This window comes from Symphalangus syndactylus, chromosome 4, assembly GCF_028878055.3.
Source record: "Symphalangus syndactylus isolate Jambi chromosome 4, NHGRI_mSymSyn1-v2.1_pri, whole genome shotgun sequence".
NCBI lineage: Eukaryota > Metazoa > Chordata > Mammalia > Primates > Hylobatidae > Symphalangus > Symphalangus syndactylus.
In genome coordinates this window covers 84012239-84156417 of record NC_072426.2, presented here as the reverse complement: position 1 = coordinate 84156417, position 144179 = coordinate 84012239, and the positions used below count along the sequence as shown (strand labels likewise).

The window sequence follows — 144179 nt, the reverse complement described above, 5'->3', positions numbered from 1 at the left end:
GGTTCACCTTGAAGTGAGAGAGGAAGGACATGAAGGAGGTGTGATGGGAGGCATTGGTCTTGTGGCCCACTGGGAAGACATACCAACCCTTGCAGTAATTGACTTGGTAGTTTGGTGGGTGGCGGGAAGACTCAGCCAATGTCCTGGAAGTCCACTTTGTGTCTCACACTCCTCAGCCACCTGGGCTGGCTGGCAGTGATGTCTGGAAGTGGCTCCCACTGGGGTAGACGCTACAGCCCCAAGGGCAGCTGCAGAGCAGTGGAGAACATCAGAGGGGGCTCAGTATGACCATCCCCACTTGACCCTGCCCTGCACCCCAGCTCCCTCTGTCTGTGCTTCAGCCCTTGCACACCACTCCTGGCCTCACAGGCAAAGCTTTACTGGCCAACCAAGAACCACTCCTGCCTTCCAGGTGGTCCTACCTTTTCCTTGCCTCGTGGCCATGAGTAACACAACCAGGAGCCAGGCACTGAGCTGTGTGCTTCCCCGTGTTAACTCTGCACAGGTGCCAAATGGGTGGGAGCTAAACAGGATGCCTGCAGCTACACTGCCTGGATTCAAACTCTGGCTCAGGCTCTTACCAGCTGAGTGGCCTTTTTGTGCCTTTGTTTTCCTAGCTGTATAATAGTAATAATAATGGTATAAATCTCCTAGGCCTGCTGAGAACATTAAATTCATATGACTTGGTATAAATGACAATTGATTCAGCTCCACATGAGAGGGATCAAATTGACCCCAGCTTAGGGCTCAAGTGATTCTCCCACCCAGCCTCCCAAGTAGCTAGGACTACAGGTGTGCAACACTACATCTAGCTCATTTTTTTTTTTTTTTATAGAGACAGGGTCTTGCTATGTTGCCAAGCTAGTCTCAAACTCCTGGGTTCAAGCCATCCACCTGCCTCAGCCTCCCACAATGCTGGGTTTACAGGGCATAAGACACTGAGCCCAGCCTAATATCATATTTTTACTGCACCTCTTCTATGTTTAGATATGGTTAGAGACACAGATATTTACCATTGTGTTACAACTATCTGCTGTACTCAGGACAGTAAAAAGCTGTACAAGTGTGTAGCCTGGGTGTGTAGTAGGCTATATCATCTAGGTCTGTGTAAGTACACTCTATGATATTCACACAACAACAAAATCACCTAATGATGCATTTCTCAGAATGTATCCCCATCATTAATCAACACATGACTATACCTACCAATTCCCCTTCAGTCAAACTGGATGAGCAAGTCATTGCTTCAAAGCCAGTGCACATTTGCAATGGAAAGACAACCCCAGTAAACATTTTATCTTTGAATATTAGCAATAGAAAAAATCTTCAATTTTGTGCAGTCTAACATCCCATATCCCAAAGCAGGAACCCAGAGAACAGTGTCCCTGATTGCCATTATAGACTTGAGTTCCTACAGCACCAAGGTGCCCGGCCTCATTGATTGGCCTTTTGTACCTCGGTTTCCCCATCTGTACAATAGCAGTAATACTGGTAAACCTCACAGGCTTGCTGAGAGTATTAAACTCATATGCCTTGGCATGGATGAGCTACTTCTTATAGCCCAAGCCAACACTCCCAAGGTTGGGCATTCAGTGGTTTGCGAGGATGCCAAAGCGCCCATTGGTGTTCAGACCCAAGTCCAGCACGATGTGGCCCAGGTTTTCTTGATTTTACTCATTCACATTCTCTAATTTCAGCCACACTCCATCTTTGTATCTAAGGTCTACTATTGACTTCACATTTTTCTATCAATTGCCTCACTTTGGTAACCAAAAGTGTAATTTAAATGGACACTTGGTAGCACTATGATAAACCCAGTATTCTTATGCACACAAGGATCAATATAAAATAAATACATCATACAAATGATACTCCAATAGCAATGTGCACAAAAAGGGCTCACTGGCTTCTAAATAATATTCCCCACTGCAACAGGGGCCAGGCTTGCAAATGTTACATAAGTTTGAAATTATTTCAGAATGAAGAGTTTAAAATTGGGAGGAGGGAGGAAGGGAGAGAAGGACAGGACTCCTCAGAGGGAGGTCTGATTCCAGCCAGGATACGGAACGTACACAAGGAGCCGTGCCAGGAGGTGAGGACATGGCCAAAGGCAATGGGAGCCTGTCAAAAGGTCACCAGCACTATCTCACAGTAGCTCCTGGCCAAGACCAGGAATATTTGAGCATCAAAATAAATTATGAGGCTAATGGATTATAATCTAGTGAATAAAACAAAATTCCATGAGTCCATTCTGATGTAAATAAATAAGCAGGAGCAGCTCTTCCTTCCAGTAAATGCCGATAATAAATGTAGGAGTGACGGAGTCAGAAAATCCTTTGGCAGCCCTCATAGTAATAATGCATTCAGGCAAAGCTCATCAATGAGGTTAAAACACTGGGCAAAAGTTGGATGAGGAATAAGATACTTGCATAATCTCAGAAGGATTTCCCCACAAATTACTTACTGAGCTCAAAGGCGTTAAAATTAGCTTACATTGGCGGGGCCTGGAGTCGACCACCCTACCCAGGGATTTCGGGACAGATGTGCGCTTCCTGATGTGATCAGCTACAGATGCCTCACCCAGAGCGTGAGGAAACATCAGGCAGACCCAAACCAAGAGACGTTCTGTCATGAAGCCTCTGTCATGAAGAGACGTTCTGTCAAGAGCCTCTGTCATGAAGGCTGAGGAAAGCCGGGGGGACTATCCCAGCTGCAGGAGACTGAAGGGATAGATGACTGAATGCAGCGTGGGAGCCTGGACAGGCAGGCAAGAGAGCTGCTAAGGACAGTGTGGAGAGAGCTGGCAAAGTGTGAATGTGGATCAGTATTGTGTCAATGTGAAGTTTCCTAGTTTTGATAACTGTACTGCGATTCTCTAAGAGATCGCCCTCGTGCCCGGGAAAAACACTGAAATATTTAGGCGCAAAGGGGCATGATGCCTGCAACTTACTCTCAAACGTTTGGGGAAAAAAATGTGTACTTGTGTATGCATGCGTGCATGCATGTGTGTCTGGAGAGAGAGAGGAGAGGAGAGACAGAAGAGGAGGAGGGGAGGAGAGGGAGAAAGAGAGGAGAGGAGAGATGAGGAAAGAAGGGGAAGGGAGAGGGGAGAGAATACAAATGGTAAAATAAATGGAACAAAAACGTAAACAGTTGGTGAATCCGGATCAAAAGCATAGGGGAGTTATCTGCCACTCTCATAGCTTTTCTGTTAGTTTGAAGTTATTTCTAAATAGAAACATCTTTAAGTGAAACGTATTTGACTGTGTGCTGATCCAGATGCTCTGCTTTGGGCACCACCGAAAGAGTGACAAAGGGGTGTGGCTGACAGCTCCCAGCCCCCCAGCACCTGTGTGTGAGGTATCTGGGGAGTCCCCCCAACCGTGACCTCCCCACACCTGTAAATGAGCCAGATAGGCTGGAGGAGACTCCTCTGAAATGAGGCATACGGAAGCATCAGGAGTGGTGTCTGGTAGGTCCTGGGTGCTCCATGAAACTGCTCCCCTCACCCCCAGACCCCTCCAGTCCAGAAGGTCCAGGCCCTCCCTGTCTTATATCTGGGTGACATCAAAAGTTAGCCAGCTTTGGAAGGCCAGAGGCATGTTTCTGGCCAAGAGGAGGCTCCCTCCTTCTGACTCTGGGGTAGATCCAAGGAACTTGTGGATTTTACCTGGAGACACAGCACTCCTGCCATGAGCTTAGCCCTCACTCCCAAAAGAGGAGAAGAAAAGCTACACACCATGCCCTTGAGAAATAAGACGCAGGTGCAAGAAAAGCTTGCTGACATGCAAGCAGGGAGGTGGAAGGTGAACAGCCTCTGACCTGGGAAGTCTTGCAAGAAACTGATGTAAAATGAGAGGGGGGAAAGATTTCATGCATGGAAATGTCCAGCGGGGTTATTTATAACAGAAGAAAATGGGAAATTGATGTTAAGTAAATTAGGATACACCCACTTGATACAATATTATGTGATCCAAAGAACTCTTCATAGGGGAAAATGATTGGATTAAGAAATCAAATGAAAATATATAGATAGATAAACTATAATCTACCATGAAAAACTATAAGAAAAAAGACTGGAAGGAAATACATCTAGATGTTAATTACAGTTGCTCCTGAGTGGTGCGATCATGGGTTTGTTTCCAGCCTCTCCTTTGGACTTTTTGTAGTTCCCATGGGTTATGTTACCTTGTTGCCTGTGGAATAAAATCCAACTTCTTTGTTCCCATTCCTGGCCTTCTGTGATGACCCCTGGCTCACCACTCATTCCAGCAGTGCCGTCCTTGCCCATGCTCTCCTCCTCCTAGAGTCCCTCCTGGGCCTAGCAAAGTCTGTGCACCTCTCAAGGCCAGCTCAGACGACAGGAGCAGTTCTGGGGACAACGCTGGCCTCCAGTGTTGCCCCACTGATAAGCGTGGAAGAGTGAGTGTAGTGCCGCTTTGGACACCTGCCTCCTAGGCATCCAGCTCTGTCCCTTAAGATCCTCCCCAAAACGGGCATTCACCCTGTCTCTCCACGGCTCCTGGAGAGCCTGTCTCTCCACCTTGTCTCCCGGAATCAGGGCCTTTGAGAACAGAGCCCTTACCTGACTTACACTTAGAAATAAACAAGAAACGAGCAGTAAAGGAGTGAGGGGAACAGGGAGAGGAAAGGAGTTGGGGCTTGCTAGATGACCCAGAAACACAGAGCACCCACCCTGTGCCACCTGCATGCTGGCTGCTGGGACGCCCACCCCGGCTCCTTCAGAAACAGCCCTGGAGCCAGAGCTGCTGCCCTCGTGGCTTCTGCCCCACAGGCCTCCCCCAGGCCAGGCTTGAGGCCAGGAAACTGGCTTGCGGGGAGCCCAGGGGAAATGCATCTGGACGGGTCAAAGCCGGCTGTCCTCCCCAGGAGCGCTCCCTCCAGCGTGGACGGGCAGACTGCCTCCCGGCACCGCACCGCACCACAGGCCTCTCACCTGGGCTATTGCTGGGCCTTGTCTCAGGAAGGGGTCTCCTACGGATGCCGGAGCTTGAACATGTGGAACTGAGCTTGGCTGTCAGAACCTTTCTCCAGCTTGGCCCAGAGGAGACCCTGGAGGAAAAGGGCGGCAGTCGGTGCTGTTAGGAGCCCGCGGCCCTTAGCACTGGCCCTTGGGAGGGGTTGGGAATAAGGGTAAGGCCGGGGAGGCTGGGTCCGAGGAAGAAAAGCATTAGGTCCAGGTCCGGGGTGGCGCTCCTGCCCTCCAGTAAGGGGGCCTCCCTCCTGCTCCCCTTCTCCCAGTCTGTTTCCCTCTCCCCTCCCCGACACGCCCCCAACTCCAGACCCACCCTCCATCTCCCCCACAACCCACCAGGCAGCCCAGCACCCCCTCCCCCCTGGAGGCACCACACGTGTTGCCTGTGGCAGCGTTGGTCCTTGGTGACCCCGCTGGAGTCGGCACCCCTCTGGAAGGGGTCCCGCATGCAGCCAAGTGTGGGTGGGGGAGCACATGGTCGTGCCCCTCCAGGGCAACAGGTGTTCCATCCCCAACACCAGCTGCTTCTCCTTCTCGGACTCGTACCTGGCCGCCGGTGCCCCCAGGCCCAGGAGCAGAGGACCAGGCTGGCCCAGCACCCTACAGGCAGCAGCTGCAGGGCAACGGCTCCCACTCTGAGGGTGGGGTTGGTGACCAAGGGCTGGGTGGGTCTGGCCCCGCCCTCCCTGGAAAGGAGGCCTCCTGAGGGGACAGAGTGGGCACCCTCTGTGCCCGGGACCATACTCGTGTTTGGGCCTCGATTTCCCCATCTGCAAAGAGCTCCTGAAACCCCCATAGAGGGTACCCGGTGGACACTCTGAGGTTGTAAGTGGAGCACCAGCAAAGCACAGGCACCAAATATTAACTAATTAAACGATTTCACACTAGATACCTAAAGAAACAAATCCCAACTCCAGAAGTGCACGGGAGGAAAATCAATGCTTCGAGGGGCCTCCTGTGCTTGCATTTGGTATTGTTTCTATTTGGAAGTGAACTGTAGGGAAGGGCATTTTACCATCTTCAGGGTTTGGGGGCTCCAAAGGCCCTTACAGAATTCTCATCTGCTTCTCATGCCCTCATGGGGGCGAGAGTGGAGCCCCAATACAGATCCCTCCCAGGGCAGAATGTGGGCCCCAGGGGCATTCCTCAGCCCAGACTGCAGGCCACAAGCCCGGGCTTCTGCCCTGCCTCAGCACCCATAGCTGAGGGCAAATTACATCACTTTGCCCTGCCTCAATTTCTCCATTTGCAGTCAGGGATGAACACTTCATGCACAGGACTGCAATGAGTAATAAATCAAATGAGGGTGTGAGCCTACCCAGCTCACAACAACCACTGCTGGACAAAACCCAGCTCTGCCCACCTCAAAGTTTTTTCAAATTCCCAAATAGGCTTTAAAAAGGTTGGTCAATCTGGTTGGACCCCAACATTTTTAAAACCAGAAGTCTGAGAATCTCTTTCAGGGGAAATATGGGAGCAATGCTGTGGGTGTTGCACTAACTCTGTTCAGTAAAAAGAACTGGGCTTGGAGTGACAGAGACCTAACTTCCCGTTCTGCCCCTGCCAGGGATGCGTGCAAACCCAGGCACGCTGTTTGAACTCAGCTTTGTCATCTACAAACAGGAATAACAACGTCCCTGCCAAGGGCTGTGGGGAAGATCAGGGATCAAGATCACTCCACTTACTGGCTCTGTGGGAAGCTTGGTGCTGGCTGAGGTGTGTCAGTGACTGCCATGGGCTGCACCCCTCACTGTTGCCCGAAGTCACCCAAGGTCACCCAAGGTCAATGAGAAATATCCAGGGATGATGGTGGATCCTGGGAGCGCCTCACAACAGCTACCTTCAGCCCTGGACAACTTTGGAAGGCCTAAAGTTTGAACCAAAAATGGAGCCCCTGCCCCTCTCCCCATATGGGATTCAAATTGAAAAGCTACGTGGTAAAATAAGAGAAGCCACAGATGCAGAGTTTTCTTCCTGGGGGCAAGCCTGTTACTTTTCTTTTCTTTTTTCTTTTTTTTTTAATTTTAAATATACTTGTTTTTATTTTTTATTTATTTTTTTTATTTTTTTTATTGTACTTTAAGCTCTAGGGTACATGTGCACAAAGTGCAGGTTTGTTAACATATGTATACATGTGCCATGTTGGTGTGCTGCACCCATTAACTCATCATTTACATTACGTATATCTCCTGATGCTATCCCTCACCCCTCCCTCCACCCCACAACAGGCCCTGGTGTGTGCTCTCCCCCTTCCTGTGTCCAAGTGTTCTCATTGTTCAATTCCCACCTATGAGTGAGAACATGCAGTGTTTGGTTTTTTGTCCTCGTGATAGTTTGCTGAGAATGATGGTTTCCAGCTTCATCCATGTCCCTACAAAGGACATGAATTCATCATTTTTTATGGCTGCATAGTATTCCATGGTGTATATGTGCCATATTTTCTTAATCCAGTCTATCATTGTTGGACATTTGGGTTGGTTCCAAATCTTTGCTATTGTGAATAAACGTATGTATGCATGTGTCTTTATAGCAGCATGTTTTACAATCCTTTGGGTATATACCCAGTAATAGGATGGCTGGGTCAAATGGTATTTCTAGTTCTAGATCCTTGAGGAATCACCACACTGTCTTCCACAATGGTTGAACCAGTTTACAGTCCCACCAACAGTGTAAAAGTGTTCCTGTTTCTCCACATCCTCTCCAGCACCTGTTGTTTCCTGACTTTTTAATGATCGCCATTCTAACTAGTGTGAGATGGTATCTCATTGGGGTTTTGATTTGCATTTCTCTGATGGCCAATTGTGATGAGCATTTTTTCATGTGTCTGCTGCATAAATGTCTTCTTTTGAGAAGTGTCTGTTCATATCCTTTGCCCACTTGTTGATGGGGTTGTGTGTTTTTTTCTTGTAAATTTGTTTGAGTTCTTTGTAGATTCTGGATATTAGCCCCTTGTCAGATGAGTAGATTGCAAAAATTTTCTCCCATTCTGTAGGTTGCCTGTTGACTCTGATGATAGTTTCTTTTGCTGTGCAGAAGCTCTTTAGCTTAATTAGATCCCATTTGTCAATTTTGGCTTTTGTTGCCATTGCTTTTGGTGTTTTAGACATGAAGTCTTTGCCCATGCCTATGTCCTGAATGGTATTGCCTAGGTTTTCTTCTAGGGTTTTTATGGGTTTAAGTCTAACATTTAAGTCTTTAATCCATCTTGAATTAGTTTTTGTATCAGGTGTAAAGAAGGGATCCAGTATCAGCTTTCTACATATGGCTAGCCAGTTTTCCTAGCACCATTTGTTAAATAGGGAATCCTTTCCCCATTTCTTGTTTTTGTCAGGTTTGTCAAAGATCAGATGGTTGTAGATGTGTGGTATTATTTCTGAGGGCTCTGTTCTGTTCCATTGGTCTATATCTCTGTTTTGGTACCAGTACCATGCTGTTTTGGTTACTGTAGCCTTGTGGTATAGTTTGAAGTCAGGTAGCATGATGCCTCCAGCTTTGTTCTTTTGGCTTAGGAATGACTTGGTAATGCCGGCTCTTTTTTGGTTCCATATGAACTTTAAAGTAGTTTTTTCCAATTCTGTGAAGAAAGTCATTGGTAGCTTGGTGGGGATGGCATTGAATCTATAAATTACCTTGGGCAGTATGGCCATTTTCACGATATTGATTCTTCCTAACCATGAGCATGGAATGTTCTTCCATTTGTTTGTATCCTCTTTTATTTCGTTGAGCAGTGGTTTGTAGTTCTCCTTGAAGAGGTCCTTCACATACCTTGTAAGTTGGATTCCTAGGTATTTTATTCTCTTTGTAGCAATTGTGAATGGGAGTTCACTCGTGACTTGGCTCTCTGTCTGTTATTGATGTATAAGAATGCTTGTGATTTTTGCACATTGATTTTGTATCCTGAGACTTTGCTGAAGTTGTTTATCAGCTTAAGGAGATTTTGGGCTGAGACGATGGGGTTTACTAGATATAAAATCATGTCATCTGCAAACAGGGACAATCTGACTTCCTCTTTTCCTAATTGAATACCCTTTATTTCTTTCTTCTGCCTGATTGCCCTGGCCAGAACTTCCAACACTATGTTGAATAGGAGTGGTGAGGGAGGGCATTCCTGTCTTGTGCCAGTTTTCAAAGGGAATGCTTCCAGTTTTTGCCCATTCAGTATGATATTGGCTGTGGGTTTGTCATAGATAGCTCTTATTATTTTGAGATACAGCCCATCAATACCTAATTTATTGAGAGTTTTTAGCATGAAGGTTGTTGAATTTTGTCAAAGGCCTTTTCTGCATCCATTGAGATAATCATGTGGTTTTTGTCTTTGGTTCTGTTTATATGCTGGATTACATTTATTGATTTGCATATGTTGAACCAGCCTTGCATCCCAGGGATGAAGCCCACTTGATCATGGTGGATAAGCTTTTTGATGTGTTGCTGGATTCAGTTTGCCAGTATTTTATTGAGGATTTTTGCATCGATGTTCATCCGGGATATCGGTCTAAAATTCTCTTTTTTTGTTGTGTCTCTGCCAGGCTTTGGTATCAGGATGGTGCTGGCCTCATCAAATGAGTTAGGGAGGATTCCCTCTTTTTCTATTGATTGGAATAGTTTCAGAAGGAATGGTACCAGCTTCTCCTTGTACCTGTGGTGGAATTTGGCTATGAATCTGTCTGTCCTGGACTTTTTTTGTTGGTAAGCTATTAATTATTGCCTCAATTTCAGAGCCTGTTATTGGTCTATTCAGAGATTCAACTTCTTCCTGGTTTAGTCTTGGGAGGGTGCATGTGTCGAGGAATTTATCCATTTCTTCTAGATTTTCTAGTTTATTTGCATAGAGGTGTGTTTAGTATTCTCTGATGGTCGTTTGTATTTCTGTGGGATTGGTGGTGATATCCCCTTTACCATTTTTTATTGCGTCTATTTGATTCTTCTCTCTTTTCTTCTTTATTAGTCTTGCTGGCGGTCTATCAATTCTGTTGATCTTTTCGAAAAACCAGCTTCTGGATTCATTGATTTTTTGAAGGGTTTTTGTGTCTCTGTCTCCTTCAGTTCTGCTCTGATCTTAGTTATTTCTTGCCTTCTGCTAGCTTTTGAATGTGTTTGCTCTTGCTTCTCTAGTTGTTTTAATTGTGATGTTAGGGTGTCAATTTTAGATCTTTCCTGCTTTCTCTTGTGGGCATTTAGTGCTATAAATTTCCCTCTACACACTGCTTTAAATGTGTCCCAGAGATTCTGGTATGTTGTGTCTTTGTTCTCGTCGGTTTCAAAGAACATCTTTATTTCTGCCTTCATTTCATTATGTACCCAGTAGTCATTCAGGAGCAGGTTGTTCAGTTTCCATGTAGTTGAGCAGTTTTGAGTGAGTTTCTTAATCCTGAGTTCTAGTTTGATTGCACTGTGGTCTGAGAGACAGTTTGTTATAAATTCTGTTCTTTTACATTTGCTAAGGAATGCTTTACTTCCAACTATGTGGTCAATTTTGGAATAAGTGCGGTGTGGTGCTGAGAAGAATGTATATTCTGTTGATTTGGGGTGGAGAGTTCTGTAGATGTCTATTAGGTCTGCTTGGTGCAGAGCTGAGTTCAATTCCTGGATATCCTTGTTAACTGTCTGTCTTGTTGGTCTGTCTAATGTTGACAGTGGGGTGTTAAAGTCTCCCATTATTATTGTGTGGGAGTCTAAGTCTCTTTATAGGTCTCTAAGGACTTGCTTTATTAATCTGGGTCCTCCTGTATTGGGTGCATGTATATTTAGGATAGTTAGCTCTTCTTGATGAATTGATCCCTTTACCATTATGTAGTGGCCTTCTTTGTCTCTTTTGATCTTTGTTGATTTAAAGTCTGTTTTATCAGAGACTAGGATTGCAACCCCTGCCTTATTTTGTTTTCCATTTGCTTGGTAGATCTTCCTCCATCCCTTTATTTTGAGCCTATGTGTGTCCCTGCATGTGAGATGGGTTTCCTGAATACAGCACACTGATGGGTCTTGACTCTTTATCCAATTTGCCAGTCTGTGTCTTTTAATTGGAGAATTTAACCCATTTACATTTAAGGTTAATATTTTTATGTGTGAATTTGATCCTGTCATTATGATGTTAGCTGGTTATTTTGCTCGTTAGTTGATGCAGTTTCTTCCTAGCCTCGATGGTCTTTACGATTTGGCATGTTTTTGCAGTGGCTGGTACAGGTTGTTCCTTTCCATGTTTAGTGCTTCCTTCAGGAGCTCTTGTAGGGCAAGCCTGGTGGTGACAAAATCTCTCAGCATTTGCTTGTCTGTAAAGGATTTTATTTCTCCTTCACTTATGAAGCTTAGTTTGGCTGGATATGAAATTCTGGGTTGAAAATTCTTCTTTAAGAATGTTGAATATTGGCCCCCACTCTCTTCTGGCTTGTAGGGTTTGCCGAGAGATCAGCTGTTAGTCTGATGGGCTTCCCTTTGTGGGTAACCTGAGCTTTCTCTCTGGCTGCCCTTAACATTTTTTCCTTCATTTCAACTTTGGTGAATCTGACAATTATGTGTTTTGGAGTTGTTCTTCTCGAGGAGTACCTCTGTGGTATTCTCTGTATTTCCTGAATTTGAATGTTGGCCTGCCTTGTTAGGTTGGGAAAGTTCTGGATAATATCCTGCAGAGTGTTTTCCGACTTGGTTCCATTCTCCCCGTCACTTTCAGGTACACCAATCAGACGTAGATTTGGTCTTTTCACATAGTCCCATATTTCTTGGAGGCTTCGTTCATTTCTTTTTATTCTTTTTTCTCTAAGCTTCTCTTCTCGCTTCATTTCATTCATTTGATCTTCCATCACTGATACCCTTTCTTCCAGTTGATCAAATCAGCTACTGAAGCTTGTGCATTCGTCACGTAGTTTTCGTGCCATGGTTTTCAGCTCCATCAGGTCCTTTAAGGATTTCTCTGCATTGGTTATTCTAGTTAGCCATTCATCTAATCTTTCTTCAAGGTTTTTAACTTCTTTACCATGGGTTCGAACTTCCTTCTTTAGCTCAGAGAAGTTTGATCATCTGGAGGCTTCTTCTCTCAACTTGTCAAAGTCCTTCTCTGTCCAGCTTTGTTCCATTGCTGGTGAGGAGCTGCATTCCTTTGGAGGAGGAGAGGCACTCTGATTTTTAGAATTTTCAGTTTTTCTCCTCTGTTTTTCCCCCATCTTTGTTGTTTTATCTACCTTTGGTCTTTGATGATGGTGACGTACAGATGGGGTTTTGGTGTGGATGTCCTTTCTGTTTGTTAGTTTTCCTTCTAACAGTCAGGACCCTCAGCTGCAGGTCTGTTGGAGTTTGCTGGAGGTCCACTCCAGACCCTGTTTGCCTGGCTATCAGCAGCAGAGGCTGCAGAACAGCGAATATTGGTGAACAGAAAATGGTGCTGCCTGATCGTTCCTCTGGAAGTTTCATCTCAGAGGGGTACCCGGCTATGTGGGGTGTCAGTCTGCCCTACTTGGGGGTGCCTTCCAGTTAGGCTACTTGGGGGTCACGGACCCACTTGAGGAGGCACTCTGTCCGTTCTCAGATCTCAAGCTCTGTGCTGGGAGAACCACTACTGTCTTCCAAGCTGTCAGACAGGGATATTTAAGTCTGCAGAGGTTTCTGCTGCCTTTTATTCAGCTATGCCCTGCCCCCAGAAGTGGAGTCTACAGAGGCAGGCAGGCCTCCTTGAACTGTGGTGGGCTCCACCGAGTTTGAGCTTCCTGGAAGCTTTGTTTCCTACTCAAGCCTCAGCAATGGCCGGCGCCCCTCCCCCAGCCTCGCTGCCGCCTTGCAGTTCGGTCTCAGACTGCTGTGCCAGCAATGAGGGAGGCTCCGTGGGCATAGGAGCCTCCAAGCCAGGTGCGGGATATAATCTGCTGGTGTGTCATTTGCTAAGACCGTTGGAAACCCGCAGTATTAGGGCACCGATTTTCCAGGTGCCGTTTGTCACCCCTCCCCTTGGCTAGGAAAGGGAATTCCCTGTCCCCTTGTGCTTCTGGGGTGAGGCAATGCCTCGCCCTGCTTCGGCTTGCACTCAGTGTGCTTCACCCACTGTCCTGCACCCACCGTCCAACAATCCCCAGTGAGATGAACCCAGTACCTCAGTTGGAAATGCAGAAATCACCCGTCTTCTGCATCGCTCACACTGGGAGCTGTAGACTGGAGCTGTTCCTATTCAGCCATCATGGAACCACTCAAGCCTGTTACTTTTCTAGAGTATTAAAATTATTCCAACCCTGTTTCTCATGTGGAAGCTTGGGTGACTGACCTGGGAGAAAGCTCTGGGGTCCTACTACCTTCCAGGCAGCTCTGGCTTCAGCCTAAATGGCCTGGGGCTGTCAGTGACTCTCTCCAGGAAGAGCTTCCTGGCTGCCCAGAGCCCTCTCTCCCACTCCCGCATGTGACTCTGAGGGGTGTCACTCACCCCATGCCCAGCAGCCCAGGCTCACCAAGACAGCCTCTTCCCAGGACTCAGAGGGGTGAACAAGCATCACTGTGTGGAGGAGGGGGCGTCTGGAGAGGGCGGTCTTGAGATTGCACCTGCCTTGGGATAGGTTCCTCCTTGGTCCAAGGATGAGTTGGGGATGGGAAGTGTGTTAGTCCTTTTGCATTATTATAAGGAGATGCCTGAGGCTGGGTAATTTATAAAGAAAAGAGGTTTATTTGGCTCAAAGTTCTGCAGGCTGTACAAGAAGCATGGCACCAGCATCTGCTTCTGGGGAGGGCTCAAGCAGCTTCCACTCATGGTAGAAGAGAGAGCAAGAGAGAGAGGGGAGGAAACAGGCTCTTAACCAGATCTCCTGTGAACTTATAGAGCGAGAGCTCACTCATTATGGTGAGGACAACACCAAGCCATTCATGAGGGATCCACCCCCATCACCCAAACACCTCCCACTAGGCCCACATCCAATATCGAAGGCCACATTTCAACATGAGATTTGGAGGGGACAGACATCCAAATCATATCAGGGAGAGGGGCCTGAACTGACTCCTAGCTCATGGAGAGCTCATGTGTTAAATCCCCGGCAGCTTCATGCCACCTGCACTACCCTGGGCTGGCAGCTGCTCTGAGGCCTCTTCTGATGACACCATTGGCTGATGACCACAGGCAAGAGCCAAAGTTGGGCAGAACGAAGCCTCTCAGCAGACAGATGATCAACCGCCACGGGGTAGCACCCCTCAATCACTTGAGAGGTAGCAGCTGGCTGATGGATGGCCTTTAACCCCCAGATACTTTAGCGTATATTTCCTAAGAACAAGGACATTCTCTGACGTAACCACAGTCCAGTTGCCAAATCCAGAGAGTTCACAGTGACACTATGCTACTATGGAATAAACTACCCCGATTAGAGAATCAGGGGCTTCCTGGACTGCATTTAGACCTCGAGTCTTTTGTGTCTCCCCTCTTGTAGAACAGCCTTTTGGGGTGTTTTATAATTTGACATTTTTTAAGAATTCAGGCCAGATTCTTTTGTACAGCACTGTTTTTAAACAGAAATGGTATCACATTGCAAATCCTGCTCCACAAGTTTTTTCTCACTTAGCTGTATATGTGTGAGGTATTTCTGCATCAGTAAATAAATAGCCACTGTGTCCCCTTGAAACTGCACCTCAGTATATAAATAAATACAGCACTCAACACTGTGACTAAACCACCGTCAGATTGTTCCTGCCCAGATAGACTATAGGTTGCCACAATTTTAAATGAAATACCTGTGTATGTGCCTCTTTGTCACAATTTAAATAGATACAGCAAAATGATCAGTTTACATTTCCATCAACAGAAAGCACCCCTTTCCAAAATGGGGAACAGCATCCATTTTTGGCTATTTTTCCCCATAATGGTTCATAGGCACCTCCGCTGTGGCTGAGTTGGGTCATTTGACACTGCAGCCAAGATTCTGTGTCTGCACCTGATACTGATCATGTGAACTTCTCCACACATTATTGTTTTCTTATCACTTTCTATATGGTTTCTACGTTTTAGGTACAAATCCTGTGCTGGATATGTTGCAGGTATGTTGTCCCAGACTGTTTTTATCATTACTTATAATGCCTGGTACAGCTCAGAAGCTTTAAATTTATGACAGATTAAAATATATCCATCTTTTTGTCTATATTTTAGTTCCTTATGTGGGTGTGTGGATGTGTTACTTTTGTAGGCCTTTCCTAGTCTTTTTATACACAAGTTATTCAATAATTTCTCCCAATGCTTTTATGTATTTTTACTTTTAGTTCTTTAATTTTTTTTATTTTTTGATTTTTGAGACAGGGTCTCACTCTGTCATCCAGGTTGGACTGCAGTGGTGCGATCATGGCTCACCACAGCCTCGAACGCCCAGCTTAAGGGATCCTCCCACCTCAGCCTCCAGAGTAGCTAGGACCACAGGTGCACACCACCACACCCTGCTAACTTTTCTATTTTTTTGTAGAGACAGGGTTTCACCATGTTGCCTAGGCTGGTCGTGAACTCCTGGGATCAAGCAATCTGTCTGCCTTGGCCTCCCAAAGTGCTGGGATTACAGAAGTGAGCCACCTCACCTGGCCTTGAAATTAATTTGTACATAATTATCTACAACTATCTGCAATATGTTACAAGTAGATCTAGCTTTTCAGTACTGTTTGTTAAGTAAGTCGCCTTGTCCTTCTGGCCCCAGACCATATAGAAATTTCCTGTGTGTATACAAGCTGTTACTGGATCCACTCTGGTTCACTGATAGGTTTGTCTTTTTCATAAACCAACGATGCTTTATCATTATCATTATTGTGTAACTCTGTGATCCATCTATGTGTCTGGTGAGGGCAAACTTTCCAGAAGCCCCGCAGGGCAGTGAGTAAAACAGAAAGAAAGTGCTGAAACCCAGGACATGGAAGCTTTGTTTTCACAGAGTCAGAGGGCAGGGGCCCCAGAGGAAAAGGGACTTGTCCCAGGTCACCCAGCAAGGGGTTCCTGACCCCCACTGGAGTCCCTCTCTGCTCCCTCCTGTTGAAAGAGACCCTGACCCAACCAGAGGGCCCTCCCCTCAGCACTCCACTGGGGTGGGCCTCCTTGGTTCCTCACACTGCCTGGCCAGACCACCATCTTTCATAAGGAAATCTATACTGGTCTCCTTTACCCAGCCCTGATTGTGCGGCATGAGGAGGGGACCAAGAGAAGAAAGGCCCCGTTCCTGGCAGCTGCTGCCTGGGAATCTGCATTTCCCTCCCTTGGGGAACCTGCTGAGGAGGGGAAGGTTTAAGGGTGACCCTGGGACAGGAGAGCCTCCTGGGCAGAGGAGAGTAGGGCCCAGGCCTTCCCTCCTAGCCCCGCTCCCTGGACCTCTGGCCAGGGGCCAGAGGAGGACATATCAGAGTCCCCTCAGTGGATGGAGTTCCTTCGTGAAGCTGGGGCTGATGGGTGCCTGCAGCCCAGGCCCTTTCTGAGAGATGCCATGGTCCCCTCTCCCCCATCTCTGCTGCCAGCCTTGGCCTCTGAATTTTTCCTGGGCACCTTGGAATCACCTGCAGTGGAAGTAACATCCTCTTTTCCTGAGCCGCCTATGGCTCCAGCTCAGGGACGCTTTCTTCACCCAAAGCTAGCAATATGGGTGCCCCAGGGGTCCTGCTTCTCTCTTCTGCACAGCACAGCCTCACCCTCTCCCCCACAGGCTCCTGCCTGTCAGTCTATCACATGGCAAGAGAGGAAAAAGATGCTAGGCTCATTTTAACAATCAGATCTCACATGAGCTAGAATGAGAACTCACTTATTACCTTGAGGATGATACCAAGACATTCATGAGGGATCCACCCCCATGACCCAAACACTTCCCACTAGCTCCACCGCCAGCACTGTGGATTACATTTCAATGTGAGATTTGGAGGGGTCAACTATCACCCTCTTTCATTTGCATCCTGACTTGAGGAAAATTTTTGGTATGTCTCAACCATGGTTTCCTCCTGGTCCTCTTGCCCTTGTAGGTTTACACTATAGGGTTTCAGGAAGGATCAGGGAAAACTGCGAGCTCAAACTCCCTTTCCAACTGAAGGCCTCTGCTTCATTTTCTAAGTGGCTGTAATGTTGTTAAGGGTGTTTCCTAACTTCACTGGGCATGAGTAACCAACCACCTTTGTAAGCCAAGAATGCTGAGTTTCAAGCATACTTAAGATCTCCCAAGTGCCCAGGATTAAGCACTGTCTTTGGGACAATAACTTTTCACTGACAGCAGACCATGGCACTGGAGGTCACAGCATGGGGCAGTCTCTGCAGTAAAATTTGACATTGAAGAGACAGGGAGTCTCTGAAAAAAAAGAAAGAAAGAATGCCTATTCTGCTTCTGTATCAGGTGGGCCACTCACCTCTGGTACATAGCCTTGGCTTCCCCATCCTTATTTTGATGAAAGCACCATTGTGCAGGTTGCAGGGACCAAGGGAGGGAAATTATATCAATGATAAATGGAAAATGGTGAATGGAAGTGAATGTGATTGGTGAATAGCAGGTGGTGGATGGTAAACAGTGAATAGTGAATGATGGATGGTGGATGGAGAATAGAAAAAGGTAGATGGTGAATGGAGATGGAGGGTGAATAGACAGAAGGTGAAATAAATGGTGGGTGGTTAATGGAGTTGAATGGTGGATGGTGAATTGTGGATAATGAGTGGAGGTGACTGGTAGATGGTAAATGGTAGATGATGAGTAGAGGTGACTGTAGATGGTGAATGGTGGTTGGCAAATGGTGAAAAATACAAAAACTAGTCAGGCATAAGGCACGGGCCTGTAATCCCAGCTACTCAGGAGGCTGAGGTGGGAGGTCAAGGCTACAAAGAGCTATGATTGCGCCACTGCATCCTAGCCCAGGTGACAGAGTGAGACTCCGTCTCAAAAAAAGGAAAAATACAACAGGAGCCACAGATTGAATTATAAATGTTCTAGAAGCAACATTTTTAAAAAGAGACAGGTTATGTTAAATTATGTTTTATTTAAGCCAATACATCAAAACATTATTATTTCAATATGTATCCATATACAAATGTATTGAAATATTTTACTTTTTTCACCCAAGTCTTTGAAATCCCGTGTGTATTTTAAGCACATCTCAATCTGTGAGAGCCACACTGCAGGCACTCAGCAGCCACCTGAGCCTGGTGCTTATCATACTGGAAGGGGCCGCAGTGCTGGATGCTATCCCCATGCTCCCACTCACACACTCCTCTCTTTCCTCCAAGAACCTGACCTGGGGTGAAGGCATGCGCCCACGACTCTGGTGGTGCCCTTCCTCTACAACTGTCTCCTTATTACTGCGAGTAGAAATTTCACCACTGATTTAATATTCAGAAGATTCACACCTGTGTTTGAACATTTCTGTTGCTCACCTGTGATAATTAGCCCTATGCTTTACTGGGAGCCAATCACAATCCCAAACACCATAATCCCAAACACTATAATCCTGAATGTTGAAATACTGAGAGATTAAAATCCTGAAAATATAACTCTGGAAAAAATAATTTTAAAAAGTTATTGAAAAGATATTTACATTTTCAAAATGGGATTTGAGGAACATATAAAAACATAACAGAACACAGGCTGAGATATGTGGATCACTTGAGGCCAGGAGTTAGAGACCAGCCTGGCCAACATGGTAAAACCCCATCTGTACTAAAAATACAAAAAATTATCTGGTATGGTGGTGCATGCCTGTAGTTCCAGCTACTTGGGAGGCTTAGGAAGGAGAATTGTTTGAGCCTGGGAAGCAGAGGTTGCAGTGAGCAGAGATCAGGCCACTGCACTCCAGTCTGGGTGACAGAGAGCAAGACTGTGTCTCAAAAAAAATTAAAATAAATAACAGAACACTTCACAGACCACTTTGCACAATAGGCAATAATAACATACATAATTTGCAAGCATAAACACTCAGGTCTACTAAGGGCAGTCACATGGGCATAACAGTAATGAGCAGATATTCATGAAGAAATAGGTCAAAAAGGGATATATAAACACATATCATTATGGTCAGTCACTACATACACCCAGCTTTATAACTGTGGTCATCTGAAATACCATGATGAACAGCCTATCTTTTGAGAAAATCGATCAAAAAACTACAATGGGTCACCACCACATAAGCAGTTACCCAAACAGCCAAGATCTTAAGAAATCTCTTTTACAAATGCAGATGTACAAAAAGGACATCTCTTCATTTATTGAAGAAGTTTCAACATTCCTATGTATACGCACAATGCTTACACACAGTCAACGCTGTGATAATGCACTCTGGAGTCAAATCTGCAAAAAATGCATGAAACAACTTAGAACTCTCTAGAAGTCTCTATACAATTTATACCTCCAGTATTGGAAATGATGCAAAGATGAAATACATAGCCATATGCATCTCCTTACACCATACTTAATTTTCACATAAAGACAATATGAAGGTAATAGTTCCACCTAACATGATGCAACTATCCTATGTAGAACAAAAGAGGCACTAATCCCTTCCTCAGAATTTGACTTTCAGGATTTCAACATTCAGGATTCTAATCTGTTGGGATTGTGATTTTGGGATTTTAGACTGTAGGAATTTAGACATTAGGGATGCCGATCTTTCTAATTCAGCATTCAAGATCATGGCATTCAGGATGTGTCCTCCAGGATTATAATCCAAACCCACTTTACCACCCCACAAAGAGAGAGGAGAAGAAGCATTGTGTGCATTCAAGCTAGAGAACTGGAACTACATAAAGCTGAGATCCTTGAGAGTGGGAGGCTGCCATGAAAGGAGAATGAGGAAAATTCTGCCCACTAGCATATAAGAGGTCAAGAAAGCTGGTATCTGCCTAGAGCACTGAAGGAAAGGAGGAGAGGAGGAGGACTCTCCTAAGGGAAACTGAGACCCTGAGCTTACATTATGCATAGGTTTGAAGTCCATGTGTCACTGAAATTCCTAAACTGCAAAAGTAACATGAGAATTGTTTATAATTGGTTGAGACTTCAGTTGTCTCAGAGACAGCAAAAGCAAAACCCTTCCTTACAAACAATTTCCCAGCCCAGAGGTTCCTGCATTAAAAACCAACAAATACAAATCCTGCCATATAGGAGGTCCCAGTTTAAAAATTTCAAAACACACAAGGAAATATGACACAATGAGTAAAAATCAACTGAACTATTCCACTCAGTTTTTCTGTGAATCTCAAACTGCTGTAAAAATAAAGCCTATTTTTTTTTAAAAAAAAAAAAGCAGAAATGGCAAACTAGATTAGCCTCTCCCAACCCTCACCAAACTTGAGTCAGAAAAATATTATGAAAATGTTTACAAAATAAGACTATTTCAAAAGATTAAAGAAACTAGAAACCATATAAGAAAAGATAACTTCTAAAAGATTAGGTAAGGGAAAAATAAAACACTTAAAAATATAAAAAATCACTAAGAGAATAGATGTTAAATGTTCTCACTACAAAAAAAAAATGGTAAGAATGTTAGGTGATAGGTTAGCCAGCTGGATTGTGGCAATCCTTTCAGAATGTATAGACATATCAAGTTATCAGGTACACTGTAAATATATACAATTTTTATTTGTCAATTATACCTCAATAAAACTGAAAAATAAAATTAAAAGGTATTGAAATTAAAAACTCAATGGGCAGGTTAAATGCAAGTTAAACACCTGTGAGGAGAGAATTAGTGAAGTGGAAGATAATTCTGAGGAAATCACCTAGAATGCATCACAGAGATATAAATAAATTTTTTTAAAACCCTGAAGGGCTCAAAAACTGGAGAAAAGAATAAGAGCTGACACACAGCTGATGGGCCTACAGAAAGGAGAACTTTCTGAATGAAGAGGGAGGAGAGGCAATATCTGAGACATTTGTCATTTTAAAGAAATTATTAAAAATATAAATCCTTGGGTTGAGTAAACACAAGTAGTTCTGAGCACAAAAAGTAAAAATGAATACATGGGCCAGGTGCAGTGGCTCATGCCTGTAATCCCAACACTTTGGGAGGCCAAGGCAGGCAAATAACTTGAGGCCAGGAGCTCAAGACCAGCCTGGCCAACATGGTGAAACCCCATCTCTACTAAAAATACAAAAAATAGCCAGGCATGGTAGCACGCACCTATAGTCCCAGCTACTCAGGAGGCTGAGGCAGGAGAATCACTTGAACCCAGGAGGCAGAGGTTGCAGTGAGCCAAGATCGTGCCACTGCACTCCAGACTGGGCGACAGAGCAAGAATGACTCAAAAAAAAAAAAAATGAATACATGGATATACCTCAATAAAAATCATAAAATGTCAAAGAGAAAGAGAAAATCTAGTTAGCAACCAGGGAGAAAAGACTAATAACCTAGCAACCAGTTTCCACTTGACTGACCGCAGACACCTAAAGTGCAACAGAAGAGGCCTGAAGAAAAGAGAATCACATCTTCAATGTGCTGGAAACAAATAACTTTTAACTGAACATTCCATGCCCTGTTCAACAAGCATTCCAGAGTGAGAGCGAAATGAAGTGATTTTCATTCAAATAGAGCACCCCCCACACACACACATACACACACTGAGAGAACTAGGGAAGAACATACTTCAGAAACAAAGACAGAGTGAGATGCAACGAGCAGGAAAAGTAATAAACATGCAGGGAAATCTAAACCTAGTGACCACAAACTGTTTGAAACAATACTAATGATGAATGGGGATCATTAGAAACAGGGTGGACCTAAAATTAAGACAATAGAACATGCAAGTTGAGGGAAAGATACAATAATAATAGTTAAGGAGCTCTGTGGTTCTTTTATTCTGGGGAAAGAAGATGAAAATACTGGCTTTAAAAGTGCAAATTAAATTTGTAAAGACTAGGAATAAACTGCATAACTTCAGTGAAAAAGGGAAAATGAATAACAAAAGTCCAATTAATTCATAGGAGACAGGGCCGGGTGCGGTGGCTCACGCTTGTAATCCCAACGCTTTGGTAAGCTGAGTCAGGTAGATCACCTGAGGTCAGGAGTTCAAGACCAGCCTGGTCAAAACATCTCTACTAGAAAAATACAAAAAATTAGCCAGGCATGGTGGCAGACGCCTATAATCCCAGCTACTCACGAGGCTGAGGCAGGAGAATTGCTTGAACCCGGGAGGCAGAGGTTGCAGTGAGCTGAGATCACATCACTGCACTCCTGGGCAACAAGAGCAACCAGCCTGGGCCACAAGAGCAAAACTCCATCTTAAAAAAAAAAAAATTCATAGAAGACAGGGGAGGAAAATAAAGTTAAAGATGAAAATAAAGCATGATAATAAATACAACACACACAGAATGACAGAAATAAATCAAACTTTATTAGTAATCTCAGTTATACATTGACTATGTTTATATACTGATGAAAATTATTTGTATACTGATGAAAATTATTTGTAAAATGATAAATGGAAAAAACATACTAGGCAAATATTAATCAAAAGAGAACAGTTATAGCTATACTTACATTAGACAAAATAAACAAGACAAAAAGCATTATTAGGGTGAAAGAGGTTATCATGTGATCATGGGAACAATTTCTATCACATATGACCATGAAAATTCACCATAAAGATATTTTTAAAATCCAGAATCTGTATGTTTCTAACAATATAGTCTTAAAACAGAAAAAGCAAAAACTGATTTATAAAGAGAAATTTTAAAATCCATATAATAATGGAAAAGTTCACACACCTTCGTTCAGTAATTGATAGATTAAGCAGGGAAAATAAAGATTAGCAAGGACGCAGAAAATTTAAGCAACCCAGTTTACACACTTGACTAATAAACAGTCACAGAACACCCAACAATCAGCACATTCTGATCAGTTGCTAAACAACAAAACTGGCCTCAACAAACACCAAAACAGCCTATCCCATGCAGAGCACAGTCTCTGACCACAGTGAAACAGCATTCAAAATCAATTACAGAAAGACAGTCAACCCTGCAAATGTATTTGAAAATTCAACACTTTAAATAGCTTATGAATTGGAAGAAACCATATTGAAAATTAGAAATTAGAACCAAATAATGATGAATGCATAGCATATAAAAACTATAGGATGAACCTAAAGCAGTACTTAGAGGGAAAGTTATAGCTTTAAATGCAAGTATTAAAAAGCCAGGAAGAGGGCAGGGCGCAGTGGCTCACACCTGTAATCTCAGCACTTTGGGAGGCTGAGGTGGGTGGATCACTTGAGGTCAAGAGTTCAAGACCAGCCTGGCCAACATGGTGAAACCTCGTCTCTACTAAAAATACAAAAATTAGCTGGGCATGGTGGCAGGTGCCTGTCATCCCAGCCACTCAGGAGGCTGAGGCAGGAGAATCACTTGAACCTGGGAGTCAGAGAAGGTTGCAGTGAGCCGAGATCATGCCACTATACTCCAGCTTGGGCAACAGAATCAGACTGTCGAAAGAAAAAAAAAAAAAAGCAAGGAAGACTAAAAAACTATGAAACAAGGATCCAACTCAAATTATTATTTGAAGAATTAACAGACTAAATTCCAAAGTCACCAAAGGAAGAAAATGATGATGAGCATATTCATTTGGGGAAACAAATGAAATTGAACCTCTACCTCTCTCCATGCTTAAAAATTAATTCTAGCTGGATTAAGTACTTAAATGACAAAAGTAAAAATTTCAGTAGGAAATATAAGTAAAAGTCTTTCCAAATGTAGAGTAGGAAAAGGTTTTTCAAAAAAGACACAGCAAACACTAGCAATAAAATAAAAGATTGATAAATTTGACTATATATAAAAAAGTAAGCTCATCAACAAATACCTTAGTGAAACAGAAAGACACATTAGAAACTTGGAGATGGTATTTACATAATATACACTGAATCTGAATCAAGAATACAAAGAACCCCTACAAATCAATAAGAGAAGGACAAACAAGCCAATAAAAATGAACAGGAAAAAGAACTGAAAAGGAAACACACATGAAGAAATGTCTGAAACCATTAGACATAAAGAAAATCAAATAAAGGTCAGAATGAGATTTTAAACTAATTTGGTCTACAAAAATTAAAGTCTGATAGCATTACATATTGGAAAGGATACAAATCAGCAGGATTTCTTAAAGTGTGATTGTTGGCACAATGGGTACAATTCCATTCCTGGCTCTATGTCCAAGAGACAACCTCACTCATGTGTACCGGAAGGCATATATCAAAGTGTTAATAGCTGCAGTATTTATAATGGAAAAACCTGAGATAACTGAATGCCTTTCAATAAGAAATCACACAGGAAATCAGAAATTAGAACCAGGTAAGAGAGAATAGATAAATTGTGGAATATTTACAAAATGGCATATCATACCATGGTGAAACTTAAAAGTACAGTGATATGGTTTGGCTGTGTTCCCACCAAATTTCATCTTGAATTGTAGCTCCCATAATTCCAACCTGTTGTGAGAGGCACCCGGTGAGAGATGATTGAATCATGGGGGATGGTTTCCCCCATGCTCTTCTTGTGGTAGTGAATAAGTCTCAGGAGATCCGATGGTTTTATAAGGGGAAATTCCTTTTGCTTGGTTCTCATTCTCTCTCGCCTGCTGCCATATAAGATATATCTTTGTTCTTCCCTTGCCTTCCACCATGATTGTGAAGCCTCCCCAGCCACGTGGAACTGTGAGTCCATTAAACTTCTTTTTCTTTATAAATTACCCAGTCTCAGGTATGTCTTTATTAGCAGCATGAAAACGGACTAATATATACAGCTACATGCAATAATGTGGATAAAACACACCAGTATAACATTGACTTTAAAAACGAAGTCTCAGAATATTAAGTACAGCAAGATCCCTTTTTATTACATTAAGAACAACTAAAAATAATGTTCTTCTAGGTATACACAAACATGGAAGCAAGGAAATAGTACAAAACTGAGAATAGTGTTTACTAGCTGGGGAAGAAAAGTGGAGGAGAGGAGAGGAATAAACAGGTAGCTGTGAGTTATTGGGGTGTCCTTTCTCTCATTCTGGGGAGTGGGTTCATGGGTGCTTACTAGTACAGGCATACCCAAAATAAAACAGGCATGACAGGATGACAGGGAGCCTCTTCTGCCAAGAATCCTGGCTTATCTGGTTCTGAGCACCTGAGGTCTGTTAGAAAGTTAACAACAGAGTAATCAAATAAATAATAAAAAGCTGATTTTTTGAAGAGACTAATAAGAGAGACAAACCTCCAGCATGAGATCAAGGTGAATAAAGGGAAGAAAAACATGGAAACAGTCTTAAAAATACTTAAAAAATGTAATTACAGTTAAAGTCAAAATTTAAATAACTATTTGAGAATAGGACACATGTGCATATAACATAGGCACATCCTCCTGTGTACTTTACACCATTTATGGACTACTTGCAATACCTAATACAATGTAAATGTTATGCAAATAGTTGTCATACTGTATTGTTTTTTGTTTGTATTATATTTTATTGTATTGTTATTTTCTATAAAAGTATTCTTGATCTGCAGTTGGTTGCAGATCCAACCACACTGCAGATCCAGTGTGGACCTCAGGGACAGTGATGGCCGGGAAGCCATGGTCAGTGAATGAAGCACACCTGGAGACCAATACACGTCAACTTTAGAAGAGGAGTATATTAGTCCATTTTCAACCTGCTGATAAAGACAACCCGAGACTGGAAAGAAAAAGAGATTTAATTGGACTTACAGTTCCACATGGCTGGGGAGGCCTCGGAATCGTGGCGGGAGGCAAAAGGCACTTCTTACATGGCAGTGGCAAGAGAAAATGAGAAAGTAGCAAAAGTGGAAACCCCTGATAAACCCATCAGATCTCGTGAAATTTATTCACTATCACAAGAATAGCATGGGAAAGACCAGCCCCCATGATTCAATTACTTCCCACTGGGTCCCTCCCACAACACGTGGGAATTCTGGGAGCTACAATGCAAGATTTGGGAGGGGACACAGCCAAACCATATCATTCTGCCCCAACACCTCCAAATCTCATGTCCTCACATTTGAAAACCAATCATGCCTTCCCAACAGTCCCCCAAAGTGTTAACTCATTTCAGCATGAACCCAAAAGTCAACAGTCCAAAGTCTCATCCAAGACAAGGCAAGTCCCTTCTGCCTATGAGCCTGTAAAATCAAAAGCAAGCTAGTTACTTCCTACATAGAATGGAGGTACGGGTATTGGGTAAATACAGCCATTCCAAATGGGAGAAATTGGCCAAAACAAAAGAGTTTCTGGACCCATGCATCCAAAATCCAGCAGGGCAGTCAAATTTTAAAGATCCAAAATGATCTCCTTTGAATCCAGGTCTCACATCTAGGTCAAGCTGATGTAAAAAGTAGGTTCCCATGGTCTTGGGAAGCTCCGCCCCTGTGGCTTTGTAGGGTACAGACTCCTGCCCAGCTGCTTTCACAGGCTGCCATCGTCTGCAGCTTTTCCAGGTGCACAGTGCAAACTGTTGGTGCATTTACCATTCTGGGGTCTGGAGGATGGTGGCCCTCTTCTTATAGCTCCACTAAGTGATGCCCCAGTAGGAACTCTGTATGGGGGCCCCGACCCCACACTTCCCTTCCACACTGCCCTAGCAAAGGTTCTCCATGAGTGCCCCGCCCCTGCAGCAAACTTCTGCCTGGGCATCTAGGTATTTCCATACATCTTCTGAAATCCAGGTGGAGGTTCCCAAACCTCAATTCTTGTCTTCTGTGCACCCTCAGGCTCAACACCATGTGGAAGCTGCCAAGGCTTGGGGCGTGCACCATCTGAAGCCACGGCCTGAGCTCTATGTTGGCCCCTTTCAGCCACAGCTGGAGCAGCTGGGATGCAGGACACCAAGTCCCTAGGCTGCACACAGCTGGGGGACCCTAGGCCCAGCCCATGAAACCACTTTTTCCTCCTGGGCCTTTGGGCCTGTGATGGGAGGAGCTGCTGTGAAGACCTCTGATATGTCCTGGAGACATTTTCCCCCATCCTCTTGGGGATTGACATTTGGCTCCTTGTTACTTATGCAAATTTCTACAGCTGACTTGAATTTCTCCTCAGAAAATGGGTTTTTCTTTTCTATCACATTGTCAGGCTGCAAATTTTCCAAACTTTTATGCACTGCTTCCCTTATAAAACTAAATGCCTTTAACAGCCCCCAAATCATCTCTTGAATACTTTGCTGCTTGGAAATTTCTTCTGCTAGATACCCTAAATCATTGCTCTCAAGTTCAAAGTCCCACAAATCTCTGGGGCAGGGGCAAAATGCTGCCAGTATCTTTGCTAAAACATAACAAGAGTCACCTTCGCTCCAGTTCCCAAAACAAGTTTCTCATCTCCATCTGAAACCACCTCAGTCTGGACCTTATTGTCCATATTGCTATCAGGCTTCTGGTCAAACCCATTCAACAAGTCTCTGGGGAGTTCCAAACTTTCCCACATTTTCCTGTCTTCTTCTGTGCCTTCCAAACTGTTCTAACCTCTGCCTGTTACCCAGTTCCAAAGTCGCTTTCACATTTTTGGGTATCTTTTCAGCACCATTCCATTCTACTGGTACCAACTGACTGTATTAGTCCATTTTCATGCTGCTAATAAAGATATACCCAAGACTGGGAAGAAAAAGAGGTTTAATTGGACTTACAGTTCCACATGACTGGGGAGGCCTCAGAATCATAGCGGGAGGTGAAAGGCACTTCTTACATGGTGATGGCAAAAGAAAATGAGAAAGAAGCAAAAGCAGAAACCCCTGATAAACCCATCAGATCTCGTGAGACTTATTCACTACCATGAGAATAGCATGGGAAAGACCAGCCCTCATGATTCAATTACCTCTCCCTGGTCCCTCCCACAACACATGGGAATTCTGGGAGCTACAATTCAAGTTGAGATTTGGGTAGGGGCACAGCCATACCATATCAAGGAGTTACCTCTGCAGAGAGAGGACATGAAAAGGAACTGGGGTGGCTAATTCCTTTTGTCACATGTATTTCTTTAAGGGAAAAAGAAAAGATCTGAGACAAATTTCGCTTAGTATCTTGGTAACTGTTAAACCAAAGATGCAAGGTCATCATTGCAAAAGGCGGAATGGCACCATTTAATTCTGCCTTCAAAAATGCACAAGTCTAAAAGGTAGGTTTCAAAAAGAAGTCAATAATTAACTCAAAAATAGGGAGAGGAAATCTCTGAGAGGAAACTGTGAGCAGCCAGGTGGGGGTTACAGGCATGGGGCAGGCGTGGTGGGCTCTACTTTATTGGATGCTGATGGCATGGCCTCTCTGTTAACTACAGCAGAAGCTGTAGTCACAGAAATTCCTAAAGAAGAGAAGAACCCTGGAATGGGTGGAATGGGAGATGGTATGAGAGGTGGCATGTTCTAATTCCTACAATAGTGCTTTACCTTTATTAATCAGCTGTGACAGGAAGCCCAAGGCAGTGTTCCTCACTAATAACTTCAGCGAAGTCAGTTGGAGAAAATGAAGAAAAGGCTGGCTGATGTTTAAGAAATCACTATAACCATCAGTTACTGGTTTCAGTTGACAAAATATATAATGGTTTATTGCTGTCATTGTCCGTGCCTATAGATAATTTATTTTGTACTTTTGAATAAAAAGACATTTGTACATTCCTGATACTGGGTACAAGAGCCATGTACCAAAGTACTGCTTTCAGATTAAGTCACTGAGGCATTTTTACTACTATTCTGTTAAAATCAGGATTTTAGTGCTTGCCACAACCACATGAGAAGTTAAGCGTCTTTCTATGGAGGCCGAGGAAAACCCTGGCTGCCCGCAGTGCAGCTTCCACACTGTGGTCACCAAGTGGAGGACGGGCCTCCCTCTCAATACAAGCTAAAATTATTCTAAAATGCGATTGTTATGAAAGCAGGACTAATGAAAAAAATTAACTCACTTTGTCCTCTTAGTAAATTCGGAACAGCTGTTTACATTTCCCCCTCTTCCCTTGCCTGTGTAGACCCAGTTGTGCACGGTGTGCCATTTTGCATTCTGATTTCTTAACAAAGCGTGCTGTCCCTTAGCCGCCGGCGTCTCCGCAGGTGGGGTGCTGTATTTCCTGTCTGTAGGTGGCAGCGAGTGCGGATGGGAGCAGAGAGTTCGCAGCCCGGGTGCTCGGGTGCGCCCAACGCTGTCTGCCCGCAGCGCCAGCCCCGCTGTGCACAGGGTTTTCCTGGTGTCACAGATAGTTACACCGCGCTTTGTTTTGGTTTGTTTATTTATATTACTGTTTACGACCAATAAAAACTAAAAGGAGAAAAGGCAGCATATGCAAGAACCAGACAGGAACAAAAGCAGGCGGGAGAAAGCGTGCTTTACCACCGAAAGCAAAACTTCGTCCTGTGAGTTGAACCCAAAAACTCCCTGGAGCGGCAGAAAACGAAGGGCCTCCTCCTCCAGGCCCATCTTTGTTGCCCTAGCACATCCCCCGCCCCAGGCTGCAGGTATCCAAACAAGACCCGCGCCCCCGAGGGAAGGGGTGGGGGTCTGTCTTTTAGGAAAAGAAAGCTCAATCGCCAGAACTGCAAATGTCCAACATTGTTTTTCCTCAGGCAGAAGAGTTAAACAAATGCCTGGTTTTCCTAACTTTTATCACTGTCCTCCAAACAATCAGTTACGCACGGGTGAGCTGCCACTGAGGAAGAACGTGGACCCCCGCCCTCTCGCGCTCTCTTCCTCCGCGCCCGGTGCGGTGTCGGGACGGGACGCTGAGTGGGGACCCATGACCAGGTCGGCCTTGACTGTCTTGCAAAGTGAAAGCAAAGGCACAGGGCACCGAATTCACTGTGAAGAAGAAAAGGATCAATGGTGGTGGCCAATACTGAGAAACACAGTTCCTCAAACCAAGGCACAAAGCTAAGGTGCTGCCCTTCCTCTCTCCCAAAGAAGCCTAAAGTTGAAACAACATAGAAATTCTTGACAGCCACGTTGCTAGTGATATGCATTAGTCAGATTTTTTCTGTCTTAAATTCAGAAACTGCGCAAAACAATACAGTAACCTCTGTGGAAGCTGATGCCAGTCTTTTTCCAAATCTGAAACCCACAATGCACACAAGGTGAGATACTCAGCACATCACACTGTGCTTGGTTGACCATGCTGGGGGCAGGTGGCCATGGAACCAGGAAGGCCATAGGACTACAAGAATTTCTTCTGTTCAGATGAACAATTACCTTCCCAAGCTGCTCACTGCAGAATTCTTTCCATTCTTCACTTCCATATTTTTATTCCTATTTTTAGTGAAAAATATTTTCTATTTTAAGTTCAGTTTACTTGCTCAGCAAAATGTAATTTTTATTCTCCAGATTAAAACAATTTCAAAATTCTATTCCAAACATTAATTTTAGGATTAAAACATACACAACAGACAGAAAATGTTAGAGTGTCACTCTTTGTCTGCAGATAGAGTGATTTTGTTTTCATTTACTTCTGACGCTTGTGCCAATGAGGGTATAAAATGTACCGTTAGTGTGGCTTGGTGGGCAGGAAGTTACCTCTTCTTCTGCCTTTGCATAAATGACGTTCCCAGTGATTTAACAGAACAGACACTGAATGGCAAACTGAATTTTAACTTCTGAAAGAACCTTTTGCCATTTGCTTTGTAAAGATTCAGATTTTAAAAATATGTTCTACAATTACTTTCATAAATTGTTTATAAACTGAGGTTAAAGGAAGTTAAATCAATGTCATTAGACGAAGACTGGATGAAGTGGTAGACTGAACATAAATGCTTAACACCCTTTCCAGACAAAATTCCAAGACAACAGAAAAAAAAATGTACACACAAAAAAACTCATAAATATTTGTATATTATTTAGATATATACAATCATACACCATATAATGATGTTTCAGTCAATCATGGATGGAATACACAATGGTGGTCCCCAAAGATTATAATAGAGCTGAAAAATTCTTACCACCTAGTACATCAGAGCCCTCAGAACACTGCAGTGCAATATATCATATGTTTATCTTGATGCTATTGTAAACAACCCTACTGCACTGCCAGTTGTATAAAAGTGTACAGTAATGTCTTAGGCCTTCACATTCACTTACACTCACTGACTCACCCAGAGCAACTTCCAGTCCTCCAAGCTCCAGTCATAAGTGTCCTATAGGGGTGTACCATTTTCTATCTTTTATACCATATTTTTCCTGCACCTTTTCTGTGTTTAGATATGTTTAGATACACAAATACCATTATGTTACAACGGCCTACAGTAATCAGTACAGTCACATGCTGTACAGGTTTGTAGCCATATAGCCTAGGTGTGTAGTAGCTGTACCACTGAGGTTTGGATAAGTCACTCTATGAGGCCAGCACAATGATGAAAGTGCCTATGACATGCTGCTCAGAATGTGTCCTAATATGCCTGTCATTAAGTGACACCTGTCTGTATATATATTCGTAAGTGGTGGACGACAGGAAAAGGAGGGCCACTGTGAATCAAAAACCACATAGGATGAGATAAGGAAAGCATACTCAGATGGGGCAGGTGGCGGCTGCCAAGGTGGGACTGCTGGCAAGGAGAGGTGTGCTGGGCCCACAGGGTCACTGCATGAGGATCAGCCAGGGATTGGGTCCTCCCTCCCCTGCATTTGCCATGCAGAGATGTTTGTCTACCCCTGCCCCAGCCATTTCTGTGGACACTTCGACAAAGAGGCCTTGCCATGCCCTCAGGGCTGGAATTCACCAGGAGAAATGGGAGCCTTCACCCTACTGAGACTCGCTCCTGGACACCCTCCCCAGCAGCCCAACCCAGCTCTCTCCACAGCGCTGGAGGCAGTTTAGGATCCACAGGATCAACAGGACAGGCAAACAGGGAGTCTCAAATATATCAAACATAGCTAAGACCACCCAAGATCTGAAGAAAACCAACACCACAAAACTCAACCAACTGCAGCACTGGAGGAGGCAAAAGGAGATCAGGGGATATATCCTGTATTTTAGGAGAGCCCAGTGCATCCATGACACAGGACAGAGCATTACGAAAGAAGGACCAAGGGCAAATCCTAGGAGAGAAGAGTCGATTGTGAAATTAAAAGAAAAACAGCTGGGCGTGGGCAGAATATCAGAATGGACACTACTGAAAAGCAATTCAGTGAGTACAAGGATCGAGCTGAAACATTCTTCCAAAATGTACAAAAGCCCAGTTTTACAAGTAGTCTATGAAATTGCATATAATTCCTGTGTTACAGGAACTCTTCTGAGAACATAAAAAGGTGGAGTATTTCCCAACTTATTTTCCAAGACAAGAATAACTTTCACACATGCGTGCATGCACACACACACAGCACAGCAAAAAGTAAAGAAAAAATAACTATACAGCAATTTCCCTTATGATCTGAGAGATTAAAAATCTAATAAAGTATTAGCCAATTGAAACTAGTAGCATATTAAAAGCGAAATACATAATGACCAAATAGCGGTTCCCCACCTTCATCCCAGGATTAGGAGTATTCTAGGAATGATGAGTTGATTAAAAAACAAAAAACAAAAACCACTAAATCTACTATACTAATCCAATTCAGAAACCTAGTAGATTAAAGAAGTATTATCATTTCAGTAAACGTAGAAAATGCAACTAAAAAATTCATCATTTGTTTCTAATGAAAACTATTTGTAAGCTAGGAACAGGAAAAGGGCTCTTAACTCATTAAAAGGTGTCAACCAGAAATTTAGAGCACATATGCTTCACACATGCAAAGCGTTCCTCATTCATGTTAGGAAAAAGACACAGATGACCACTCCCATCACCATTCCTGGCAAATGCTGGGCTAGAGGAAGATGGTAGCAAAGTAAGAAAAGAATAAGATTCATAAATACTGAAAAGAAAGAGGCAATCGTGTCATTATTTGTAGATGATCTTTGGTATATCTAGAAAATGTGAGAACCAGTTGTTGAAGTTTTAGAACTATAAAGATAATCCAGCAGTAATAAAAATAAGAAGAGTAACAATAAAAATGAAACAGCTAACACACACAGCTCTTATTTTTGTGCCAGGCACTATTCTAAGCTCTTTAGACCAACATGACCAATTAAAAAATGTAATGGTTTCAGCAATGTAACGATAAGATTACCCAAAAGGCCTTCTAAACAAGAAATGTTGTTTATAATGTTAAATATAATGTAACAAAAACCCTTTTAACAACATAGCTGAGATCTTAGCAAAGTCAAGTGCCAGGGGCCACAAACAAGAAAGAAACTATAAATAGAGTGATCCATACTCCCTGAAAAGTGCTGTTCCTGAAATACAGAAGTTTGGATTTAACACCAAGGCATGGGTAGCAGACAAAAATGTGGGTTTGCTTTAGAAAAAGAATCAGAACTGAGACCCCCTCGTACAGGTGTGGCCCTCAGAAAAACAATGGGCTAGAATATTAATAGAATCTACCTTCCGCTACAGAGAAGCTTTGCTGTTTGAGCTGGATTCTTAGTGGGGGACTTATCCTCCCTCATATCTCCCCCCACCTCTACACTCAGACAATTCATAACTATAAGTTCATATGAGTTTGAAGTCCAAACTTACATTACCACAAGATCCAAAACATTGAAAGTTAAGAAATTAACAGAAAAAATTGGTCCCAGGCTGATAATAACCATGAGATGCAAGCACATACAAAAACCACGCTGGTGAGAAAGCCCCTTTGAAGATGACTCACCCATCTTTACACACAAAAACGTCACACACACACACACACACACACAAACAATTTACTATGAGGGAGAGCCAGCAGACACCACAAAGAGCAGGAACAATAGCAAGACCTGCAGCCAGTGCAGTAATCTGATGGAGACTATGAAACAGTGGTGTTTAAAATTATTATAGCCACAAGAAGAAAAAATTAGAAAAAAGCATTGTAAGACAAAATCGGGAAGTTTAGAGGGAAGGAAGAAGCAATTTTAGAAATAAACATTATGACTATAAAATTTAAAATTCAGGCTGGGTACAGTGCCTCATACATGTAATCTCAGTGCTTTGGGAAGCCAAAGCAGAAGGATCACTTGAGCCAAGAATTCAAGACCAGCCTGGATGACACAGCGAGACTCTGTCTCTCTGAAAAAATTTTCAAACTTCAGCCAGGTATGGTGGCACCCGCCTGTAGCCCCAGCCTCTTGGGAGGCTGAGGCAGGAGGATCACTTGAGCCCAGGAGTTCGAGGTTGCAGTGAGCTATGGTCAAAAGTTTGCAGTGAGCTATGATCTGAGCTATGATCGTGCCACTGAACTTCAACCTGGGCAAAAGTGAAACTATGTCTCAAAAAAATAAAATAAAAATTCAATGGATAGCTTAACCAGAAAGTTAGAAATAAAAGTTCCGGAGGGGTGAAAGCAAATGAGGAGAGGCAGTATTCAAAGAAATAATGGCTACAGTCTTCCAGAATTGTTGAAGGACATGAATCCTTAAATTCAGGAAGCACAGGCTCCATACAGGATAAAAATAAATCCACATATCTCTGAGGACTGAACCAGAAGGGGAAAAAAAACACATAAATCAGAGTGAAACTGCAGAACACCAATGACGAACAGATGATAACCACAAAGGAACAACTTTTAAAAATTTATGTGGAAAAAAACCACATAAATCATAATGAAACTGCAGAACACCAATGACAAACAGATGATAACCACAAAGGAACAACTTTTAAAACAGACAAAACAAACAATTTTCTAGAAAAATCTTACCAAAATTGACTGAAAGCAATATTGAAAACCTTAAGGTATTTTTTAAAGTGTACAAATCAGCAGCCTTTAGTACATTCACAATGTTGTGCAATCACCACTTCCATCTAGTTCCAAAGCAGTTTCATCACCCCATAAAACAACCCTATACCCATTAAGAAATCACTCCCCAGCTGGGTGTGGTGGCTCACGCCTGTAATCCCAGCACTTTGGGAGGCCAAGGCAGGCTGATCACGAGGTCAGGAGATCGAGACCATCCTGGTTAACACGGTGAAACCTTGACTCTACTAAAAAAATACAAAAAAATTAGCTGGGCATGGTGGCGGGCACCTGTAGTCCCAGCTGCTTGGGAGGCTGAGGCAGGAGAATGGCATGAACCTGGGAGGTGGAGCTTGCAGTGAGCCAAGATCGTGCCACTGCACTCCAGCCTGGGCAGCAGAGCAAGACTTTGTCTCAAAAAAAAAAAAAAAAAGAAAAAAAAAGAAATCACTCCCCATACCCCCTCCCCACCCCAGCCTCTCACAACCATTCATCTGCTTTCTGTCTACAGAATTCCCTGTTCTGTGTATTTTATATAAATGGTATCATACAATATGTTATCTTTTGTGTCATCCCTGTTGTTGCATCAGTACTTCATCCCTTTTGTGGCTGAGTAACATTCCACTGTATAGATATACCACATTTTGTTTATCCATTCATCTGTCAATGGGCGCTTCAACTGTTTCCACATTTTGACCATTGTGAATAGTGCTACTACGAATATTCCCATACAAGTATTTGTTTGAGCACCAGTTTTCAGTTAGTGGAATATTCCACAAAGTATAATTGTTGGATCATATGGTAATTATACGTTTAACGTTTTGAGGAAACACCAAACTGTTTTTCACAGTGGTTGCACCATTTTACATTCTCATCAGCAATGTATAAGGGTTTGCCTATCCATGTCCTTGTCAACACTTGTTATTGAGTTTTTAAAAAATTTATTATAGTCATGCTAGTGACTGTGAAGTGGTACCTCATCACAGTTTTGACTTGCATTTCCCTAAAGACTAATGATGTCAAGCATCTTTTCATGTGCTTTTTGGCCATTTGTATATCTTCTTTGGGAAATGTCTATTCAGATTCTTCAAGCATTTTTAATTGGGTTGTCTTTTTGTTAAGCTCCCAATTTATCTTGCACCTTATGTTAATTATTTATTAACAACCATACTGAGATATAATTCATATACCATATAACTCATTTATTTCAGTAGTACAATTCAGTAGCTTTTAGTATACTCAAAGATATATGCAACCATCACCACCTCAATTTTACATTTTCATCACCTGAAAACCTAAAAATCACCTCCAAACCCCCAACTTAACTATTGTCCTCACTTATGACCCTTTAAGCAACCTACTTACCACTCTTTCTTTAAGCAACCACTAACCTACTTCCTGTTGCTATAGATTTCCCTATTCTGGACTTTTATATGGATGGGATCATAACATGTGGTCTTTTATGACTTTTTCACTTAGCAGAAAATTTTAGAGGTTCGTCAGTGTTATAGCATGTATCAGTGTATCAGTCCTTCATTGCTTTTTGGGGCTGAATAATATTCCAGTGTATAGATATACTGCATTTTAAAATCCATTCACCTATTGATGTATATTTGAGCTGTTTCCATTTTTTGGCTATTATGAACAATGCTGCTAGAGACATTCATATACAAGTTTCTGTGTGGACATATGTCTTCATTTCACTTAGTTATATACCTAGGAGAGGAATTTCTAGGTCGTAGGCTAGCTCTGTGTTCTCAATCATTTGAGAAATTGCAACTGTTTTCTAAAGTGGCTGCACCATTTTACATTCGTCACCAGCAGTATCTGTGGCTTCCAATCTCTCTACAATCTCTTGTCAACACTTGTTACTATCTTTTTTATTTTAGCCAACTTAGTGGGTGTGAAGTGATATCTCATCGTGTTTTTGCTTTGCATTTCCCTGATGACTAATGATGTCAAGCATCTTTTCATGTGCTTATTGGCCATTTTTATATATTTGGGAAAATGTCTAATCAGATCCTTTGTCCATTTTTAAAGTTATTTCTGAGTCTTTATTAGATACGGTTCACAAAGATTTTCTCCAATTCTGTAGGTTGTCTTTTCCCTTTCTTGATGGTATCCTTCGAAGCACAAAAGCTTTAAATTTCAATGAAGTCCAAATTCTCTTCTTTTGCTGCTTGTGTTTTTAAGGTCATATCTAAGAATGCTTTGCCAAGCCCAAGTTCATGAAGATTTACCCATTTTCTTCTAAGAGTTTTATAGGTTTTGCTTTGATAGTTAGGTCTTTTTTTTTTTTTTTTTTTGAGACAGAGTCTCACTCTGTCACCCAGGCTGGAGCACAGTGGCACAATCTCAGCTCCTGTGTTCAAGTGATCCTTCTGCCTCAGCCTCCCAAGTAGCTGGGACTACAGGTACACACCACCACACCCAGCTAATTTTTGTATTTTTAGTAGAGACAGGGTTTCACCATATTGGCCAGGCTGCTCTCAAACTCCTGACCTTGTGATCTGCCTGCCTCAGCCTCCCAAAGTGTTGGGATTACAGGCATGAGCCACCGTGCCCGGCCTCTTTCATCCATTTTAACTTTTTTTCTTTTTTCTTTTTTTTGAGATAGGGTCTTGCTCTGTCACCCAGGCTGGAGTACAGTGGCATGCTCATGGATCACTATAACCTTGACCTCCTGGGCTCAATCCTCTCACCATAGCCTCCTGAGTAGCTGGAACTATAGATGCACATGACCATGACCAGCTAACTTGTTTTTTCTGTAGAGACATGACTTTGCCATGTTGCCCAGGCTGGTCTGAAACTCCTGGACTCAAGCAATCTGCCCCTTTGACTCCCAGAGTGCTAAGACTACAGGCATGGGCCGTCATACCCAGCCAACTTTTTAAATATAATGTAAGGTAAGTGTCCAACTTCATTCTTTTGCACATGAATATCCACTTGTCCCAGCACCATTTGTTGAAAAGACTGTTCTTTCCCCACTGAATGGACTTGGCACCTTTGCTGAAAACCAGTTGACTACAGATGTTTGCATTTATTTCTGGAATCACCATTTTTAAAAAAATACAGTGATCTATGTCTACCCTTGTGCCAGTAACACACTTCTTAATTACTGTTGTTTTGTAATTCGAAATGAGGAAATGTGGGTTTTTCTACTTTATTCTTTTTCAGGATTTCTTTGGCTATTCTGGGTCCCTTAAAATTTCATATAACTCTTAGCATCAGCTTGTCAATTTCTGCAAAGAAGTCAGCAGAGATTCTGACAGGGATTATGCTGAATCTGTAGATAAGTTTGAGGAATATTGTCATCTTAACAGCATTAACTCTTCTGATCCATGAACATGGGATGTTTTTCCATTGATTTAGGTCTTCTTTAATTACTTTCTGCAATGTTTTGTAGTTTTCAGAGTATAAGTTTTGCACTTTTTGTTAAATATGTTATTAAGCACCTTATTCTTTTTGATGCTATTATGAATATTCTTATTCATTTTTGATTATTCATTGCAAGTGTGTAGAAATACGATTTTTTTTTTTTGAGACAGAGTCTCGCTTTGTCACCCAAGCTGGAGTGCAGTGGCACAATCTTGGCTCACTGCAAGCTCTGCCTCCCAGGCTCATGCCATTCTCCTGCCTCAGCCTCCCAAGTAGCTGGGACTACAGGCACCCGCCACCATGCCTGGCTAATTTTTTGTATTTTTAGTGGAGATGGGGTTTCACGGTGTTAGCCAGGATGGTCTCGATCTCCTGACTTCATGATCAGCCCGCCTTGGCCTCCCAAAGTGCTGGGATTACAGGCGTGAGCCACCATGCCAGACTCAATTGATTTTTAAATACTGATGTTGTATCCTCCCATCTTGCTGAACTCATTTATTAGTTTCGGTATTTTTTTTTTTAGTGGATTCCCTAGAATTTTTTGCATACAAGATCATGTCATTTGTGAACAGAGTTTTTCTTCTTCCTTCCCAACCTTTCTTTTCTTCTTGCATAATTGCAATGGCTAGACCCTCCAGTACAATGTTAAATAGAAGTGTGATAATGGGCATCCTTGTCTTATTTCTAATCTCAGTGGGAAAGCATTCAGTTTTTCACCATTAAGTATAAAGACAGCTGTAGATTTTTCATAGACGTTCTTTATCAGGTTAAGGTAGTTTCCTTCCATTCCTCGTTTTTTGAACATTTTTATGATGAAAGGGTGTTGGATTTATTCAAATGCACCTATTTTTGCATCAGTAGAGATGACTTTTTTATTATATTGATATAATGTATTACATTGATTTTCACATGTTAAGCCAATCTTATATCCCTGGGATAAATCCTACTTGGTGATGGTGTATAATTATTTTTATATGTTGCTGGATTTGGTTTGCAGCACTTAGTTGAGGATTTTTCATGTATTTCCTAAGACATATTGGTCTGCAGTTTTCTTGTGATATCTTTGAGTGGTTTTGTTATCAGGGCAATACTGGGAAGTACTCCCTCCTATTTCTTTTAAGAGTTTGAGAATAATTGCTACTATTTATTTGATTGTTTGGTAGAACACAGTGGTAAAACTGTCTGTGCCTGGACTATTCTTTGTGGGCAATTTTCTGATTCCTGGTTTAATCTGTTCACTAGTTATAGGTCTATTCAAATTGCCCATTTCTGTAAGGTTGGTAGTAGTGTCTACTCTTTCATATCAGATCCTAGTAATTTGAGTATTGCCTTTTTATTGGTCAATCTAGTGAAATATTTGTCATATTTATTGATCTTTTCAAATTACTAGTTTCTAGTAATATTTTCTCTATTGTTTTTCTATTCTTTGTTTCATTAATTTCTACTCGAACTTTATTATTTCCTTCCTTCTGCTTGCTTTAGGTTTAGTTTGTTCTTCTTTCTTCAGTGACTTAAGATGGAAGAAAGGTTATTGCTTTATTTCTTCCTTCTTAATACAGGCATTTACACCTATAAATTTCCTCTAAGCACTTTTTTAGCTGCATCTGTACAGTTTACTTGTGTCTTAATTTTCATTAGTCTCAAAGTGCTGATTACCTTCTTGTTGTCTTCTTTGGTCTATTGGTTATTCAGTAGTGTGTTGTTCAATTTCCTAATTGTGAGTCCTTCAAATGTTCCCATTTTTTATTTCTAATTTAATCCTGTGATTATGATCACAAAATGCACTTTGCATTATTTCTATCCTTTTAAATGTACTGAAGTTTCATGGTCTAGCATAAGGCCTATTCTGAAGAATGTTCCATGAGCATTTGAGAATGTATATGCTGTAGCACTTGGGTGAAGTGTTCTATAGATGTCTGTTAGGGCGAGTTGGTTTACAGTGTTGGTCAAGTTTTCTATTTCATTGTTAACCTTGTGTCTAGTTTTGTCCATTACTGAAAATAGGTTATTGGAGTCTCCAATTATTATTGTGACCATTTTCTTCTTCCATTTCTGTCAGTTTTTGCTTTGTGTGTTTTGATACTGTTAAGCTCATACATATGTTTACAACAGCTATATCTTTTTGATGGGTTAAACTTTTTATCATTATAAAATGTCTCTATCTCTAGGAACATTTTTGTCTTAAAGTCTACTTTGTCTGACACTAGTATAGCCAGTCCAGCTTTCTTATGGCAATTGTTTGCACTATTTCTTTTTGTACCCTTTTACTTTTAATCTATCTGCATCGTTGAGCCTAAAGTGTGTCTCCCATAGATAACATAGAGCTGGAATGTATTTTTAATCCAATCTGATAGTCTCTGCCTGATTAAATTCATTAACATTTATTATTGATAAGTTGAATACACATTACTTTTTGTTTTCTATTATCCTTTGTATTCTTTTCATTCTCTTTTAATATTGCCTTTTGCATCAAGTGAGTATTTTCTAAGGTAGTATTTTAATTTTATTAATAATTTTTGAACTATATTTCTGGAGTTATTTTATTAGTGGTTGCTCTAGTGTTTACCATATATATCTTATCAGAATCTTAGAATTACACAAGCTTAACTCCAATAATATATAGAAGCTTTACTCCTATATAGCTATATTCCCTTTCCCCCTTTTTGTGATATTTTAGGTATACATATGGTATCTATTAATGTTACAAATCCAACACATTGTTATAATTATTACTTTACCATCTGCCATCACTTCATTAGTCTATTACAGCTTTGCTCCCAGTCACCTCCTTTGTGCTGTTTTGACAAATGTTACATATATGACATTTCTGTATGTTATAGACCAATACATCGTATATGTATTATTTGATACAGTTGCATTTTGAATCAGTTAAGAGGAGAAAAATATGCATTTATGTGACTTTTATAATTATATAATTGCTTTTACTGGTGCTCTTCTCTTGCTTTCAGCCTAAAGAACTTCATTTAATACTTATTAGGCAGGTTGGTTAACAACAATTTTTCTGCTTTTATCTGGGAAAGTCTTTATTTCACTTTCATTTTTGAATAATACATTTGCTGGATATAGGATTCTTGGCTGACAGTTTTTTTTTTCTTCAAGCACTTTGACTGATATACCTGCCTTCTGGCCTCCATTATTTCTTTTGAGAAGTCCAGTATTAATTTTGTTCCCTAAGTGATGTATCTTTTTTTCACTCACTACTTTCAAGGTTTTCTCATCTTTGATTTCAGCATTTTTTACTATGATGTGTCTGTGAATCCCTCTGCATTTATCATGCTGGAAGTTCACTAAGCTTCCTAGATGTTTTTCAATCAATTTGGAGAGTTTTCAGTCATTGTATCTTTAAATATTTCCTTTTTCTTCTGTTCTTCTTGTACTCCCATTACATGAATACTTAATGGTCTTAATGGTGCACATAATGGTACTTCACATTTCTCTGAGGTTTTGCTCATTTTTCATTTTTTTTCTCTCTGTTCTTTGGAAAGCATATCTCTCTTATTCTATCTGCCAGTTGGCTGACAATTTCTTCTGCCAGTTCAAATCTACTATTGAACCCCTTTAGTGCATTTTTTCCTTATTATAGTTTTTAACTTCATGAATTTAGCTCTTGCCACTTGGAGCTGGAGGGGATAAGAAATGCTGGCATCTTGCCCCTCCCTGTGAGGTACCATACCTCTGGACAGGGAGCTGAAGGAGACGGAGCTCTGTTTTCTTGGCTGCACCCACTGAAATGGGAGGGAGGGAGAGAGTGTGCTGTGGCTGAAGTGTCTGACTCACTGTTCTTACCAAGATTTGGATTTTCTTGAATAAGCGTTACTTTATTCTACATACTTTTAGGACAATTTCCAGTGACATTAAGTGTCTGTGTCTCTCTGTATGAGAGGAAGGTGTTTATTTTTTGTTACAATTTTCACCAGTTATAGCTAATTCCTAGGACAGTGGGTCCACAGGGCCCTTCACATTGCCATTCTGGAAGTGAAAGTCTAAAAGATATTTCAGTGTTAGAAAATTTAACTGTGTACTTTACCACACTAAGAAAAGCTATACAATTATATCAATGTATACCAGAAAAGACTTTGAGGACATTCTACCATTTGTGATAATCAATTATGATACCACAATGATAAAAACAGTGGGTTACTAGCAAAGTTAGATAAATGGACCAATTTAACAGAATGCAGAGCCAAGAAACATTCCCATAAATTATATGTAAATTGGTAAAGGTGGCCTTATACATCACGAGGAAAATAATAAACTATTTTTTAAAGGTGCTAGGGAAACTAGCTATCCATATGGGATTAATAATTTATGAGAATGTATTCATGACCCTAGCTAGGGAATGGTTCTTAAATAAACAAAAAATATGGAAAGACTGAATTTACTATATTTTAAAACTTCCGTATGATAAACATCACAGAACAGATACGTGAATATGCTCATCCTCCATATTTTTATATAAGTTAAAAGACTCACAACCAAAACTAAAAATCTATAGAACACCTAGAAACAAGCCTATTATGAAATGTGCAAGACATTTATGAAGAAAGTTATTAAAATTTCATCCAAGAATATAAGACTTTAATAAAATGAGGCCTATCGTAACACTAATCAGAAACATTATATTAATTATAAAGAGGTCTATTATTCTCAAATTAATGTGTAAACAAATGCAATCCTAGTCAAAAGAACACCACAATTTTACTAGAATTTAATAAACTAATTCTTGATTCAGCTGGAACAGAAAACATCCAAGAATAAGACACTGAAGAGGGGGAGAAAGGAAAAGGAACTTGCTCATGAATGGCAAAACACAATGCAAAGCACCAAATGACAGTGTGAGGAGTGTGGTTGGTAGAACCAACACCTAGATCCACAGGTCAGAAATAGACAACTTAGCATGTGATGAGTTGAAAGCTGACATTTTAAACTGGTGGAGAAAAGAATATTTGTTGATCATTGGAATAACTGCCTTTTTGTTTTTGTTTAGGGGAGCAATCCTAAAAGATAAACAACCCACCGGAAAACTAGGCCAACATAACACAAATAGGCAACATACGGTAGAGATCTACAAATGGCCAATAAACATGGAAAGTTTGATTTTGTAAGTAATCAGGGAAATTCAAGTGAAAACAAGGTACTTTCAATCATGAGACTGGTTAAAACAAAACAAAACAAAACAAAACAATCTACCGATATTGATACCACTTACTGTTGGCAAGCGTTTGGAGAAATGGGTCCTTTTATGGAGGGTGAATTGACTCAAGCAATTCTGCTACATCCACTGACATTTAAAATCTACATCATTAATCCAACAATTCTATGCAGGCAGAGCTATACTTACAGGAATAGAAATGTCTTGCATATAATATTAAATGAAAAGTTAGTTGCAAAATAAGGATGGTATAACGCCATTAATATAAATTACATATTTAAAGCAAACTAGTTGCTATAATAGACTTCAAAAGACAGTAGCTTAAGCAAGTCAGTATTTTATTTTACTCTTAAATAGCAGGGCAAAGGAGAGCAGTTCAAGACTGGCAGGCCAACTTCTCCTTCCTCAACACATCACTTCCATCTCTTGAGATGCCAGGTCACTACTGAAGCTCCCATTGGCCTCCCAGCCAGCAAGAAAGGGCAATGTCAAGGAGAGTGCATACGCTGCTTATTTAAAGGGCCAATTGGGAAGTTTAAAACTTAGTCATATGGCCACAGTTAACTCTAAGAGAGGCTGAGAAGTAGTCTTAAGCTGAGCAGCCAGACGTCCAGGTAAAACTCAAAAATTTTATTAGGAAAGGAAGAATGGGAAAATGACATTATAGCAGCAGTCTGTGTCATGTGATTCTCTAAATGCATGGAGAATACACACCAAACATAGGGCTGTACTTAGCTGTGGAACAGGTGCAAGATGGTGTGGGGGTGGGGAGGCAGACTATTGCTTGAACATTTTTAATGGTGATGGTATTAACATATTTAATTTTCTGATAAAATTTTAAAATCCCTTATTTGTGCTGATAAAGCATGTTAAATACATTAAATCTATCTACATTGTACAAAGCTTTTAAAGTTCTAAAAATTAGATTTTTATCTAAATGAATAAATTTCTCTGTATTGTTAAAACCATTCTACTTACTGCATTGTTCTCCAAGTCCCTCCATCCAGGAGGCACGATAACAATGTGTCAGATCTCCACACTGAGACACCACCTTCCCAAGATCATGGTACGTCAGCAGCAGAACTGAGACAAGAACTGGAACTGGAACAAGGACCACGTTGCTCCTACTGCATTATAGCTTTTGATAGTATTTGCTACTTGAAGAGAAGGCTACACCTTGTCTAGCTCAATACAGTTTATGTTTCAGACACTGTAAGTATGATGCCCAAATGCTTTATATGAGTGAACAAGGTCAGCAGATCACCCTGAGGACAAGGAAGACACAATTTCCTTATAGGCTAATGATTATAAAAATAGAAATTAAGAGCTCCCGAGAAACAAACTACTTAGTCAAAAAGGAAGGAGTTTTGACTTCCTTCTAAGCCAAGTACTCAAGTTTAAGACTTATTGGCCTCTTTAAAAATTCTTTCTATGACTTCTAAACAATGATGGCAAAGTGACAAAAATAATGTAATCATCTTCTTCCCTCATTATATACAAACCAAACTAAAAACAAAAGAAATGAACAAGCTATAATCCAAAAAAACTAGAAAATCCTGACAGGAATCATATAGAACATCTCTAAGAAAAGGATTCTTGGCTTATGCAAAATATTAGAGCAGAGAAAGCAAAACTCATGTCCTGTCATGCAGTCCGGCAAGGCCCCCCTGCCCAGAACCCTCCTCTCTGAGTTACAGGGAGGAGCAGACAGAAGATCTGGACACAGCTATCCATGTTAAGAATGAGCGAGATGTAAAGAAATAGCAGGGCAGGAGGGCAGGCATACTACAGAAAAATGAGAGAGAGGAAAACAGCAGGCCAGAGAATACGAATCCAAAAAACAAACTGCACTGAGATAGCTACAGAAGACATTCCAGGAATACGATGAATTTCAGAAAACAACACTTCAAAGATGAGATGATAAAATCATCCTGAGAAGGAAATAAGAAAAACTTGGGTAAGAAAATAAACTGAGGATCAAAGCAACACCATCACAGAACCATAAACACATAAACAGTAGTGAGATACAAACAGCCTTGGCTGGAATCCAAACCACAGAAACAGGAAAGCCCGTCGCAGGGAATGCAAAGGCAGGCGCAAGACGAAGGCAACTGGAGAGAAGACAGCCTGCCAGCCTGCAGACAAGAGAGGCCTGGAGTGGTGTCACTTCATGGTAACGACGGCTGGGTCTGCTGTGGGCTGCAGTGATGTTTGTGTGCATGCACATGTGTGGTTTTTATGTACCTACTTTTGGCTTTGATTTTTTTTTTATGATAACACAGTGTGACTGTAGGAGGGAAAAAGATGCCCTCTGCTTAAAGGAAAGCCAGGGTAAACTGAATACCCTACAGCTTTCCACAAATACATGTCTTATCATTTATTACCATACTATTTCATGCTTTACTAATAAAAATACTCACCAATTTACCAGTACCTTGAAAAGAGGATCTTTTCAAGAAAATTAATATAATTATCAAACAACACATAACAAACCTGACCTTTGTTATTTAAATTTACCTAAACGGTAAATTTAAATGTTTAAAGTTTATGCATCAAAATAATGCTGTTATCAGAAATTGATGAACTTATTGAATAGGTCTGACTGAATGTAAGACCTGTTTTTAGCACCAATAAAAAAAATCATTGAGATTTCTGTTCTGCAAACTTCTAACTGTGCTCCCTGACAGCATCTTTTGGGTAAAGGAACAAATGTGATCCAAGGAGTAACTATTAGGTACCTGATTTTATAATATAATTCAGATTGCCAAAAAAAAAAAAAAAAAAAAATCCAAGTATTTTCTCCTTCAGCTAGCATTATTAAAACTTTCAACTTTCAGAGAAGAGTTTCTTCCTCCTTAAAGTTTTAATTCTGAGGTAGACATCATGCAAACAAACATCAAGTGCAGCCAACTTCCGTTGACAAACATGATTATTAATAATAAATTAATAATCAGAAATGCCCGTTAGAAAAAGGGACTTGAAAGTTTAGGAAGCAATGTTGTTTAGCAGTATTCTGGCTTGAGTTTCCAAATTCCTTCACCACCAGAAGTTCTATGGAAAGTGCACAGATTTCTCAATAGTTCTCGGAAGACACAAGACTGCGACGCTGATAACTTGGATTCAAACTCCTGCAGTATCTCCCTAGTGCTGGCCTGGCCATCAATGTGGGCCTGGAAAGCAATGAAGTTTCTCATCTCCACCAGAAGGTCATCGTGTTCTGTGGTGGGCAGCAGGGCAGAAGCTTCCTGCAGGTGTCCGCTTTCACTTTCTAAACGCTCTGGCAGAATCAGGTGGTTTCTAGCTCTCATTTTAGCCAAGAGTGAGGAGGAAGCGAGGGCCCTGGATGAAGAGTCTGCATCTTCTGCTCTTCCACTAAAATGCTCAGGGACATTATCTTTTCCCTCCTTTTTCATGATGCCATCCTAGAAAAAGAAAACCACTATATTGAAATATTTAATTTCTAGTTTATGCCCCCACTTCCTTCCCCAAAGGCTGTGAAGGGTCACAAGACAACACACGTGCCAGGGTGGTGAGGTTGACGGGGTAAGACTGAGACTCCACCTAATGAAAAGGGAAAGGAGGAGGGTCCGGTATCTAAATCTTCCCACTGTTAAGAGACTATTACCTAAAAAAAAAAAATAAAGAGGGGGCAACCAAGCCATTCCCTTAGTCACCACTCAACATGGTGGTGGATGGGAAAGCAGAGTGGAGGCTTCCAGGCAAGGTTTCAGGAAAATCTGTCTCTAGGAGGCCCAGGATCACTTTCAGCACCTGTGGGCTTTTCCTGTTCTTCCTCTCAAATGGACCCTGACCTGTATACTGCGGATAAGGAACAATATCATAGCTATACTTCTTTTTCTTCACTTTTAAGTCTTCTTACTCTTTCCTACCTTACATCTAATGCCAAGTTTCCTTAAAAAAACACAAATCTAACTCTGAAAGGGTCTCAAATCCCTACTGCTAAAAGCACAGAACATGGGAAGTCAAAAAGGTACTCGTAATCCTAAACATGTTCATATTAACTTAAAATTGGAGTCTGAAGCTCGGAGTTTTAAAATAATCCTTAATCAGAAAGACTTCCACTGAATGGTGGAGTCTGGACTAGTTTTAACCACGGTAGCACTCAAGGCAAGCAGGGCATTCTTGAACAGAGAAAGACAGGCACTCTGCTCTAGCAGCCAGTGAGTTACAGACACCAACATTCAAGGCAGTTTTCTGGACATTTATTTCAGAGGGTTGTGGTCTCTGGAGCTGGCACTTTCCCTCTAGACAAGGCAGGCTGTCCTAGCAGCGACACATCTATCCCTGTGTCAACCTTCTAATGGCAAAACAGAAATGCTGCTACGGATCTTGGGTTAAAGACTTTGTCTTTAGGAAATCAGCAGGTCCTTTTAGATTCAAGTGAATGTGCATCATAAATCAGAGCATGCAACACAAATATCAGGTGTCATTACACCAGAGATAACCATTTTCTTCACATCCAGAATCAGGTGAAATTTTCACAGCATTCAATCAAGCAAATCTCACCCTGGAAAGCCAAAAGGTTATCTATATTACCTGGCACTTCTCTGTTGGAGATGTTGATGAAGGATGCTGCACAGAGAAGTTAGAATTCCTTTTCTTACCAAATCTACTCCTAAAGAAGGAAAAGAATCACAGTAGATTAAATGTTTGCTTTTGAGACCTAGAGATCAAAATACTCTTTCAACAATCAACTTCTTCCTGGAAACATTTCCATCTGCATGGTTATTCTTTCACAGCCATGCCATTTCTGCTCTATCCCCCTCAATTCTTCCACTCCACCCTCCTAGAAAGTAACTGCTGGCTGGGCACAGTGGCTCATGCCTGTAATCCCAACACTTTGGGAGGCCAAGGCAGGCAGATCACTTGAGGTCAGGAGCTTGAGACTAGCCTGGCCAACATGGTGAAATCCCGTCTCTACTAAAAATACAAAAATTAGCCTGGCATGGTGGCAGGAGCCTGTAATCCCAGCTACTCGGGAGGCGGAGAATGCAGTGGGCCGAGATCACACCACTGCACTCCAGCCTGGGCGACAGGGCAAGACTCCATCTCTAAATAAAGAAAAAAAAGGAACTGCTGCATCTCAGAATGAGAACCACTCAGTATCTTGTTCAAAAGATGATGGGAACCATTCTCAATTCCAGGTAGGAAAATCATTCTAAAAGAGCATACTGAATAGCAAAGTATTTAATGTGTGTTGTAAATTGGCTAATTGTCTCATTAAAGTTTAATCATTATCCTGTATCTCTTACTATTTTTAACAACACCATCTCTCAAATAAAACCAATCACTTCTCCTGAAGCCACTATGGAAAACAGGGGATGAAAGCAAGGAGGAAGGCAAAGTTATAACGGTATTTCTCCAAGTCACCCAGATTTGGCTGCTATAATCCCTCCCTGGGGATTTATTCCTGAAGAGAAATAACAGTATATGCCTCCACACCTGCCCTGATTTTATTTCTAGCCTTAGTTGTTTGGCCTCCTTGCAAGTATGGCATGCAGCAATCTCTTACTTTTTTCCTGCTGGTGCACCAGAAATCCCCCTGTGGCCAGTCCAGGTGGGAACACCAGACACTGCTCCCAGACACCGCTGACGAGAGAGCCTCAGTGCTTTCAAGGCATCCTGGGCCACTCGGTTGGCTTCTGCCTCCACCAGTACATAATCTGGGCTGGCTCCATCCACGATGGCATCGTGCTTCATGACACTGTGCACGCCAACTAGCAAGAAAAGAAATACCAAAGTGATATTTCACTTTGTATGCAAGAAAGACACTTTTCTCCTCTGTATAAGTACAGTACTGTAGTAGACAAAAAACAAAGTGATAGTACACTTAGAAAACCCTAGAGAATCAATGATAAAAAATAGTAAGATAATTCAGGCAACATAAAAAAATATAAAATTCACACACTGAAAGCTATAACATTCCTATTTACAAACAATAGCCAGCTAAAAATATAATGATGGGAAAATCCTATTTACAGTAACAGAAAAGACAAAACACTTAGGAATAAACCCAGGCAATGTGTAAAGCCTATATGGAGAAGACATGAAAACACTCCTGGGAAGATAGACTATCAGACTTAAACAGAAAGACATCCCTTGCATTTGAGTAGAATGACTCAATAACCATTTTCCCTGAGTTAATTTATATGTTCAATGTAATCTCAATAAAAATGTCAAGCTTTCTTATGAAGCTAGACAAACTGACACTAAAGTTCATACAGAACAATAAACCTTCACGAATAGATCAGAAAACACGGAAAAGGCAAAGTGACACCCTATTGGACAATAAAACACGCTCCAGTTACAACAGTTTGGTGCTGAGGAAGGAAGAGACACAACAGGAGATTGACCAGAAACTAGAAATAGATTGAACTGCATTTGGAAATGTACTACATGATAAAGGCATCTCTAATCACTGAGAAAAACATATTTGAAATAAATGATGGTACAAACGTTGGGGCACAAACGTTGGGGCATTTTATCTTTGAACCAAGATAAAATCCACACCTCATACTCCAAATGGATCAGAAATCTGAATGTAAAAAGCAAAACCATACAAGTAGTACAAGAAAACATGGCGAATCATCATATGATCTATATGTAGAAAAGGCTTAGAACTACAACTCTAATTAATAAAAGACTGACAAGTTTTTTTCCAAATATATATTGTTTATAAATTATATAAATATTAGTATACAAATATGTTCTATGCCTGCTAAACTTAAATAAAATTTTAAATACGAATAGATAAAATTAATATGGATATAATATTCTTTTTCAATGGTGTCTTGAGCACCTAAATTTAGAGACTGATGGTTGAACACTATCATCATCTAAGAGCTACTCATTCTTTTTTTATTTTTATTTTTTATTATTATACTTTAGGTTTTAGGGTACATGTGCACAATGTGCAGGTTTGTTACATATGTATCCATGTGCCGTGTTGGTTTGCTGCACCCATTAACTCGTCATTTAGCAATAGGTATATCTCCTAATGCTGTCCCTCCCCGCTCCCCCCAACCCACAACAGTCCCCGGAGTGTGATGTTCCCCTTCCTGCGTCCATGAGTTCTCATTGTTCAATTCCCACCTATGAGTGAGAATTAGCAACTTTAGCAAAGTCTCACGATACAAAATCAATGTACAAAAATCACAAGCATTCTTGTACACCAATCACAGACAGAGAGCCAAATCATGAGTGAACTCCCATTCACAACTGCTTCAAAGAGAATAAAATACCTAGGAATCCAACTTACAAGGGATGTGAAGGACCTCTTCAAGGAGAACTATAAACCACTGCTCAATGAAATAAAAGAGGATACAAACAAATGGAAGAACATTCCACGCTCATGGGTTGGAAGAATCGATATCATGAAAATGGCCATACTGCCCAAGGTAATTTATAGATTCAATGCCATCCCCATCAAGCTACCAATGACTTTCTTCACAGAATTGGAAAAAACTACTTCAAAGTTCATATGGAACCAAAAAAGAGCCCGCATCGCCAAGTCAATCCTAAGCCAAAAGAACAAAGCTGGAGGCATCACACTACCTGACTTCAAACTATACTACAAAGCTACAGTAACCAAAACAGCATGGTACTGGTACCACAACAGAGATATAGACCAATGGAACAGAACGGAGCCCTCAGAAATAATGCCGCATATCTACAACTATCTGATCTTTGACAAACCTGACAAAAACAAGAAATGGGGAAAGGATTCCCTATTTAATAAATGGTGCTGGGAAAACTGGCTAGCCACATGTAGAAAGCTGAAACTGGATCCCTTCCTTACACCTTATACAAAAATTAATTCAAGACGGATTAAAGACTTACATGTTAGACCTAAAACCATAAAAACCCTAGAAGAAAGCCTAGGCAATACCATTCAGGACATAGGCATGGGCAAGGACTTCATGCCTAAAACACCAAAAGCAATGGCAACAACAGCCAAAATGGACAAATGGGATCTAATTAAACTAAAGAGCTTCTGCACAGCAAAAGAAACTACCATCAGAGTGAACAGGCAACCTACAGAATGGGAGAAAATTTTTGCAACCTACTCATCTGACAAAGGGCTAATATCCAGAATCTACAATGAACTCAAACAAATTTACAAGAAAAAAAACAAGTTTTTTTTAAAAAAAAAAAAACAAAAAAAAACCTGTTTCACAGGAAAAAAAATCGTAATAAAGGACAACCAATGAGGAAATACTTGTAACATATATGAAAAATGAAAAGCTAACATCCCTAATATATAAAGAACTCTTTAAAACCAAGGGGAAAAAGGGACCAAAAACCTGATTTAGAAAATGGACAAAACACATGAACAGACAAGTTCAAAGAAAGAAAAAATTTTTAAATATAAATGGTCCTATGAAAGTTCAATTTCACTCAAAGAAAATAACTGGAAATTAAAACTTCAGATATCCTTTCTCACCTATCGGATTGGGAAAAATTAAAAGTGTAACACCACACTCTTGACAAGGCTCTGGGCAACAACTGCTGGTGACAATTCAAATTGATCTAAACCTTACAAAAGGGAGTTGGGCATTATTCAAACAAACGAATAAACAAAACAACCTTACATATGTCTTTACCTTTTGATCTAGCAATTCCTCTTGTATAAGCATAGGATTATTTAGTGCAGCATTGTGGCTGAAAGAAGGTATAAACAATCTAAATCCTCATATGTGGATAAACTGTGGTACAGGTTGAATATCTCTTATCCAAAATTCTTGGGACCAGAAGTGTTTCAGATTTTGCCTTTTTCAGATTTTGGAATAATTGCATACACCTAATGAGACATCTTGGGGATGGGCCCCAAGTCTAAACACAAAATGTATATATTTTTAACATACACCTTACACACATAGCCCGAAGGTAATTTTAATATAATACGTTTATCAATTTTGTGCAGGAAACAAAGTGTTAATTGTGTTTTGACTGTTACCCATCACATGAAGTCAGGTGTGGAATTTTCCACATCTGGCATCATGCCAGTGCACAAAAAGTTTTGGATTTTAGAGCATTTTAGATTTCAGGTTTTGGGTCAACATAGCAGAGCACTCTAGCAATAAAAATCGCTAAAGGAGGAGGAATAGCTCTCTGTTAACTAATACTGGAGTGGCTTCAGGATATATGAAGTTTTTTAAAAAAAAGGAACAGAAGATAATACAGTGTACAACCTTTTATGTAAGAGAATAAGGGAATATAAAATTATACATGTGCCTGCTTATTTTTACAAAAGAAAATGATATAGTTCAGCTGTGTCCCCGCCCAAATCTCATCTTGAATTGTAACTCCCACAATTCCCACATGACATGGGAGGAACCCAGTGGGAGGTGATTAATTATGAAGACACGAGTCTTTCCTACACTGTTCTCATGAGTGAATGAGTTTCATTAGATCTCATGGTTTTAAAAATAAGTTTCCCTGCACAAGCTCTCTTTGCCTGCTGCCATCCATGTAAGATGTGACTTGCTCCTCCTTGCCTTCTGACATGACTGTGAGGCCTCCACAGCCACATAGAACTGTAAGTTGATTAAACCTCTTTCTTTTGTAAATTGCCCAGTCTTGGGTAATGTCTTTATCAGCAGCGTAAAAATGCACTAATAAAGTTAATTGGTACCAGTGGGGAGGTGTGCTCCTGAAAAGATACCCCAAAATGTATCTTTGGATACATTTTGGAAGCAACTTTGGAACTGGGTAACAGGTAGAGATGGGAACAGTTTGGAGGGCTCAGAAGACAGGAAAATGTGGGAAGGTTTGGAACTTCCTAGAGACTTGTTGAATAGCTTTGACAAAAATGTTGATAGTGATATGAACAGTAAGGTCCAGACGAGGTGGTCTCAGATGGAGATGAGGAACTTGTTGGGAACTGGAGCAAAGGTGATTCTTGTTATGTTTTAGCAAAGAGACTGGCAGCGTTTTGCCCCTGCCCTAGAGATTTGTGGAAGTTTGAACTTGAGAGAGATGATTTAGGATATGTGGCGGAAGAAATTTCTAAGCAGCAAAGCATTCAACAGGTGACATGGGTGTTGTTAAAGGCATTCAGTTTTATAAGGGAAGCAGTGCATAAAAGTTTGGACAATTTGCAGTCTTACAATGTGATAGGAAAGAAAACCCCATTTTCTCAAGAGAAATTCAAGCTGGCTACAGAAATTTGCATAAGTAACGAGGAGCCCAATGTTAATCCCCAAGACAATGGGGAAAATGTCTGCAGGGCATGTCAGAGACCTTCACAGCAGCCCCTCCCATCACAGGCCCAGAGGCCCAGGAGGAAAAAGTGGTTTCATGGGCCTGGCCCATGGTCCCCACGCTGTGTGCAGCCTGGGGACTTGGTGTACTGCGTCCCAGCCACTCCAGCTGTGGCTGAAAGGGGCCAACGAAGAGCTCAGGCTGTGGCTTCAGATGGTGCAAGCCCCAAGCCTTGGCAGCTTCCACATGGTGTTGAGCCTGAGGGTGCACAGAAGTCAATAACTGAGGTTTGGGAACCTCCGCCTAGATTTCAAAAGATGTATGGAAACTCCTAGATGCCCAGGCAGAAGTTTGCTGCAGGGGCAGGGTTCTCATGGAGAATCTCTGCTAGGGCAATGCAGAAGGAAAATGTGGGGTTGGAGCCCCCACACAGAGTCCCTACTGGGGCACCACCTAGTGGAGCTATGAGAAGAGGGCCACGGTCCTCCAGACCCCAGAACAGTAGATCCACTGACAGCTTGCACCATGCACCTGGAAAGGCTGCAGACACTCAATGCCACCCATGAAAGCAGCCAGGAGGGAGCTATACCCTGCAAAGCCAAAGGGGCAGAGCTGCCCAAGACCATGGGAACCCAGCTCTTGCATCAGCATGACCTGGATGTGAGACATGGAGTCAAAGGAGATCATTTTGGAGCTTTAACATTTGACTGCCCTGCTGGACTTCAGACTTGTGTGGGGCCTGTAGCCCCTTTGTTTTGGTCAATTTCTCCCATTTGGAATGGCTGTACTTACCCAATGCCTGTAACCCTAATGTATCTAGGAAGTAACTAACTTGCTTTTGATTTTACAGGCTCATAGGCAGAAGAGACTTGCCTTGTCTTGGATGAGACTTTGGACTGTGGACTTTTGAGTTAATGCTGAAATGAGTTGAGACTTTGAGGGACTGTTGGGAAGGCATGATTGGTTTTAAAATGTGAAGATGTGAGATTTGGGAGGGGCCAGAGGTGGAACGATATGGTTTGGCTATGTCCCAGCCAAATCTCATCTTGAATTGTAACTCCCACAATTCCCATGTCATGGGAGGAATCCGGTGGGAGGTGACTGAATTATGGGGTTGGGTCTTTCCTGTGCTGTTCTTATACTAGTGAATGAGTCTCATGAGATCTGATGGTTTTAAAAATGGGAATTTCTCTGCACAAGCTCTTTGCCTGCTGCCATCCATGAAAGATGTTACTTGCTCCTTCTTGCATGATTGTAAAGCCTCCCCCGTCACGTGGAATTGTAAGTCAATTAAACCTCTTTCATTTGTAAATTGCCCAGTCTCTGGTATGTCTTTATCAGCAGTGTGAAAACAGACTAATACAGAAACACATGAATGCCAGAAACTCATGAGACTGGTAAGGGAAGGAACAGGTGGGGACAGGGTGAGGGATGACACTACTCTGGTATTCCTTTTTGCATATTTTGTCTTTTGTTACTATGTTAATGTGTTACTACTCAGAAGATAACATAGAGTCAACAAGGATGGGAGGAAATCCTAAAGTGGAATACAAACAAATAAATTAACCTAACTGTATTTTAAATTGATAGCACACACTGAAAATACAATGAAGGGTGAGAAAAAAGAACTAAGTTATTTTTAACCCAAGTAGTGTTTTGACCAAAAACTTAGACTAAAGACAAAAAGAAATAAAAACAAATATTGAACTCTAGTTAGTATAAATAAAAACAAATATTGAATTCTAGTTAGTATAACTGTTTTTTGCCATAGTTCAGGTTAGAAATTCTAAAAAGCTACCATGTATCCTAGGATTGACGAGTAACTCAGTACGTTGTAAATGAAGGTCTTGAAGAAGGAAGCTACAAACATGGAAAGGGCCCAGGGTGCTGAAATAAAATTGGAGATAACAGTATTCCCTCATCTTATTTTGCTTTTTGGAGCTTATTAGAGTATAACTGATATGCAATAACTGCTGAAGTACAGTATTTGGTAAGTTGTGACATTATGTACATACCATGAAACTATCACTACAATCAAGACAATGAACATAGCTGTCACCTGCAAAACTCATGTCCCTTTGTAATCACACCCTCAAATACTCCATGCCGAGACAACCAATCCACTTTCTGTCATGCCTGTGTGTTTTCTAGAATTTTATGCAAATGGCATCAGAGTATATACTAATCTTACTAGTCCGAAAGTCATCCATGCTGTAGCATGTATCAATACTCTATTTCCTTTTATTGTTGATTAGTATATATATATATATATACATATATGTATATATATATGTATATATATATACATATATGTATATATATATGTGTATATATATATATATATGTATATATATATGTATATATATATATATATATATTTTTTTTTTTTTTTTGAGACAGAGTCTCGCTCTGTCGCCCAGGCTGGAGTGCAGTGGCACAATCTCGGCTCACTGCAGGATCCGCCTCCCGGGTTCACGCCATTCTCCTGCCTCAGCATTTCCGAGTAGCTGGGACTACAGGCGCCCGCCACCACGCCCGGCTAATTTTTTGTATTTTTACTAGAGACGGGGTTTCACCGTGGTCTCGATCTCCTGACCTCGTGATCCGCCCGCCTCGGCCTCCCAAAGTGCTGGGATTACAAGCGTGAGCCACCGCGCCCAGCCGAGTATATATATTTTTTGAGACAGAGTCTCGCTCTGTCACTCAGGCAGGAGTACAATGGTGTGATCTCGGCTCACTGCAACCTCCACCTCCCGGGTTCAAGCGATTCTCCCGCTCAGCCTCCCAAGTAGCTGGGATTCCAGACACCCACCATCATGCCTGACTAATTTTTGTATTTTTGTAGAGACAGAGTTTCACCATGTTGTCCAAGTTGGTCTCGAACTCCTGACCTCAGGTGATTCACCCACCTCGGCCTCCCAAAGTGCTGGGATTACAGGTGTGAGCCACCAAGCCCGGCCTGTCGATTAGTATTTGATCATATGGACATGCCATGGTTAGTTTAACTATTTACTTGCTGATGGACATTTGATTTCTACATTTTTGGCTATTACTAATAAAGCTGCTATGAATATTTATGTACAAGCCTTTGTATGGACATATTTTTCCATTTCTCTTGGGCAAATACACACCCAGGACTGAAAAGACTATATCATAAGGAAGGTGCATGCCTAATTTTTAAGAAACTGCCAAACTGTTTTCCAAAGTGATTGTGCCATTTTACATTCCCACCAGGCGTGTATGAGAGACCCAACTGCTTCATATCTTTACCAACACTTAGTATGGTCAGTCTTCTTTCATTTTAGCCATTCTAGAGGGTGTGTAGTGGTGTCTCATTATGGTTCTAACTGGCATTTCCCTAATAACTAATAATATTAACAAGTTTCATATATTTATTTGCCATCTACATATCTTTCTTGGTGAAGTCTGTTCAAATTATTTGTCCAGTTTAAAAATTGGGTTATACATTTTATTTATTTATTTTTTGACATGGGGTCTCGCTCTGCTGCCCAGGCTGGAGTGCAGTGGGATGATCACAGCTCACCACAGCCTCAACTTCCCAGGCTCAAGCAATCCTCCCAGCTCAGCCTCGCAAGTAGCTGGGACCACAGGTGTATGCTACCACACCTGGCTAATTTTTTATTTTTTGTAGAGATGGGATCTCACCATGTTGCCCAGGCTGGTCTTGAACTCCTAGGCTCAAGCAATCAACCCACCTCAGCCTCTCAAAGTGCTGGGATTACAGGCTGAGCCACCACACCCAGCCAGTAATTTTTGATTGGGTTCCAGACATTGTGAATTTCATCTTGTTGGATGTTGGGTATTTGTATATTCCTGTAAACATTCAGGTAGGGTTGAAGCAGTGCTCACTCTAAGGCTGATCATTCCCTACTACAGAGGCAAGACCCCCTACTCTGTATTATACCCAATGCCCCATGAAATATTTTTCCAGTCTTAGCTGGTGGGAACAGGCACTATCCCTGGCCATGGGTGAGCACCAGAGGACCAGACATGTTTCCTCTAATTCAAAAAGTTAAAGAGGAAAGGCCTTTTCACTGACCTTAAGTAGTTTTCTTGCACAATGCACTGGTCAGTATTCAGCTGAGTGCCAGTGGAGACTCTGCAGACCTGTGGGGTTCTCTCCCTGTGCAGAGATGTCTCCTCTATCATCTCTTGCATGTGAATGCCAGCCACCCTGTCCTCCCCTGATGCTCAGCTCTGTCTTTTCAACAGAGGGTCTACCTGGGACTCCCATCTGGGTTCTCCCTCTTTCTGTTACAGCACGAAAATTCTCTCAAGGCAGTAGGGCAGGGCAACTGGAGAGCCCAGATCATTTGTTTCCCATCTCTCAAGAGATTACTGCCCTTTGGTGTCAGAAAACCACTGCTTCACATGTTTTGTCATTGTTTTCATTGTTTCACATGGAAGGGTAAACGTTAATCTGCCTTTGCTAGAAGCCAAACTCATGGTTTTTACAGACATAGAGATAGGTGTATCTGTGCAATTTCTTGTGCATATATATGCTCGTATGTATGTGTATATGTATGTACACAACAAACACATACACACACATACATACATCTATTTCCTGATACTATTGGCTATGAAAGCAATGACATAATAGCAGCAATGAACACTCTGAGAACCCGGATCCTAGTTCCTAAATACCATTCTCTAGGGCTCCTTGAAGAAATGGCTGATTCCAGGGCTGGCATAGAATACAAATTGAGCTCAGCATACATTAGTATGCCAAGAAGAAAGGAGGTGCTCAAAGAATGGTGGGGACATACCAGAGGGACAAAGGAGCCAGCTTGAAGGAGCTCCCATCCACGAGGCAAATCTAAGACAATACGAGCATCATAATACCCCTACTAATGGATTACAGTCATGGAAAAAAAGAATCCATTAGTCCATACTGATCTAAAAATAAATTAATAAATAAATAAAAGAGAAGGAAAACCTTCCTTATAGTAGAATGTTAATCACCATTTGGCAACCACTGTAGTAAAAACTGACTGAGGAAAGAATCATCAATGGATATTAAAACTAATGGATAAAAGTTTGATGAGAAACAGGATATTTATACAGTCTCAAAGCATATTCTTTGAAAGCACAAATTAATTACAAAGGGAAAAATATTAACCTTAGCATTGAGAAACCTGGCAGACTCCACCTTAACCAAGTGATCTTAAAAACCAACTCGTAATAGGTCAAACCAACATGGGTCTCCTGATAGATGCACTGAGTAAGATACGGTATCACACACAGGGGGTGGAGCCAAGATGGCCGAACAGGAACAGCTCCGGTCTCCAGCTCCCAGCCTGAGTGACACAGAAGATGGGTGATTTCTGCATTCCTGTTTGAGGTACCGGTTTCATCTCACTAGGGAGTGCCAGTGGGTGCAGGACAGTTGGTGAAGCGCACTGTGCGCGAGCCGAAGCAGGGCGAGGCATTGCCTCACTCGGGAAGCGCAAGGGGTCAGGGAGTTCCCTTTCCTAGTCAAGGAAAGGGGTAACAGACGGCACCTGGAATATCGGGTCAGTCCCACCCTAATACTGCGCTTTTCCAACGGGCCTGGAAAATGGCACACTAGGAGACTGTGTCCCGCATCTGGCTCAGAGGGTCCTATGCCCACGGAGTCTCGCTGATTGCTAGCACAACAGTCTGAGATCAAGCTGCAAGGCGGCAGCGAGGCTGGGGGAGGGGCACCCGCCATTGCCCAGGCTTGCTTAGGTAAACAAAGCAGCCAGGAAGCTCGAACTGGGTGGAGCCCACCACAGCTCAAGGAGGCCTGCCTGCCTCTGTAGGCTCCACCTCTGGGGGCAGGGCACAGACAAAAAGTCAGCAGGAACCTCCACAGACTTAAATGTCCCTGTCTGACTGACAGCTTTGAAGAGAGTAGTGGTTCTCCCAGCACGCAGCTGGAGATCTGAGAACGGACAGACTGCCTCCTGAAGTGGGTCCCTCACCCCTGAGCAGCCTAACTGGGAGGCACCCCCCAGTAGGGACAGACTGACACCTCACTCGGCCAGGTACTCCTCTGAGACAAAACTTCCAGAGGAACTATCAGACAGCTGAATTTGTGGTCTCACGAAAATCCGCTGTTCTGCAGCCACCACTGCTGACACCCAGCCAAACAGGGTCTGGAGTGGACCTCTAGTAAACTCCAACAGACCTGCAGCTGAGGGTCCTGTCTGGTAGAAGGAAAACAAACAGAAAGGACATCCACACCAAAAACCCATCTGTACATCACCATCATCAAAGACCAAAAGTAGATAAAACCACAAAGATGGGGAAAAAACAGAGCAGAAAAACTGGAAACTCTAAAAAGCAGAGCAACTCTCCTCCTCCAAAGGAACGCAGTTCCTCACCAGCAATGGAACAAAGCTGGATGGAGGACGACTTTGACGAGTTGAGAGAAGAGGGCTTCAGACGATCAAACTACTCTGAGCTATGGGAGGAAATTCAAAACAATAGCAAAGAAGTTAAAAACTTTGAAAAAAAATTAGAAGAATGGATAACTAGGATAACCAATGGAGAGAAAGGCTTAAAGGAGCTGATGGAGCTGAAAGCCAAGTTTCGAGAACTACGTGAAGATTGCAGAAGCCTCAGTAGCAGATGAGATCAACTGGAAGAAAGGGTATTGCTGATGGAAGATGAAATGAATGAAATGAAGCAAGAAGGGAAGTTTAGAGAAAAAAGAATAAAAAGAAACGAACAAAGCCTCCAAGAAATTTGGGACTATGTGAAAAGACCAAACCTACGTCTGATTGGTGTACCTGAAAATGACGGGGAGAATGGAACCAAGTTGGAAAACACTCTGCAAGATATCATCCAGGAGAACTTCCCCAATCTAGCAAGGCAGGCCAACATTCAGATTCAGGAAATACAGAGAATGCCACAAAGATACTCCTCGAGAAGAGCAACTCCAAGACACATAATTGTCAGATTCACCAAAGTTGAAATAAAGGAAAAAATGTTAAGGACAGCCAGAGAGAAAGGTCGGGTTACCCACAAAGGGAAGCCCATCAGACTAACAGCTGATCTCTCGGCAGAAACTCTACAAGCCAGAAGAGAGTGGGGGCCGATATTCAACATTCTTAAAGAAAAGAATTTTCAACCCAGAATTTCATATCTGGCCAAACTAAGCTTCATAAGTGAAGGAGAAATAAAATACTTTACAGACAAGCAAACGCTGAGTGATTTTGTCACCACCAGGCCTGCCCTAAAAGAGCCCCTGAAGGAAGCACTAAACATGGAAAGGAACAACCGGTACCAGCCACTGCAAAAACATGCCAAATTGTAAAGACCATCGAGGCTAGGAAGAAACTGCATCAACTAACGAACAAAATAACCAACTAACATCATAATGACAGGATCAGATTCACACATAACAATATTAACGTTAAATGTAAATAGGCTAAATGCTCCAATTAAAAGACACAGACTGGCAAACTGGATAAGGAGTCAGGACCCATCAGTGTGCTGTATTCAGGAAACCCATCTCACGTGCAGAGACACACATAGACTCAAAATAAAGGGATGGAGGAAGATCTATCACGCAAATGGAAAACAAAAAAAGGCAGGCATTGCAATCCCAGTCTCTGATAAAATAGACTTTAAACCAACAAAGATCAAAAGAGACAAAGAAGGCCATTACATAATGGTAAAGGGATCAATTCAATAAGAAGAGCTAACTATCCTAAATATATATGCACCCAACACAGGAGCACCCAGATTCATAAAGCAAGTCCTGAGTGACCTACAAAGGGACTTAAACTCCCACACAATAATAATGGGAGATTTTAACACCCCACTGTCAACATTAGACAGATCAACCAGACAGAAAGTTAACAAGGATATCCAGGAATTGAACTCAGCTCTACACAAAGTGGACCTAATAGACATCTACAGAACTCTCCACCCCAAATCAACAGAATATACATTTTTTTCAGCACCACACCTATTCCAAAATTGACCACATAGTTGGAAGTAAAGCTCTCCTCAGCAAATGTAAAAGAACAGAAATTATAACAAACTGTCTCTCAGACCACAGTGCAATCAAACTAGAACTCAGGATTAAGAAACTCACTCAAAACCACTCAACTACATGGAAACTGAACAACCTGCTCCTGAATGACTATTGGGTACATAATGAAATGAAGGCAGAAATAAAGATGTTCTTTGAAACCAACGAGAACAAAGACACAACATACCAGAATCTCTGGGACACGTTCAAAGCAGTGTGTAGAGGGAAATTTATAGCACTAAATGCCCACAAGAGAAAGCAGGAAAGATCCAAAATTGACACCCTAACATCACAATTAATGGAACTAGAAAAGCAAGAGCAAACACATTCAAAAGCTAGCAGAAGGCTAGAAATAACTAAAATCAGAGCAGAACTGAAGGAAATAGAGACGCAAAAAACCCTTCAAAAAATTAATGAATCCAGGAGCTGGTTTTTTGAAAAGATCAACAAAATTGACAGACCACTAGCAAGACTAATAAAGAAGAAAAGAGAGAAGAATCAAATAGATGCAATAAAAAATGAAAAAGGGGATATCACCACCGATCCCACAGAAATACAATCTACCATCAGAGAATCCAAACACCTCTATGCAAATAAACTAGAAAATCTAGAAGAAATGGATAAATTCCTCGACACATACACCCTCCCAAGACTAAATCAGGAAGAAGTTGAATCTCTGAATAGACCAATAACAGGTTCTGAAATTGTGGCAATAATCAATAGCTTACCAACCAAAAAGAGTCCAGGACCTGATGGATTCACAGCCGAATTCTACCAGAGGTACAAGGAGGAACTGGTACCATTCCTTTTGAAACTATTCCAATCGATAGAAAAAGAGGGAATCCTCCCTAACACATTTTATGAAGCCAGCATCGTCCTGATACCAAAGCCTGGCAGAGACATAACCAAAAAAGAGAATTTCAGACCAATATCCTTGATGAACATTCATGCAAAAATCCTCAATAAAATACTGGCAAACTGAATCCAGCAGCACATCAAAAAGCTTATACACCATAATCAAGTGGGCTTCATCCCTGGGACACAAGGCTGGTTCAACATATGCAAATCAATAAATGTAATCCAGCATATAAACAGAACCAAAGACAAAAACCACATGATTATCTCAATAGATGCAGAAAAGGCCTTTGACAAAATTCAACAACCCTTCATGCTAAAAACTCTCAATAAATTAGGTATTGATGGGACGTATCTCAAAATAATAAGAGCTATCTACAACAAACCCACAGCCAGTATCATACTGAATGGGCAAAAACTGGAAGCATTCCCTCTGAAAACTGGCACAAGACAGGGATGCCCTCTCTCACCACTCCTATTCAACATAGTGCTGGAAGTTCTGGCCAGAGCAATCAGGCAGGAGAAGGAAATAAAGGGTATTCAATTAGGAAAAGAGGAAGTCAAATTGTCCCTGTTTGCAGATGACATGATTGTATATCTAGAAAACCCCATCATCTCAGCCCAAAATCTCCTTAAGCTGATTAGCAACTTCAGGAAAGTCTCAGGATACAAAATCAATGTACAAAAATCACAAGCATTCTTATACACCAATCACAGACAAACAGAGAGCCAAATCATGAGCGAACTCCCATTCACAATTGCTTCAAAGAGAATAAAATACCTAGGAATCCAACTTACAAGGGATGTGAAGGACCTCTTCAAGGAGAACTACAAACCACTGCTCAATGAAATAAAAGAGGATACAAACAAATGGAAGAACATTCCATGCTCATGGCTTGGAAGAATCAATATCGTGAAAATGGCCATACTGCCCAAGGTAATTTATAGATTCAATGCCATCCCCATCAAGCTACCAATGACTTTCTTCACAGAATTGGAAAAAACTACTTTAAAGTTCATATGGAACCAAAAAAGAGCCCGCATCGCCAAGTCAATCCTAAGCCAAAAGAACAAAGATGGAGGCATCACGCTACCTGACTTCAAACTATACTACAAGGCTACAGTAACCAAAACAGCATGGTACCGGTACCACAATAGAGACATAGATCAATGGAACAGAACAGAGCCCTCAGAAATGATGCCGCATATCTACAACTATCTGATCTTTGACAGACCTGACAAAAACAAGAAATGGGGAAAGGATTCCCTATTTAATAAATGGTGCTGGGAAAACTGGCTAGCCATATGTAGAAAGCTGAAACTGGATCCCTTCCTTACACCTTATACAAAAATTAATTCAAGATGGATTAAAGACTTAAATGTTAGACCTAAAACCATTAAAATCCTATAAGAAAACCTAGGCAATACCATTCAGGACACAGGCATGGGCAAGGACTTCATGTCTAAAACACCAAAAGCAATGGCAACAACAGCCAAAATTGACAAATGGGATCTAATTAAACTAAACAGCTTCTGCACAGCAAAAGAAACTACCATCAGAGTGAACAGGCAACCTACAGAATGGGAGAAAATTTTTGCAACCTACTCATCTGACAAAGGGCTAATATCCAGAATTTACAATGAACTCAAACAAATTTACAAGAAAAAAACAAACAACCCCATCAAAAAGTGGGCAAAGGACATGAACAGACACTTCTCAAAAGAAGACATTTATGCAGCCAAAAAACACATGAAGAAATGCTCATCATCACTGGCCATCAGAGAAATGCAAATCAAAACCACAGTGAGATACCATCTCACACCAGTTAGAATGACCATCATTAAAAAATCAGGAAACAACAGGTGCTGGAGAGGATATGGAGAAATAGGAACACTTTTACACTGTTGGTGGGACTGTAAACTAGTTCAACCATTGTGGAAGTCAGTGTGGTGATTCCTCAGGGATCTAGAACTAGAAATACCATTTGACCCAGCCATCCCATTACTGGGTATATACCCAAAGGACTATAAATCATGCTGCTATAAAGACACATGCACATGTATGTTTATTGCGGCACTATTCACAATAGCAAAGAGTTGGAACCAACCCAAATGTCCAACAATGATAGACTGGATTAAGAAAATGTGGCACAGATACACCATGGAATACTATGCAGCCATAAAAAATGATGAGTTCATGTCCTTTGTAGGGACATGGATGAAACTGGAAAACATCATTCTCAGTAAACTATCGCAAGGATAAAAAACCAAACACCGCATGTTCTCACTCATAGGTGGGAATTGAACAATGAGAACTCATGGACACAGGAAGGGGAACATCACGCTCCAGGGACTGTTGTGGGGTTGGGGGAGGGGGGAGGGTCAGCATTAGGAGATATACCTAATGCCAAATGACGAGTTAATGGGTGCAGGAAATCAACATGGCACATGGATACATATGTAACAAACCTGCACATTGTGTACATGTACCCTAAAACCTAAAGTATAATAAAAAAAAAAAAAAAAAGATACGGTGTCACCTCTGTGGCATTCCTGCCAAAAAAAACCAATGTATGCATAGATGGGTGTGTGTGTGAATGATAAAGCAAAAGCTGAAAAATGTTAATAACTTAGATAAAGGATATAGGAGAGTTCTTCGTATTATTCCAACTGATTTCTTTTTTTTTTTGAGACCCAACTGATTTCTTTAAGTTTGAAATTACTTCAAAATATGAAATTAACAAAAAAATTAACCATGCTAAATAGTCTTTCTGAAATGCTACACATAAACCTGCCTTCTTAAACTGAGTGCCATAAGCAGGAATCTTTGGTAACTCAAGGCCATCCATTGTGAACACAGTGACTGCTAAGGGATCACTAAGCAGGGCTATCTATATACTCCATGGTCTTGAGCAATTGTTGAGTCTACATCTCCTAACTTTTCTCCCTTGACATAAGCTATCAGCTTTCGTACTTCTAGAATGTCTGTAGCCACACGCTTGTCTCTCTCCCTTATGATGTTACTTTAATCTCCTGTGCTTGGAAAATCAGATTAATGTAGCACATAGCATGTAAAGTAACTGCCTACTAATGTTCAGGTAGTACACATCTATTTAAGAATTGCACACTTCCCATGAGTGGCCATAAGTACTATTGTTTTCCAAAGTTTCAAATTATTCTAGGTCTTCAGAAAAGAGGTGTAAATATAATTTTTAAAATGTCAATATATTTCAAATCTAAATTTTTGAAGAAAAACGCTTCTGGCTGAAAGCCCTCTATGCACCATCAGTTAAAGACTGCTACTGCTAGAAACAGCCTACTAATTTTCTGATCCTAGCATCCCTGTGGCAAACCTATGAAATGGATTACCTGATTTTTTGAAAAGCTTTTCCAAAACATAATCATCATTGCTCTGTTCCTTGGCCTCACTCTTGTTTTCACTGTCTTGCTTCTGGTAACACCTTTTCTTCACCAGGTGTGGAATTCGAGTTCCTTCAAACTTCGCGTCTCTGCAATGCTTAGGGTTCTTAGGCTTTTGCTTTGGTCTCAGATGTTTCTCCAGGGTCTCTTCTTCTGCCACACTATGATGTTTTGTTTTTGACTTGTGCTTACAAAAATTATTTTCCATTTGTTTATTCTCCCAAAAAGATTCTGTTTGAGCCTGGCTGGGTCTTTCTCTTTTGTAAGAAAGACCTAACTTTTCATCAATGCTTTCATCACCAGATGGCCTAGAAGTTTTGCCTGTTCCTGAAGAATTTGAACATTCCCCATTTCCACTAATCACTGACGACTCTTCTGGTCCAGATACTGCATTTGTCTCTTCTCCAAGCCTATCATTGCTAGTTACATTACTACTCATGTGAGGGTCATCTTTCAAAGGATCACTTTGATTAGAAGTTACTGCATTTACTTCAGCTCCTTTAGCCTCAGATTTCTCTTCAGATGATGTGGCATCATTTACAGATATGTTAGAAGCAGGGAACTTTTTGCATTTTGGAACATCATGGGCTGCTCCAAAGGCTGGTTGAATCCTTCTTTTTAGATGGCATTTGGGTGTCTGAACATCTGATCCAGTTCCTGTAAAGAGGAAAAACACCACTAATACTATATTGTATCATCTTGTGCAACTGATTACTTTAAATCAAATGATTTTACGTAATACCTGCAAAAATTGCACTTGTTTCAGTGCTCTGGGATGCATCAGGACTAGTCAGAGTAAATAGCTCATAGAGATCATTGGATTTGAAAAACCGCCTTTGTTTGGCGTCTTTCAGCACTCTATTTGTCAAAAACTGCTTGAAGATTTGTCTAAAAAAATAAAAGATAAGCTGGTATAAAACAATGTGTAGCTCTACCTAAAAATTCAAGTTATAAAGCAATATAAGAGAGAGATGATAACAGCTGCTGCATGAATGGCTAAATAATCCCCCAAACTTTCAGCCTTGGAAAATTACAATTCAGGAAATATATAATACATCAGTTAATCTCCCAGGTCTTGCAGAATTTAAATTAGAAATAATACCTTATTATTTACACTGAATGAGCTTTTTCAGCCTCCAAGATCTAACACATTTCAAGAAACACCTTTTCACATGCCATCATGTGACGCATAGCCTCTCTTAGCCTCCTTGACTTGAATACCAAGGGTCTTGCTCTGCCTAGAACCTTCCTATCATAGGGCTCAGCAAACTTTCTTACCTGGGCTTTGCAACGTCTCCACTGTGACCTCTCTCTCCCTGCTTCCACCTGCAGGTCCACACTCTGCTGAAGCCCCACACCACTGCCACTCTGGAACAGGCACCTCCACCAGCCACACTGTCCCTCCCTGTCATTTATTCTCCTGGCTAAAGCATGAATCTATAAGAGGAAGCTCTCTTCTCACAGGATCCAACTCGTCCTCCACCCTCACACAACAGTCCCTTGAGGAAGATGTAATGTTCCAGGAATGGCCCAGCATGTGGTGAAGGGCACAGAGCTTCCTATAAAAGCCAGGCTATGGCTCAAGGATAAAGTCTGTGGTGGGGGAGTGGGAGAAGCTGGCAATGTCTTGATTCTACTGTTGAAGTTACCACTGTCTAAAATCCCCTAGTCATTATGGAAAGACAGAGGAAGAAACAGGCATCCTGTCAACTTCTTTGTAAGGGGCATCAGAGTCAAAGACCGCCAGAACACCCACACTGATCCTACCTGCATAATGTGGTATGTAAATACCAATATGGTAACATTCAACCTTGTCATTTTTTAAAATTTTTCTGAAGGCAACACACCATAGTAGACAGAAATATTCCTTTCAAATAACAATATGAAGTTTACATGTACGTGATTCTTGAGGTAGAATAAGGTACAAAAATTATCAGGTTCGAAGACATTTTTTGACAACTCACAGTAAGCCATCTAAGCATATTTTAAAAGGAAAGAAAAAATACAAAACAAAAACCAAAACCTTAAGTTATAGCAACTATTATTCTAAGATGTTAAGACTTTTAAAAACAACACTTTGGAAAAATTCCCTGCTCAAGACTCTGGGAACGCACAGCCAAGAGCAGCCATTGCGTGCACTGACCGGTGGTAGATCTTTTCTTCAATGGTGCCCGCAGTCAGGAGCCTGTACACAGTCACCTGCTTCTTCTGGCCTATTCTCCATGCTCGCTCCCGGGCCTGCGAGAGAGAGAGAGAGAGAGAGAGAGACCTCTCAACGAGAATCCTTCCCAATGACAAGCACTGACTGTAAGAAACAAAGCTAGCTGGTCACTACCTTTCACTCCCAGAGTTAGAATTTTGACTCATGACGTCAAGTACACCTAAGGCCTACCCAGGAAGATGAACAGCCAGTTGACAAGACATCTCTACTTGAAAAAATGTTTGTTAACTTTGCCTATGTTCTTTTTACCCCAACTCTAGGAATGAATGCTATGGATAAACTGCTGAAGATGGTTCCTGTCCATGTGACTCTGAAGGATGTCTTCTTTCATGTTGAAGAACAGGAGACAACCAAAATGTGAAATGTACGCTGAAGCCAACCAGAACATCAAAGGACAGTAACAAGCGCTAACCATGAAATTGTATTTCTACTAATACATTCTTTAAAAAAAAAATAAAAAACAAACCTGTGTGTCTGTGCTTGGGTTCCAGTCGGGGTCATAGATCACAACTCTGTTTGCCCCCGTCAGGTTGATACCTAAGCCGCCCACCCGCGTGGTCAGAAGAAACACAAATATGGATGTGTCCTAGAGGTAAGACACGCAACACTGAGCACACACACTTAAGCCCAGTTACAGTTCTCAGCCTCTGCCTCCACATATTGTACACATAGAATTACTGGGCTGTTCCCAATACAAGGAATGGTAATGTCCTAGAGACCTCTGGTGAATCAAAATCTCATTTCACAGCTTTTACTTTTAATATTTAATAGAAATATTTAAAAATTGGGTTTTTAGGAGGAAAATACATGCTGTAGAAAACACATTCTTTGAACACAGACATGCCCACCACCCCCGCCCCCAAATATCCAGAAGTAGTGCATAGAGTTAAAAGCAACAAGTCTCCCCTTAGGCCCCCTCCCAAGCCCAGATGTCAACGCTGCTTCAGTGGGTAAGGGTGTGGATACGCTTAGTCCTTTCCCTCCACGTACAGCAGCACCGCTCAACTTCCCTGTTACATTCACATGTTACCTCATTGTATCTTGTAATCAGTGGCTGTCTTGAAGCTATTGTAGTGGTACCATCCATCTTGAGATAGGTATACTTTTGGGCTCTAAGGAATACTTCAAGTATGTCCAGCATCTGTTTGGAGGTTGGGGATAGGAGTTTGCAAAGCAAATACACATTCCCAGTGAGTGCTTCTCTATTTGTATAAATGGTAACACCTTCCCCAACAGGCCTATGTTAAAAGGAGTTTCTTGCTTTAGGACAGATACACAGAATTGTTAAAAGAGTATTTTTGGTATTTCCGTACGGTTAATTCTTACTTTTGTAAACAGCCAAAGCTCAAGCCTAAACTTACTTGCACACATGGTGAGCTTTTTTAAAAAGTCAACTTTTAGACACCAACTCTAGAGAAAGATCTAAACTCCCAAAGAAATCGGCAGACTGCCACCTCAGCATCAGTGGTAGACTTGCTTCAGAATCATTACTTTAGATTGAATCCCATTTTGTAAGTTGATGGCTGTCATAAAGAACCAGCCTGTTTCCCGTCTGAAGTCTGTGCACTCACCTGCCTTGACTGAGAAAACAGCAATACTCGCTGACCCTGCTTGTGCCATATTTTCAACAAAGACTCAACAACAATCATTTTCCCAGAACGTTTCCAGTACCCAAACTGATCTGCTTCTAGTTCATCATCAGGAAGACCTTTGAGATTCTTGGGACCTCCAGAAAAGAGATCAGGGTGGTTGCAAATTTTTCTTAAGGCTATAAGTCCGGAGAAAATCTGTGGTAAGAAAGAGTATATGTACACTCAGATGACCCCATGTAAAGTAAGATTCCCTAGGCAAGGAGGCTGTTTAACCTATAACACAGACTAAAAAACAGTTCTCCGCCAGCTTCTTAGTTTCTTCTCTAGTCACAGCATTATCACGAGCTGGGAGAAATTAACTTTCACTCATCTTGTTTCCCTGATAGAACAAGTTCTCAGAAACAAAAAAATTCTACTGGACTGAACACGTCTACAGGGGTCATATTCAATTGCTGATAATTCATTTTCCCTCACTAGAAAAAAGGTATGCAGTTCACGGCATTATAAACTTAATATAAAAAAGGAACTCGCCTTTTAAATATGGATCAGAAATGTCCTATCAACCTAAATTTGGAGACATCAGTCATGTGACTTATCAAATGCATTTAAATATTACACTCCTAAGTACCTCACTAAAAGTTCTGCAGTTTAATATGAGTCAGAGGTTGAGGATCCATTTACCTTTAGATTATTATTATATCAGGAAAAAAAAAACTGCATGAAAAATGCACGAATGGGAATGCACGAATGGGAAAGATATGGTCCATGCAGAAGGGCACAGAAGACAAGGGGTGAGTGCCCTGACCCATCCCCACAAAATGACATTAACAAAACTTCAATAATGGGGCTCTTCCAGCCTTGAGAGGATGACTCAAATCAAACTCACTGGTATAAAAGCTTGAGCAGAAAAGGAGAAATCACCATTAAGCCAATAATCAAAGGGTAGGGTAGCTATCACTAGTAAACAACAGTAAACAGATTAACAATAAATGATCTGAATAAGTCAGGAACATTGGTAAACCTCCCCAGAGTCATCCGTGACTCATTTTTCTTCCTTTCAATCTGCACTGTCCAATGCAGTAGTCACTAGTCACACGTGGCTACTGAGCACATGAAGTATGGCTAGTCCAAATTGTGATGTGCTGCATATGTAAAATACACACCCAATTTCGAAGACAGAACAAAAAAGGAGTAAAATATCTTTTTAATCATTTTTAATTTTTGATTACATATTAAAATGTATTTTAGATATATTAGGTCAAATAAAATATATGATCAAAATTAATTTCACCTGTTTCTCTTTTTCCTTTTTAATGTGACTACTAGAAAATTTACAATTCCAAGTGTAGCTTGCATTCCCTTTCCTGGATAGTGTGATCTAGACCCCCTAACTTGGAGAGACCTGAAGAAGTTAAGGGGAGATTCATGGAGATGAATAGATGTGAATGACTGAAGAACCTCCTGTAGCTACCAATAAGAAATGAAATAAGAAATTGTGAGAGATGGTTAAAAGAACTGAAATGACCTAATCACACTCACATTATTTATACAATGGAGTCTTTTGGAGAAGACACTAGCTAGGAACTTCTGAATTCTGGACACTAGTAGAAAGAGAGCTTTCTCAGTATTGAAAGGAACAGAATCACCATAAATAAATTACTGTCCTACCCTGGGGACAATGAGAATTAGAGCCAGGGACATTTGAACCAGATTTATATCTGGTTCCTAACATGCCAATGGTTCATAAACATTTATTGGGGAGTGGGGCTCCTTTAGGAAGCTGATGAAAGTTATGAATCCTCATGATCCTCTCCACAAGATATATAATTCTGGTCATAATATCTGGGAAAACGCAGCTATGTACCTGACACCCACCCACCTACCAGGTAAGACCCTCGGAAGTAACAGTAACTGCACAGCTCGCAGCTGCATTTGCGTCTGGGTTCAGATCCACAGCGCACAGCTCTGCAACTTTCCACCTTCCACCAGTTACCTAACTCCTCTGCACCTTACGGCTCCAGGCCATAGGCTGACAGCACATCTACCATGCGGGACAGCATGCAAGTGAAGTGAGATGACAGTACGTGAAAAGCCTGGCACACTGTAGATTCTAGTTTCTTTTCCTCCCTCACTTCTCTTGGTCCACAATTCATTTCTCCAGTTTCTATTTTTCAGCTGACCTGCATCTCTCCATTGAGAATCCTGTAAACTTCTTTGGAATCAATGAAATTTTGGTAGACTTTATGCTGCTCATCTGTAAGACGGCAAAATAAGACCTATGGAGGGGAAAAACAAGGAAACTATAATTTCAAAAAAAAAATTACAGAAATAATTAGAATATCAACAAAACTTCCCGTTCAAAAGAGCACAATGCATGCAATTTTAATGATATCCCTATTATTAATATTAAAACAACAAAGGGTGACAATACTTCTCACCATATCCTGCTCACCAGCCCCTCCATCTCTGTCACTTGTCTACCTCCAGGGCCCATCCCACAGTCCCCAAAGACTGGCTTCCTGCTCACGAGCAAGTTCAGGGCCCAGATGCACAGACCATCCTCCATGTTAGCCTCCAAGTGCTCAAACCAACTCACCTCCCATGACCCATGCCATGCTCTACTCGGCAGACCTGACCAGAGACCACAACCTCACCTGGAGCTTTCCCTCTCCTGGAGCTGTAAGTGCAGGCCCATGAGTTACCAGACTTGCCTTGGACGGCAACCCTTACCCTCCCAGCCCACTGCACCAACCACTCCATGCCATCATGCTCTGTGACCCTTCACCTCTCAACCCTCCCTCCTTTGCAAAGTCCACCACCACCAGTTACATTCCCACAGATGCTCATTTAGCCACGCCTCTGCCACCTACCTGGACGCCTTTTTTTTTTTTTTTTTTTGAGACAGAGTCTCGCTCTGTTGCCCAGGCTGGAGTGCAGTGGCACAATCTCGGCTCACTGCAAGCTCCAAATCCCGGGTTCACGCCATTCTCCTGCCTCAGCCTCTCCAATTAGCTGGGACTACAGGCGCCCGCCACCACGCCCGGCTAATTTTTTTTTTGTATTTTTAGTAAAGACGGGGTTTCACCGAGGTCTCGATCTCCTGACCTCGTGATCCGCCCGCCTCGGCCTCCCAAAGTACTGGGATTACAAGCGTGAACCACCGCGCCTGGCTCCTGGACCCCTTTCAACCCCCTGCATCTTCCCTGTAAACTTCCAAAGGTAGGTCAACTCAACCATCAGTCTTCTGCAGGCCTATGGTCAGTGCCGGTGCTGCTGGAGAAAAGCTCCTACATGGCAGCATCCTGCCATGGCCTGTCCTGCTCCAGGGGGTCCTCTACGCATGCCCGCCCAGCATCTTCCACAAGCCCAGAGCAACTGTGCCCATGCTCCTCACCACCCAAGCCACCTGCACCTCTGTCTCAACCTCTACTTAAAAACAATCAGACAAATAAAAACAAAATGAAAATCAAACCTGAACCTACCAGGATCAGGCATGATTCCCTGGTTTTCACTCCCTAACATGTCTCTACTTCTGCATCCACCTCATTTTCCTTTATTTCCAGAGGAAGACATTCCTGTACAGGATAGAGGGCAACCCTTCAACCTCTGCACTGTATCTGAAGACCCACTCATTCTCCTCAGTATAGTGCCTCACCTGCTAGCCTCCAAGTGGAAGATGGGGGCATCCCTGAGAAAATAAGGTACAATCCCCACCTCCACTTCCTCACCTCCAGTCACTCCTGAAGCCTGCACCCAGAGCAAGCCTCACGGGCACCTCTGTTGATGCCACTGAGGCATCACTCATGACTTCCTAGTGGCCAAACACACTGGGTCCTTTCCAAGTCACCCTATTCACCTTCCGACGCCCAGGCCTTCACTTCTGTTCATGCACCTGTCTGTGCCAGCCTCCCCAGTCTTTCCAGCTAGCTCCTCCTCTTTTACCCTCCTCCTTGCTCCCAGCTCTGACCACACTGGCCTCCCTGCTGTCTATGGAGGCCCCAAAGCACTGCCACAGCCCACCATCTGCAATGCTCTGCCTTCAAAACCTATATGACTTGCTCCTTCGCCTTCTTTAGGCCTCTGCTCAGGTGTCAGTTCATCAAAGGTCTTCTCTGACCAACCCTTATAAACGGCCCACTTCCCCAAATCCTTGCCCTCAGCATTCCCAGCTTATCCTTCAACACTGCTTCATTTGTCTCCACACTTAATGCTGCCACCTGACATCTTCTATCCCTTTTTGTGACACTCTCCCTCAAGAATAAATGTGAGTTCCCATGAGAACAAAACTTGCTTTGTTCACTGCTGTATCTCAGAGCCTAGGATCATGACAGGCATATGGTTGGCACCTAATACAATTTGTAGCATGAATGAATTAGGGGCTTAAGGAGAATGGAGATGTTTAAAAGAGTAGCTATAGGAACCCATGTGTCAATAAGAGGGAGGTCAAAGCCTGTGGACTTGAGAAGAATCCACTGAGGGCAGACGCCACAGCAGGCCTAGCCTGCCCACAGTTCCAGGATCATACCTCACCAGACTCTCTCACCCACAGAGGAGAATCAGAGTGAAAGGAAAGACACACTTGTGCTTTAGGAATGCTTTGTTAACTCCTGGATTTACAGACCTGTTCATTTTTATCTGGCAAAGAAAGGCTCATCTTGACATCTGACTTCATTCTCCGCAGTAGGTATGGATTTATGGTATCTCGTAAGACACATGCACACTTGTAAGCAGTTTTGACCTTTAATAAGAACAGAGAAGGGAACATTACTATATATGTTTAAGGAACGCATTTGTTCTTACCTCTCAATTGCTTCCATTCCTTAAAAAAAAAAAAAAAAGAATAACCAACAGCAGTACAAAGTCAGTGGGAAATGATTACAAAATGGTTTGAAAAAGCTAGCTTAAGTTCCATATACTCCAAGGGGTGGTAGCTTTCATAATATTATCAGTTAAAAAAATCATCTCATTAACCAAAATGTACAACAAAAGAAAAACTGATAATTTTGTGCCTTATTTCTCTTGTACACGTTCCTTTAATTATTACTACACAGTTAAACCCTAAAGTAGAGACTTACTGGGTTCTTGACCACCAGCCCTAGGGGAAAAAATGCTTTTGTACAAATCTCTGTTTATGATCTTGTATTCTCCAAAAGCTACAAAGGAACTCTGCAAAGCTGAAGATCAAAAGCTAACTCTGGGGAAAAGCTGCAGTGATGGAGCAGCCAGCCAATAAGCAGAGATTACTGCCCACTGGAGACTTACAAAAGTAAGTTCAACAAGAGCCCTCTGATCCCAGAAACAAAAGGTCACTCTGCCCTAAAATGCAGCATATGGTTCTGTAATGGAGCACGGCCACATGAGATGAGTACTAAATATACACAAAAAAAAAAGTCCCACAGCCCAGAAAACCACTCCCTCTGCAATTCACTTACAGGCAAAGTAGTCAATAAATTATTGCTACTTCAAAAAAAATCTAAATAGGCTTAACAACTTAGTAAATTACTATTTCATGGAAAAAATTCCAACCAAAGTTTAAATTTAAGAAAGTCAGCTGTAAAATGAATGATAATAAAAAAGAGCTTGACCACACACACAGAGAAAAAAAGTTAAAAAATTAACTTGTTAAAAAATATTCTTAAGGAATGCTAAAAATACCTCACTCATGCACATATATGTATGTGTGTGTATCTGTTGTGTGAATGCATGTGCGTAAATATTAAAATAGGCTTTACTTGGAATAATACATAAAAAAGAAGCTCAACTAATCAACGACTTAGTTATATATAACTCCTTAAATATATCATTTAGACTGATGAAAATCACCTTGAAGATGATGATGATTTCTGACGCAGAGATGATGAAATTTCAGAATTTAAAAACATAGTCCCACCGAGGAAGCACGAATGTACAGTCTGTAAAGAAAACTGCCCCCGCCCCCACATCCTCCCTCCACCCACACCCCGTTCCACAGAAGAGCGAGCATGCTGGTTGGAGCTGCTGGTCAACTAAACCAGGGCTAGGCTGGGGAACGGCCGGGCTGTGGCTCCTGCTCTCTCCTGCATGCCACCCCATGGAGATGATCTTCTGTTTCACTCCCAACTGGCTCCCAGTCTGTTTCTCTATTCATAAAAACACAAGGTAGGGATCCAGCTAGATTTCTCTACCAATGCTCACATCCCAATGCTGTGGAAAACAGACAACTTGCTGAGCATGCCCATGCTCCTTCCCATTCTGACAAGGCAGAGCTCCGCCTCTTCCTGAGCACAGTGACCTTAGGCAAGTCACCAGAATGCTGAGAATCAAAAACCTTGCGTGTGGAATAAAGAGGGTCAACTAGGCATCCCTGCAGGCTCTTCTCAGTTCTCACATGCCCTGCCCCAGCTGAGCACACCAACCCCAGCAGCAGTCTATATTTGGGCTGCTGACACGCTCCCCCTCACCTTCCTCAGCTTTCAGGCCCCAGGTGAGTCATCTCTTCTCCAGGAAGCCTTTCTGAGCCCCATAAGCTCTGACACTGGGCATTTCCCCCGATCACAGTCCTCACTGCCCTGTACTGGGACCAGGTTTATTTGCCATTTTCCCCTGTGCCCACCCCTACTGGACTGGAAATACCTTCATGGGAAGGTTCTGGTTTCCAGCCCCTGCCATCATTTTAGCACCAGCACGACAGAATAAATACCGGCACACAGACTATCTTCTTAGAATTCAATAATGCAAGGCAACATGGTCTCAAACAAAAAGGAGCAAATACAACCAATACTCTGCTTCCAAAGATCTCACCCGCTAGGAAGGGGAGAAAGATAAGTACACAAATTCCTGAAACAAGAACTTCAAGGAAAAAAACAGATCATAATGACATGTTCTCAAATCATCTTTCTATAAATGACTTATTAATGCCAAAGGAGAAGTGGTAACCTCACAGAGTTTAGATCTGGCCAATACCACCTTAAAGTAATCAGAGTTAACATCACCCATAGTGGAACAAACAGACAGTATGTTCCTCCAGATACCATGCACTGAAGAAGACACATCACTTCTGTGATATTCCTGGTCAAAATGTATAACCTGAATCCAATCATGAAGAAATGTAAGGCAAACCCAAACTGAGGTACATTCTACAAACTAACAGGCCTATAGTCTTTAAAAATGTCAAGGTAATGAAGGGCAAAAGAAACAGTCCCAGATTAAAGGAGACTAGAGACATGGAAACTACTGGAACAACTGACAAAACATGAGTGATTATAGACTAGATAACAGACTCCCATCAATGTTAAACTTCCTTCTGATTCTGTTGCTTACACTGGCTATGTAAGAGGCGATCCTTGTTCTTGGAAATACACACTGAAGGATTTGGAGAAAGGGGCATCAGATCTGCAACCTGCCCTCAGATGGTTAGAAAACAGTAACCTCAGCTGTCAATCTACATGGAAAGAGGTGCGGGAGAGGGAGGGGAGGAATGGTAAAGCCAATGTGGCAAAATGTTTGCAAAATGCTAACAATCAGTGAATCTGGGTGAAGTGTTAAGAGGGTTTTCTTGTTTGTTCTTTTAAAATTCTTGCAACTTTTTCCTAAGTTTGAAATTATTTCAAAATAAATTTAAAAAAAAAAAAAAAAACGGTATAACAGAGATTCAGAGAAAGAGACTCCTTACAAAAGTTAACTGAAAATCCTTCAATCTCAAAATGTAAAAGATATTAAAATTGTTTTTGACAATCTTTTAATCTTAACCTTTAAGATTAAAGGTTAGATTAACCTTTAACAAACCTTGTTTGTTCTGCCTAAAAATGCCACTTGAGTCTCCTGCCCCACCATCTTTCTCAGACCACCACCCAAGATCAGGTCCAGGTCCTCATGGCCCTCACCCCAGTGGTTCCTGCAGGTCACTCAGTGCCAGCCTCCCTCTTGTGACTACCCTATAGCCTGAGGAACCCCTGAGAACCAGCATCCTCCAGAGTCCTGTTCAGACACTTTCAGTAACCCAGCCCTCCCCGAGTGCCACTGCTTCCCTTTCAAGGCCCTACAGTTCTAGCATCCACAGCTTTTTAGCTATGCCCTCACAAGCATCTCCAATCCAGTCAAGTGGGTCTCTTCACTGCACCCTGCCACATATGGTGGCTGCATCCACACTATTGCCCTAATCAAGAATGCCCTCACTCTCCACGGCCTACATTCCGAGAATCAGGCTGGTTAACGGGCATGTCTCATTAAATCATCCCTGAACAGTCCGATCCTCCTAATGTCCCCTTTTCTAAGTCTCTCCACTTCTTTATAAGATGCACTACCCCAATCTGCAGAAGTAAATTACATGCTGTTCCAAACTGATTTGTCCTTGCTTCATAATATCCAACTGCTCTTCTGACCACATGTGACATCTTTTTAAACATCCCAGGAACAATGCCAAAACTGTTTAATTTCCATTAAACAATGAGATATTTTATTCTAGGGCTTTCCTCTCTGAATATTTTTCATGATGTTTTAAGTGAAAAAATATGATCAAGCAAAGATAATTTTGTGATTTTTTTTTTTTTAACCAGATACCAATTTATAAGCCTGGCCATCTTTCTTACATTCTGAATGACTTGGCTACAAATTATAGTATTTAATAGGAGCATTTTAAATATTAAAATGCCTAAAGTATTATCGTCCTAATATATTACCTGTACTGGGGAAGCATTTGAATATCCCCCCATGGTGATGGGGACGGAGAACTGCTCCATAAACACAGGCAACGTGCCTAACTTTCCTGGGAAGATGAAGTCAAAGAGCGACCACAGCTCTCGGAGGTTATTTTGCATCGGTGAGCCAGACAGAATGATCCGATGAGGGGTGCGAAACTATTTGAGGAAAGGAAGCACCTTTTTATTAAATTTACCTTTTAGCAATCGCCATTCCTACCCCAAAACGCTCATCTGCAAATTATTTACACATTTATTCATCATTCTTGCATTATTTTGGTACTCTCCAAAACATACACATTTTATGCAATTACAAATCCTTAATTACATTTACATGAAAAAATGAGAAAGAATTTTTTCTTATTGTTGAAGCTGAATACTATAGAGTTGGGTTTGGTTACATTCTAACAACTGGCCCCTACAAGAGACATTAAATAACATGAACAATCAGAATTAAAGACATGATTAAGGGCAAAAATAAAGAGTTTCCTGCACTGAGGAAAATGCACATTTTAAATTCCTTGTGCAGTTGGCACAAGGAAAGATTCAATAAATGTGTTACTAAAAGCAGATAGTTTATTCTGAATTAAATATTCTTCTCCACCTGGAAATCACCCTTGTTAAAAGAGGTCATACCTGTTTGCAAGCAAGGGTGACAGCAGCATTTGGATTTCGAATTTTGTGTCCTTCATCCAAGATCACATAGTGCCAGTCATACCTGCTAATGTCATCCTGCATCAGTCGAATGTAGGAGTAAGATGTGATCAAAATTCCATGACAATGAGCAACATCTCGAATTAGTTTCTCCTGAGACCATAATAAAATGGTAAAGTCAGTTTTAAATAAGAAGTGACACCCTTTCAATCATGACACAATCTAAAGTGTTTTATAAAAATGCACAAATACAAATATAACATGCACAATCACAGACATTATCAGCACTGGAAGTGTACTTGTTAACCTGGCAAGTAGTAAACGCTGACTAATATAGCCATTATTGGGGGGAAGGAGACTCTCAAAAAGATGACAAAGTTATAATACATATATATATAAATATATACATATATTAAATTTTTATTTTTATTTTTTCAAAACATCCTTTGTGTCCATTCTTGTTAAAACAACAATGTGGATGGAAAATATATTAATTAAAACAAAAGCAAGAAAACAAGAGAAAATCCAAACAGACAAGGCAGACAAATCTAGGATCTCTAACAACGTATAACAAGAATTCCAGGACAGAGTGAAAAGGATATAAAAGCAATGATTTTAAAATGACAGAAAAAAAGCTGGGTACAGTGGCTCACACCTGTAATCCCAGCACTTTGGGAGGCTGAGGTGGGGGAATTGCTTGAGCCCAGGAGTTCGAGACCAGCCTAGGCAACATGGTGAAAGCCTATCTCTACAAAAAAATTTAAAAAGTTAGCTGGATGTGGTGCCAAGCACCTGTAGTCTCATCTACTCAGGAGGCTGAGGTGGGAGGATCCCTTGAGCCCAGGAGGTCAAGGCTGCAGTGAGCAGTGATGGCACCACTGCACTCCAGCCTGGGTGACAGTCAGACTCTGTCTCAAAAAAAAAAAAAAAAAGAAAATGATAGAAAACAATCTCCAAAAATGGAGCCGAGATTTGAATCTACAGAACAAAACACCTCCCAGAGTGTCAGGCAGAGACACTAAGAAAAAGATGTATCTGTAGACATATCTTAGTAGATGTCTGAATTCCAAAAATAAATAAAAACAGCCAGGCAAAGTGGCTTATGCCTGTAATCTCAGCACTTTGGGAGGCTGAGGGAGGAGGATCGCTTGAGGCCAGGAGTTCAAGACTAGCCTGAACAACAAAGCAAGACCCCGTCTCTAAAAAAAATTAAAAAATTGGCAGTGCATGGTGGTGCACAGCTGCAGTGCCAGCTACTCAGCAGGCTCAGGCAAGAAGATCCCTTGAGCTCAGGAGTTAGAGTCTACAGTGAGCTATGATCTTACCACTGCATTCCAGGCTAGACAACGGCATGAGATCCTGACTCAAAAGAGAAAAATATTTTTAAAAATAAGGAGAAAATGTCATAGATTCTAGTCCGAATAAAACAGAAAAGGAAAATATTCCCTTCAGAGGAAAAAGACTGCCTGCATCAGACATCTTTTCTGCAACACTAAAAATGTCCGAAGGCAAAGAGGAAAATTTTTACATAATTCTAAGAAGGAAAAGTGGTGACCATGGATTCTACATCAATCCAAACTGGCAGTCATGCTTGACGAAGAAAATAAACAAATTCCAGCTTCAGATAGGCAAGGACTTGGAAGATCAGTCACCAAGAGACTGGCTAGCTACAATGCACTGTACCCAGACAGTGGAGTGGCGCAGTCGTGGACAAAGAGAAAGGCATGCACAGATGCCATGCCCTGAAGAAGGAAAGACAGCAATGCTCCTGCACCACATTCTCACCACAGACCATGCTCACAGCAGCTCCCCAAGGAAGGACAGAGGGGCCATCACTAACCCCATTTTACAGATGAGGGAACTGGGGCTTGGAGATGGTAACTAATGTACCAGGTCATGCAGCTGCTAAGTGGTGGAGTCAGAATTCAAACGGAGAAAGGCAGCCAAATCCAAAGCTAGTACTATTGATATTAGGCTACACTACCTCCTACTAAAATATAAAAGAAAAAGTTTAAAAAGAAGATTATATGTGATATACATACCATTTAAAATAAATCATTAAAGCATAACAACAAAGCCTAAATATTGAACACTTAAATATGAATGAAACTGTTAAGAAGGGATCTAAAATATTAAAAGGTATATATTTTTAAATGTTACTGTAATTCCTGTTTAGTTTCATAAAAGCTGGAGTGAGATTAAGGGAAAATAAAAGTGGACTAAAAATTCCCCCCGTCCAATGGGAGAAAGGGACACAGGCAATAGATAATGTTTAATTCTTAACCATGTGAGAAAAATATGATAAAATACATTTGCCAAAACTTTATGCTGATTACTGAGTTTAACAGTTGCTACTTCCACATAAATACTAGAAAATAAATAGAATGTAGAAATATCAAACCATTACAGGGGAAAATAATAGAAAATAGCAAAAATCAGGACAATAGAAAACAGAAAACAAAATACCAGGTTTCAAACTAAACCTAGTAACCCACCACAAGACAGTGAGTTATTAACAGGGAGACATTCCACTGGGTAAGGCAAAAACTTAGCCTTCTGTTTAAAAGAGACCCAAACCTGACTGGCACTGAAAGTTGTAATATGGGAATTACCAAAGATATATCAAAGAAATGCAAACCAAAAAAGGGCAGGATTCGCAATATAAATATGAAACAAAAAGGAGTGAACAGAAAGAGGGATATTTTATATTTTAATGGGGATGCCACAATAAGAAAAAAGAACCATGAACCTTTACCTACCAAAACACCAGCAATAAACACAAAAGCAGGGCCCTTAGAGCTGTCAGAATGACACACCCACAGCCTACCCAGAGAGCTGACCACAGCCTCTCTGAGAGAAAGTCAGATCAAAAAAAATAAAACATTTACAAAGAGGATGCAAAGGATTTGAGTATCACCATCAGAGCTCCTTTTAACAGTGATTAGCAGCACTTTAGACTATACAAAGAATATTCATTCTTTACAAACACTCTATTAAGAAAAGCTGAAATCAAAAAGAGCAGTCAACTTAGCCTCCCAAAAAAGGAAAATGAGAGAATTAGTAAGATAAAAATTAGTGGGTATTAAAAAAACTGGTAGAATTGATAAAGCAAAATAATAATAACTCTTTGGAAAGACTAAACCAAACAAACCTCTGAAAAGTGAGCCAAAGAACAGACTGAGATGTACAGCATCAGAAATGTCAAAGGAACACAATTACAGATGTAGAGAATACAAAAGTGTTAACCAATATACATGCCACAAAATCTGAACATTTGGACAGATATGATAGCTAAAAAGTTCGTTGCAAAAATGGACCCAAGAAAAATCAGACCAACAGAACAAACCAATACTGAACAATGTGAAAAAGATGTTATACTCTTCTCACCAAAAGTCTACCAGACCCAAAGGGGTTTTATGAGTAAAGTATGAATAGATCCTATTACTGAAATTGTTCCAAAATACAGAAAACAAATGGATTCCAATCATTGTTACAAGGCTAGCAAACCCTGTTTTCAAAACTGACACAGCACACTTAACGAGTGTGCATACACGCCTCTAAACTAGAGATCCACTACTTTACAGATAAAACCTAGTAATATATTAACCTAATAAAGGCTTATCACAGGAATACAAGAATAGCTATCAGGAAGCCTAATATAATTCATGTAATCACAATCATCTAATACAAATTTTATAAAATTCAACATCTTCAAAAAATGGTAATTTTATATCTTCTTAAAGAACTAGGATTAAAATGTGTTTTAATTCAACAGAGTATAAAAGGGTACAAGAAAGGCTAAGAAAATCTGAAGGAACAAAATAAAGAGACATTGTCTTCTCATATGTTGTAATTCATGTAACATTCAAAGAGTTAATACAATTGCTGCAGAGAATAATCACAATGCCTGGATCTATTAATAATTTGACAGGTGTGTGCCATATTTTTATTACTATTATGACTACTCATCTTCCATCTTCCCATTCACAAAATTTGACACCTGCACAATACCATATTGAAGGCCACACCTGAAAGAACCATTTCCTGACTTTTGACCTCACAAGAATACAGCAATAAACACCTTGGGGTGCACAACGGCCTTAAAAACACACGTATGGGTTCCCTCAGGACTCCCTCACCACCAGCCCCACTCAGCTGCTGGTGCCAGTGAAGAAAGTAGTCTGCCCAGAGAAAAACCATCCACCTCCAGCACCTCACCTGGTCAGACCTGCGACCCTTAGAAGCCAAAGCCAAAATGAATTCTGGACATCACCTAGTGTAGCTGGAACTTTCCCACAGTTACCAAATGAGGCACCAAGCTTCCCAAATGTATACCACTGGAATGATGTTTAGTTTCTTATGCTTGCTTAAGGATTGAAATTTATTTGGAAAATTCTAAATATTATTATAGGTATAGAAATGTTAGCTATAGAAATACAAAACTTCGACTGTGTTCAGGAAGATGTATTAATGATTAACAAGAATTAAAAAGATGCTTATGTAAAAAGAACAAGAAATTGTTCAAAATGTCCCAATTGAAAATATAATCTCCACTTAGCCACTGGGCAAAACCCCATCTAAGACTATTTGTTATCACCTGATTCAATCGCAGAATTCTATAGCCTAGACTGGAGTTTCAATAATGGTGAATTGTTGAATATTATGGACGTCTCTATCCAAACACTTAAGACAAATCATCTCGGGCGGTTTCAAATTAAAAGCTTGTAAAATATGTAACCTCTCCTAGTTTTTGCAATTAATAGGGTACATCTGCAATTAGCCTGACTTACTGAATGCAGTGCTGTTGTCATTAAAAGATGTCTGTGAAAGTGCTGCTGTTATTATGGAGGCTCAAGAGACCAATCCCTCCTAGAGGGCAAACAGTGGACTGGTGGAAAACAACAGCCATAAATCACACTGTCAGGCGGCGGGGAGAAGAGTGAAGCACAGGCACATGAAGGCCATTCACAGGAAACACAGTACAGCCGCTTCCTAGGCAGGATTTACTGCACCTGTAATTAATTAAAATTTCCTTCAAGCTAAATCTTTAATAAACAAGGATTTGTGCTGACAATAATAAAAAAAAGGGCTCCAGCAACACAATTTTACAACATACCTCGCAGAACAAGCCCAGCATCTATCATGTCTTCTATAAGATGTATACGCTGACTCTAAAGTTAATAGGAATGATATCACTTTGCATTCTATTATAATTTGTGTACTTAGAATGTATCTGAAATATTTCAGATGCTTGAGGAATAATGTGGCCTCTTTTTTTTTTTTTTTTTAAAGTTTTTTACTCCCTTCTAGCTTTTTTAAAAGCCACGTCTTTTTGCTCTAGTGTTTCAGAAAACAGGCCCTTTTAAAGAACATGTTGATGGGAGTTTCATAGATGGCCAAGTGTTTGTGTTATTTGCTTTTTTTTTTTTTTTGAGACAGAGTCTCGCTCTGTCACCCAGGCTGGAGTGCAGAGGCGCGATCTCAGCTCACTGCAAGCTCCGCCTCCCGGGTTTACGCCATTCTCCTGCCTCAGCCTCCCGAGTAGCTGGGACTACAGGCACCTGCCACCACGCCTGGCTAATTTTTTGTATTTTTAGTAGAGACAGGGTTTCACCGTGTGGACAGGATGGTCTCGATCTTCTGACCTCATGATCCACCCGCCTCGGCCTCCCAAAGTGCTGGGATTACAGGCGTGAGCCACCGCGCCAGGCCATTATTTGCTTTTTTAACCACACCCTGCACTTCACTGTTTCCATTTGGGGCCAAATGTATCTGAACATGAGAATAAAAGGTCTAGATGATGTTGAATGACCATGAACATTTTTGATAAAGTAGATGTGTACCTTCTCTCTAGACTACATATTGAGTCAATCAGCAATGCCTCATTCAGCATCTTTTCTTTTCCCAACTACTGAGGTGAAGAGGCCTAAATATTCTTTGTTTCTAACAACAGCAAGAATTACCTGAGTAAATGTTACCTATTAGGGACCACACTAAGCTCTTCATACATACATATTAACCCAAAAAGTCCTCACAAGTTTACCAAAACTTACCCATTTTATAGGTGATCAAATCAGGCTCAGAAAGGCAAGTGATTCGCCCAAGCTTGCAAAGTTATAAAACAGCAGATCCAAGATTCGAACCCTGGTCTTGTAAGCACAAAACCAACACACTTAAAACTGCATGCTCTTGTTGCTTTTCCCACTCTTACGCATCTATATGTCACGAATTGATCAAAACGAAACAAAACTCTTTAAATTACCTAAGATGTTACAGAACTACCAGAGCCTACATAGCAAAAAAAGGTAGGAGACAGACAACTGTTTCAGAACATAAGCAATTTATCATTATGTATCTTCCAATAAATTGAAAAAAGGATCCTTAATCATTAAATAAACTTTACAAGACAGTGCTAAAGGTGTCACCACCTACTGTGAGTTATGGGATAGGTATCATAAGACTGCCTTCTTTCATTATCTCTTCATTTACTATATTTTCTTTCCCCAAGAAAACAGTTGGCTTTTTAAGGTTAGTTAAAAACATCCTTTTTTTTTTTTGAGCCCTAGCAACATCAAACACTTGAAATGCAGTGTTTACGGTTGTTTTAACAAGTAAATATTAATCAACTCACATGAAAGTTGCTCTATATCAGAAAAAAGATCACAAAATATAATCAGAAAAAGGAAATCTTGAACTTTTATTAAATGAGATTTCAAGTGACCATTAAAAAAGATTCAGAAGCCTAAAAATTTCTTTATCAGATTTCATCATTTGGTTGAAACTATCAGTTGTATATTTTTTTGCATGGCTGCTGGGTGTACATTTGACAATTCTAAATTATGCTGCCAATCAGAGACTATTAACAAATATAACATAGGATCAAAGGGTGAGAGAGGTGGGAAGCTAAAAGGCAACTTGAGGAAGAAGAATGATAGATGTGCTCAACTAAGAAATTGACCATCTGATATTTTTCCAAATGAAAAATTTTCAATTTTTTTTTTTTTTTTTTTTTTGAGACAGAGTCTCGCTCTGTCGCCCAGGCTAGAGTGCAACGGCGCAGTCTAGGCTCACTGCAACCTCCGCCTCCCGGGTTCAAGAGATTCTTCTGCCTCAGCCTCCCGAGTAGCTGGGACTATAGGCGTGTGCCACCACACCCAGCTAATTTTTGTATTTTTAGTACAGACAGGGTTTCACCACGCTGGCCAGGCTGGTCTCAAACCCCTGACCTCGTGATCCACCCGCCTCGGCCTCCCAAAGTGCTGGGATTACAGGTGTGAGCTACCACGCCCGGCCAGTTTTCAAAATTTATGTCATACCAGCTACAACAAAGCATTTGGAAAATAAAGATAATCTACTTGAATGATGAGCAAAACAATTCTGGCATTATTATTCTTTTAAATATTTCTAAAGAGAAATTCTCTTCTCTTCCCTGTTCCTAATACATCCAGTATTGAATGTCCCAATGTCAGAGTACTATTATTAAATTTAGACAGGACAGCTGGTGGGCACAGAAAGCTCATCCACTGTAAAAAGAAGTCACAGCTGATAAGGAAGTCAGGCATTAGACGCTGAGTTAGAGGACAAATCACCATAAACAGAATTTTTGAAATACGAATAAGAAACACAGACTCTATTGTAATTTAACACACGTGTAAGCCAGCAGGTATGCATGTGTGGTGACAAAGATCTGCACATACAGAGAAGATCGAAGGTGCAGAGGAAGCAAATACCCCTTCAGTAGTTGAATCCAGAAACCAAAGGTATGATCTTAGAAATGTCAATAGTAAGGCCTATGGAAAGGAACTATTAATACATTTCCGATGTGTCATCACCACAAATAATAAGCCAATATTAACATTAATAAAAAGTAATAAATATAGGGCTTCTAAGAATGTAGTTTGATACACATAAAAGTACATATTTTTCATCTTTTGCCTAACAGTTTACATCTTTAGTGATCTAAGATACTTTATAATGGAAAAGGAACAGTAGGAAGAGTTAAGAGTTTGAGTAAAAACACATGGAAACTGTAATGCTGTTTTTCCTCAAAAGTTAATTAAGAATCTTCAAGTTAGAGTCCTTGGTAAACTGTAAAACACTGAAAAAATTATTAACAACCATATGTATGCATGTGTCTGTGAAGGTAAAACAACCTCAGAAGGTAAAACCACTGCAACCAAAAGTGAAATAGCTCTTCTTAAAAGTTTGCCCTCCAAAGTTAAGGAGGCAAATTTCACCAAGTTTACTATCAATTCTGTTTCCATAATGAGTCCATGTACGTGGTTTACATGAAGGCAGTTTGTCAACCTATGGTGACAAAGGAACTGGAGGCAAGCCATGATCCAGGTGAAGGTGTCCAATACACACACTTTACTACCCCAAAAGAAAATGAAAGGAATAACATTTTTTTAAATTGCCTTTATAAGACAAACATCAGCTAATGAGTCCTGCTACAGGATTTTACAGCACAAAACATTAAGAGATGTCAACAGACAACAGAAATGAAAAAGGAACCACAAATGTTTTACAAGGGTAGTGACAGGATAGTTTAAGGTTTGACAAACAATTTGAAGTTTGACTAGACAACAATCTAAACTGTTATTATCTTCATACTGCTAAAAATCACTTTTTATAACTCACAGCATTTACCCTAATTTATTAATTATCTTATCCAGTTTATTTTCCATTTATTACTTAAAATTCTGGGCACAGTCAGTTGGTTTTAACAATAACAGTGTAAGCAAAATTCCATCTCGCCTTATTTGTGCTACCAAACCATAGATTTTTCTGAGTCACTTCTATCAAAAGTTTGCTTTTCCATGAACACAAACACAACAGGAATCCTGGAGTTTCGTGGTCCCCATGCATCTGACTCCATGAGGCAAACACTCCATAGCCCTTGTAGCCAGCACTGCTTTCCTGGGCCCCGAGAACTCACTCAAGAGCTCAGAAGACTCAGGAAAGAAAGAACTAGCTCCTAAGAGACGGCTGCTCCTCCCCAATAATGTAACCTGCAAATTCACACTGAAACTGCGTGATTATTATTTATTCAGCAAATGCTTATGGGTCACCTGGGATACAAAAATGAATCAGACACAGTCCCTACTCAACAGAGCTCACAGTCTGGATGGTTAGACAGATGAGAAGAAAAAAGGAAGAATACAACGTATCTATGCTACCCACAGGAGCACAGATAAAGCTCCTTTTTGATGCTGTGATATTACCAAACTCTAAGTGAAGAAATACAACTGTCAATACATGACGATCAAGGATTCAGGGAACAAAACACAACTAAAAAGCAACAATACTTGTGAAATTCTCAAAATGGAAGGTTAAACACATACTAACAAATGCATTTACCAATTAAGAGTTGTTATTTTACTTCTGTATCCACCTTCCTAAAACTGTTTAAAGCCGCTAATGCCCAAAGTCTCTCCTTACTGGACGCAGCCACCTGACTTATGACTCCAACCCACACTGCCATGCTTGTGCCCTGAGATGATTCGTATTTCACTGGACAACAGACATTGTCACAACACCACCACAGACTGTTAAAACAATAAGACCTATATTTATAACTGTTCTGAAAACACAGAGCTCTAAAGTAAGTCAATAATAATAAAATAACTTTAAATGCAGGAAAAAAGACAGGAACATACATTTGAGAAACACATGGATCAGAGAAAAACCAAATATGTAAGATGAAGGGCATTAAAACAAAACAAAAAGGTATTGAAATATTATGTTACCTTTTTGTGGGTATAGGAACCGGTTTCATGTAGAATTGCCACTCTGAACGGAGGCCACCACGTGTGAAATTCCTTCACCCACTGATGCATCACTGTTGTTGGACAGACAATTACAGTTGGACCCAACCCCTCAAACCTGCATCCAAACGTCCAAGAAGAAAACAACCATGAAAAAGCATATACAGTCATCAACTGCTCAAAAGATCCCCCAAAACAACAAACAAAAACTTAGTTCAAAAAAAAATGCTAACTATGGAAATTTATTGATATTTTCTTTAAGAAAAAGTTACTGAGGTTAAAATCCAGTAAGTAAAATCTCCATAATCCCACTCATCAATTAGTGGATACAGGTGTTAAGAGAAAACACTAAATAATATATTAAGAGATATAACATCTATAGTAACATAAAAGATAACCAAACAAACATTATTTAACAAAAATACTCTTCCCTTCCACTACAGATTAGTGAAGTTTTTATACAGTGTATCTTAACCTAAGTGAACATAATAGGATCTTAAATTTGTCTGAAGCTTTATAGTCTACCAAGAGTTTTCAAGCCACAGGATTTCAATCTCACTGCCCTAGGAAGCAAGCAGGCCAGAAATGCTCCACTGAGCTCCACTGATGGGGGCTCAGAAGGCTGGCATGGCCCAGGTGACATGGCTACCAGGGGACAGGGGGCTGCCTAGCAGCTAGTCTTCACTTACGGCAGCCTGTCCTCACTACACCACCCTGCCTGCTCCTCCACACCACGAAAGCACCATGGAGAAGCATCCCAGCAAGTGTTCTCTCCTGGGAAGCCCACACTGACAGTGTACGAGCTGGCACTGCTGTGTGGGCAGGTAGTTGGGCAGCAAAATTAAGAGCCTTAACAACACTCATGCATTGACCCAGCAATCCCAATACAAACATTTACACACTGGGATACACACTGGAGCATTCTTTATACTGCAGAAAAAGTGGGTGCTACCTATGCCCATGGAGAAGAGGAAAGCTGAATGAACTATGCCATTTCTTCAACAAAGCATGGGCCAGTGGTTAGGGGCACTGTCTGGATCTGAATCCAGCTCTGCACACATTGTATGATTTCGGGCACACTAACCTCCGGGAACCTCAGTTTTTCATTTTTAAATGGGAATAATAACAGTATTGATCTTATAGGGTTATTATGAAGATTAAATCAGTTAACATCTGTGAAGTGCTTAGAACAGGACCATATAGAAAATACTATAAGATTCTGTTAAATAATATGGAATATCATATAACTATTAAAATCATTTTGAAGAAGTTAATAAACTAGAAAAATGTTCATCATAATTTTTTAAAATTATTTATGGGATCACCCCGATTTCCTTAGACATAGGTATAGGTAGAGAAACTGGTTGTGGCCATTGTCTCAACATCCATTCCCCTCTCTCTTTTTCCTGAAGAATCAGATCTCTGCAGGTGCCCCTCCTTCTTCCTTCCTGCAGACACACAGTTTATGGGACTCTGACCACTGCCTGGCTCAGAAGCAGGAATCCTGGCTCATCTATAACCTGTCAGTGCATGGTACTCCCCTGAAACTCTCACTAGTCCATGAAGCTGGCCTGGCAAGACTGACCAACTTTGTAAGGAAGAATTACATTCTGGGTTGGGAGAGACTTTTCTCTCCTGGTCTTTCTGGCTACATGCACAGACCAATGGTCACCGGGTTACAGTGATAAGGAGATCTAATCATTACAAGGAGACCTGGCCTTAGGCAAAAATTAAAGTATCTGGGTCCCTGAAGACATCATTGAGCTGCTGATCATGCTGTGTCCACAGCCTCCCCCTCTGTAGGTTTCTAGGGGTACCATACATTTGTGAATGTTTAACCCAATTTGAGGCCAGGTTTCACTTAGGTACAGTCAAATATCCTGATACATCCTAGACTGTATTCCCTGTCTGCATCTGCACTCCTCCTGCCCTTCTGGGACAATGGGACAAGTGTCCCTTTTCTTGTTTGAGACCAATCCCTTTAGCTAAGCTCTTCAGCTTGTATCTCCACAAGCGACACTCCCATTACTGTAGCCAATTTACCTTCAGTCTTGCTGGGGCTTGGGTGCCAGTCAGTGCATAAGATGAAAATTAAGCAGAAGTCAAAACTAACCGTGGCAACCTCTTCAACACCACTCAGCTCATGCTACAAGAGGCAACTAAAAACTGGGATTGACTGAGGGCATCACAGGGCCACACACCTGCCTCTCACACACCTGGAGCAGAGTCACTGCACTCTGCACACTGTCATTCCTCCCCTCCACTCCCTTTTCCTGCCCCACAAAGATGTTGACTGTGTGAAGCAAAATGCACATACATTACTCCACTGTATACACTACCCCTTCTATCTCACTAATTCCCACAATTTCAATTCTAGATGCTGGTAATGCCAAATCTAAGTCTCCAGCCCAGATCACTCTTCTGAACTCCAAACCACCACACACTAGATATCTCACTGCCGATATCCCCAAAGCACCACACACCATCCTCCCCTACCTGGCTATCCCCCGTCCCCGTGCTTCCAAACCAATGGAAAGAATTGTCTCCCACTGTCCAGGTGCCCAAATCAGAAACCTAGGCCTCATCCTTGAGCAGACCTGCTTGCTCTCCACCATGAGCAACCTACACTGAGTTTACATCATTTTTACCTCCTGAATCCTTTCAGTCACCATGTCTCTCCGTCTACACTGTTGCTATGCCAGCTCCAGCCACTCTCCTCTCTCATCTGGGTTACTTCATCTCCGAGGATGATTATTTCGAACAGTAAAATTTGAATTCCTCATCCCCTCACTTCAAAGCCTCTAATGGCTGCCCACTGCTCTTGGGACAGAGATTAAACACCTGGACGTGGCCTACGAGGCCACGAAGACTGACCTCTGCTCATCTCTCCTGCCTTACCTCTCACTGCCATTATCCTACCACTTGCTCCTGTGGCCAGCAGCCCACCAGCCTGAACCGTCTTCCCTTCCTCCAAATGGCCTTCACCTTGTCCTGGTTACCCTCTTACCCCTCCAGCTACCTTCTACTCAACATTCAGATCTCTAGCTTCCTCGACAAAGCCTTCCCTGTCCCTTTCTCTGTAAACAAGTTAAGGACTCTTCCTTAGTGCACTCCACATTAACCCTGACGTAACACAAATCACCTTTACTGTAATTGTATGAGATCCTCCCTAAACTCTGTGACAGCAGAGATAATCTCTTATTCAAATGATCTCAATGCCTACCTAATAGCAAGCAATTAATGAATGCTGGCTTTATGAAATTAAAACATTTTTTAAGATTGGAAGAAAATATACCAACATGCTAAAAGATATCATTTCAGAGTTGGGGTATTATCAGTGATTTTTGTTTTCTTACTAGAGCTCAGAAATAAATTATTCCTGAATTTAAAACAATTTTTGGCCAGGTACAGTGGCTCACACCTGTAATCCCAACATTTTGGGAGGCCAAGGCGGGTAGATCACCTGAAGTCAGGAGTTTGAGACCAGCCTGGCCAACATGGTGAAACCCTGTCTCTACCTAAACTATAAAAATTAGCCGGGTATGGTGGTGACTGTCTGTAATCCCAGCTACTTGGGAGGCTGAGGCAGGAGAATCACTTGAACCCGGGAGGCGGAGGTTGCAGTGAGTTGAGATTGCGCCACTGCACTCCAGCCTGGGCGACAAGGGCGAGACTCTGTCTCAGAACAAACAAACAAACAAACAAAATACAATCTTTACAAATAACTAAAGAGTAAATCGTACAGTGCTTGAAATATTAAAAATCATCTACTACACAACTGAAAAATAATTTGTAGTTCTATAGAAAAACAATGAAATTTTGGTCAAGCCCTAACTTAAATGAGGCCTACCCTTATACTCCAACGTGACAAAATACCTATGTCCACTTTGAAACCCTCCCTGCCTCCAGCTACAGTCACTGTCCCTGCCCTTCAACTGGGTGGAAAGGGCCAGACCACAAGAAGCCAGAGGCTACAAGAGACTCTGACACTCTTCCTACAGAGTTTCTAAGCCATGTTCCTCACCAAGGCAGGGCCTGTCCAGGCACCCCTCGAGCTCCCTGAGGAGAGTAGGACTCTGCCTGGCCCCTTCCATGGCAGCAAGCCTTTCTACAAGGATTAAATGCACCAGCTTCTTTCTATCCTCCAAGGAGAATAAAAGAGTTATCATCAATATGCACTTAGCAGGGATTAGGAAACCACCAATCAAAAGCTGTCTAAAATATTTTTACAACAAACTCACATTCAAATAAGCATAAACACATGCATATGTTTTTTCAGGTTATATAGTATTTTTTTCTCTTTTATAATGTGCCTTCTGCAAACTGCTACATTGATGACTCACATTTTGTTATTTAAGGCTAGTATATTCTTCTGGCTGAACATCTATCTGGCATTATCATGATGCCCTTTAATTTCTGCCATTTTCCCCTTTAGTAGAAAAATTTGGAGATTTTCACGCTGAGTTGAGATCTAGGAGCAGACCTAGACTGTTGCTGGACCGCAGCAGGACAATCAACTCCATTAACAGTCACATCGTCAACTGAACCACCCTTTCCTAACTCTTTATGCCAGTGAGATGAACATGAGTAATGGCTAAGTGTACTACAGTGATTAGCATCAATTACCAAACAGACTACAATTCCTTTAATCTTTGATTACCATTGATTACCTAATAAATTTAGGGAAAGCCAATAGCTCCATGGTCAAATATATCAACCTGCAGGATGTAAATCTGCTAGTCATACCCAGAACTTACCAGGAACTACAAAGTAAAATATTTATCCTTGAAAGTTTATCAAATTTAATAACATTAGGAATTAACAAAATGATATCCAAGACTTTAAAAAATTAACTGAGTCTGAAAAGTCACTTTATTTCCTTTTCATTATAAGATTGAGGGGCCTATCATTATAATATGAATGGCAAAGTGAAAAGAAGGTGGCGTATCCATTATGAACGGGGAACACAGCAACCAGTATAGATGTGTATCAACCATAAGCAATATGCTTCTCTGTCTTCTAGAAACACACATATAACACACATTTTTTTAAAATAACAAATCAAACTTCTTTTACCATGAAGTTTCTTGGTATCACAGAGACACTGTTTCCATTTCAATGTTCATGGTCCTTAAAATTACAGCACCAAAACCATCTCAAATTAGGGCCCCTCTACAGTTTGTAAGAGTTCACAGGAAATATACATAGCCAATGAGGCAATAACAGCTCACACAGAACTTCATTTGACCTTAAGAGCTATTTTTCTGTAAGACATAAATATAGAGAACTCCCAATTTCATCTGGTTCCAGAGGAGGATGTGTTATAAAGTTGTTAGGAAGATGTGGTCCAGTCCGCCCTGGTACATATGAGCAGAGGGGACCACACTCCTCTGTAAACTTGCACTCATGAGGAGCCCCGGTGTTTGTGGTGCAGCACCACATTCTCGCAAGCCACTTCCACCAATACCATCTTAATAAAGACAATCTGGGATGTAGTCCAATATGCCACATTATTTCATTATAGAGAAGAGGATATGAATATTGATAGTTAATTGATTACAGCTGCTGTTCATTATTAGCCTTGACTTCATTCTTAGTAGGATTGTCACCACCCGAGAGCATGTTTTAATTTTTAGATCAAAACCACAGTGCAGGGATGACTTTAGGTTTCCTGGGACCTGAGCATTAGACTCCACATAAGTGTGATGATAATAGGAAGGGAAGCAAAGAAAAGAAATGAGAAATAAGAAAATCCCAGAAACCATTTAAGGAAAGAAAGAGTCCTAGAAACCATTTGGAGGAGTTTGGGGTAGTCTAGTTACCAAAAACACCCAACAGAGTTGCAGAAAACAAGCCAATCAAAGAGCTTATTTGAAACAGAAAAAGCATTTTATTGGAAACAGAAAAACCATATTAAAAAAAACAGTCATAGATAAGACAACACTAAATGCCCACTTGGAACTTCAACTTTTCCTTTGGTCTGGAATGTTTTCACATGCTTCCAAGCAAAATGTAATAGAATTCTAAAAACCCTGCTTCAATATAACTTCCTTGTAACAACAACAACAACACGTTTAGCATTTAAAAATCTCCAAGTGTTTTCTTCCCCTTCCTACATCTATATAAATCCAACTGGCGTTCTAAAATATTCTAAAACTCCAAACACTCCTCACAGAAGTATTGATCTGCTAACTTAACGAAAGAGTAAGAAATAAAACACTAAACTCTGGAGACTAAAGAAACATGATCTTGACTCAGTTTATGGTTCATATTTGGCTCTCTACTGAGCATTTCACTGCTGATGAGCTGGAGAGTAGGAAGAACTTTCGGCAGTTGCTGACTTCAGGCACACTGACACTACTGTAGAGGTTATCTCCAAATCATATGTAGGGAGTGTCTGAGGTTTCCTGGGCACACCCCTCTAGCAACTACCTTGCTCTTACTCTTTACATAAGCCTACTGAAACACAAGGAGCTTGGACTTATCTGGGTTCAATATGATGAAATATCCTACATAATTTACCTACCAATATTTTTACCAATACCGATTTCTATAAAGTCAATTTACAGTTTAAATATGGAAGTGCTCATAGTACTTTCTTTCAAAATAAAGTATTTCAGTTCTGCCATATCAAATAGATTAAATGCTTATTCTTCTGGAATACAAAAGCCTTAATTATTTAAATTTCTAAAGAGAATAAAGATTAATATCTAAACATAGTTTTCTACCATTTTAGGTAGTTGCTTAGGTTTTGGCCTTAGAATTTATTACATAAAGTTCATAGATTGGGAAGGGCAGAAAGCACAGGGATCAGACAAGCAACTTCATTCAAAAACAAAAGAGAGAGCAAGCTATCTAGAAATGCTATCATGCACACTCATTATAAAGGAAATTAGGGAGAATGGCTTCTTCAAAGCTCCAACTCTCCCCATGAATAGACTTTGTACTTACTGTAATGCTCACCTGGTCTCCTGCCAGAACAAATATTTTAATGTAAAATTTAATAAATGGAACTAAAGGTATTATGTCTAATTTAAAATTCCATATTGTGTAAACTATTGATATTAACATAATTGAGTTTGTAAACAATCCATTTGTAGAAGCTAACCTTAGACATCATATTGACCCAAAATATCTAGTGGGGCTCATCTGCAAAATGAAGCATCAATGCCTGGAATTCATTAAAAGTGTTACATGTTTAATTTCTCCTGCCCTACAGCTCCATTGTCTCGTAAAATTTTTCCTTTGATGTCCCCCACTAAAAGAATTAAAGGAATATTGTAATTGAAATGTCATCAATAATTCACAAGACCCTCCTCCACAGCAATACATCTGATGAAATATTAATTGAGCTCCACAGACTGACAGTCTGCAGAGGAGCACTTGCCTGTAATTTGAACCACGAGTCCTGATCTTGCTGTAGCTCAGACCTGCCAAGAAGGCAATTATCTGGATGGTCTTGCCCAATCCCATTTCATCTCCCAGAATTCCTCCTGCCTGCTGGCAGTGCAATTCCCACAGCCACCTAACACCTGTCTGCTGGTACCTACAACAACAAACACCAACAAGAAAAGAGAAAATGGCAAATGGTGGATAATACAGATCATAACAGAAAGTACTCATGAATTAATCATTTGACTAGGTTCTAGTACCAGTCAGAGAAACATGCGGGATGTGTGTTTTACATGAGTATTATATTTATAAGGTCATACATTTTTGATCACCTAGGCATAAAAATCACAAATTTTTCTTTACAAAACATTAACACATTTCTAATTAAACTGATAGATGGGGTAATTAGAGACTATTTCCTTTCTTTTCAACATTAGAAATAGCTTGCTAAACAAGCATAAACTTACTATTTTTTACTCACTTTCTGGGGAAAAAATTCCCAAATATTTTTCATACATAAAGTTCCATTAATTTTTCTACAAAAAAGGGGCACTAATGTTTATTTTTTCAATCTGAATAGCATCAAAAAAGCAGGACAGAGAACACCACAACCTACAGCTTATACTGTTGAAAAGTCACTTGGTAATCATATTATCTTTTAATAGAAAAAATTAAATTTTAAGGCCATAAACAAGTCTGAATAATAGGGCTGCTCTCAAAATTAGGACATAACAGATGATTCTATCATATTACTAGCAGATGCAAAAAAGAACAGTTTAAAGACTCAACAATACAAAAGGTCTTTTTAATATTTCAAAGCAGAAATTGATTCAGGGAGTTTACCATAGGTACAAAAAGATCATAGCTATTAAGATTTTAAATAAGGAATACGGGTCAAGGAGAAATAATTTAACCTTAACCCCTCCCACTGCAAAAAATAGAAGTTGATATTTTTCTTTCTCCATCAATGATATGTTTAATCTATAACCTAAAGTTAAAAAAGGAAAAATATAAAAAAATTTTCGGAGAGTGGAAGAAACACTTAACAACAGGGAATGGTATGAAGATTATATCCCAAGTTACAAAATCTAAAGCAAAAACCACTTGAATTAAAAGATGATAGGTTAGATGAGGTGGCTCATGCCTGTAAATCCCAGCACTTTGGTAAGCCGAGGCAGGAGCATCACTTAAGCCCAGGAGTTCAAGACCAGCATGGGCAACATAGTGAGACCTCATCTCTACAAGAAAAAAAAAAAAAATTTAGCCGGGAGTGGTGGCACGTGCCTGTAGTCCCAGCTACTTGGGAGGCTAAGGTGAGAGGATTGCTTGAGCCATGGAGGTTGAGGCTGCAATGAACCATGATTGCACCACCGGATTCCAAACTGGGCAACAGAGTGAGACCCCATCTCTAATAAATACATAAAAAGATGATGAAAGATAAGGGATTTTTTTTTTTTCAAAGAAAATATCAAGGCTAATGGGCTACTCACCTTAAAAGAAGATGGTTTTGTTGTTTTGCTGCCCAAATATTTACTATCTGGTACCTATAGGTATGTCTACCTAAAATCTCATTTTGGACTTCAGCTCATTTAACTGGTTTTATTTAATCTCCTCTCAGTAAATATGTCATAATTAACTTTCTCCCAGTATTTTGCAAAGCAATTCTAGAAGTTTGACTCTAGCTGTTCCATTATTACCTATTACATAAGGAAAACTCTGAATGAGAATTTTGCTGCTTATTAAGTTTGCTAAATATAATACACACACTGGATATGCACCTTGGAGAAAAGAACTAAAAATCAAAACACGATGAAGTGTAGTACAGATACTAGATCATTTAATTTGGGAAGAAGGACAAATTCCGAAAATATGTGGTATGTAATCAGAGAATAATGACTACTACTTAAGGAGCCGACTGCTGAGGAGGCACCAGGCCAGGTGGTTTGGACACAGCTTCACAATCAACATGCACAAAGGAGATTATCAGCACACTTTATAATTAGGAAACAAAAGCTCAGAATGGTTAAGTAACTTGCCAAAGGTCACATCACTAGAAAAAAATGAGCAAGCCATAGCTGAAATCCAGAATTGTATGTTTCCAAAGTGATTCTGGAAATGATCTAGACCAATAGTTCTCAGCCAGGGGTAATTCTTCTCCCTATGGGACATTTGGCAATGTCTAAAGACATTTTTGTTACAACCAGAGAAGTGCAATAGTAGAGGCCAGAGAAGCTGTTCAATATCTGATACTGCACAGGACAGTCCCCACAGCAACAAATTATTTAGCCCTAAGTGTCAATTGTGTCAAGGTCAAGAAACCCTCATTTAGAACAAAAGCTGGTTCATGAACTGGCTACACTAGAATAATCTCAACTTTTAAAAAAGACATACTGCAAAAAGCTCTCCAAAAAAACTGATGTGCAATTAGTTTCCAGAATCACTAAATTCTAGTCAGTTGACCTCTTTTTACTGAGATACAGAACAACCATGGGACCAGCTCCTCCAGTCGGGGAACAAAATCTCCCAGTGATTATTCTAGTGTATTACTCCTACACCACACTGCCTCTATCCTACGTGGGTCCAACAACTCTTTTTGCTTGGGGCTCATCAACTTAATTAAAGTAGGGAGAGTGTGGAGAGGAGCAGTTGAGAAATTATTAAAGGAATGGTAAACAGCATAGGATCCCAGAAGGAACCTGAGAGGGGGTTAAGACAACTAGATTCTGTGTGGCCCAGGAAAGGCAGCATACAATGTGCTGGGTGTTTCCTCATCTACAAATCTAATCTTCGAGGGCTTTCAAACAGCATGTGAGTGTGTTTACAAGAAGATGAACAGCACTAAGAAAATGACATTTAAAAAAATCTTACTAGGCCGCATGTAAGTCATATCTCTAGCAGGATCCCCAACAACTAGGGATAGTTACAAAGATAGCAAAGAGTGGCTCTTTCTTTCCACACAACACATGAAGGCCCTCAGATGGTATTTAAAGGAAATTCACTTGCAGATTAAAAGCACTAGCCACACAGCTGGTAGATAGTATACATAGCTGGTATTGCTAGATGAGGAATAAGGGGCCTGAGCTCAGGTTTCAGCTGTGCCACTAACTGACTTTGGTTTTATTGCTTTACCTTCCTAATAATAAACAGTGTAAATCAATTACATAGTTTAAATAACATATTATAGAATCTAGTTTTCAAAATTTTTGAAAAGCATATAAAAATTACTCTTTAGGGACAGTTAAAGATTTTTACGAGTATACAACATAAAAAAATTTATTCTGCTATCTCTTGAGACTGAGGCATCACAATGTGACCACAGATAATTGGTGTACATTGGCATTGCCACACTAACCCAAGACTGCATTTACTAGTGTGGCTGAAAGTAAGGTCAAAAGATTGAAGTTTGTCATTTGACTGCTAAATTAGATAGACAAATGTACTTGCTGGGCAAACTTTCAAAACTGAAATTTAAAAGTTAAACATTATCTTGCAGAAAATGTACTTAAATGGCTAATTGTACCTTCTGACTCCCTTGTGTACAACTCTATACCCTGTCAATTCAATTCTACAGAATGCAGCAAATACAGTAAAAACATGTTATCTAGTTTAAAATTAAATTGGCCCCACTAAAACGTAATCGTAAAAGAAAAATGGAGACTCTATCAATCCTATTAATTTTTTTCATACAGCAAAAGAAAATGAACCGAAGTTTTATGACATTTATAAAATATTTAAAATCCTGTTTTTGCAGAGATTAAAAAAACACAATACTTTCCAGGAATGTGCAATTAAGACTAATTTTTAAAACACAAATATTATTTATATTAACTACTATAGAGTTTTGTCAATACACTGAATCCTAAATACTTTTAGTAAGCAAAGTTTAGTTCTATTAATTGTGAAATATCTTTGCTAGAAAATCTGACATTTATACAAAAATGCAGACTCAACTTGATCCTTGAGGATATTTGCCAAATCACTTACTACACATACACAGAAGTATCCTGTCTTTTTTAAATCAATTTAATCTATAATTTGGGTATTCCTTTTGCTAGTACAACACTGATGGTATTTGGCTTGTTTCTTAACAAACAATCACTTTAGAGAAAACAAAAAGAGTTGCCAATAAAAGTGGCCTTTATTTACCTTTCCGTAGTTAATTTTCATTTGGGAGAAGCAATAAACAAAGCAACCACCTCTGCATATATTACTACAGATTCAGATTTCAACTTCTACACGGCTGTTCCTCTGTTCAGTTAAAGCAATCACATCAAGTCACTTCACATCTTTAGAGTTTGGCTTTCTATAATGTTTAGTGGGATAAAATAACTACTCTTCACTCTCCACTACCCCAATGGAGAGAAAAATTAAAACTATAATATAAGCTCTTTGAAGAGCATGCTGTTTTTAAGTAAACTTCTTCCACAAGTTTAGGGCATGGCTGAAAGCTGAATCTATAAAGGAGACTTAAACTTAATCATCTCGAAGAAAGAACTTTGCATCCTGCTCCCAACTACAAATTGATTGTACGAAAGAGACAGAAAGAAGCTATGTAATGGTTTAACTTCCTATATGCATCTAAGAAGCCTTCCTAAAGTATCTTGTTAAGTAAATCCCAGGAGTGACGAGACTGAAAATGTTCCTCAGTATTTACATTCATCACGGGAGACTGGCCAGCCCTTTGAGACAACATGCACACATCTATCAGGCAGCATCCGATCATCTCCAATGCTTGGCCACTTACACATGAAACCTGGCTTCAAATAGCAACTTAATCGTCAAGGTGTTGCCCATATCTTCTCTTTTGACATTAGAATGACATCCTACATAAAATATTTAGATGCACATTTGGTCAGCTCAAAAATATTATACCCTCAGGTACAATATAAGACACTCAAAATATCTCAAAAGTTTTTTATTTCCACATAGAAGAAAGAAATCCTTCCCAATATTGATTTTAATATGCAACTCTTCCTATTAATCTGATTTAAGAAATTAGGAGTTTGGCACCTTAAAATTACTAAGAACAAAAAAATTATTCAACATAGATGGCTTTTAAATGTGTTGCTTTTAGTCTGCTGAGAGAGGTCCATATAGATTCATCAGTTTACAAACATACCCAATGCACACTTTAGTCAATTTATTATCATCCAATTTTAATGAACAGCACGTGGCTATAATTTCATTTGACAGTATCTGTTTTTGCAATAAATTGCTGCAAGTACCTTCAGGGCCCACAGGTAACTACTATGTAATTCCTAAAATGTTAATTTGTACATAATGGCTTGATAGCAAATAGAAAGGAAAGAACATATGGTACATACTTAAAAAGCTTTTTGAACAGAAAACCTGGCACTTTAAAACCTTCGTCAAATTCAGCATCGCTTTCCTCAGAATCGTCCTCCAGCTTCAGACGTTTCTCTTTGTCCTGCAGTCTCAGTTTATTCCATCTCCTACCATGAAAATAAAAATCACATTTCCATTATTTTGATCACAAGACAGAATTAAAAAGATAGCTTCTGATAATGTACAAGAAAAAAACAGGCAAATTAGAATGGTCTCTTAGGTTAATGCTGCCATTATTACCCAAAACACTGATATTCAAAGAGGAAAAACAATTCTCTTCTCCAGCCATCTCAATTCATTTCTTATGTAAATTATTATAGCTGCTCTAGAAATATTTCTTTAAGGTCTCATTTCATTATCCAAACTACTTGCTCCTCTTCTGGCATACCCTAAGGGAAAATTTCTCTGCTAGTTCGTAAGACATGAAATTAGTCCTAGAAAAGATTCAGTAAAAATTTCAATATAATTGAGTGTCTTCACAACCGCAATACTATGTAACAAAAAATAGATTTTATTTATAATTACTATTTCTGTTCTAAAGATATGATAGTCACAGCATAAAACAACAAAGTACCTTAAACATAAAGCCAATTTTGGGTCAAAATCACTGAATCAGGTTCACATTACTGATTACTTAACTGGGGGAAGAGGCATCAGCAATATAAAAGCACTGATAGTGCTACCACTCAAAAAAATGTGTTCACTGAATAAAATCTAAGTTACAAATTTAGTAATATGATACTTTCAGATATAAAATAAGGTGAACACTTATATTTCAGAAGGAAATACATTTCATCTAAATATCTGAAAGTCTTAGCAATACACCAAGGTTGTGGAGAAGGTGCATCCATTTAACCAGACTAATTTTGCATTTATATAACTATAATGGACCCTAGTTGTCGTGAGTGGGAAAAAAAAAAAGCCTCAAATTCTATTCACTTCCAAAATAAAAAGATGACTTTTTTCATTCAGCATGGTACAACTGATGCTCTGAATTTCACAAAATGGTGGCAATGGAATAAAACAATAATATGGAGAAATGTTTTCAAACTACAATTAAAAAAACTCATAGGAAGCAAGTAAGAGCAGCAACACATATAAGGCATTTATCTGCCACTGACTATGCAAGAGTAAGAGAGAATGTCTGAGGGAAGGCAAGAGAAAATGAAAGGGTAATACTACACATGCTGCCTGGCCAGAGGTATGGTGTGTTGTCCAGTATCCATTACAAAACCAGCACAGAGCCCAATGCTTGTATGTAGGTAGCTGCTGGTGGACCTTAAAGCACATCCTCTGATAAACTCTTGCCTTGTTGAAAATTTCAGCTCTTCAAGGTAACAAAAGGAAGGGCTAGCTGAAATTTACTTGTGATCAATAAGAACTGGTGATCTGAAATTGCACTGCACGGTAGTAAAGGACCTATAAATAAGATCAATGAAGCACTGTTGGTCATTTCCAGAGAAGAACAGCAAATGGAAGAGGCAGTATATGGCCAAGTCTAAGGAAACAGCTATCATCTAACAATGGTTTAATAAGTGATACTTTTCATATAAAAATTTAATGTCCTTTTTGTGCTTAACTTCTAAAGGCAATCTCTTCTTCTCCATTTGTATTTTTTTCCTTAAAAATTATCTCTGTGCAATGGACAAAATGAATTATCTCTAGGTGGCTATAAGAGTCTTCTGGGTTTCATGTTATTTACAAATTTAGTTAAATGCAATGGTGTACAACAATCGTTCTTGACAGGGGGCAATTCTGTCCCTTCAACCCCACCCTGGGGTAATCTGACAATGCCTGGAGATATTCTTGGTTGTTGGAACTGTGGAAGAAGTCGGGAGGATATACTACTACTGGCATCTTGCAGGTGAGTCCAGGTATGCTGCTAAACATCCTACACCACACAGGACAGCCCCCAAACCCCTCAGTAAAAAGTTATCAAGTCTCAAATGTCAGTAATGTCAAAGCCAAGAAGCCCCGGCACATAGGTATCCCTTACTATCAAAACTTAGAAACTGAACAGATATATATACACTCTCCTGATACACATATCTGAATTCTTGCTACTCACTCTGAAATTCAGCAATCGAGGAGTTTACATAATGAGAGAGTCCTCAGTATCAAAGCTATGAATGCAGAGCCAAACTTCTGCATAACAAAGGATACTTGTATTTAGCAAACTTGTGGATAACATAAACCTTAGAAGAATCACAGCCACTTAAACATACTTCACTTTGCAATTTCTCCAAGATAATTTTACAGAAGGAGAAATAAAAACACCAGAATATATTGCCTTCAGAAGTTTGGCACAACATCATTAAATATTTTATATGCAGGGTATCACTTTTTAAACGTCATTGATATATGACGACCATTTCCTTAGACTTAGCCAGTCAATGTTTGTGGCTGTTAAATTTCCCACCACATCACTCTGCATCGACAAGATTCAGTTCCCTCCCTCCTAAAATATACAGGCATCTTGTCACCACACAACTCAGCACCTAGGAAACCACATAAGCCACTACAGAAACGATTGCATTCTAGTGCCTTCCGCTTCATAAAGAAAGATGAAAAGGGCCAAACATTTATTCAGTTTGGCTAAAGGATGACTAAAAGTGGTGAGGAAAATCATTATTGCCTACAAGTATTTGTATCATTGTGAAGACAAATTGCCCCAGTAGAATTATACACATATTAAAGACAGAAAATACCATGGTTATAAAACCACATGCATACAGAGCTCAGGAGAAGAGATTCTTCTGTTACATAAGCAATACTTCCTCATGTGACTTGTAGCCAAAATAGACCTGACCATCTGATGAGGGTCCACTGAAGCAGCACAGCTGAAGATGGGGCCAACAAGTACCCCACGGCACACTAGGGGAAAGGGGAGAATCGAGTTCATCTGCACATATACAGAAACATGCCTTCCTCATCCCAGACGCTGCCAAGAGACTTTAAGGGCTCGCTTTAACATGTCTAACCAGCCTGTCCTATAGTCTGGCAGGCTGAGTAGTCTGTCTGACCAGCAGATATAAAGGATTCTGTATATAAACACACTGGGTTTGACATATGCAGAAGTGCAGGCCCAGGCACAAAAGTCTGAGCTCGGACTGGCTATAGTCAAATCCTGGTGCCATTTACTAGCTCATGAACCGTCAGCAAGTAACTTAACTTCATCAGCATCTAAGTTTCCTCCACTGTGAGATGGGAAGAACAGCAGCACCTACTTCACTGGGTTCTGGGAAGGATTAAATAAGGTGTCACATATAAAGCACCTTAGCACAGAACCTAGATTAGGAAGTGCTTAATAAACTAATATAGTATTATATAAAACCACATACATTTTCTGAAATCCTCACAACAACCCTGCAGCAGATACTATTACTATGTTCACTGAAAGAAGAGAAAGCAGGTTATGTATGTGGCCCAATACAATGTGCATATTGCAACATACTCTGACTGTTTAACAGAACTACCTGAACATGTATACTTGAACAGAAACTATGATAGTTCATCAAATGGATGCTCAGTTAATTATTATGAATAATGTGCTCACCATAGGAGTAAAGACACCTAGTCTTCGGATGGTACCTGCTGGAATATCTCAATTTAAAAATTCTGTCACAAATTTGTAAATAGTAAACTGTCATTAAGTATGTCAGTCTTTTACACGATAGTAACAAAAATAGATACAGATTGACTTAAAATTGGTAGGGAGTGGGTAAGAATTAAAATCTGGGCCAAGTGAGCTGAAATCTTAAAAATTAGAAATGACCTCAAAATGTCTAAATTCTGTTATTTCAAAAAGTAGATCAGTTAACTGAGAAAAAGCAGAAGGGGGCAGTAAATAGTACAATATTTACCCTTTTAGAAAACAAATAACTTTTTCATGTTCTCTATTCTCTCATTTTAAAAAATCCACACACATAATAGTCACAGCTGCAGCCACATAAAACGAAGTGGTGGGCATGGTGTTCACTGGCTGTGTTTCTAGCTCCTCACACAACTGCCAGATTCAGCCTGCTGTCAACTCCACTGGCAGCCAATTACAAGAGAAGCTGGGAACAAACATAAACCTACAATTCCAGTCAGATGCAGACAGAGAAAACACTCCCTGGTTTCCCTACATTCATGTAGGAATGAGAATCTGGCCCAGGCTGTGGGGCCTGGGGCTAAGACTGCAATAATCATCTGTCAGAAGCAACTCAGACCCAGCACAACCAGTTGAACGACACCAGGAACAATGCTTCCTCCAGTTGTAACCTATTAGGGTGCCTCGTCAATGGAACCCTGAAAGCTAGTTGCTGACATTTAAAGTTAATTTATTTTAGAAGAATTTTCAGCATTCCAAGGATGTTCAAAATAAGTAAGTGGAAAGACACAGCTAGCTACCACTGTGTCATACCATGTATATGCAGCCTCCTCATCTCTGTGCACCTGCATTCCTGTACTGTCCCCAAATCCTTCCCCTAACACACATATCCACACATTCAGCAGACCTTTCAGACCCTCACTCATGCAGCACCACAACTCACAGAAACCTCCCATGACCAGCCAGACTTAAGAGTCCTATTTTCCAAGGGCCCCACCCCAATCCTGTGACATCTTGGACACACCTGGGATCTCTACTACAGTGGCCATCAAGTGTAGCATATTGTGAAATCCATACCAGTGTCCTCCACTGGACTGGAAGCCACTTGGGGACAGACACTGTCTTAGCCATTTTTATAGCACTAGAGACTGGTATAATGCCTCCTCACGGCAGACTGTAAGTGCTGAATGAATGAATGAAGTTCATAATTGGGTTACGGAAAAGGAAGACACAGACAGAGAAGCGTGGCTTGAAAATGGTCAAATGGGGTCATCCAGAAATGGGTTCTGGAAACTTTCTGTTCTATCTCATTTAGAGCCTACCTCTTGCTGCATTTCCTACTCCTTCTACCCATATGACTTTAAAGCACTGCTCCTAGCTCTGTCCACTGGATAAAAATGGTTAAGGTTCACTACAAAAAAATGACCTATAACGAGGGTGGCTGCAATATCAAAGAAGTTCTTAATTTAGAATCTTATAACAAAAAAAAGAGATAAGGAGAAGGAAAGCTCATTATTTTGAACAATAAAAAGGTAAATAAATAAAAATTGTGTGAGTGATTTAAATCTGAGCTCCATTTTTTTGGGTTCATCACCAGTAGGTCTCCTCTGTAAGGAGCCTGGTTTCTGCATGCCAGCTGATGGAAAGAACCAGGAGCCCTGAGTTTGGTCCTAAGCTTTCCCAGGACCAGGTGGGAAAGGCTGGGCAAAAGAAGCACCTTCTTATGAAAGAATTCTTATGATGGGAAAAAAGTCTAGACTTAAACTATATTTACATTACTAGGAAGGAAATAGTGTTTTTGATGTTCCCACTTTCATTTTTTTCTTTAATCTATACATGTAAAAGTCACAGCTGCACCCAAATAAAACAAAGTAAGTCTGTTGTTCATCTTCTTTACTTTTTCTTTTTTTTTTTTTTTTTTGAGACAAAGTCTCACTCTGTCACCTCGGCTGGAGTGCAGTGGCACGATCTCGGCTCACTGCAACCTCCACTTTCCAGATTCAAGCAATCCTTGTGCCTCAGCCTCCAGAATAGCTAGGACTACAGGCGTGCGCCACCATGTCCAGCTAATTTTTGTATTTTTTAGTGTAGATGGGGTTTTGCCATGTTGGCCAAGCTGGTCTCAGACTCCTGACCTCAAGTGATCTGCCTGCCTTGCCTTCCAAAGTGCTAGGATTGCAGGCGTGAGCCACCATTCCCGACCCATCAGGGCATTTTCTAAGTCCTAAAGCCCCTATCAGGCTCCAGTGGTGGCCACTAGAGGAGAACCCAACAACAGACACAGATTTAACCTAACCACAGAGAAGTGAAAACCGCATGTAGGCAAAAGAGGTGCATTACAGGCATTTAACTGGTAAGGGGAGGCCTGAACTTTAGAAAACATAATGTAACATTGTTGAATCTGCCTCCTCCACCACAAAATAAGCCAAATAGTGACTTTTTATGAGGAATAAATGAAATTACGTATGTACATTATACTTTTGAAACTACATAAATTTCAGATGCTATAACAATTGGCAGATTATACAAAAAGATTGAGAAATTTTAATTAATTGCAGGTTAAATGTGAATAAAAAAATAACAAATGTCAAAACACCTATTGCAGTCTTAGGCCAGCAGGAGCTCAGTTCAACCCCCAAGCGTAGAAGACTGTCATGCTAGCTCACTCCATACTGGTCAGTTAAGATCAGCAGGACATTCCAGTCAGGACATCCTATCATCCAGGACAGCAAGGAGGCTGGAAATCAAGCCAAAAGAGAAGACACAGAAGAGATACAAGAGAAGGATCTGGTACATCTACCTCAGAATACAGCTGTGAGAAACCACACTGCAATCTTGACCTACCTACACTTAGAACCAAGGGGCATGTTGCACGGTTTGTCCCCTAGACAGATGTCTAGTGCCCCCTAGTGTGTTCAAAGGAGAAAAAATTATATTTCTTCCCAATATTGATACTGTACTTATATTTTTATAGATATTTTATCATTAAGTGGGCCTTAAGCTTATTTTTAAAAAGTATGAAAGGTACCAAAAGCATAACATCAATAAAACAAAGTTTGTAACAGCTAATGATTTTACTATGCCTATGATAGGTTGAACAGCCCTTATCCAAAATGCTTGCGACAAGAAGTGTTTTGGATTTTGGAATATTTGCATATACACAATGAGATATGTTGGGATGGGACCCAAGACTAAACACGAATTCATTTATGTTTCATATATAACTTATACACATAGGCTGAAGGTAATTTTATACAATATTTTGTGCATGAAACAAAGTTTTGACGGTGTCTTGACTGAGACCCAACATATGAGGTCAAATATGGAATTTTCCACTTGTGACATCACGTTGCTAAAAAATTTTCAGATTTTGGATTCTCGGACTAGGGATGGTCAACCTGTAATATCAATTGTTAAACTGCCTTTACTTGTGAAAGGTCACCTTTTCATATGTATCGGTATTTATTATACACCCTCCTTCATGGTTCTCACAGACCCTCATTTCAAGCATCTTACTGCCTTGGTGGAATCTTTGTCGTAACTTAGCTAGTGGGCATGTAACAAGAATAGCTAATACTTATTGAGTGCCTGATGTATGCCAAATAGCTTACACATATCATCACCCATGAAGAAGGTACTGCTGTGATCCCCATCTTACAGGTGAGTGGATACACAAGACCTCAGAGCTACTCAGCAAGGCTCTGGCACTCACTCCACGGCCCGTGGTGTCTAACCCCTATGCTATATACTGCCTCCTTAAGGAAAGTCTGCTAGCTCTGGACAAGTTTTGTTTTGAGATTACATATACACACATACATACATATTTTTTAATTGGGTCAGAAAACAAATAGTAATTATGACTGACAGTGATACTGGGTACCGGCACTATTTTAAGTATTTCACATTTATTAATTCATTTAATCTTTACAACCTAATAAGGAAGATACTATACTGTATGAGTCCATTTTCACACTGCTATAAAGAAATACCCAAGACTGGGTAATTTATAAGGAAAGAGGTTTAATTGACTCACAATTTGGCCCGGCTGGGAGGCCTCAGGAAACTTACAATCATGGTGGAAGGTGAAGGGCACCTTCTTCACAAGGCGGCAGGAGGAAGTGAGTGCAAGCACAGGAAAAACTTCCACTTTTAAAACAATAAGCTCTCGTGAAAACTAACTATCGTGAGAACAGCATGGGGGAACCGCCCCCATAATCCAATCACTTCCCATCAGGTTTCTCCCTTGACACATGGGGATTACAATTCAAGATGAGACTCGGGTGGGGACAGAAAGCCAAACCATATCAATACTATTGCTATTCTCTCTCTCTTTTTTTTTTTTTTAAACAGTTAAAGCAGACAGGGAGAAAGAAAGGAAACTGTCCAAGATTACCAATGAGTTAAGGAAAAGATTCAAACCCAGATAATCAAGTTCCAGAGTCTATATTCCTATCTGTTACATAATACTGTCTTCAGAAAGTATTTTCCAAACTCTCTAGTACCACTCCTTTTCTCACAGTGTCAGCGAAGGGTCCTCTAACTGCCACAGAACGAAAGCAATTGCAAAAGAACAAACCAAATTCTAAAACTTCAATCCAAATGTTGTCTTAAAAAAACATCAGGACTAAGGTTTAAAGAAGGGAAAGACTGCCTTCATTTTTGTACAATAACATGATTCCTTCCCCACCTTAATAGTGTGCAAAGTAAGTCAAAACTCACCCTTCACTACACCCCTGAAAACTTTTCCAAGTAACAGTAAAATCAGTTTAGCAGTTCTTTGAACTATACATGATATAGGCTGAACAATCATGTAATACACATTTTATACTAGACAAATCAATGTACACAACTGCCCATACCAATACACAAAAGGGACAGAATACACATATTAATGGGAATTGTCAAATATTAGTTGCCTGAGATCATATTAATAAAATAAACATGCCCTCTCCAAAACTTCAAGGAGGTCACCTACCGTGGTGCTCAAAATTCAAAACAGACCTTACTGCTCTGTCATAATATTTTTATGTTGCAAGGATCACTATACACAGAGCAGTTTAAATCTACACTGTCTGTAAGGAAAAAGCTGTGTATCATACAGTTAGATCATTCTTAATACAGAGTGACATTTCAACCTCAAGATCATTCTCTACCTATTGCAATATCCATTTAAGAAATTCAACAACAGAGGCACAATGAGTACAATTTGATTTTTAAAAATATACTCAGGCACCAAGCTGGGTATTTAATATGGTTTGCATTCTGTAGTATGATAGGTTTTCTATTTCAGACAGCTAAGAATCCCTTACAGATTAGTCTAATTTGCTAAATTGAGATACTTGGTGTTTTACTTTTCTTATCTTCCTTTTTATGGTCTATCTGGGTAAACTTAATTGGCACATCTGAGCAGATGAAATACCCTCAGTTAGGAGTGCAGATCTCATGGAGTAAATTAAGACTGATGCAGACAATTATGCCCAGAGCCAAGAATGAAAGGTGTGTGCAGAGCAGGAAGCAGAATTAGTCTTCATTTGTGTCTCAGCTTTGTTATTTAAAAGAAGCCAATGTGCTCTCTAAGAAAACATCTTTAACCCATTTATGTCTGAGGTTACAATTTTTTGAATTTTTGCGTGGAATTCATATATGTTACCTAGAAAAATTCAAGGAACAAAAATTTGAATAAAAAAAAATTTATTATGTTCCACTGTTATGTGACATTCCAAAATTGGAACACTAGGCAAAACCACTGCTAAATTTTACATAATGTATAAAATTATGTTTCTTGTCTCAGGAGGTGGTGACACCTGCTATTCAGTGTGATATTCAACGGAACACTTCACATGTAAGGCAACATCACATTTTTCACATCGAAAAGTTGTGTTCTTATGACATTCAGCGCATCGCGTTTGCTTTCCCTGTTTGACTATCACATGATTTATGCCATCATAACGCGAGTCAATGTTACGCTTCTGAGGTCTTCCTTTCTGGCCAGGTTCTGGAGGATGACCATGGGTCTCCAGATAATGGCATACCACACGTCGACGAAACTCCAGAAAATCCACTGGTTTTTCATCATATGTTTTATGCAATTGCCAAGCATTTTGTAAGACCAATTCGAAACAGAACAAAAGAGGGCTTGAATACCATTTCTTTCCACGGATTGATGCCCGATACTTATCAATGTTTTCATCAGCTTTGTCTACGCCTCCCATGAACTGGTTATACACTTTGATCATGTTTGGCTGCTGAACTTGGATCTTCTTTTTCAGTTTCTGGGAATAACGACTGACAAGACACAGGGGATGGATACCAGCACCAGATGAGGCAACAGTGACAACACTGTTATCATTCCATCTGCAGACAATATTGCCTTTGCCATCAATTCGATAATCAAATGTGCCTCTTTCTTTTTTCTTTAAAGCTACATCTGATTCCAGTGGAACTTTGTCAATGTGATCCTTCCTCACTGTACCTGTTGCCTGATGTCCCATTGAACTGAGCTTATCAAGAAGTCCAATACTGGTGAAAAAGTTATTGAATACAAAATGGTATTGTCCAGGGTGTGCCTCTGTAAGTGCCTCACTAAACTGAAGGACAAGTGACGCACCGACACCATATTCCTCATGTTTAGTATTTGGGTTTTTACCCTGATATGGCTGAAACCAGCAAATGTAGCCCAGACAGGTGGCACCACACCAAAACTTATAGCCAAACCGAATGGGCTTTCCCCGAATAAATTGCTTGTACCCGTGACGACCAAAATAAGGAACCATGAATTCATCAAAGCTGAAATATGTTTCATTTGGAACAAATTTCATGCATCTCTCATTGAGTTTGCTTATGAGAGGTCGCAATTTGGAAAATTTGTCCACTGGATCCAAATTTGCATTGTCAGCAACATGCAAATTAGAAAATATAGTTTCAAACCGGTCACGTCTCATGGCAGCACTAACCAGTACATTATGCACATCTGTTCTTTGTTCCCAAAACATACGCCTTCTAGGAACTGAGACATAACCACTCAGAAAAATAATTCCCAGAAAACATTTGAATTCAGAGCTAGTCAAGTCAAGATGTACACCTTTACTGCAAGCATATAAGTTGGAGTATTTGACAATGAGTTCAATGACCTCGTCATCAAGAAAAAGTTCAAGAATTTCTGTGGGAGTTCTCATTACAGTGAAGAAATCGTTTGGTGGTGCTATAACTCTACCTGTTACGGGTTGTACAGTTAGGTCGGCTTTTTTCCATTTGCAAACAATTTTTGTCATTTTCCTCCTCCTTGATGGTGGAGGTTGCTGCACAGTAAACGTAGATGGAACTTCATCAGGAGAGTCATCTTTAGGTGCGTATGAGGGATCATCTGAGTCAGACTCAGCATCAGAGCCATCTTGAATAAGATACGCAGCTGTGTGCAACAAAGAACCTGGCAGATTATTTATTGTTCCACCTTCTTCATCTCCTGATTCCTCATCAGAAACAGGTGCTGTAGCATTTTCAGGTGGTTGTATCACTATAGCACTTGCTTCTATGCTGTCATCTGTCTCTAAAAGGTCAGTTATTTCATGTAAACTTAGTGTTCGAGGCATCTTGGGACTAAAACGGAAAAAAGGTATTATTAGTCCTAGTGGTAGTGGTTTTGCCTAGTGTTCCAAAAGAGGAACATGAAAAATGTCAAACCCCTAACTAATGAAACAATAATACTTTCTGTATCTTCTTTTTACCGCACAATAGCATAACTAGTAGGAAGTTATTTTTTAAAAATTACTAGTATAAGATATAGTGCAGTAAAGTTGTATGTACCTGTCTTTGGATACTCAAAAATGTTTCTGAAAACTCACATCACTTTTTGACAAGCTTTCAGCATGCCAGTATCTGTAGCAGTAACTAACTCTGTGCACCAAGTGATAACATGTACCCTCAGGAGGCAGACGTGTGAAAAATCAGACCTTGGCAATGACCTTGAGCAATAGGGTATAAATAACTCCCACATGCTTAGCGTTCCAATAATGGAACACTAGGCATAAATAGGTTTTAAAAGTGTAACTTTTTCTTTCAACTTACAGATTCCTAAAAGAAAAAGAACATAGGCTTCTTTTTTTTTTCTCTCAGGCTCAAGTGATCCGCCCACCTCAGCCTCCTGGGTAGCTGGGACTACAGGCGCACACCAACACACCCAGCTAACTTTTTCTATTTTTGGGGTTTCACCATGTTGCCCAGGCTGGTCTCGAACTCTTGAGCCCAAGCAATCCTCCTGACTTGGCCTCCTAAAGTGCTGGGATTACAGGTATGAGCCATTGTGCCCAGCCAGGCTTATTTCTTGAGAAAAATGAACTCTCAGAGATGTTAAGAACATTCTTAAAATCATTATATTTAGGTTTCTGGATAAAATCTCAAACTTTTACTAAATTCAGATTTTGGGAGAGTTTTGTTTTTTCTCTTTAATTTGGGCTTTAAAAAAAAAGGCACAATCAAATCAACCTCCACATTGTGAGTTGGCCTTTGCTGAAGCACAGCCTAAAATTGCTAAATCCTCATCAGGTGCAAACCATGATCCAACTGAAGGACAGACAGGACAATCCCAGTGCAAACGGGTGCTAGACAGAAGAGGTTCCCAGAAGACAATAAAATGGAGACAGGCTATGAGGTTGGTGGTTCTCAGGGCACTGCCTTTAGAAGCATTTCAGGATAGGAATGGGACACTGGGTTGGAATTGTCCCCCATCAAGTGGAGGGAGAAACCAGGCACTGAAGCAATGCTTGTCCGAGTCTGCTACAGCAAACCAAGCTGCGAGATCACTCTCATGTGTCCCAAACCACCTTCAGACCCCTTCTCCTTCTCCAAGCCCTTCCACTGACTGCTGCCTTGAGCAAATGACTTCATCTCTCTGGGCTCAAAGTCCTATCTCCTGGGTGGCTCTAAGGATTAAACGAATTAACCTATATAAGAAGAACCACAAGAACCACTAAGTGGTATGCATTCAAACATGTCAGCCATCATTGTTCTTGTGCACCACTCCCGCCCCTGCCCCCACCTCCACTTAATGCCACCCTTGCTCAGGCCCTAAAGGCTGCAACATTCCAAATCCACAAGACTCTCTTCATAACAATCATTCTACTTGGCTTGACCCCTCAGCATCTGAAATGCTGAGAGCTCCCTCCTCAGAACAGTGGATGTGCACAACCCAACCCTCCCAAGCCAGGATTCAATGGGGCCCTGGCCACAGAGACCCAGTGCTCAGGGGAAGGACAATGAAGAGTATTATCTTCGCAGGAGATTATGTCTCACAGACTATTAGAAGACATTCTGTAAGACTTACACAATGAATGGAATCTTTATCAGCCCTTTACATCTCAGAGTTACTCATGTAAAAAAGGTAAAAAATAGGGCACAAGAAAAACCTTTAGGATCAAAAATGTATTAAAAACCAATTATATCAACAGGCATCAAGACTACAGATTCAGGTTACACCAGACCATGAAGTAAATTCTATCCCCATCCACACCATACTTGCCAGGTCTTCCAGACTCCTGAGCCATCTCCTTATATCCTCATCCAAATTCCCAGATCACAGGCTTACGTTTTTGGTTTCGTTTCCAGTCCAATGGAGGTGGGGGCAGCTATGTGTTGATTCGTGGCACCACCCTGTGGTCATACCTAAATATTGCACCTTCTACTCAATCCCACAAAGGGAAGGAAACACGTATGTAGAGGGCCCAGCCGACTTCAAATCTCAGCTCTACTTCACAGTAAGATTGTGGGCAAGCCAATTAACTGGAGGGGCCGTGATTATAACCATGTAAATATGTGTATTCACAGAACCAAAGACTGGAATGACGTGTAGAAAATAAAAACATAAAAAATAGAAGTCATTTTTTCATCTTAATATTGTTGTCATACTTTTACAACAAAAATAGGGACTCATCAGAAGTGCTGAAAGGTGGCGAGGGAGCCTTCAAACCATGCAGAGGAACCAACGCAAATCCACTTCAGGCTGTGCGTTTAGCAGCTTAGCCCAATGCACCAGGTCATCTGAGGAGACTCGGGCACCGCCTACTGAAGAGTCCGTTTCTGAACTCCCCACTGTGTTTCCCTGATTGGGGTGGGCACGGGTTGGGGATCTATCCCAGAGGCAATTATTTGCTGAGTGTGGGCCAAAGTAAAGAAAAAAGCATTACATTCTCAAGCCTCAACATCCTTACCAACAATGCTTTCCAACTGCCTCAAAGCTCTCCTAAATGAGAACATAGTTCTTTCTGAACAAGAGCCTGTGGACCATGAAGAATGTCACCAAGCTCCCCTCAGAGTCAGCGGGAGCTCAGCCAAAGCACAAGTGCAGTGCCCAGCTCCTCCCGCCCAGCTCCTCCCGCCCCGCACCTGCTGCCTCGGACTCCCCAGGTTGAGCCCAGGCCCCTACCCTCTGAAGGTGTTCCCCATGTGATTCTGACACACACACCCCACAAGAACCAGATGATCTATGACATACAGCATTTAGCTAAGGCTCCCTGACAGGCCCTCCCCTGTGTACATACAATTGTGCAGGGCACATAAAAGAGGATTTTTAAGAAACTGATATACAAACTGCATCAGCCAAAAGCTGCAGCCCCCAGAAAAAAGAAATACATAAGATTGATTTATTTCCATCCCTAGCTCCCAAACCTGACAGTGATCAGAGCCATCTGGGAACATTTTTTAAAAGTCCTGCCCGGTGACCCCATGCTAGACTTCCTAAGCAGCATCTCCAGTGTTGGGGGCTCCCAGTGACACTGCATAATCAGTCTGTGGGTGAGGAAGCTTTGTTCTAGTCTGTGCTCGTTGCCAAAGAAGTACAGTCTGTGAGGGCAGCAACTTAAATAGTAACTGCCGGCAGATGAAAACAGAGTAAGAACTTGGGGGAATGAGTTTAAGTCAAATGATAAATGCTAACCCTAGTCCTGCCAGCAAGAAGAGACAAAAACATATCTGGAAATGCATTTTCTCACTCAGGATGCAACCCATCTATGCCCCGCAGCCTGACCAAGCAGTGCTGACCACTGCTGGACAAAGAGGCAAGAGTCAGTGACATTTGTTTTATTACATCAAGGTTGGCAAATACCTAGCATGAATGTTGCTAGTTCCCCACTGTGTCTATGATAGACATCACTGAGGAACTGCACACTCTTTCGCAGTCCACCCAAACAGGGCCTCGGAGCCCCCTGAATAGACTACCACTCCCCAGAAATCAGAGCTGGCTGGAAAGTGAAGCCCACCTGCCCTCCCTGTCCTCAGCCTCTCTGCACATTGTGGCATCACACCAACCTCCAAGGCAATCCAAATGAGAACCCTGAGGAAATAGTGTGCCTCCAAAGCAAAGCAAATTCCTTCCCTTCTCAATGATGCACCTGGAGTTTAGGGACAAATGCGTAACATTGCTCATTTGGATGAGGGCCATATTAATATATCTGAGCCACCCAACAAGACAAGACCCTGCACTGGATGAACTTCCTCCACAGCCTCTCCCAAATACCTCAGTCTGAATTCATTATTCCCTTCACACTTGGTTAGGTCCTATTTGTGCCCAAGTCTATTAACAGACTGCAAATTTTTTGCCAGAAATCCTTGAAGCCAGTGCAAGGATGCAGACATGCATTGTTGACATGAAAGCAAAGATAAAGCTATGGGGGCTGACCTCGAATATGTCAACTGGGAAGTGAATCAATGACATGGAGTAACAAGGACTGGGGACAAGCGCCCTGATCTTTATCACCCTGAAGGGGCAAGGTTCATATGAAATGTTTGGTCTTCTAGGCCACACGGGGCTGTCTTGGCTGCACAGCCTGGACTAGGTAAGCAGCATGTAGGTGCTCACCAGGAACCCACATCACTCAAACACTGAAGGTGTGTTAGTCCTATTAAATCTTTATTTGGCACCTGGAGCTCCCAGGTCCACAATGTGCAAAGCAGTAGTATATTTTAAGAAAGCACTAGACCTCACAACCAACAGCCATAAGCAAATGGAAACCGTGGTAGCACAAAATTAAAATGAAAAAATAATGTATGTTTTATAAGACCTGTATACCACTGACCATAGAACTGACAGAATATTTACTTCTAAGCAGTGGCTCATCCATCCTGTATGACATGAAAGGGTATGAAAACCAGGGAACCCACTGAGGAGCCGGCATCAAGATACAGTTCAGTGCAGAGGAGGAGGCAGGAGAAACACATGGGAAGGCGGAATACACGGTTTGAAAAACGGTTAAAACTTCAAAGACTGAGCTGAGGGCTTCAGCCAAATGAAGGAAGCAGGATCCAAAATGCGACCGCCCAGTTCCATAAAAAAGCTATGGAAAGGGCTTGACGGAAAATTCCTAGTAAGTATCAGCTAAAACAAAGGTACCTAGTTAGGGTGAACCTAGTGCCAGTGAAAGGCCGATGGCTCTCAAGCTGAGAGAATAAAGAGGATGAGATATCCAGAAGTCACCCACTCTCACTTCCTAGAGTTGAAAAGAGCATTATAATTAACAGGCTATACCCTCAGTAAAAGGTGTTAAGTTCAGCAAAGGGTGCCTACCCTGGGAACTATTCCTAAATTCTAACCACTAAAAAAAAACTAATTTTCTATGTTGTAAACTCTATGACTGTATTCTAATCATCCATCGTCAAACCACTGCTAAGACAAGCAACCCTAAAGGTCTTTTTGTTTCTCAAGGGAATAGCATTACCATTTCAATTAGTCTACAAAGATCAGCAATGAGTAACAAAATATAGAGAGACTGGCAGTTCTAATATGTTTCTCAATCCTGAGCATTTTATTTTCTTTCATCCCCCAATCCAAACAGCACCAAAGGAGATGTAATACAAATATTTCAATGTGGATATCTGCAGTTTCACAGCCTTAATAACTGTAGCTATAAAATGTTAAGAGCTATCGTATTTTGGTGGCAATTAAGAGTTATTGATATTTCTGAAATTCATTTGAGATTTCACTGTAGCTTTAGCAAAATATTGGCTCTGGAAATAATAAATTGTTTTACAATCTTAACATTATTAAGAAAAACTTATTGCCATCAAATTAAACTAAACCCACATTTAAAATTCAATCAAAATAAATTGCTCTTGATCAAAATACTGATATATTTTAAACATATTTAATATTGACCCAATTTAATTGGAAAAATATATATTGCTCCATTTATAATCAATATGTTGACATTAACACTTTTATTAATTCCTTGCAGTAGTTAAGAAAAAGTCTGACACTGCTCACCGTTCAAGAGTACTGGGCAACATTCCTCAAACAACTTTACAGGTAATAAACGTGCACAGAAACAAAAGCTGTGCTGAGGGATGACAAATATAAGCCAGCCCTCATCTGTGCATTACTACATAAGGTGCTACTAGAATGTGAGTGCTACACAACTCTAAAGAACAGGATTTAAGTCACACGTCCTCAAATTACTGTTTAAAAGAATTCTGACGCATCTATTTTGGAAAGGTTATGGAATGTCTGTAGTATCTGGACAGGGGTTAATTAGCAGTTCTAAGTAACAAGAAAAAACACCAGATCAACCTTCACTTACACAGGCCAATAAATACAACAAACTAGGTCTCTTCACCTTGAGAAATAAGAAAAAACTGTTGAGGATTAGGAAAAAGCCATCCCACTATCAAGTATTTTAAAAGTAATAAGGTTCCTTTTTCCCTTTGACTTCCTTAGAGCTAAGTGAGCTCTAAGTCAAGGAGACTTGAAATGCGCAGCAGTAGCACAGTGTTCAGTGGGCCACCATGGGGAGGCCTGCAATGCAGATTATTTTTCCTGGCTCATAGAAAACGTGTGGCAATATGCAATTCAGACTTCATGTTTCACACGTTCACCTTCCCTTTTACGGTGCTTGCTTTATACAATGACAATGTCATGGAGCTAAAAGCCAAAGTCAGCCTCTAACATAAAAAAACAACAGTGAAAAGAAAGGTATGCTGTGCATACAAAGTACACTTTTTGCATGATGGTGGCTTATAATTATGCAGATGACTATTTTCTCAAGACAAAGGAAGGATTTACAAAAGCAAGCTTATTCTTTCTAGGCCAAAGCTTAAGTTTCAGCTCTTTTTTGAAGAAAAGTTCTCTAAAATTACTTTCCTGCCTCAAAAGGGAAAACAGAAACCCCTATCCAGTATGCATTAATTCACCCTTTTCTTTTTCCTGATACTTATTCTAGGGTGACTGTCGGTATAAAGGCGACACAGCTCACTCAGCCCTCTGTATGCCTCTTGCCCCAGCCTTCCCTTAAGTTTTTCATCTTAGACTTGCCTCTAAATCCAAATAAAGACCTAGAAGTACATGCATTTGGGGCCAGCACCATTAAGGACTCAGGGGCCCCACTGCTTCTAGCAGGTTAAAGCTGCAGAAATCCAACCTCTGTATAATCGGGGGTCTAATATATTAAGCTGGATCTAGAATGCTTACATATTAATAAACCTGTCACCTAAGATAAAGCAAACAGTACAATGTATCTATAATCCCCACAGACCAACCTTAACCGCTGCTTATAATAATCTTCATCTCCGTCATCTCGGTATCTTCCCACTTTCCGACCTCCTCCTCCTCCTCCTACAGGAGAAGCTTCAGCTTCTTCCCCAGAACTTGGGAAAAAGTCGTAATCAATCTCCTGCACGGGGACTTTCTTCTGCCGTTTCCGGCCCTTGGGCAGAGGCTTCAGCTCATAGTCAGTACCATCTCCAGACAGGTCCGCCTCCGCCCCCTCCACCTCATCATCTTCCTCCTCTTCCTCCTCCTCTGTGGGGAAATACTCAGACTCTTCACCCTCAGAGTCTCCCTCTGCCTCTGGCCTCATGTCTGACCCCCAAGGTCTCCCTGCCTTTGGCAATCCCACTTTCCCCTGGAACTGCAAAGCCCTCCTCTGGAGTTTCTTGATGTGCTTTTTCAAACGTTCCTCTTTTTTGGACAGAACTCTGGCTTTCTTGTTTGGTTTGTTTTTATTTTGCACTGGGGCTGGAGGCGTGACTGGGGCTGGAGCTTTTCTACCTGCTCTTTTATTACAAGCTTGCTTCTTCCTTTCAAAAGACAGTTTTGCTTGATCTGCCAAATACTTTTCGAAGCCTGATGCTTCATTGAGCATGATTTTTCTGGGCTTTTTCTCCTGTTTCTGAGGGATCTGGGTACCAAAAGGTGTCATCTGGCCAGTGCGGATGAGCTCTTCCCAGGCAGTCTCCTGGACAGGCATGAGCATGCTGCCAAGACTGGATGGCCCCGGCTCTGAAAGAACAATAGCAACGCGTTTTGCACTAGCATGAAACTTTCCGAGGGTACAAAAGAAATGCTCACTCTTTCAAGAAATATTAGGCAGCTACAAGTAACTCATATAAAAAAAGAATCATCCATGTACTAAAGCATGTTACACATGAAGGACAGAATAAAATTTATTATAGCATCATGCTGTATTTAATACATTCCTGTTCAAAAAGACGACTTCTCAGTAACTTTTCTCCAAAATATTTCACTATATACTCTCTGCCATCCAAAGATAGGCTTATTACTTTACAAATACAGTTATAAATAGTCAAGTTTAGCTGTGTTTCCTTATCAGCTGAAGAGTAGTCCATGAGGAAGCAAGCTCCGAAGTTCTCACGTCATTGCTAAACCCAACATTCAGATGGACTTAAATTCAAGAGACAGTAAAACCAAAAACAGGGATCACCCTGTACCTAAATAGGAAAAACATAAATGTCAGCTCTACACTGCCCAGCATGGCAGTTACCAGTCACCTGTAGCTATCTAAATTTAAATTACATTAAGTTAAAAACTCAGTTCCACAGTTGCACTTGCCCTTTTTCAAGTGCTCAAGAGCTACACGTGACTAATGGCTACTCTAATGGGCAACACAGAGAACATTTTCATCACTGCAAAAAGGTCTATTGGACAGCAGTACTGTGTTAGATACATGAAGTTAACTGACTTGAAGACATGAACTAAAATTGGAAGTTACACCATAAGTGTAAAGTCACCCAGAAAGTATCCCTCTTTCATTAGTTGAAATTCATCTCTGGCAAAATTACCACATAACCAAAATACCAAAAGATCTAAGGCTTAATAGGAAGGAATCCATATTCTAAAATCTACGATTCTTACAGGCCAGTGATACCCAGTTTTTCATTAAACTTGCTCTGAAATAAAACATACATCTGAAAGTGCACAAATCATTAAGTGTAGAACTCAGTGAATATTCAGAAAAAACGTACTCATAAACTAGCACCCATATCAACTAACAGAAATCACTAGCACCATCAGATGAGCCCTTCAGGCTACCTCCCAGCCTCTACGCCCCCCAAGATAATAACGGACCTGGACTCCTAACGTACAGACAAGTTGCGCCTGTCTCTGAATGCTACATAAGTGGAAATGTTTGTGCCCTGTGTCCACCTTCCTTCATGCAACATTATGCTTTTGAGCTGCATCCTTACTGTTGAATGTAGCTGTAGTTTGTTAACTCTCACTGTTAATGCACATTTGAGTGGCTTCCAGGTTTCGGCTACTAGGAATAATGTTGCTATGAATATTCTGATGTATATCTTTTGGAGATTATATATATATATATATATATCTGGGTATGCTAAGCTTTAGTAGACACTGTCAGTTTTCCAAAGTGTTACCTTCCAAAGTCCCATCAGCTGTGTCAGAAAGTTCCAACTGGTGTATATTCTTGCCATTCCATGTTAGCTATTTTGGTAGATGTGTAGTGTTACCACATTATGGCTGTAATTTACATTTCCCTGATGACTAACAAAATAGGTGCCTTTCATGAATTATCTTTTGGACAGCCTTTTTTGTGTAGGAAGTGTTCCAGTCTTTCGCCCATTTTTGTTTTTTTTTTTTAAATGATTTCTAGTTCTTTTTTTTGTTTGTTTTGTTTTTTTTTTTTTGAGACAGAGTCTTGCTCTGTCGCCCAGGCTGGAGTGCAGTGGCGCAATCTCGGCTCACTGCAAGCTCCACCTCCAGGATTCACGCCATTCTCCTGCCTCAGCCTCTCCGAGTAGCTGGGACTACAGGCGCCCGCCACCACACCTGGCTAATTTTTTGTATTTTTTAGTAGAGACGGGGTTTCACCGTGGTCTCGATCTCTTGACCTTGTGATCCGCCTGCCTCGGCCTCCCAAAGTGCTGGGATTACAAGCGTGAGCCACCGTGCCCGGCCTGATTTCTAGTTCTTTTTACACCCTAGATTTGAGTCCTTTGATTCACACATGTATTGCAAATATCTTCTCCAGCTCAGTATCTTGCCCTAAATGCTATCTTCTGATGACAGAAGTTCTTGGTTTTATATATAGTCCATTTAACAAATATTTTCCTTTACACTGAGTATTTTGCCTCAATTAAGCCTTAGGTCTTTACACTGAGTATTTTCTTCCTATTAAGCCTTAGGTCTTTTGGTATTTTGGTTATGTGGTAATTTTGCCAGTAATTTCATTAGTTGAAATTTTGAATTTCAACTAATGAAAGAGGGATACTTTCTGGGTGACTTTACAGTTATGGTGTAACTTCCAATTTCAGTTCATGTCTTCAAGTGTTGGCTGGTGTCCAGACAGAGAGATATAATAGGAACCAGGAACTCAAAAAAAGAGCAAAGCCAGATGTCTACAGATCTGTATAAGGTACTAGTAGAACCTAGATGGCTGCAAAAGCCATGGGGAATAGATAAGCAGGGAGACGCAGTAGAACAAGAGGGCGGCTGGGCGCGGTGGCTCACGCTTGTAATCCCAGCACTTTGGGAGGCCGAGGCGGGTGGATCACGAGGTCAGGAGATCGAGACCATGGTGAAACCCCGTCTCTACTAAAAATACAAAAAAATTAGCCGGGCGCGATGGCGGGCGCCTGTAGTCCCAGCTGCTCGGAGAGGCTGAGGCGGGAGAATGGCGTGAACCCGGGAGGCGGAGCTTGCAGTGAGCCGAGATTGCGCCACCGCACTCCAGCCTGGGCGACAGAGCGAGACTCCATCTCAAAAAAAAAAAAAAAAAAAAAGAAGAGGGCTCAGAGAAACCCTGAGAAACATCAACATTTAAGATAAGTCCAGAAATAACTATGCAGAAGTAGGCAGAGGGCTAAAAAGAAAACCAGTAGAGAAGCAGGGATCCCACAAGGAAAAGAAGTGTCAGCTGCTGTGGACAGGCAAGGTGGAACAAGGATAAAAAGGGGCTCTTGGATTTGAGGATGTAGCTATTAACCCTAGACAATGTAGCTATTAACCCTACTACCAAAGTTTTAGCTATTAACCCTAAGAGGTAGCTATTAACCCTACTACCAAAGTCACAGTAGGAGGTGAAAGACAATAGCAGATCTGAGACGGCCAGACAGGAACAAACATCTGTTACCAATGAAAAACATAGTACACAGCAGTTAAAAGCAGTGGTCATAGCCCTAATGAATTCTGAGAGGCTGAACTTTAAAACCACGTACTTTTGGGCTGGGTGCAGTGGCTCACACCTATAATCCCAGCACTTTGGGAGGCCAAGGTGGGCAGATCAACTGATGTCAGGAGTTCGAGACCAGCTTGGCTAACATGGTGAAACCCTGCTTCTACTAAAAATACAAAAAATTAGCCGGGTGTGGTGGTGTGTGCCTGTAATCTCAGCTACTTGGGAGGCTGAGGCAGGAGAATCGCTTGTCCCCGGGAGGCAGAGGTTGCAGTGAGCTGAGATGGTGCCACTGCACTCCAACTTCGGCAACAAGAGCGAAACTCTGTTTCAAAAATATACATATTTTTTTTTCTATTGCTTCAATTAATTCTTCATAACAATTCTCATCTTACTGAATAAACTTCTAAAGCTAGTAAAAATAGTTGCTTAGAGAATTTAATGCTAAGCAGCTTTAATCTGTATTTCAAATAGTCAATGCCTATGCAGCCACCAACAATTTGTACACACACACACACACACACAACGACTGCAAAGATAATTTAGTTCCAGAGCTTATGAATTTCCCAAAAGGTTTTCCAAAAGACAACCATCCAAGACAGTAATGTAAATGAAATACTGCCCAGAGTACCTGAATGAAGATGTCTTTTCTTAAACTGATGCTTGGAAAGCCTGCCAAATACGCTCTTTAAAGACATGTGAGAGCCATTCTCTACAAATGCGATTAATGATGTTGGGCTTCCAACATGTAATTTAATCATGATGCTAGTTGTCTTTATCAAATTAACAATATAAGAATGTTTAAGACTTCCAGTGTATTAAATGTAAGAATAAATGTGTACCAGCAGCCTCCTATGAACTGATTTAAAAGTTTACTTTAATTCTCTTTGAGAGGGATTTGGTTCTGCAGGTGTAGAGAATAAAATTTTCCTAAATCTGTTTTGACACTAAGGCAAAGAAATGTATTTTTCTCAAAACCCAGGCAAAGACTAAAGAGACACCCTCCACTGACTACAGGCATCAGGCATCACAAGAGCACAGAGAAACTGCTCCTAGCATCCTTACCTGCATCCTCTTCCAGACTGGCGTGATCTAGTTCAATTTTCACCTCTGCTCCTCCAAGGATGGCCTGGAGATGCTTTTGTTTTGCAGTGATCTTTTTTAGCTGTTGTTCCTTGAATGGTAAATATCGAAGACAAAAAACAGCAATGAAGTGATTTATTGTTAAATACAAAAGATAGCATTATGAAATTTTAAACTTTAATCCAAAGTAAAATAAAAATAAAATATACATTACATTATATAAAAATTCCATACATTACTATTACTAGAGAGCCCTACGTGAGCAACTACCACTTTTCTAGGAGTAAAGGGGCTGTGAATATTCCCAGCAGACAGGCATGCCTGCACCCCCATGCTCTCCTGAGGGCGGCAGACCGCCTTCTATGTGCCCGAGCCCTTAAATACACAGGCACTGACCTGAAAGCTGGACTTGTTCTACTTGGTTTCCCCCTTACACACTGGGCAAATCCCTAAACTACTCTGTGTTTCTGATCTTCAGAACCAATGGGCTATGGAAGTCAATAGGCCATAAGATAAGAAATAAAAACACAAATGTTCAGTTGAAACAGTTAGTCCCCTTTGATAACCTACCATATTTATGACTGTCCCTTTAGTATTCTACCTAATCAAAAAGCTTTAAGAAAAAAATATATTTTGCCATGCCTCTTCACCCTAGCCACTCCAGACTCCTCTTTGTCTTGTTTCCTTCCACATCACCAGAACTCAGATATGTGCCCTTGGCCTTCAATGGGGAGGCCCAATGAACTGGGCCTGTGGTACCTGGTTCATCTTTCCAAGGTCAAGAATGTTTCAACTTCAAATATGAGTGTGGGACAAGGGGAAATCCTGAACATAAATGCCACACTGCAATGACTTGCAATTTGTTTTATCTCAGTCTTTCTCTCAGCAACATTCTGTTTAAAGCACTTTCTCTCTGAATAGTCTACCTCTAACCATCAAAGAGCTGCTAAAGACAATAATGCATAATTAAGTTAGACTAGGACCTGAAGTGGTCTCAAGTTTGATGCTCTACACCCTTGAAATCCCAGCCCACTAGAAGCCCAAGAAGGTCTCTGCACATCAATTTCACATGCTCCCACAAGAGACCAGATGTCCTCTCTCTGATTTGGGAGGATCCACCTGCCTTGAGCAACTGCGAGCTTTGACCTTTGGGCTGCTATTCTGGAAGCAAGTGAGAGAAGATGGGGTAATGCAGATAACAGACTGGTGAGTGGAAAGTATAATAAAAGGAGGGCCACGTGAACGGAGTCAACACACAGCCCTGCCCCTGGAGACCTTAAAGAAAAGATGCAAGGACTCTACTCACTGCAGTGAATCAACTGTAAGCACAAGTTGGGATGGCAGAACTGAAATGGTTACAACTAGTCATTCCTATCTATTGCAATGTATTTTCACAAAGGGGTACATAAATCCTAAAAAATGTTTCAAACCTCACAAAGCTGTACATAAATCCTTAAAAAAATTTTCAAACTTCATAAAAATAATATACTAAGTAATAAATATTTCCTACCCTTAAGTTTTTCAAAGCTAAGTACAACCCCAGTGTGGCTGGGTGATGACTGTAACACCCAAGGTGGGAGGAAGGGCCAATCTCTCCCAACAGAGAGCAAAGGTGTGTGAGGGTCAACGGCTGCACCGCCAAGAAACACAGTGGAGACAATCAGAGGAAGCAAGGGCTAAGCGGAAAAGAGTTCACACAAGACCAGGAGACTGAGGCCAGTGTGACCCTAAGCCAGGCCAAAGAAATGGTGATGTAGGAAGACTAGGGAAGTGCACTCAAGTGAGGCAAGCAACACCAAAAAGGAACTTTTCTCAAATACACAGATGGTCTCCAACTTATCATGGTCTGACTTGCAATTTTTCAACTTTGTGATGGGTTTATCAGGGCATAACCCCATTATAAACTGAGGAGCCTCTGGACTTAACTATGGTTTGACTTACAATATTTTGACTTTAAGATAGGTTTTTCAAGGTATTTAATGCATTTTTGACTAACGATATTTTCAATTTACGATGGGTTTGTTGGGATGTAACCCTGTTGTAAATCAAGGAGCAACTGTATACGTATGGGTGTGTGTGTCTATGTATGTGTGTTTTTTTAAATGCAATAGAATGGGATGTTAAAGGGAAACAGCAGAAAGATTAAACATACGAAAGAAACCCAAAATTTCTCTATTGTAATTATAAGTATTTGCTTCACATCTTACAAGCACTTTTTAAAATACTTCCTAAATTAAGTGCCCCTAAATGATGACTTTTTCAAAAATGCAATACTGAATATGTTATTCTGAATCACCTTATTATACTTCTGTCGTTTTACAGAATCTAGTTTCCTGTTGATGTCTCTGCTGGTGGCAGCTTGAGGGCTAAGTTGTTCAATAATTTTATTGATTTGCCTTAGGGATGTCGTACATGACCTGAAAAATAAGATAAATTGTCTATTTTCCACTCTGATAACATTTTTATAGCATAATACAAAGAGAAAAATGCTAAAAACATGTCCCTTTTACTTCTTATTAACTAAAAGATAAAGGAAACTAAACCAGAATACATACCCTTATTGGCCACAAATAAAACTTGTAGGATCATTAGAGGTTTAAGATGACTGCTAGTGTTTTCTTTTATCTAGCTGATTTAGATCAGCTCATTCCCATTTGAAAGCTGCTTCATTCATTCTACAAGCATTATTTAAGTGCCTACTTTATTCAACACACTATGCTAGCACAATTTGCAATAAGTTGTCCTTTTACATGAAAAAATGCATATATGGGTTTTTTAAGCCCGTTACGGAAGCCTTCCAAAGTTTGGAAGCATCCTAAAAATGCTTAAACATTTTCTTATATAAATCACACATCTGCGACAATATTTTTCTTCTACATAAATGGAAGATTCACTTACTATAGCATTAAACTTTGTGGTGCAAAGAAAACAAATCAATTTAAAACAAATTACTCCTAAAATAGACACCACAGAATTATAGCTTCCAATTTTCAAAACACAAATTCAGTTTTCTTGATGCCTGTGTAATTTGCTGTTTGTATCCTCTATGGATTACAGGATAAACAATGCATATTACTGGCTGAGACACCACATGCCACCAGCCATCTATCATCACTCTGCATGGAGACTCCACAACTCTCCTCTGTCACCTCTGTAGAAAGAGGACACATTTCCAAGATCAAATGTAAAAGTATCATAAAGAGTTGAGGTCCTCAACACTCAGACTATAACCATGAACGAGCACCTGCTCCTGAGCAGGCCAAAAGAACACACCAGGGAATGGTTAGCAGAAAACATGTCTTTGAAGTCCCAACAGCCACATTCATGACAGCTCCACACTCCACCCTCCCCAGTTATCCTCTGTGACACTGCTCCATCCTCCATCCCGTTCAGCCCTCACCTTCTTTCTTGCTTACCTGACACTGCCCAGAACACTGCCCAACAGGGGGCCAAGCAGCAATGATAAATGAGCTCAACCCCTCCCACTTCCCCTCTCCTGTCCTCACCTCCTACCCTTGCTCAGGTCCACAGCCTCCCCTTCTTCCCCACTAATGTGCTATGCTCAAAACAGCTCAAGTCTTCTCCCTCTCTAAGACACAAATAAAATCTCCATTTCCAGAGTCAAAACAAGGATGGAAGAAAAGAAAACCAAGGGAGTCTTTATTATTTCTGGAAATGTAAATCTGAAAAATTGCCCAAGGACTGAACACTAAGTTTGGGGACAGCAAGCTAGAAAGAAGCTACCGCACAGAGAAAAATGTGAAGGGGGCGGAATGTATTCCTGGCATCTCGAATAGGAAACACCCGAATTTTAGGTGCACTCTCTCCTGAGATCACTTTCTGCACATGCTGGTGAACAGCCCTTCTCTTCTGGACATTATGCATGCAACTGGCTTTCAGGAGCTGGACGCAGATTCTAACTACTATGTACAATGCCACTCCTGAGGGGAAGGGCTGGGGCTCAAAGATGAGGCTGAGGACTGCCCTTATTGACTCTGTCCTCCAAATAAAAGGTTCTACACATCTCCTAAACTTCTGGAATACTAGAGCTCTCCATTACCTAAATATCCCTGTCATGTTTTACCACAGCTTTGAAAGGAAGAAGATGGGCTGCACTCACGTGAGGTCATCCAGGACCGACCGATACTCCTTCTCCACGTCAGCGAGCTGGGAGGCACGGCTGGCCTCATGGATGGCACTGTCTACCTGCTGAAGCACACCCTGTTCCAGCACGTCCTGGTCATAGACATCCACACCCAAACCCTGCAGCTCTAGGGCCTGGGCACTAGGCTCCACCGCCTGGATCTGATGTCGGTCGATGTGCAGCAGGGCTGGCCCTCTCCTCAGGGCTGCTGATGCGCACCCCACAACAGAGGTGGACAGCCCGTCACCCACGGAACAAAAGGGCAGGTACTCCTCCACCTCCCCATCACCACCACTTTCTTGCTTGATTGCCATTTCTTCATTATTACTGACAGGTTGACTCTGTAAACAGTCTTGCTCCTGAGTTTGACTTGAGTGGGGGATTCCCTCATTTGGCATTCTCTACAGACTATCTAAAAGGAAAAAAAAAAATTATAAGCCTTTTCGTTATATAGGATTCATTGTAATTCTTAAATATTTTATAATTAGAGCAGACTGATTTCTCAAAAGATCAAGTAATAATCTTCCAACTATATAAATTCAAGCTTCCAAGTATTAATTTACTAAAAAGGGACAAACAATGTATCTTCTTGAGTTCTGATTATAAGAAAAATTAACCAGAAAAAGAAATGCAGTATCATCAACAAAGAACATTTAGGCAGCCAGCTAAGAAAGCCAGCCACCAAAATCCTGGGGTGATGGCCATGGAATATTCTTCAAAACAGCTGAAGTCATTTGGCTGCTGTTTTCCAAGTTAGTGTCTTCATTTCATTATGACACAAATGATTTATATTATAGTGGCAAGATCAACTGTAATGCATAGGAACAGTGATGTTAGGAAAGAGCTTCTGTGTGAATCTGAGACTAGAAACTCCTAGGCTGAACACCTATCCAGTAAATAGGAGCTTTGAACAAATCAGAAGCCCAGAAGATTAATTAGGCCAGGCAAGTGGCTCAGTCTTGTAATCCCGGCACTTTGGGAGGCCAAAGCGGGAGGATAGAGACCAGCCAGGGAAACACAGCGAGCTCAGGACTTCGAGACCAGCCTGGGAAAGATAATGAGACCTTGTCTCTACTAAAAATTTAAAACATTAGCCAGGCCTGGTGATGTGCACCTATAGTCCCAGTTGCTCAAGGGGCTGAGGCAGGAGAATCACTTGAGCTTGGGAGATGGAGGCTGCAGTGAACCATGACTGCACAACTGCACTCTAGCCTGGGCAAAAGAGCAAGACCCAGTAAAATAAATTTAAAGTTTTTTTAAAAGATTAATTAAAATATTCTCAAAAATAGGCTGGGCACGATGGCTCACGTCTGTAATCCCAACACTTTGGGAGGCTGAGGCAGGCAGATCACTTAAGGTCAGGAGTTTGACACCAGCCTGGCAAACATGGTGAAAGCCCATCTCTACTAAAAATACAATAATTGGCTGGGCATGATGGTGAGCACCTGTAATCCCAGCCACTCGGGAGGCTGAAGCAGGAGAATCACTTGAACCCAGGAGGCAGAGGTTGCAGTGAGCTGAGATCTCACCACTGCCTTCCAGCATAGGCAACACAGTGAGACTCAATATCAAAAAAAAAAAAAAAACTCCATTTTAATACATAGTATAATTTCTCACCCATCAGGTTAGCAAGAATGCAAAGCCTGATAAATCCAATACAGACAAGGAGAAGGATCCCCCCTCACATACTGCTGCTGAGAATATAAATTAGTAAAGCCCTCTGGGGGGACAACTTAGCAATATCTATTAAATTAAATGCATATGACCTTTGTCAAGTAATTCTAGGTATTTATTCCAGAGAACTAGTCACACACAGGTGCAAGGATGTTTAGTGCAGCACATTTTTAATAGTTTAATGTAGCTACTAAGTATATTCTGTAGTACTGATATAAAAGCCATGTTAAGTGAAAAAATTCATGGTATGAACACACTTATGTTGAAAAAAGTATGTATCCTGCACACAGAATCATCTGGCAAGATACAAACTAAGCCTGCAAGTCAGGAGGGGGAAGAGAAGGCACAGGGAAAAACAAGGGGGAACGTTCACATTGTACTCCACATACTCAGGACCTGCTGCTTTAAGGAGAATATATTCACTATATTACCTATACAACTATCACATCTAATAAATATATTAAAAAGCAACATGATAACCAAAAAACAGTCTTGCTTTTTAACTGTGAATAAGATTTCTTTGAGCACCGTAACTTTTCTGTTAAATGACAAGTTCCCCCAATGGGCCCCACTCATCTCTTATTAAGTAAAATAAGCCCAGCAATAAAGCACTGGGATGCAAAGAATTCAGCATCATCTACACCTGAGTGGCTATCCACTGGAGCAGCAGCATGTCAGTAACAACAGAGCAGGGCAGGTCAGCTAGCCCGGGACACGGACAAGAGGTCACACGAGCATCGAGGGAACTATATATGGTGTCTGGGGCCCAAGAAATATCACGGAGGAACTGAGATTTGTACACATGCACCACGCATGGTCTGATATATAGGAGGTGCTCAGTATCTGCTGAAAGGAAGTGAGGTTCAGAGCTAAGTCTAAAATAATAAAAAGTTTGGTCTGGACAAATGAGTCACCAGTGAATTCAGTCACAAAAATGAGAGTCTCAAAAAGGAAGCAGACGGGAAGCAGGACTGGCAAGCAGCTTACATGTAATCAGGACCATGAGCAGCATGCAGTCAGAAATGCAAATCTGAGCTCAAGGGAAAGTCTAGGTGACACGTGGACACATCAGCAGAGTGAGCAGTTCCAGGGTTCCCAAGGCTCTGACAGGTACCCAAGGTCATTTTGGAGGGTACGAGGAGGCTAATATTGGAAAGGTTAAAAAGTGAACAACACAGTGAGAAAGTTCCTCCTTTTGGGGCCTGCTGATTATTTTCAAGAGGAAGGCTCAGCTCACCTCACTTTCCTGGGAGCAGGATTCCAGCTCAGAGTCTCTGTACTAGCTGGCAGTTAACAATTCTGTTTTCATTTTTCTTATTTGTATACATGAGGATTTCTTTTTAAGAAAAAAGGATGTCAATTCAACCAAAAATATTAACTATTTTTCTATTTTTGTAAAATAGTATCAAAAAGCAATAGTATTGTAGTGCAAAGACAAGGTTAAAAATAAAGAAGTTTGGGGAAAACTTCTAATAATAAAAAAGGAGGAAGAGGGTCCAGTGAATTAGAAAGGGCTGAGTGAATATGGATACTAACAGGTCACCATTTACCTTGGTAAAAGAAGTTTCAGGCCAGGCTTGGTGGCTCACACCTGTAAACCCAGCACTTTGGGAGGCCAAGGCGGGTGGATCACCTGAGGTCAGGAGTTCGTGACCAGCCTGACCCAACATGGTGAAACCTCATCTCTACTAAAATCCAAAAATTAGCCAGGCATGGTGGTGCATGCCTGTAATCGCAGCTACTCGGGAGGGTGAGGCACGAGAATCACTTGAACCCAGGGGGCAGAGGTTGCAATGAGCTGAGATCGCACCACAGCACTCCAGCCTGGGCAACAAGAGTGAAACTCTGTCTCGAAAAAAAAAAAAAAAAGTTTCAGTGGAGCGACAGGGCCAAAAACCAGACTGTAGTGGTTGAAATGTAGTTGGTGTGTAAGGAGTGGATGAGGAAATGGAGGCCACAAGGGAGTGGACTGTCCTTTAAGGAGCTTGCCTGTGGCAGGGAGACAGCTACAGTGATAAAGTAATAATGGATTTGTTGGGGGTGGGGAGAGAACTAGGGCAAGAAAAACTGGAGCATGTAATGGCTGGAGGGAGACAGAGGAGATAACCCACACAGAAAGGTGTACCAAAAGAGACAGCAAAAGTGGAAGGTCGCAAGCAGAAATGAACAGGAGGCACAACACATCTTTCTCGGACTCTGGCAGGAGGAGGATTCCTGATAGATCTAAATTTGCAGGTGGAGAGGAGGGAAGCTGAAGTGGATCACAGACAAAATATCCCACAAAGTAGCAAGTTGGACAGTTCCTGAGTCAGGAGACAAAGTTGGCACAGGGGCTAAAGACTAAGGGTCTGGAATAAATATCCTGTACAAGAAAAAAGGGAGTTGACAGGGAACAAACACTGATGATTGCTGTGGAGGACCTACCTGAGGATCACCCCCAGCCCCGCAAAGCCATAGACTGCTAACAATCTCCGGGGCTGTACAATCTCCTCCTTCAGTAATTAGCAGTCCTGGGGGAAATGTCACTATTGAGGGTTTTCAAAGCAGAAATGGCAGCATAAAAGGGTCATGGGGTTGAAGATGCTGAGAAGAGTAGCTGAAGTAACTGACTTCAGGGTCCAAGACGGGTAGGTTTAAAAAAAAAAAAAAAAAAACAGAACGGGCCTGGAAATGGGAGAAAGGGGTCAAGAAGCCATTTAGCATCTGGCAATGGCCAGAAAACCAAGTCTTCTGGAAGTGACAGGTGGAAACCAGAAGGCTCTTATCAGGTTAAAGAATTTCAGAAGTGAAATAAATCATACACTTGCCAGGCACGGTGGCTCATGCCTGTAATCCCAGCACTTTGGGAGGCCGAGGCGGGCGGATCACGAGGTCAAAAGTTCGAGACCAGCCTTACCAACATGGTGAAACCCTGTCTCTACTAAAAATGCAAAAATTAGCTGGGCATGGAGGCGCGGACCTGTAATCCCAGCTACTAGGGAGGCTGGGGCAGGAGAATCGCTTGAACCCAGGAGGCGGAGGCCACAGTGAGGGAGATCGCACCACTGCACTCCAGCCTGGGCGACAGGGCAAGACTCCGTCTCAAAAAAAAAAAAAAAGAAAAAAGAAAGAAAGAAATCATACATTTAACAAATAGTTACTGAGAGTTAATTATACCAGGCAATGTACTAGATTAACTAATTCCTGTCCCCATAGAGCTTAGAGTCTCATGGGAAAAACAGATATTTAAAAACTATACATATATATATAATATATGTACACACATACAAATATAATTGTGGTGACTGCTGTTAAGAGGAAAGTACAAGGCTTTCCGATAAAATGAGAGAAAGCAAATTGAAATTGTGGAGGTAGGTGTGGGGTCAAGGAGGCTCTCTGATAAAGTGACATCTGATGAGCCAGTCAGGTCGAAAGTACAGTGAACGTCTTGCAAGGAAACAACGTGTGTAATTTTTTTTTTTTGAGACAGAATTTCGCTCCGGTTGCCCAGGCTGGAGTGCAACCTCCGCCAGGCTCCACCAGGCTCACTGCAACCTCCGCCTTCCGGGTTCAAGCGATTCTCCTGCCTTGGCCTCCCGATTAGCTGGGACTACAGGCATGTGCCACCATGCCCGGCTAATTTTTTGTATTTAGCAAAGACAGGGTTTCACCATGTTGGTCAGGCTGGTCTCGAACTCCTGACCTCATGTGATCCACCCACCTCGGCCTCCCAACAATGTGTGTAACTTTTAAGACTAGAAAGAGCTGATGCACTTGTGAAAATGCAAGAAGGCTGGAACACCGAATTTTTTACTTTAACTTTTAGTTAAGAAGAGCAAAGAAGGGCTCCGTTCATGGCCTAAGTCTTGCAGAGTATCTTCTAAAGTTTAATCATCTGGGACACTAGTATCCTCGCCGTCCTCCCCCCAGCACTGGGGCTCCCGCAGCCAGGGGCGAGCTAGGTCTGGTTTGGAGGGTTGGTCGGACACAGGCACAGTTCTGAGAGGGGGCAGGCAAGGGCCAGATCACACAAGGCCTGGGAAAACACGAGCATGGATTCCACTCTCAGTGCAATGGAATGACTGCAAACTGTTAAGTAGGGTGATGATGGCATGACCTACTTTATGCCAGAGACCACCTGGACAACTGTGCGGATAATGGATTGGAGGGGACAGAGCAACAAGAAGATGATGGGAAAAGTTGAGGAGAAAAGCGAGGGCTGCCTGTCACAGGATGACAGCAGTGAAGACACTGCGTGGAAATCACGTAACAGCAGCATTTACAGGCGGCCTGCCCCATCCGCCCACACTCTATCAACTTGACTCTAACAACGTCCAAAACGTCGGACGTACATCTAGCCTGACTCTCTTCAAAATAACAGCACCAGCATTTTAATCGAGATCAAAAAGGACCCAGCTGACCCTGCGCGCAGGGGCCATATACAAAGTCGGAGAAGTAGCTGGGTCGCTGGCCAGCCAGGGACTCCTGCTGCCTCAGGTGAGCGCTCCGCGGCGCTACTTCCGGTCTCAGATGAGGCCGCCGGAAGCGGGCGCTTGGCCCTAACACCCGCTACAGTCCGCCCTCGCTGACAGGCTCAATCACCACGGCGAGGCCAAGGCGCGGGGCCGCGGCCGCCTGAGGAGCCTGAGCCGGGCCCGACACTCCCTGCCCGACATTCGGCCGGGCCCTCCGAACACTCACCCAGGGCCGCGCGGCCGCCCACAAGGAAACGGAGACGCTACCGCAGCCAGCCGCCTTGGAACCCGGCTCGACGGGCCGTGGCGCCTGCGCCCTCAGCTCAACCGTAGACACCGCTCCCAACAGCGACTCCGACTTCTGCTGGCGCGGGGAGGCCGGCGGCGCATGCGCCTGGCTCCGCGTTTGTTTTTAAGCACGGGCAAGACCACGTGGTTTGGAGGGACGGGCTCAGCCACGCCTTTGTACTTGCGTGCAAGCAGGGCGAGAAAGCTGTCTCCGCTGCAGGTCAGCTGGGCGGCTTGCGGAGGACGCTTCGCCCCTAGCGAAAAATACCCTGCTAGCAAGGCAGTTACGAAAGTTAAGACATATTTCCACGTAGAGGGGGATGCGGGTGTGCCATGCGAATGTAAATCCTCACAATTAACCTTGAACCCTGCAGAGAAAGTCAGCTTGGGCAGGGGAGTTAGCCGCACCTTTTGGTCGCCAGGCTGTGACCTCTCGTCATCTGGCACGACTGAACACGGGAAGGGTAGAGAGCTGTCTGGCTTCTCTGTTCCCCCTCCGCCACACGCGCGCCTGGGCGGAGTGAGTGCCTACAGAGCCTGCTTAACATGTGTACATTGCCTTAAGTCCCGCGTTTGGTATCCGTCCTCAGATCTCAGAGGTAGGCAGGGTTTCGAGGCAGGCGAGAATTTTTCCGTGGAGCGTTTGAAGAAAGAAGATGTCCATACAGAGGTTCAGAACAATGGGAGGAAGATGAGCTTCGCCTGGGGAAAGAAGCAGCCCACGATGCAGGATGGCTGTACCAGACAGAGCTTCTCAGCTCAGGATCGGCGCTAGGAGAAAGTGGACGTTCCAGGGCTCCGAGGCAGGACGTCCTCTAGGAGGGCAGTGACTGCGGGTCACTGCCTGGGAAGTGCCGTCCTCACTTGGAAGCCTGAAGTCGGACAATAGGGAAATGGGGTCGGAAAGGGGACTGGGAAATGCTTCATAACATCATCGTATTCCTCCTGTCAGCGGCCCCAACCCACAATGTAACTTGTTTTTGTTGGTGGTTGTGGGTTTTTTGTTTGTTTTGGGTTTTTTTGTTTGTTTTTTGTTTTGTTTTTGTTTTTGAGACAGACTTTTGCTCTTGTCACCCAGGATGGAGTACAACGGCACGGTGTCAGCTCACTGCAACCTCCTCCTCCCAGGTTCAAGAGGTTCTCCTGCCTGAGCCTCCTGGGTAGCTGGGATTACAGGCGCCTGCCACCATGCCCAGCTAATTTTTGTATTTTTAGTAGAGACGGGGTTTCGCCATGTTAGCCAAGCTGTCCGTGAACTCCTGACCTCAGGTGATCCACCAGCCTCGGCCTCCCAGAGTGCTGGGATTACCGGTGTGAGCCACCACTCCCGGCCTGTAACTTGTTTTTTTTAAAAAGGAGAAAGAATTCTAGCGATTTCTTGGATAAAGTATTAAGAATAGAAGGGCAGTTGATTGATACTAGTTTCAATGCTTGAAAGTAAAAGCAGATATACAGTGGATCCCAACTTTTGAAACTGAGGTTCCCTTTGCAGTGTACTATTTTGGAGACCCTTCCTATATCAGAATTTGGACAGGAAAAAATGGTCCACTCAAAAGGGGGAGTTGAGAGTTATTATTTACAAAGACGTGGGCGGGGTTCAGGAAAACAACTCAGGGTGGCACAACTGGAGCTATTAAGGGCCTAATTGTGTCCCCTCCCCAAAATGCATATGCTGAAGTCCTAACCGCCACTCCCCACCCCCACCCCGGGACCTCAGAATGTGACTGTATTTGAATATAGGGTCTTTAATGAGGGAATTTAGTTAAATGAGGTCCCAAGTTAATTAGCAAGTCGTCCAAGCCCTTTTATTCTCCTGCCCCATCTAATTTTTCTGCATCACTTGTGTCCTCCACTCCCTGGATGCCTATGCTCAGAATTTAGGGAACTACTTACTCTTCTCCCAGGAAGGGTGTGCTGCAATTGGCTCCTACGCCTAGCAAGTATACTGTTCACCTCTTCCCAGCTGTCTTAGCTCAGGCTGCCATAACAAATGCCATAGACTGGGCAGCTTAAACAACAGGCATTTATTTCTCATAGTTCTGGAGGCTGGGAAGTCCAAGATCGAATGCAGGCAGATTTAGCTCATTTAGGGGAAGCTCTCCTCATGGCTTGCAGATGGTTACCTTCTCACTGTGTCCTTACCTGGGGGAGAGAGAGGGCTCTCTCTTCCCTTTCTTCTAAGGCATCAGACGTATTGGATTAGGGACTCACCCTTATGATCTCATTTAACCAGATTTACTGCCTAAAGACCCTGTCTCCAAATAGTCACATTGAGGGTTAGGGATTCAACATATGAATTTGGGGGGCACCCAGTTTAACCCATAGCACCAACTCTGCCTTTGCTGACTTCACATTAATAGCTTGAAATCAGCCATAGTAGGAGTATTTATACCACAGAAATGGACAAACTATAAACTGGAGCTTTGGGGGAGAGGCAGTTATTAATCTTTTCCCACATACCCCTACTTGTTATTCTGTCACTTCTGTGATCTTACAAGCAGCTCCCTCTGTTTAGAATTCTCTTACCCATTCCAAACTCAGACAAAGTTTCTCTTTTCTGAAGCTTTCCCCTACCCTCTGACAGCAATGGGCTCTTGCATCTCCTGTATACCCCCAAACCAATATTTCTAATGTCATTACTATAGTAGTTATTGATTTGGATTTTAATCCATTTTCCCTACCATTTTCTAGCCCTTACTCTAAGCTGGACATTTTCATGCGTGTCCGTGTAAAGAGCCACCAAACAGGCTTTGTGTGAGCAACATGGCTGTTTATTTCACCTGGGTGCAAGTGGGCTGAATCCAAAAAGAGAGTCAGGGAAGGGAGATAAGGGTGGGGCCGTTTTATAGGATTTGGGTAGGTAAAGGAAAATTACAAAGGGGGTTTGTTCTCTGGCGGGCAGGAGTGGGGGTCTCGAGGTGCTCAGTGGGGGCGCTTTTTGAGCCAGGATGAGCCAGGAAAAGGACTTTCACAAGGTAATGTCATCACTTAAGGCAAGGACCGGCCATTTACACTTCTTTTGTGGTAGAATGTCATCAGTTAAGGTGGGGCAGGGCATATTCACTTCTTTTGTGATTCTTCAGTTACTTCAGGCCATCTGGGCATATATGTGCAAGTCACAGGGGATGCGATGGCTTGGCTTGGGCTCAGAGGCCTGACAGGCATTATTTTAAACACTCCACCCAAGGGGTTCTTCCTGCCCACTGCATAACGAAAGACCATAGCATTGTGGTAGAAAAAGAGCTTAATAGACACGAGGCCGACCATGCCAGGTGGGAGATGGAGTGCATGCTCAGATCATCTGATCCAAAGTCTGAAGCTCATAGGCTGGGGGTTTTTCAAATGCAGTTTGGAGGAAGGGGTGGGAGTGGCCAGGTAACAGGTGCTTGCTGCTGATTGGTTGAGGCTGAGATGAAGTCACAGGGGGAGTCAAAGCTGTCCTCCTGCAGTCTGAATCACTTATGGGTGGGGCTGTTGGAATTGGGTTGGTGGTCCAGGTGGAGCCATGGGTGCCAGACATGCAAAAAAACCTGGAAAGATATCTCAAAATGCTACAAATAGTGGTTGTATTAGTCTACTCTCATGCTGCTAATAAAGACATACCGAAGACTGGGTAATTTATAAAGAAAAGAGGTTTAATTGACTCACAGTTAAGCATGGCTGGGGAGGCCTCAGGAAACTTACAGTCATGGTGACAGGAGAAGCAAACATGTCCTACTTCACATGGTGGCAGCAAGGAGAAGTGCAGAGTGAAGGAGGGGGGAAGCCCCTTATAAAACCATCAGATCTCGCGAGAACTCACTCACTATTAGAACAGCATAGGGGTAACCACTCTCACGATTCAGTTACCTCCCACCAGGTTCCTCCCACAACACGTAGGGATTATGGAAACTACAATTCAGGATGAGATTTGGGTGGGGACACAGACAAACCATATCAGTGGTGTTATTTGCAGGAGTAATTGGGAAAGTTGAGTATCTTAAAAACTCCAGAATAATGACTGACAATCGTTCATATCTGTGCCTTAGCAGGACTCAGGCTCCTCTCCTCCCCCACAGCCTGATGGCTTCCCATTAGCTTTACAAAAACAGTTGAGTTTCAGGCAAGGTCTGTTATCATGTAAACTATAGCCTAAATGTCTCTCAAAGTTAGCTGGCCCTGGTAGCTTAGAAATAATTAAGGGAAAGGCAAGATGGATGTTGGAGGAGGGGTGTTAGCTCAGACCTCTTTCACTGTCATAATTTTCTAACTGATATAATTTTTGCAAAGGTGGTTTCATTGTCTTGAGTGCTTTACTAATGTTAACTTGTTTAACTATGACCATATTCATCCTTGTGCCTTTATTTCACATTTAGTGTTCGGTGTAAGGAACTCTCTCACTGACCCTACAGAGCAGAGGTCTGAGTTGACTCTCACTTTTCAAAACTTCTGGGTAATGGCAGTACAACAAAACCAGTTTGGTTCTCTGATCTTTATAAATGGGGAAAAACTCATGAAAAAAAATTAGATGTATTGGAAGCACAATAAATACTTTGTAAAAATTATGAATCAAAAAAGAAGCAAAAGCATATTATTTAGAACTGTGTTGGCAACCACTAGAAAAACATGTTAAATGTATGTTGAATAAATGAACCAGCAATCTTAAAAGCAATGAATATATAAAAACCATCCATTGTGAACTGTTACCAAGGATTCCCTATCCAGATGCTGAAAGAGTTCTTAGACCTTGAGTAAGAAAGAATTCGGGGCAAGTCCATAGAGTAAAGTGAAAGCAAGTTTATTAGGAGAGTAAAGGAATAAAGAATGGCTACTCCATAGGCAGAACAGCAACTTGGGCTGCTTGACTGAGAATACTTATAGTTATTTCTTGATTATATGCTAAACAAGGGGTAGATTATTCATGAGTTTTCTAGGAAAGGGGTGGGTAATTCCCACAACTGAGGGTTCTTCCCGTTTTTAAACCATATAGGATAACTTGCTGACATTGCCATGGCATTTGTAAACTGTCATGTGCTGATAGGAGAGTCTCTTTGCATGCTAACACATTATAATTAGCATATAAGGAACAGTGAGGATGACCAGACATCACTTTCATTGCCATCTTGGTTTTGGTGGGTTTTGGCCAGCTTCTTTACTGCAAACTGTTTAATCAGCAAGGTCTTTGTCACCTGTATCTTGTGCCAAACTCCTACCTCATCCTGTGACTTAGAATGCCTGCCCTCTTGGGAATACAGCTCAGTAGGTCTCAGCCTTATTTCACCCAGCCCCAATTCAAGATGAAGTCGCTCTGGTTCAAATGTCTCTGACGTATTTCTCCCTCCCCTTTTACAAAGGAACCCCTAATACAAAGGGTAGTAGAGGGAGAAAGATCTATCTTCTGTAACTTCTTCAAGCTGAATAAGGGCTATGCAATTCCTGCCTAACTATTATGGTCTCTTGTATTCAGGGTAGAGAGGAGCTCAGTCAGAAGGCATCACTATGGTGAGGGCCATTCATAACTCTTGAGGGCAAAAGGTGATATCTGGAAGATTAAAAAGTATTCAATTTAATTAAACATTGAGTAAGCTTATCCTGCACTCCCACACAGAGTACAACAGCAATATATTCCACACGGTAAATAAAGCAAAATAAGTAAAACTATCCCAAGTAAACTAAATTAGAAGCTTTCCATGAACTGGGCAACAGTTGGAACTGGGCAAGCTGATATGAAATTGCTGTACATGCTATATGTTCCAATTAGAATTAGAATATTGATCCAGATTTTTACATTACCCATTTCTGTTATTTTTTTTCTGAGCAGCAACCAGAGATCACTGGTTAGTTGGCAGGAATAAGTAGGGTTAGTCTAAATTGCAAGAAAAAAAAACCTTAAAAATAACTGATGAGACTAGAATCTAATAACAGGTGTACCATAGTTGAAACATAACTTTTTTCTCTCTTCAGGCTCCCACTTTTATTAAAGACAAATCATGGTAAGACTGATTTGCTTCCAACTAAATAAATCTAGTTTTATACTTGGCCTGATTCTTTGTAAAAAGTGCAGCAAGAATAATTATTTTTCACATGGGTTTTTTTTTTTTTGTAATTGGATTTGATGGATCTTTGTTCTATAAGGAATTTTAAATAAGACATTTTTAAAACTGAGCCCAGCCATGGGTTGCTGCCATCAAATACCTACAAGTTGGGTAAATTCCTCTCCTCCTGAGGTCTCAAAATATTGGGGCTCCTAGGCCTATCAGAAAGTTGCATTCTTTACTTGTCACAGACCGAGAACCCTGTACAAGGACTATGTAGACAAGCTATGAGGCCGGTTTTCCCAAGGGGCTTTCATTGTCTCTGTAAGTCAAGTTTGATTCCTTAAAGCAGTTTGCTTATATTTGAAAGCATGCCATTCCAGTCAAAGGCTTGGTAAAATAACCAGTTCCTCCAATTGTATCCTGTTGTAAAAGAAAACAGACTCTTATTGCACTTATGCAAATAACTATATTGCCATAAGAATACTCACAAGTAGTTTCCAAATTCTGGAGAAATCAGGTAGAGAGAAATATGCTTCAAATTTTGTTAATAGGCATACTCAGCTGCTACAAGTTGTAAATGAAAGTTTTCTTGACTGTGAAAAACAAAACAAAGGATCAGCAACACTTTAAGAAAAAAAGTCAAAAAGATTACTTCAGGCTTCTATTAGTTTACTCCATGCAGTTGACTCCTGTTCTGCTTGATAGTCATGAATATTTCAGCTCTCCATGACAGTCCTAAATTTTTTTTCCTCTGTTCTAATGTCACAATCTCCTAAGTTATCAGAAACCTGCATTTAAGAGCACCTGTCAAAGTCCTATAGTTGATTATAAACCACATTTTGAAGAGGTTCAATACAAGATAACACTTGTCTGTGGATGACAAAAAGCCTTAGGACAGTCACTATTAAAGTCACAATTGACTAGGAATTTTGGTTACTTTTGTGCATACAAAGACTTGTCATAATTATAATTATTAACAATATACCCTAAGTCATACAAAAATTATAGGAGTTTCTCAGCTGGGTGTGGTGGCTCATGCCTGTACTCCCAGCACTTTGGGAGGCTGAGGCAGGCAGATCATGAGGTCAGGAGATCAAGACCATCCTGGCTAACACAGTGAAACCCCATCTCTACTAAAAATACAAAAAAAAAAAAAAAAAAAAATTAGCTAAGTGTGGTGGTGGATGCCTGTAGTCCCAGCTACTCGGGAGGCTGAGGCAGGAGAATGGTATGAACCCAGGATATGGAGGTTGCAGTGAGCAGAGATCACACCACTGTACTCCAGCCTGGGTGACAGGGTGAGACTCCGTCTCACAAAAATAAATAAATAAATAAAAGAATTATAGGAGTTTCTCAGAATTTTGGAACAGAGACCAATAAATATTTATAAAAATACAGCCCAAAGAAAGCCAAACACCACTTCATATTTGACAGTGCTTTCTGTATGATTTTTATACCAAATAAGCCAAATTTCACCATGGCATTAGTGTATTATTGATGTTAAACCAAATTCTTAATAAAACCTTAAAGATGAATCTATCCAATTTTAATGTCTGACTATAAGGTAAGATTCTCATAAATCTTTTATAACCCTTTACAAATTTTTGTTAACGAGTAGATAAGTGCTCTAAGAAAAACCTGTTGTGTTTTTATTCCAATGTTCAAGTTATGAAAAAACTGAATAATACCCCTTTAACTTTAGCCAATATGTTCACACACAGAATTTCTTTCACAATATGCATTTTTCACAAACCTTCCACCACTTGCTCAAACCTTCAGCTTTATCCTATGTAACTTAAACCAATCCTTTAACCTTCTAAACCAGGCCAAAAAAAAAGTCCACATTCCCATGCCTTCTTATAATATTTTACCAAAAATGCATTTCACTTTCCTTACATACCTTGCATATAAAACTGTTTCCCTGTTTCCCTAGTAGTCATTTTTTTTTTTTTTTTTTTTTTTTTTTTTTTTGAGGCAAGGTCTGGTTCTATTACCCAGGCTGCAGTGCAGCGACACAATTTCAGCTCAATGCAACCTCCACCTCCTGGGCTCAAGCTATCCTCCCACCTCAGCCTCCCGAGTAGCTGGGGCTACAGACATCACCACCATGCCCAACTACTTTTTGTATTTTTTATAAAGACAGTGTTTAGCCATGTTGCCCAGGCTAATCTGGAACTCATGAGCTTAAGTGATCTTTCCACCTCAGCTTCTCAAAGTGCTGGGGATTACAGGCATAAGCCACCATGCCTGGTATATCTCTAGTAGTCTTAATTACATATTACAATGTTAACTCTTAGCAACTTTTACTTTTGGTGAAAAACCTGGTAAGTAAGTGATTCTAATTATGTACAAGCTTTGGAGCTTAAGACACCAGACAGAAGTGTAGATAAGGTCTGACTCTTTCTAGCATAGCCAGGAGGCATGGCTAACTCCACATGTCCTCAGGCCTTACTTAGAATCTAATGGCTCCAAAGCAGGTACTAGAACAATTTTTAAAAGCGAAAGAAGCAATTGACCTTAAAGCATTCAGCAACCAGTGTAATTTAGACCAAATGTCTTAATTTTACCAATAATCTGTAAAACTGTCTTTATTTCCCAAAGATTAAATCAAATAATCTTTGGGAAATAAAGATTGCTTGATTGATTTAAGCTCTTATTATTTTTAAGCCAATTAATCAGAGCTCTTTCATTTATACATATCACACATACAACATATTTAAATAGACAGACAGGTTTAGTAGTTGTAAGATTTTTCATTTGCCAGCTTTTAAGTTTCTCTTTAAAGTATGCAATTTCTAGGGCCTAATAAGCAGGCACAGCTGGAAGGCAAAACAGATTCCCCAAAATTGAGGGTCCCATTTTTATACCAGATCCTGCATCCCAAAAAGAGGAAATCAGCCCATTTCCCATGGGAGTCTTATCTCTCAGTGGCGAGTGGGTGTATTTCCATATCTTCCAGGGGACCAAGAGCATGTTTATCTGATCCAAATGTGCAAAGAGTTGAGTATCCCCCCATAACTGTCATTAGCCATCCCTAAAAGTACATTTCCTCCCTTGTTATTATACACTAAAGTTCTCTCACAGTGCAAATTTCTGATACCCCCAAAAGTAAAAAACATCAGATAATACAATGCAAAAGAGAACAGAGCCT

General features: G+C 41.1%; 1 protein-coding gene across 4 annotated transcripts; it reads right to left on the bottom strand.

Annotated features, from left to right (window-relative positions):
• Window positions 1-46035: 46035 nt before the first annotated feature.
• On the bottom strand, window positions 46036-135115 carry LOC129480879 (chimeric ERCC6-PGBD3 protein). Of its 4 annotated transcripts, none has more exons than XM_055275350.2 (21): window positions 134950-135115; window positions 128572-129007; window positions 126748-126868; window positions 124434-124542; window positions 119476-120217; window positions 101345-101473; window positions 96016-96174; window positions 88611-88746; window positions 78844-79014; window positions 78190-78366; window positions 74154-74270; window positions 71713-71808; window positions 69512-69727; window positions 68971-69081; window positions 68407-68526; window positions 67863-67957; window positions 66462-66607; window positions 65669-66376; window positions 48725-48929; window positions 47749-47827; window positions 46036-46613 (listed from the first exon to the last, which is right to left on the bottom strand). In XM_055275350.2, the coding sequence occupies exons 2-21, from the start codon at window positions 128991-128993 to the stop codon at window positions 46194-46196; spliced, it is 4479 nt and encodes a 1492-aa protein (XP_055131325.1). In that variant the 5' UTR covers window positions 128994-129007; window positions 134950-135115; the 3' UTR covers window positions 46036-46193. The 4 variants fall into 4 exon arrangements, with proteins under 4 accessions (XP_055131325.1, XP_055131326.1, XP_063494133.1 ...); XM_055275351.2 differs by having other exon boundaries at window positions 128572-129003; XM_063638063.1 differs by lacking the exons at window positions 46036-46613; window positions 47749-47827; window positions 48725-48929; ... (11 more) ...; window positions 96016-96174; window positions 101345-101473 and adding an exon at window positions 110633-112554 and having other exon boundaries at window positions 128572-129003; window positions 134950-135111.
• Between the last annotated feature and the right edge of the window lie 9064 nt (window positions 135116-144179).

Bases quoted from the DNA above. Each gene is read 5' to 3' on its own strand.
- LOC129480879 (XM_055275350.2), bottom strand. From the start codon at position 128,993: ATGCCAAATGAGGGAATCCCCCACTCAAGTCAAACTCAGGAGCAAGAC. The intron at 120,218-124,433 runs GTAAGGATGCTA...TTGTTCTTTCAG, and splicing joins CAGTCTGGAAGAGGATGCAG to AGCCGGGGCCATCCAGTCTT. The intron at 48,930-65,668 runs GTAATCCATTTC...TTTTCTTGCTAG, and splicing joins AAAGCTTTTCAAAAAATCAG to TTGGCGTGCACAGTGTCATG.